At 44.0% G+C, this 144,179-nt stretch overlaps 4 protein-coding genes, 1 long non-coding RNA gene and 1 pseudogene across 11 annotated transcripts in view; 4 read left to right on the forward strand and 2 right to left on the reverse strand.

The window, feature by feature from the left end:
* Positions 1-10,113: 10,113 nt before the first annotated feature.
* rabepk (Rab9 effector protein with kelch motifs) lies at positions 10,114-17,338 on the forward strand. 4 transcript variants are annotated; one of them, XM_056290331.1, is made up of 9 exons: positions 10,271-10,291; positions 11,588-11,706; positions 13,596-13,650; positions 13,740-13,894; positions 14,069-14,224; positions 14,478-14,642; positions 14,968-15,117; positions 15,316-15,465; positions 15,582-17,338. In XM_056290331.1, exons 3-9 carry the CDS (start codon positions 13,598-13,600, stop codon positions 15,803-15,805), a joined length of 1,053 nt encoding a protein of 350 aa, XP_056146306.1. In that variant the 5' UTR covers positions 10,271-10,291; positions 11,588-11,706; positions 13,596-13,597; the 3' UTR covers positions 15,806-17,338. The 4 variants fall into 4 exon arrangements, with proteins under 4 accessions (XP_056146307.1, XP_056146306.1, XP_056146304.1 ...); XM_056290332.1 differs by lacking the exon at positions 11,588-11,706 and having other exon boundaries at positions 10,114-10,291; XM_056290329.1 differs by lacking the exons at positions 10,271-10,291; positions 11,588-11,706 and adding an exon at positions 11,723-11,958.
* A 2,102-nt stretch (positions 17,339-19,440) lies between these two features.
* On the forward strand, positions 19,441-23,817 carry LOC130121576 (rab9 effector protein with kelch motifs-like; annotated as a pseudogene).
* A 457-nt stretch (positions 23,818-24,274) lies between these two features.
* Positions 24,275-29,637, reverse strand: hspa5 (heat shock protein 5). Its single transcript, XM_056290328.1, has 9 exons — positions 29,530-29,637; positions 28,046-28,191; positions 27,329-27,560; positions 27,067-27,204; positions 26,873-26,985; positions 26,384-26,774; positions 26,036-26,273; positions 25,250-25,417; positions 24,275-25,159 (listed from the first exon to the last, which is right to left on the reverse strand). Exons 2-9 carry the CDS (start codon positions 28,159-28,161, stop codon positions 24,591-24,593), a joined length of 1,965 nt encoding a protein of 654 aa, XP_056146303.1. The 5' UTR covers positions 28,162-28,191; positions 29,530-29,637; the 3' UTR covers positions 24,275-24,590.
* Positions 29,638-42,235: 12,598 nt separating this feature from the next.
* On the forward strand, positions 42,236-107,855 carry golga2 (golgin A2). 2 transcript variants are annotated; one of them, XM_056290334.1, is made up of 27 exons: positions 42,236-42,273; positions 43,444-43,581; positions 62,532-62,684; positions 63,106-63,152; positions 65,366-65,429; positions 79,143-79,205; positions 83,359-83,439; positions 84,152-84,190; positions 84,332-84,394; positions 84,695-84,788; positions 84,898-85,004; positions 88,299-88,357; positions 90,320-90,461; positions 90,763-90,852; positions 92,367-92,474; positions 92,710-92,797; positions 93,182-93,324; positions 94,877-95,095; positions 95,418-95,531; positions 95,924-96,148; positions 99,097-99,196; positions 99,455-99,546; positions 99,867-100,095; positions 101,821-101,982; positions 102,268-102,374; positions 104,054-104,246; positions 104,790-107,855. In XM_056290334.1, exons 2-27 carry the CDS (start codon positions 43,549-43,551, stop codon positions 105,056-105,058), a joined length of 3,084 nt encoding a protein of 1,027 aa, XP_056146309.1. In that variant the 5' UTR covers positions 42,236-42,273; positions 43,444-43,548; the 3' UTR covers positions 105,059-107,855. The 2 variants fall into 2 exon arrangements, with proteins under 2 accessions (XP_056146309.1, XP_056146310.1); XM_056290335.1 differs by lacking the exon at positions 62,532-62,684.
* Positions 107,856-115,176: 7,321 nt separating this feature from the next.
* The window catches only part of dnm1a (dynamin 1a), an 86,864-nt gene continuing 57,861 nt past the window's right edge, over positions 115,177-144,179 (reverse strand). For 2 of the 3 annotated variants that reach the window (XM_056291146.1, XM_056291145.1), the window contains exons 16-22: positions 126,558-126,667; positions 126,155-126,266; positions 125,834-125,848; positions 125,159-125,329; positions 122,829-123,070; positions 121,896-122,099; positions 116,273-116,326 (exon numbers count right to left, since the gene is read on the reverse strand). In XM_056291146.1, the coding sequence (XP_056147121.1) occupies positions 116,296-116,326; positions 121,896-122,099; positions 122,829-123,070; positions 125,159-125,329; positions 125,834-125,848; positions 126,155-126,266; positions 126,558-126,667 (885 nt within the window). In that variant the 3' untranslated portion in view covers positions 116,273-116,295. Of the gene's footprint in view, positions 115,238-116,272; positions 116,327-121,895; positions 122,100-122,828; positions 123,071-125,158; positions 125,330-125,833; positions 125,849-126,154; positions 126,267-126,557; positions 126,668-144,179 lie in introns of those variants that run through there. The other variant, XM_056291143.1, reaches the window with a different exon arrangement.
* LOC130122106 (uncharacterized) overlaps positions 137,500-144,179 on the forward strand; it is an 18,592-nt gene continuing 11,912 nt past the window's right edge. The window contains exons 1-2 of the long non-coding RNA XR_008811110.1: positions 137,500-137,949; positions 138,672-138,785. This is a non-coding gene — a long non-coding RNA (uncharacterized LOC130122106). The remainder of the gene's footprint in view (positions 137,950-138,671; positions 138,786-144,179) is intronic.

The following is a 144,179-nucleotide window of genomic DNA, read 5'->3' on the forward strand; positions in this document are numbered from 1 at the left end:
AGGCGGGGAAACACCCTAGACAGGTCACCAGTCCATCTCAGGCCAGGCACATTCACACGTAGGGACAATTTAGTAAGTCCGACTCACCTGACCTACATGTCTTTCGACTGTGGGCGCAAACCGGAGCACTCGGAGGAAACCCACGCAGACGGGGGGAGAACATACAACCACACAGAGGACGACCTGGGAGGACCCTATACCACTCTATATGGAAATGTCTGAAAGTGAAATCCATTTGTCTAGATATTATCAATATGAGTGATCAAATTTTCTCAAAGAAATTACCATTGGATCTTAAGCTTTTTACTCTAGGTATATATCCTGTCAACCATCACTTACAAAGCAAAGAGTTTAAATTCACTTGTTACGCTGAATTTGCAAGTCCTGCATCTGTATGATACAGTGTGGTGTAAAATAATACCGGGTGCTCTAATACCTCACCGGGTTACATTACATTGATGTTAAAGCTGTGACGTGAATATTAAACGTGTTTGGTGTGTTACCTTGAATATAATGACTCAGCAAGCGAAAATATTTTATGACAGAATATTTTTTAATATTTTTATTTTGAATGGAAAATTGCAAGTGCAGTTTTCGGCGTCATCCATCTGCTCGTCCACCGGAGATGCCCTAACTCCCCGCGGCAGCCCCGCCACCTCCGGAGTCTGGAGTTCAATTTGCCCAACGGCCGTCCCGCCACCCCCGAGTTCAGTTTGCCGCGCCGCCGTCCCGCCGCCTCCGAGGACTGTTTGCCCCACGTACGCCCCACCACCTCCGAAGTATGTTTGTCCTGCGGCCGTCCCGCCGCCGTAGAGGTGTATTTGCCCCACGGCCGCCCTGCCGCCTCCGAGTTCTGCTTGCCCCGCGGCTCTCCAGCCACGGCGGTATTGTCGGCGTCATCCAACTGCTCGTCCGCCGGAAATGCCCTAACTCCTTCGTCTTGGTCGCCCCCCAGATCGGTCCCAGCCCTAGGGCCGCCTGCTTGAGATCCAATACCCCATTCGTCCACCCCCTGAGCCCCTCTGTCCGTCCTGATGGATACTCTGGGTCCTCTGGTTTTGAAACGTCTGGAATCCGCCCCTTGAAAGACAGAGGGGGGGGGGATCCTGTCATGGTCTGTGATCATGGCTCTCACATCCTCTGATGGTGCTTTAATCCATCTGCTTGCGAGATCCTCAATGACCCGAGGCTTCCCTCAACCTCCCCTGTCTCCTATTGGCTGTCCGGTCCAGCGCACCTGCGCCCAATCTCCCTGGTTGACTTCCCCTGGTACATATGCCCCTTGGATGCTCTGGCTTTTTGTCGGGTCGACTCACACCCTCACTGTGTCACCCACTGACACGCAGAGACTTTTTGTCGCCTTCGTGCCTCGTCTTTTGTGAACTTTCCCCGTGTCCATTCCTGCGGTTGTTCCTGCTGTTTTTGAAGTTTTGCCACGTCCGGTTGTTAGCCCTCCTCGCTAACCCTTCCATCGGATGAGGAAAAACGCCCTAAAAAAAAAAGGACGCAACCTCATCCATCTATCGCCTCATGCTGAGGCGATCTTTCCGTGCACGCGGAACCGGTACACACAAGTGTATTCCTTGTGGCCCCAGTTGCTTAGGACGCGCAGCCTCACATACGCCACGTCAGAAGGACGAGACAGCTCAAATGTCTGGGTTGAAGTGCCATCTTGATCGTATGTAAACTTCCCCATCAGCGTGCCTTCATCTGAATCGTCATTCATGCCATAAATCTCAAAGTCCTTAGGGGCCGAGTCAATGCGGCCCGTGGGGGATGTGGATCGTGGCACATGGTCCAGAGTGACGTGGGTGACTGTGATTGATTGAAATAGAGCTAAAACCAAGGTTCCTTGGGGCCCTGCAAATGGCCAACACTTTCCTGGGAGCAGCACTGGGTGACCCTGAATAACAATTTCCGGCCCATTGGATTTGTAATACAGGTTCCACAGGGTCCACAGACATGGGGGGCGTTGACGGTAGGTCTCTGAAGACCTTGAGCGGACCACACTGGTACGTAGTGACTCCAGAGCAAAGTCTGCCATTCGGTCAGCCATGGGACGTCCACAGTCCAAGTCGCATGGGGAAGACGGTGTCTGGATAGACAGTAGTTCTTTGGACAGCTTAACCACCCTCTCCTCCACAGCATGCATCCTATTGCTCAGGCGTGTGATAGCGCTGAGGCTGTCTGTTTGGTATTCGGCCCATTGTTTGTTATACAGCCTGTTGGCCTCAATATCGGCTGCCACACGCTGTATGTCCAGCTGGATCTTTGTTTTTGTCCTGTCGTACACCCTCTCCAGTCTCAGCTGTGTTTTTTCAAGGCCACCTCGCACCTCCTCCTCTACAAAAGCAAAAAAGACAGTTGGGTCCAGCACAGGCACGTTCGTGGATGCTGGACCGCTCAGCTTCTGAACATATTTGCAGGAGGCCAGAGATGCAAAAAAGGGAACCCGCCACCAAATACAGCACACAGTCATTAAAAGGAAGAGGAGCAACTTAATAGCCCGCTTCACATTATACCCAAGTAAGCGAGGCGCAGCTGTACTAAGCACTGCTCGTGAAGGGCTTAACCACGTCTGGCTGGAGGAGCCAGTGCAAATGCTCCTTTCTCCAGCACAAGTTTCACCCTTGCTTCTACCGCTGCTGTCGCCGTCGTCGTTCCATCGCGTTCCATTGACACGGCGCTGCGAGCACCTCCCCATCGTCTGTAGTAAAGTAGCAGCCTTGTAATGTTAAAAACCTTCCGCTAGCTCGTCTTAGACGAAATGAGCCACTTCCCGCTGTATTTATTCTCAGGTGCCACCAAAAATATGAGTAATCGGTTTGTCAATAAACTAGTGCAGTTTCTTCAAACTCTAATGATGTTCTCTCAACGAAGTCTTGAGGTAAACCGAGTTCCATCGCCGAGCGCGCCGTCTCTTATACCGTTACAGAGATCACGTGATTCAGTGAACATGACAATTAAAGAGACAGTACACATATTTTTCCAGCCTCTGTATGTCAACAAACGCTCATCCGAACAACTTTACACTCGACACTGCGCTTACTTGGGTCCTCAGCAATACATCCGCCAAGTGTGGAGTCGATCGGACGAACAGTGTCACTCGAACATGAATAGTTTCTCCTATTTCCCAAAAAACAAAAACAAATGAGAAAAACACGTCAACGTTTTTTCCCTTGCCCGGCCTGTACTCTGGCCTGGTAAAGGTATCATACTGTGCTCGGATGTTAGCATGTGGCTCACATTTGGATATGTTTGCCGATAAAGTCTAGTCACCCCACTGTAACTGGTTGATAGGAGGCGTAATCGGAATAACAGATATGTCATTACGATTTTGTGCATATGACATGCTTCATATCAGCACAATCATAATGACTGTGCTATATCACCAAACAGGCAAAGCACACACACACACACACACACAAACACACACACACACACACACTCACACACAATGCAGAATAGACCAAAAGAGAAAGAAAGAAAGACTGAGGTAAACACCAACATATATGTCTTTGTTGGGGGAATATTTCATGTGTGGTTGTCCATGTGGTTGCATGTGCATGATTGGGAAGTGGTGAGATATCGAGTACAACGTACAGGAACAAGTGGGGCAGACTGAGATTGGTCTGACAATAGGGAGCCCGCTCTCCTGTGACTACCGCATTGTGGGAAACATGTGGACTCTGCATCACAAACCTCTCCTCGGTTCGGATCGGATGGCTTCCAGAAACACTTCAGAAGGGATTCAAACGAGGCCACTGGCAAAATGCAACGGCGGAGGGTCCAAATTATGAGACATTAGTCAGAGTTTTACACCAACACTGATGTTGTGAAACACTGTTTTACTTGTAAGTATTTATGATGGCCGCCGTTTCATAGTGACGACCTCTGTCCAAGATCCGTATCAATGCCATGAACACAGTAAGATGTATTGCAGTTGTTAATGTACGCATGTAATAAAATGTTTTCAGTTCATCTTTTAGTTACCGCAACGTTGTTGCTGTTTTACCTGCACGTGAAGTATTTATAGACAGCTCTTCTCCTTGGTACAAGGAGCCATATGTTATTTTGAAGGGAAATAAATAAAATCAGCTGGACTGCAGAGTGATTGAAGATGAAAGAGCGGAGCAGAGGATTCATTCATTGACCAATATTTCCTGAATATTATGATTATTTGTAATACTAATTATTGAGCATCAATAACTTAGGTAATTATAAATAATTATAATAATTATATCGTAAAATCAACTTCGATAATAATGAATATTATAAAAGTGAACCCTTTGACACAATGGTTATGTAAGGTAGTAATGTAAATCCGCCACAGGGTAGCACTGTTACGCTGTATGTTCCCCTGGGAATGCCGCAAATGGCGATGTTTGTCCCTCTTGCAACACCGTACCCCTAGTTCTTGTCCCGGGCAAAAGACTACGTTGATGAAATGTTTTTTTTTTTATTTTTCTGCCGGAAGCTGTGAGTATGATGAGGCCAGCGGCCAGCTGATTGATGAGAGGTGAAGTGTAAGCGAGTGCCAGTAAAGTGTCCAGGTCTCAGCCACGATCCCAAGCCTCCGCCTCCTTCCTTTTCCACGCAAACATCATACTACAACAAACACAACGCAGAGTCCCAGGGCGTGTAGGGAGACGACGGCCGAACGCAAAGTGCGGGTTACAGTTACATAACATCTTTTTTAGTAATAATTTTGCTTACATAAATGAGTGACCGTAATGGATTAATGCACTTTTATACAACAGTTGGTTCTGAGCGTGTCATGTTAATAACATCACCTCTAAATCCATCCATGCATTTCTCAAGCTTCTTGTCTTAATTAGGATAGCGTGATGCCGGAGCCTATCCCAGAAGTCATAGGGCGGGAGGCGGGGAAACACCCTAGACAGGTCACCAGTCCATCTCAGGCCAGGCACATTCACATGTACAATTTAGTAAGTCCGACTCACCTGACCTACATGTCTTTGGACTGTGGGCGCAAACCGGAGCACTCGGAGGAAACCCACGCAGACGGGGGGAGAACATACAAACCACACAGAGGACGACCTGGGAGGACCCTATACCACTCTATATGGAAATGTCTGAAAGTGAAATCTATTTGTCTAGATATTATTAATATGATTGATCAAATTTTCTCAAAGAAATTACCATTGGATCCTAAGCTTCTTATTCTTGGTATATATCCTGTCAACCATCACTTACAAAGCAAAGAGTTTAAATTCAATTGTTACGCTGAATTTGCTTGTCCTGCATCTGTATGATACAGTGTGGTGTAAAATAATACCGGGTGCTCTAATACCTCACCGGGTTACATTACATTGATGTTAAAGCTGTGACGTGAATATTAAACGTGTTTGGTGTGTTACCTTGAATATAATGACTCAGCAAGCAAAAATATTTTATGACAGAATATTTTTTAATATTTTTATTTTGAATGGAAAATTGCAAGCAGAGTTTTCGGCGTCATCCATCTGCTCGTCCACCGGAGATGCCCTAACTCCCCGCGGTAGCCCCGCCACCTCCGGAGTCTGGAGTTCAATTTGCCCAACGGCCGTCCCGCCGCCTCCGAGTGCACGTTGCCCCACGGCAGCCCCGCCACCTCCGAGTTCAGTTTGCCGCGCCGCCGTCCCGCCGCCTCCGAGGACTGTTTGCCCCACGTACGCCCCACCACCTCCGAAGTATGTTTGTCCTGCGGCCGTCCCGCCGCCGTAGAGGTGTATTTGCCCCACGGCCGCCCCGCCGCCGTAGAGGTGTATTTGCCCCACGGCCGTCCCGCCGCCTCCGAGTTCTGTTTGCTCCGCCGCCGCCCTGCCGCCTCCGAGTTCTGCTTGCCCCGCGGCTCTCCAGCCACGGCGGTATTGTCGGCGTCATCCAACTGCCCGTCCGCCGGAAATGCCCTAACTCCTTCGTCTTGGTCGCCCCCCAGATCGGTCCCAGCCCTAGGGCCGCCTGCTTGAGATCCAATACCCCATTCGTCCACCCCCGGAGCCCCTCTGTCCGTCCTGATGGATACTCTGGGTCCTCTGGTTTTGAAACGTCTGGAATCCGCCCCTTGAAAGACAGAGGGGGGGGGGGGGGTCCTGTCATGGTCTGTGATCATGGCTCTCACATCCTCTGATGGTGCTTTAATCCATCTGCTTGCGAGATCCTCAATGACCCGAGGCTTCCCTCAACCTCCCCTGTCTCCTATTGGCTGTCCGGTCCAGCGCACCTGCGCCCAATCTCCCTGGTTGACTTCCCCTGGTACATATGCCCCTTGGATGCTCTGGCTTTTTGTCGGGTCGACTCACACCCTCACTGTGTCACCCACTGACACGCAGAGACTTTTTGTCGCCTTCGTGCCTCGTCTTTTGTGAACTTTCCCCGTGTCCATTCCTGCGGTTGTTCCTGCTGTTTTTGAAGTTTTGCCACGTCCGGTTGTTAGCCCTCCTCGCTAACCCTTCCATCGGATGAGGAAAAACGCCCTAAAAAAAAAAGGACGCAACCTCATCCATCTATCGCCTCATGTTGAGGCGATCTTTCCGTGCACGCGGAACCGGTACACACAAGTGTATTCCTTGTGGCCCCAGTTGCTTAGGACGCGCAGCCTCACATACGCCACGTCAGAAGGACGAGACAGCTCAAATGTCTGGGTTGAAGTGCCATCTTGATCGTATGTAAACTTCCCCATCAGCGTGCCTTCATCTGAATCGTCATTCATGCCATAAATCTCAAAGTCCTTAGGGGCCGAGTCAATGCGGCCCGTGGGGGATGTGGATCGTGGCACATGGTCCAGAGTGACGTGGGTGACTGTGATTGATTGAAATAGAGCTAAAACCAAGGTTCCCTGGGGCCCTGCAAATGGCCAACACTTTCCTGGGAGCAGCACTGGGTGACCCTGAATAACAATTTCCGGCCCATTGGATTTGTAATACAGGTTCCACAGGTTCCACAGACATGGGGGGCGTTGACGGTAGGTCTCTGTAGACCTTGAGCGGACCACACTGGTACGTAGTGACTCCAGAGCAAAGTCTGCCATTCGGTCAGCCATGGGACGTCCACAGTCCAAGTCGCATGGGGAAGACCGTGTCTGGATAGACAGTAGTTCTTTGGACAGCTTAACCACCCTCTCCTCCACAGCATGCATCCTATTGCTCAGGCGTGTGATAGCGCTGAGGCTGTCTGTTTGGTATTCGGCCCATTGTTTGTTATACAGCCTGTTGGCCTCAATATTGGCTGCCACACGCTGTATGTCCAGCTGGATCTTTGTTTTTGTCCTGTCGTACACCCTCTCCAGTCTCAGCTGTGTTTTTTCAAGGCCACCTCGCACCTCCTCCTCTACAAAAGCAAAAAAGACAGTTGGGTCCAGCACAGGCACGTTCGTGGATGCTGGACCGCTCAGCTTCTGAACATATTTGCAGGAGGCCAGAGATGCAAAAAAGGGAACCCGCCACCAAATACAGCACACAGTCATTAAAAGGAAGAGGAGCAACTTAATAGCCCGCTTCACATTATACCCAAGTAAGCGAGGCGCAGCTGTACTAAGCACTGCTCGTGAAGGGCTTAACCACGTCTGGCTGGAGGAGCCAGTGCAAATGCTCCTTTCTCCAGCACAAGTTTCACCCTTGCTTCTACCGCTGCTGTCGCCGTCGTCGTTCCATCGCGTTCCATTGACACGGCGCTGCGAGCACCTCCCCATCGTCTGTAGTAAAGTAGCAGCCTTGTAATGTTAAAAACCTTCCGCTAGCTCGTCTTAGACGAAATGAGCCACTTCCCGCTGTATTTATTCTCAGGTGCAACCAAAAATATGAGTAATCGGTTTGTCAATAAACTAGTGCAGTTTCTTCAAACTCTAACGATGTTCTCTCAACGAAGTCTTGAGGTAAATCGAGTTCCATCGCCGAGCGCGCCGTCTCTTATACCGTTACAGAGATCACGTGATTCAGTGAACATGACAATTAAAGAGACAGTACACATATTTTTCCAGCCTCTGTATGTCGACAAACGCTCATCCGAACAACTTTACACTCGACACTGCGCTTACTTGGGTCCTCAGCAATACACCCGCCAAGTGTGGAGTCGATCGGACGAACAGTGTCACTCGAACATGAATAGTTTCTCCTATTTCCCAAAAAACAAAAACAAATGAGAAAAACACGTCAACGTTTTTTCCCTTGCCCGGCCTGTACTCTGGCCTGGTAAAGGTATCATACTGTGCTCGGATGTTAGCATGTGGCTCACATTTGGATATGTGTGCCGATAAAGTCTAGTCACCCCACTGTAACTGGTTGATAGGAGGCGTAATCGGAATAACAGATATGTCATTACGATTTTGTGCATATGACATGCTTCATATCAGCACAATCATAATGACTGTGATATATCACCAAACAGGCAAAGCACACACACACACAAACACACACAAACACACACACACACACACACACACACACACACACACACACACACACACACACACACACACACACACACACACACACACACACACACACACACACACACACACACTCACACACAATGCAGAATAGACCAAAAGAGAAAGAAAGAAAGAAAGACTGAGGTAAACACCAACATATATGTCTTTGTTGGGGGAATATTTCATGTCTGGTTGTCCATGTGGTTGCATGTGCATGATTGGGAAGTGGTGAGATATCGAGTACAACGTACAGGAACAAGTGGGTCAGACTGAGATTGGTCTGACAATAGGGAGCCCGCTCTCCTGTGACTACCGCATTGTGGGAAACATGTGGACTCTGCATCACAAACCTCTCCTCGGTTCGGATCGGATGGCTTCCAGAAACACTTCAGAAGGGATTCAAACGAGGCCACTGGAAAAATGCAACGGCGGAGGGTCCAAATTATGAGACATTAGTCAGAGTTTTACACCAACACTGATGTTGTGAAACACTGTTTTACTTGTAAGTATTTATGATGGCCGCCGTTTCATAGCGACGACCTCTGTCCAAGATCCGTATCAATGCCATGAACACAGTAAGATGTATTGCAGTTGTTAATGTACGCATTTAATAAAATGTTTTCAGTTCATCTTTTAGTTACCGCAACGTTGTTACTGTTTTACCTGCACGTGAAGTATTTATAAAGACAGCTCTTCTCTTTTTTACAAAAATGAGTGACCGTAATAGATTAATGCACTTTCATACAACAGTTGGTTCTGAGCGTGTCATGTTAATAACATCACCTCTAAATCCATCCATCCATTTTCCAAGCCGCTTATCTTAAATAGGATGGCGGGATGCCGGAGCCTATCCCAGAAGTCATAGGGCGGATGGCGGGGAAACACCCTGGACAGGTCGCCAGTCCATCTCAGGCCAAACACATTCACACGTGGGGGCTTTTTAGTAAGTCTGATTCACCTAGAATAGTCCTAGAATATTGACAATGCCAAAAAGAGATCGGGCACCGTTTCTCGATGAGCTGAGCAAAAAGAAAAATTTATATTTATATCGGCCTCAAATTTCTTGAGAAAATGCTTTGCAGGATAAAATGTATGTAAAATTACCACAAATCAGGGTTAAGCAACACACAGTCAAAGTCCATCATATAACAAAGACTGCACCAGAAGAGAAATGGAGCACAACTCTTCGAGCAGTGACGATGCCTATGTTTTTGTAGCTTATGCTGACATGGTCTCGGAGCTGCCACAGACCCACATCAAGCTGAATGGCAGCAATATGCTAATTTTAACTGATTCAGTGAGGAGCCTCAGCAAACTGTCAGCGAAACCAGTTTGTTTTTTTGTTTGTTTTTTTGGGGGGAGGGGGGTGTTCCCCCCTTTTTCTCCCCATTTGTACTTTTTGGCCAATTACCCTAATCTTCCGAGCCGTCCCGGCTGCTGCTCCACCTGCTCTGCCGATCCTGCCACGTGCTTCCTCTGATACATGTGGAGTCGCCAGCCGTGGGGCGTTTCACCAGGGGGACGTAGCGTGTGGAAGGATCACGCTATTCCCTCCACCACCACCACCACCCCCCACCCCGAACAGGTGCCCCCACCAACCAGAGGAGGCGCTAGTGCAGCGACCAGGACACATACCTACATCCGGCTTCCCACCCAGAGACACGGGCAATTGTGTCTGTAGGGGCGCCCGACCAAGAACTGCCGTTCCCCATGTTGGTAGGCAACGGAATAGACCGCTACGCTACCCGGACGCCCCGTGGACAATCTCTTAGCTATATATAATACACTTGTTCAGAGATATGGACACCAACTTGAAATGTTGTGAACTCCAAAGGGGCTGACTGAGTCGTGTCTGAGAGAGTAAGTGATGTTCCGTTATAGAAATAGTTGTAATACACCTTTATTATACATTTTATTCTATGAGTTATGTGTTCAGGCCCATAGTGTGAAGGCAAAGCATTATGAGTGGTAATTGTTCAGAAAACAAAAGGCAATGTTATATTCACAGCAGAGACGGTATTGTTCACAGTGAAACTACGCTACCCGGTGGACGTAGAGAAGAAGGGCAGGTGGTCGTTCACGAGCCAGAGCGAGCGGTCATGTTAATAAAGCACGTTGTTGTTCAGTAAGAACTCGTCCGTTTGGCGCATAAGTACAAAACAGAAACATTACAGATCCCTCCTCCGTTGCGCTCCCCGAGGCTTCTTCCTATTTTTTCTCCCTGTTAAAGTTTTTTTTTTTTTTTTTAGGGAGCTGTTCCTTATCCGATGAGAGGGTCTAAGGACAGGATGTTATGTTGCTGTAAAGCCCCTTGAGGCAAATTTGTAATTTGTGGTATTGGGCTATACAAATAAAATTGACTTGACTTACATTGATCTAAGAAACACCCTTTAATTTATTTATTAATTTAACTACTTTTTATTTAGAATGTTTCCATTATTTTGTTTCAATTTTTTTTTTCTTTTATAACTGTACTACTCAGTTGATAGAGATGCGTTATGGGGGGGGGAGAAAGGGGGGGGGGCTCTGTGTTTATATAATTGTTATTCATTTGCAAACTGAAAACCAATATCTACTACTACTACTACTTTCGGCTGCTCCCGTTAGGGGTCGCAACAGCGGATCATCCGTTTCCATTTCTTCCTGTTTTCTGCAGCTTCCTCTGTCACACCAGCCACCTGCATGTCTTCCCTCACCACATCCATAAACCTCCTCTTTGGCCTTCCTCTTTTCCTCTTCCCTGGCAGCCCCATATTCAGCATACATACATACATACATACATACATACATACATACATACATACATACATACATACATACATACATACATACATACATACATACTATATATATACATACATACATACACACACATATATATATATATATATATATATATATATATATATATATATATATATATATATATCAACATGCATTTTTCCTGTATCTGTGTTGATATTCCGCTCCTCATTAGTTGAGCACTTATAACACCATTGGCGGTTTCGAAAAAAGTGTGTGTGTGTGTTAAAAAATATTACGGGTGCAATGGAGGGAAAAAACAGACGTTTTGGTTCTTGGCTTGGCATGCATGACATAATTTTCGCCCTTGGGAAACGTCCCTTTACTGTAAATCTCCTCAATTCATGCTTCCAGATTAGTCAGTGGCGGTAATGCGCCATCTTTTGTTTGCCAACCACCGTAAAGTAACGAAGAAGAAGAAGGAGGCGGAGAAGAAGAAAAAGCAGCGGAAGAAGAAGCGAGGAAGCGTTTAAGTATTTTCATTTTACCTTCTAGTTAATGAACGCACTATTAGTACTCGCGGAGGTTTTTCTCTAAGAAGGTTTTTCTTGTGGTGATTTTCCTTATTGGAGTAGTGGGTCTAAGGAGAGGCGGTGTCGTGGGTGTAGGCTGTGTATCCCTGCTTGTAAAGTCCTTTTCCACTACGTTGTAAATTGGACTTTACAAATACATGTTGCCTGGGAGTTCACACCGGCATAAAAAGAATGATCGCAGGAACATATCAGGCAAGAGTACACCACGTTAACAACAGCTGCCGAAAAGAGCGTGATGCAAGTTAGTCTGATACAAAAGCAGTTCATTCAATTCCGAAAATGTGACTATTGTGCACAAATATATATGTATGATGCAAAGCACGCTGCCTGCTACGTATAGCCATGAAAAGATCCCTCAGAGAGGCAATTTATCTCAGACCAGTTAGTAAGATATTAGTTATGTCAATTAAAGACTGTTAACATATTAGCTGGGTCAATATTGTATCCCCGCGACCCTGATAAGCGGCTTGGATAATGGATGGATGGAATATTGTGTTAGCTATGCTAACGTCGTTACAGCGTTGACATAGTTTGTTAGACGAGTATGCGCAAATAAAGTGAATTTTCTTCCGGTTCAAGCAACAGCCGACGATGATCATGTGTGTTTACGCCTACGTGAAATATAGACCACTGCACTTCCGCGTTCGAACGTCAGAGCGGGGGGCGCTAGAGGGGGATAGAAGCCGGCAAGTTTGAACACGGTTTAAATGGCTAACTATGTCGCTACGTTGGCTGCTGCGGACAAGAACCGATATTTGCGAAAAATTCGCAGTATCGGTGGCCAGTGTCCTTTCAAGGGACAGTAGTCCGGGTGCATGGGGTCCTTTGCATTACACCCTGAAATGATAAAAGGCAAAAATTAAATCACACATCATGACCTAGAGCAGCCATGGGGAAAAGACATAGGAACTAGGCTACATTTTCAACAAATGTTTGCATTTTATTCAATTATTACTTTTTACTGGATTACACATGACTGCATACAATGATGCATGATATACTACTCAATAAGGATGACAATAATGTGATAACAATGTTTGCATTTTAACTGGGTAAGGGAGACCGGGGTAGTTACTCCTTGTTTCTAGGAAAGATAAACAAAATTGAGCATGTGACCAAATATTCAGGGGGGAGGGACCATTTTATGATTTTTAATGGATAAAAATACATATGGGTTTGAAGAATGTGATCTCATTCAGACAGGTTTAGCTAACTGTGGAATTCCATATAGCCACCGGCTCTTGACATTTTGGTGATTATAAAATGTAGAATAGACGTAACCTAATATTAGCTAGTTAAACTAGCTAACATTACCAATGATGAAGTGCAGACCGCAGACGTAAACATGTTTGCTGTCAGGATCCCAAAGTTGTCCATCCTTGTCTTTCCTTCTGATCGCCTGGAGCCATTTCAATCGTTTTTCTCCCTCCTTCTGCCTTTTAGGCAATACAAAAAAACGAATATTTGGGTTGTTTTTCTTGTTAACGGTACAGTCCACCACACAGCAACTTTTGGGCATCGTAGCTACAGCTAGGCTGCGTATCTAATACAGTGCGGCTTGGCGGCTTGGGTTTTCTATCCCCCTCTCCTGGCGTCCTGTTGTCAAGGTACCCGGAATTCCTACCGTTACAATGGCAGCGCCAACAAAGACCCTTTCGGGTACTTGGTATCCACATAGTCAAGAGTTCACCAGATTATCATAGCCTAAATTTTTTTTAAAAAAATCAATGATTGAAGGGTTCTTTGTCTAACTTATAAAAATGTGAAATGACCATCAACACAAAAATTTGGCTGCTGATTTGATTCTCAATTCTTTTTATGTTTTACAGCCATGGAATTTCTCCCAGTTCTTGACCCGACAGATAAACCAAGAGAAGGAATATGGTAAAGGGGTGGAGGCTAATTTATTGCACTATTGATGTCACATAGTAGCTACCTTGTACAGTTTGTTGAAATTGTGTTTTTGTCAACAGGTATTCCTTGATACCGAGGGGAGGCGGTCCAGGTGTTGGTGTAGGCCACACCTGCTCCTACATACCCTCTGGTGATAAAAGCAGGGGGGAAATTGTAATTGTTGGTGGAGCCAACCCCAGCGGCAGTTTCACGCAAACTTATGTCATAAATCTAGGTAGTATGTTAACATACTATTAATGATGTGTTAACCGTAGCACAAATAGTTGCTTTTCAGGGCTATGTACATCACTTTCATCTCTGAAAGCACAATGTTGTAAATACATGGTTTATGTAAAATGTGCATATAAATTGAAGCTTCTTGGATTCTTAATTGTCCTTTTTGGCTCAGACAATTATGAATGGGACATTCCAGAGTGGGACGGTTTGGAGGCCAGGTATGAACACTGCAGCTTTGTGCCAGAGAGCTGCCCACAGAGCCTGTGGGTGTTTGGTGGGGCACAGCAGAGTGGCAATCTCAACTGTATCCAGACCCTACCATTCAAAGGTAAAGCCTAACTTAAGATGGGTATATTTATGTATTCATTTAACTCATAAAAAGTTAGACTAGAGCAGATATGAAATCAAATGCATATTGATTCACTTGTTTCTCTGTTGACAATAATCCTTAACATTTGAATAACTTAACTAGTCACTATTGTCATGTTGTGATGTTTTGACCATGTCACAAGACTGCATGTATAGTATGTGATGACAGATTTTTCTTTTCGGAGTAGTTAATTTGGGTCATAATTAATCAGATGGTGGGTCACGCTGGAGGAATGTGTTGGTCGGTGGGAAACCTCCCTGTCCCAGGACGTACCATACCAACTCAGCCTGCATTGGGGACAATCTTTATGTCTTTTCTGGTGGGGAAGCAGGGGCTTCCCCCGTCTCAGATCCTGTACTTCATGTCTTTGATACAGGTTAGTAGTGGATAAAATAATCCATTGATTCATGTTTTCGAGATAGTGTTTGAACAGTTGTGACAAATCCAACTTGAAATTAGAGCCATCACATGTCAAAAATGTTTAAACTTAAACTTTCTATATTGTTAGGTCACTTGAGAATGTCAACATAATATGATTTAACAATATACCCTAGCTTAATAATTAGTAATACTTAAGAGGAAAAAAAAACATGGGTAAAGTGGTGACTCTGGACTGAAAAAGAATTAATTGTACTTATTTTGTCATGTATACCCCATGTTTTGGAGCAACCAATCCCCATGTGCTTTCATTCTATTTCTAGTGTCCTGTTCCTGGTCACAGCCTGAAACACAAGGCAAACAACCCCCTGCCAGGCACGGTCACATTATAATAGCACTAGGCTCAGAGATCTACATTCATGGAGGCATGGCTGGAGACAAATTCTATAGTGACATGTACACACTGGACACGGGTAAACTTGAAGTTTCTGATGTGCTAAAAGATTTGCTATTTTCCCGCTGCCTGGCTTTTTTTTTAACTTATTACAATGAACTAATGCCTCAGACATAATTGAAAAACTATTGAGCTTAACATAAGTGAATCTTAACAGTTTCTAGTGTTTATTTTAAGGGTTTATCTTTCAAGTAACCTGTCAGTGTACCTTTTTAAGGTAAAATGAAGTGGGAGAAAGTACAGACCAAAGGAGACACCCCACCAGGTGTAGCAGCTCATTCTGCTGTAGCATTGGGCAAGAACATCTATGTCTTTGGAGGAATGACTTCAGATGGAGCCAGCAACTCCATGCACAGATTTCACACTGGTATGGCTGTTTCCTGATGCCCTTGTTACATGTGATAACTATTCAGTACCTTTATGAACTGTTCAGTATTAACCCTGGCTATACTAATATTGATTTTATTCCAACTCTGCTTACAGAAAAAAGACAATGGAGCCTCATGACATTTCAAGGGGATATGCCACCAAATCGTTTAGACCATTCAATGTGTTTACTACCATGGAAGGTTTTTACTGAAGATGAGGTTGGTCAGGCCAGGGACTCAGCTGTTGTTGCAGAGACACTTCACTTGGCATTTATATTTGGAGGGATGGACACTGATGGAGTCTTGCATAGTGACTGTGTTGCAACTATGATAACATAGTGTAATGTACTAATGTGCCCGAAATGTATATACTGCAACTTGACAAGTTTGTATTAATGTTTAACCAAATATTAGTGTACACTGATGGGGTTTTTTTCCAATGAAGAAGAAAGAAAGCTACTTTATTTTTGTCATTGTACCGGTTACAACACTAATCCTATTGTATAGGAGCAGTCGGCAGCTACAGCAACTTCAATGGCTACATAACCTTAATTTCGTTGTCACCTGGGATTACGCTACCCTAAGGTAACAGTAACTTAATGTATTACATGGCACGGTGGCCCAGTGGTTAGCACTGTTGCCTCACAGCGAGAAGGTCCTTAGTTCAAACCTCAGGCTGTACCAGGTCCTTTCTGCGTGGAGTTTACATGTTCTCCCCATGTCTGTGTGGGTGTTCTCCCACTATCAAAAAGACATGCATATTAGGGTTAATACTCCTGCCTGTGCCCTTGAACAAAGCAATGGAAAGAAGAACTGGAGTTGGTTCCCAGGCGCTGCAGCTGCCCACTGAGTAGAGAGAGACAGGAAAGGCAGGTGATGACATGCAACAAAGGGCCCAGGCTGGATTTGAACCCAGGCCGCTACGGTAAGGACACAGCCTTATGTGGTACGCGCTCTGCCAGGTGAGCCACCAGGGTGCCCCATTTTGACACTTTTCTGCCATTACTATCCATAGTTGTAGACTGAAAGAGATGGTTAATGCCAAATACTTGTTGCCACACTCCTAGATCCTATTAAATCATTTTGAAAAATATCTGGATACAAAATTAATCATTCAAAATCATCTATAATGTTACTTAATGACTTAGAGAGGAAAAATAGCCATGTTAGAGGGGCAGCTCAGGTTGGACGGTTTGGAGACAAAGCAAGAGAGGCGAGATTGAGATGGTTTGGATGTGTGGAGAAGAGATACTGGGTATAATGGGAGAAGGATGCTGAATATTTAGCTGCCAGGGAAGAGGAAAAGAGTAAGGCCAAAGAGGAGGTTTATGGATGTGGTGAGGGAGGACATGCAGGTAGGTGGCTGGTGTGACAGAGGGAGATGCAGAAGACAGGAAGAGATGGAGATGGATGATCCACTGTGGCGACCCCTAACGGGAGCAGCCAAAAGTAGTAGTAGTAGCTATGATAAAGGTTTGATTTCATCTTTGTGTGGCTTGTTTGAATCTTGGTCTGATGAATCATCAGAATCAAAACTGAGTTCATGGAAGGAAGATATAGATGTTGAAATATCTTTAGAAGACTGGAGTAAGACATGTAGGAAGGCTCAGAGACAGACAGTCAACAGTAGCTTGAAACTTATACAGTATAAATGGCTGATGCGTACATATATAACTCCTGTTAAATTGCGCAAGTTTAATGATAACATTCCTGATATCTGTATCAAGTGTAATGAGGCACGAGGGACACTATACCACCAACCATCACTTACAAAGCAAAGAGTTTAAATGCATAGAAATGTGTATATTGCAAGCTAAACATATAATGGCTCTTAATTGGAAAATGTAAATGGGCCAAGGATCTGAATGTGGATTAAATAAATGGCTTCAAACATGTCAATGGAAAAGATATTGTTAGACGTAAACAAAATATTTTTGATGATATCTGGAGATCTTTCATGTATTTTTTAATGGATAATGTTAATGTTGGTAAACTCCTTCAGCAGGAACAAGCTCTGGGGGAGTAGGGTACCAAGATCTTTCTTTTATATCTGTACTCACTTGATAGGGATGAGTAATGGGAGTGAGAACGGGGGGGGGGGGTGTTCCTGTGTTTTATATAATTGTTTTTCATTGTATAATCTGATGAGATTTGCAAACGCAAAGCCTAAATATATTGTCAAAAAAACTTTTCATGAGGCAATTGGGGGGGGGGGGACAGGCCGTTTTGGCCCTTGGTTTGGCATGCATGACATAATTTGGCCCTTGGGGAACCCTGATCTAGACCGTCACTCTCCTCAATTCATACTTCCAGATTAGTCAGAGGCAGTAATGCGCCCTTCTTTGTTTGACAGCCGCCGTGAAGTAACGATGAAGAAGAAGCAGCAGCACGAAGGAAGCGCCTTAAATAGTTTCATTTTACTTTCCGGTTAATGTTCGCAGTTAGTTCTCGCTGAGGTTTTTCCGCATTTTTTTTCTAATAGGGTTTTTCTTGTGGTGATTTTCCTTATTGGAGTAGTGAGTCTAAGGATAGGCGGTGTCGTGGGTGTAGGCTGTATATCCCTGCTTGTAAAGTCCTTTTCCATACATCCATCCATTATCCAAACCGCTTATCCTGCTCCCAGGGTGGCGGGGATGCTGCAGCCGGTCGCAGCAGTCATTTGGGTGGCAGGCAGGAAGACACCCTGGGCAGACCGCCAGTCCATCACAGTGCTAAGTCCTTTTCCACTACGTTGTAATTTGGACTATACAAATACATGTGGCCTGAAAAGAAAAAAGTGATCGCAGGAAAATATTTGGCGAGAATACACCACCTTAACAACAATTGCCAAAAAGAGCGTGGTGCAAGTTAGTCTGATACAAAAGCAGTTTATTCAATTCCGAAAATGTGACTATTGTGCACAAATATGTATGATGCAAAGCACGCTGCCTGCTACGTATAGCCATGAAAAGATCCCTCAGGCCATTTACCTCAGCTAGTTAGACAACATCAGTTACGTCAATTAAAAACTATTAACATACTGGCTGGGTCAATATTTTTTCCCCAAAAAACGTTTATTTACAGCAAACAATTGTCATACAGAGGGAAAGAAAAAAAAGTACAGACCAGGGGAGTTCAAAGTCCACTCGTTTCAAGTCCTCTCCCGAGTTCAAATAAAATGTACTTTCTTTAAAATATCGAACGTCTTTATAGCTTTTTTTTATTTTCACATTTTCAATTAAGGTGCCACACTGCTGGAGTTCAACAACAAATCGATAAAAGCAGGGTTTGGAGTCAGACCATTTAGATTTGTGGATGTGGAATTTACCAAGAATAATCAAGAAGGTGAATTATATAGGTAATATAGCTGCCCATCCCATAAAACACAAACTATAACATCACATCAAATACATTAATCTGTACATTAGTACTCATTTTCCATTTATAAAGTCGTGTGTAGAGGAGCTCAAGCAGGAGTCGTGACAGCTTTCTCTTTCGGCTACACAACGTGCACCATTTATTCCTTCCACTATTACAACAACCTAAAACCCGCGCAGCGGAAGTGTGTCACTGTAAACCCGAACCAAGGAAACAGCAGCTGTAAACTAACGTTCCTACTAGCTCAATAAGGGGAATTATGTAGCCCCATAACCACTACACGTGCATAATAATCCAAAATAACTTTGAATGGGCACAGTGAAAAACCAAATGAAATATAGTTTCTCTATCTGAATTACAAAAAAAACACAAGTATATTCCATATTTAGCTTAAATCTTTCCGAGACTTCTTTAGCAGGGTAAATTCGATGTATGGCCGGGTCAATATTGTCTTCAGAGATGCTCCTATACTAGCGTCATTACAGTTTGACACGTTGTTGAATGAGCATGCGCAAATACAGTGAATTTTCTTCCGGTTCAAGCAACAGCCGACGATGAGCACGTGTGTTAACTCCTCCGTGAAATGTACGTGATCAGCCGGTATTCCTACCCTTACAATGCTAAAGCCAACAGAGACCCTTTTCCAGGTACTTGTTATCTACATAGTCAAGAGTTCACCAGGTCATCATAGCATTAAAAAAACAAAAAACAAAACAGTAAACGATTGAAGGGTTCTTTGTCTAACTTCTAAAAATATGAAATGACCATCAACACAAAAACTTGGCTGCTGACTTTATTTCAACTCTCTTATGCTTTGCAGCCATGGGATTTCTCCCAGTTCTTCACCCGGCAGAAAAACCAAGAGAAGGGATATGGGAAAGGGTTGGAAGTTAATTTATTGCACTATTGATGTTACATATACAGTGCATCCGGAAAGTATCCACACCCCTTCAATTTCCCCACATTTTGTTATGTTACAGCCTTATTCCAAAATGGATTAAATTCCTTTTTTTTCCTCATCAATCTACACGCAATACCCCATAATGACAAAGTGAAAAAGGTTTTGTAGAAATGTTTGCAAATGTATTAAAAATAAAAAACTGAAATATTGCATGTACATAAGTATTCACACCCTTTGCTACGACACTCAAAATTGAGCTCAGGTTCATCCTGTTTCCACTGATCATCCTTGAGATGTTTCTACATCTTGATTGGAGTCCACCCGTAGTAAATTCAATTGATTGGACATGATTTGGAAAGCCACACACCTGTCTGTATAAGGTCCCACTGTTGACAGTGCATGTCAGAGCAGAAACCAAGCCATGAAGTCAAAGGAATTGTCTGCGGACCTCCGAGACAGGATTGTATCGAGGCACAGATCTGGGGAAGGGTACAAAACATTTTCTACAGCTTTGAAGGTCCCGAAGAGCACAGTGGTCTCCATCATTCGTAAATGGAAGAAGTTTGGATCCACCAGGACTTTTCCTAGAGCTGACCGCCCAGCCAAACTGAGCAATCGGAGGAGGAGAAGGGCCTTGGTTAGGGAGGTGACCAAGAACCCGATGGTCACTCTGACAGAGCTCCAGCGTTCCTCTGTGGAGATGGGAGAACCTTCCAGGAAAACCATCTCTGCAGCACTCCACCAATCAGGCCTTTGTGGTAGAGTGGCCAGACAGAAGCCTCTGCTCAGTATATGACAGCCCACTTGGAGTTTGCCAGAAAGCACTTAAAGGACTCTCAAGACCATGAGAAACAAGGTTCTTTGGTCTGATGAAACCAAGATTGAACTCTGGCCTGAATGCCAAACATCACGTCTGGAGAAACCAGGCACCTCTCATCACCTTGCTAATACCATCCCTACAGTGAAGCATGGTGGTGGCAGCATCATGCTGTGGGGATGTTTTTCAGTGGCAGGAACTGGGACACTAGTCAGGATCGAGGGAAAGATGAATGGAGCAAAGTACAGAGATCCTTGATGAAAACCTGCTCCAGAGCACTCAGGACCTCAGCCTGGGGCGAAGGTTTACCTTTCAACACGGCAACGACCCTAAGCACACAGCCAAGACAACCAAGGAGTGACTTCGGGACAAGTCTGTGAATGTCCTTGAGTGGCCCATCCAGAGCCCAGACTTGAACCCCATTGAACATCTCTGGAAAGACCTGAAAATAGCTGTGCAGCGACTCTCCCCATATAACCTTACAGAGCTCAAGAGGATCTGCAGAGAATGGGAGAAATACCCCAAATACAGGTGTGCCAAGCTTGTAGCTTCATACCCAAGAAGACTTGAGGCTGTAATCGCTGCCAAGGGTGCCTCAACCAAGTACCGAGTAAAGGGTGTGAATACTTACGTACATGCAATATTTCAGTGTTTTATTTTTAATAAATTTGCTAAAATTTCCACAAAACATTTTTCGCTTTGTCATTATGGGGTATTGTATGTAGATTGATGAGAAAAAAATGAATTTAATCCATTTTGGAATAAGGCTGTAACATAACAAAATGTGGGGAAAGTGAAGGGGTGTGAAGTTTCCGGATGCACTGTATGTAACATCAATAGTGCAATAAATTAGCTACTTTGTAGTTTGTTGGAATTGTGTTTTTTTCAACAGGTATTCCTTGATATCGAGGGGAGGCGGTCCAGGTTTTGGTGTAGGCCACACCTGCTCCTACATACCCTCTGGGGATGAAAGCAGGGGGAAAATTGTAATTGTTGGTGGAGCCAGCGGCAGTTTCTCGTAAACCTATGTCATAAATCTAGGTAGTATGTTAACATAGTGTAACGTGCATGGATAAGTAGACACGCTGGCCGCTGGCTTGCGGGTCTGACCCATTAGTCGAGCGGTTAGCGACGTCTTCTGCGGTACGTGCGATACGGGTTCGCTTCCCAGCCGCGGCAGTTCCTGTGGTTGCGTTGTCCCCCGAGTTCGCTACAATAGAGTTAATGATGCGTTAACCATAGCCCAAATAGTTGCTTTTCTGGGCTATGTACATCACCTTCATCTCTCAAGGCACAATATTGCAAAGACATTCTTTGTATAAAATGTGTATTTAAATCGAACCTTGGATTCTTATCCTTTTTGGCTCAAGACAATTATGAATGGGAGATTCCAGAGTGGGAAGGTTTGGAGGCCAGGTATGAATCAACATTGCAGCTTTGTGCAAGAGAGCTGCCCACAGGTGTTTGGTGGGGCACAGCAGAGTGGCAATTGCAACTGTATCCAGACCCTGCCATTCAAAGGAAAGCCTAACATAAGATTGGTATTTTTTTATTTATGTATCTCATAAAAAGTTGGACTACAGCAGATATGAAATCAAATGCATATTGATTCACCCATTTCTTTGTTGACAATCTTTAACATTTAAATAACCTAACAGGCACTATTGTCATGATGTAATATTTTGACCATGTCACAAAACCTCATGTATAATATGTGATGAAAGATTTTTTTTTCCAACACTCAATATATTAGGTTTAGTGTTCATTTTCTGAGTAATTAATTTGGGTCATAGTTAACCAGATGGTGGATCACGCTGGAGGAATGTGTTGGTCAGTGGGGAAACCTCCCCGTCCCAGGACGTACCATACCAAGTCAGCCTGCATTGGGGACAATCTTTATGTCTTTTCTGGTGGGGAAGCAGGGGCTTCCCTCGTCTCAGATCCTATACTTCATGTCAGTGATACAGGTTGATGTTTCATCCATCAAATGTCAAAAATGTTAAACTTTCTTAATTGTTAGGTCACTTGAGAATGTCAACATAATATGATTTAACAATATACCCTAGCTTAATAATTAGTAACACTTAAAGAGGAAAAATACATGGGTAAAGTGGTAATTCTGGACTCAAACAGGATTAATTGTACCGATTTTGTCATGTTTACCTCATGTTTTGGAGCAACCAATCCCCATGTGCTTTCATTCTATTTCTAGTGTCTTGTTCCTGGTCACAGCCTGAAACACAAGGCAAACAACCCCCTGCCAGGCACGGTCACATTATAATAACACTAGGCTCAAAGATCTACATTGATGGAGGCATGGCTGGAGACAAATCCTAGTGACATGTACACACTGAACACGGGTAAACTTGAAGTTTCTGATGTGCTAAAAGATCTATTTTCCTGCTGCCTTGCTTTTTGACTTACAATGAATTGATGTCTCAGGCATAATTGAAAAACTATTGAGCTTAACATAAGTGAATCTTAACAGTTCCTATTGTTTATTTTAAGGGTTTATCTTTCAAATAACCTGTCAGTGTACCATTTTAAGGTAAAATGACGTGGGAAAGTACAGACCAAAGGAGACACCCACCAGGTGTAGCAGCTCATTCTGTAGCATTGGGCAAGAACATCTATGTCTTTGGAGGAATGACTTCAGATGGAGCAGCGTGGTGGCACAGTGGTTAGTGCAATTTTCCAACCTTGAGGGGTTATCCTTTGTGTGGAGTTTGCATGTTCTTCCCGCATCTGTGTGGGTTTCCTCCGGGTGCTTCAGTTTCCTCCCACAGTCCAAAGACATGTAGGTCATGTGAATCGACCCTACTAAATTGTCCCTAGGTGTAAATGTCGGCCCTGTGATGGACTGGCAGCCTGTCCAGGGTGTCTCCGCGCCTGCCGCCCAATGACTGCTGGGATAGGCTCCAGCATTCTGCGACCCCAATTGGGATAAACAGCTTGGATAATGGAATTCAGATGGAGCTAGTAACTCCATGCAGATTTTACACTGGTATGGCTGTTTCCTGATGTCCTTGTTATATGTGATAACTATTCAGTGCCTTTATTAACTGTTCAGTAATAGCCATTACTATACTAATATTAATTTTATTCCACCTCTGCTTACAGAAAAAAAGACAATGGATCCTCATGACATTTGAGGGGCTACGCCACCCAATCGTTTAGACCATTGGAAGGTTTTTACTGAAGATGTTGGTCAAGCCAGGGAGACTCAACTCTTGTTAAAAGACACTTCACCTGGCGTTTAATATTTGGAGGGATAGACACTGACGGAGTCCTACATTGTAATTGTGTTGCGACTATGACAACAGTGTTAATGTACTCATGTGCCCGAAATGTATATACTGCAACATAAAAAGTTTGTATTCATTTTTAACCAAATATTAGTGTACACTGGCAGTTTTTTCCAATTAAGAAAAAAAAGCCACTTAATTTTTTGTCACATACCGGTTAAAGCCAATCCTCTTGTATAGGAGTAGTTGTAAGACAATGACGTGGCTCCTATTTCAAATGACTAGGTTCAGATATGAACATTCTATCAAATATCTGAAATCAGTGCCTTTGAATTTATCACCTCCCTCCCAACACTTTTCTACCATTTCTCTCCATAGTTGTAGACTGAAGGCAAGAGTTAATACGAAATACTTGTCGAAATATAAAATTTATTTCCAGTAGAAGAGCTTTTCTACAATGACCAGATTCAATAAATACAGTTAACATTGCCTTGCAAGCTCGACTGAATAGCCCCCCCACCCACTCAACTAAGCCCCTCCCTTCCACAGAACCCCTTCAGGACTGCCTGAGAACAGCAGCAACAAGCCTCGAATCCGGGCCGATTAATATCTCCGCCCTCAAGCGAAGAGAAAACCCCCTCACATTGAAAAAAATGTCTTCAGGAAAGTCAATATGGTCGTTTTGTTCCACCCCGTTCAAACCATTCCACTCACCCTTTGAGTCCAATCAGTTCATTATGAACATCTAGGTGCCACTATACCAGGGAGGTAAGGGGCAATTGAGAAATGGAGTTGTCCTTCTACCTACAACTCATCCTTCTCATCCTGCTCACCATCTCCACCCTCAGGCGGGTTTGCATCAGTACTACCATAAAGCTTGCTGATAATGGGCTGAACCACTTCCTCCAGCTCCTTCTTCTTGGCCTGAAACTCCTCCAAAGTGGCATCCTGGTGAGATTCCATCCACTCAATTTTCTCTGATACTGCTTTCTCGATGGTTTCCTTTTCCTCGTCAGACAGCTTGCCGCCAAGCTTCTCTTTGTCACCCACTTGGTTCTTCAGTGAGTAACCATAACTCTCCAACTCATTGCGGGCATCAATGCGTTCCTTGAGCCTCTTGTCTTCATCAGCAAAACGCTCTGCATCATTAACCATACGTTCTATGTCCTCAGGTGTGAGGCGGTTCTGGTCATTGGTGATGGTGATCTTGTTCTTATTGCCTGTGCCTTTGTCCTCAGCAGTAACACGTAGGATGCCATTGACATCAATCTCAAAGGTAACCTCAATCTGAGGCACACCACGTGGAGCAGGAGGGATACCAGTCAGGTCAAAGGTGCCAAGTAGATGGTTGTCTTTGGTCAGGGGACGCTCACCTTTAAAAAGGGAAAATTAAGATTCAAAGTTGTGCAACATAAGCATCTAGCAGACTGGCAAATTCTCAACAAGTATAAATCTTCCCTTACCTTCATAGACCTTGATGGTGACGGTAGGCTGGTTGTCTGAGGCAGTAGAAAAGATCTGGGCCTTCTTGGTGGGCACCACACTGTTCCTTGGGATCAGCTTGGTCATTACTCCTCCAACAGTTTCAATACCCAGGGTAAGGGGACACACATCTAGAAGAACCACGTCACCTGTAACACAACAAAAGTAAACACGTTATTATTGTCTTCATGCATCATAATCCAGGTTAAGAAAATCAAAGAAAAAGTTGAGTCTGTTCATCTGGACACAGTTTGAGAAGCGTTTCATCACTCATCCAAGTGATAAGTTTCATATGCAGATAAAAGTGACCAATGAGTAGTTTCAATGGCCATGTGTACTATTCACACACAGAAGATCTAATGTGTAAGTCTAAAACCCATCTATAGGCCAGTGCACTCTTTCAAGGATGAGGAGGTACACATCCTTGATAGGGAGGAACACTGGTTTGAGCGGGAAGTCCAAGCAGCCATCGATGTGAAAAGGGAATGACCATCCCTGAACCACTGCAACCATTCCCCAATCTTCTGTGAATCATACACATTGGCATTGAAACTAGTTAATACATATGAAACTGATAGTTATGCCACTGTATTGTTTATAAGGGTGGGGATAACTGCAGTCAGTTGAGACTGAAGCGGTCACTTAGATGAGTGATCAAAAGGTTGCTCTCAATAAATGTGTCCAGATGAACCGATTCTTCTGTCTTTGATGTTTGTATTGTATTGTATTACTTTGTACTGCCAAGCAGTCTCAGAATGGTGACCTACCAGTGTCCTCCTCTCCAGACAGCACACCTGCCTGAACAGCAGCCCCATAGGCAACAGCCTCATCTGGGTTGATACCCCTGGAAGGCTCTTTGCCATTAAAGAACTCCTTCACCAGCTGCTGGATTTTGGGGATACGGGTGGACCCTCCAACCAAGACAATCTCATCAATGTCAGACTTCTTCAGGTCAGCATCTTCTAGCACCTTCTGTACAGGCTTCATGGTAGAACGGAAGAGGTCCTAGAAAAGAACGTTTGAGGGCTTGATTAATAAAATGTTCTAAACCGAGTTATTTGTTGCACTGTAGTTCTCTGTGCTTTAAGTCTGACCTAAAGAGCTGGTTGACTTACCATGTTGAGCTCCTCAAACTTGGCACGAGTCAGGATCTCAGAGAAGTCTTCTCCCTCAAAGAAGGACTCAATCTCAATTCGGGCCTGATGCTGTGCAGACAGGGACCTCTTGGCCTTCTCAACCTCACGGCGCAACTTCTGCATAGCCCGGTTGTCCTTGCGCACTTCTTTTCCAGTCTTCTTCTTGTACAGCTTGATGAAATGCTCCATGACACGCTGGTCAAAGTCTTCCCCACCCAGATGGGTATCACCATTGGTTGCCACCACCTCAAACACGCCGTTGTCAATTGTGAGGAGGGAGACATCAAAGGTGCCACCGCCCAGATCAAACACAAGAATGTTCTTCTCACCATCCCTCTTGTCCAGACCATAAGCAATAGCAGCAGCAGTTCTGTACAAGACAAGAGTGAAACATGATGTTAAAAGGAGCTTTTCTCGAGTATGTCTTCAAATAAAGGGACCATTAGAACATTTCAACAAGATACATACGGCTCATTTATGATTCTCATAACATTCAGACCAGCAATAACTCCAGCATCTTTGGTGGCCTGACGCTGGGCATCATTAAAGTAGGCAGGGACAGTGACCACAGCATGTGTGACCTAAAAAGACAAGTGTGATATTAGATTCAAGGACCGGTCATCCATTTAGTTGAGATTTGCACAAAATTTAAATTTCTTTACCTTCTTGCCCAAGTAAGCCTCAGCAGTCTCCTTCATCTTAGTCAGTACCATGGCAGAGATCTCCTCAGGGGCAAAAGTTTTCACGTGACCACTAGAAATTTCAACCTGGATATGGGGCTTACTCTTCTTCTCAAGAACCTTAAGAAAATAAAATCCTCTTGGTATTATCATATAAACAATTTCTGAAGCCATTTATGTATTGCAACTAAATACTGTGTCCTCAAAGTGTCAAAGTCAGGTTTGTAATACATAAGGGACTTACTGTGAAAGGCAGGTACTTGATGTCCTGTTGTACAGATGAGTCGCCCCAACTCCGACCAATCAATCTCTTGGCATCAAAGACAGTATTCTCAGGGTTGGAGGTCAGCTGATTCTTCGCAGCATCACCAATCAGACGCTCACCCTCGGTAGTAAAGGCCACATAGGATGGAGTGATGCGATTTCCCTGGTCATTGGCAATGATTTCCACCCGGCCACTCTTGAATACCCCAACACTAAGAAAATTATTTACCATTACTGTCAAGCAAAACATTACCATCGAGTGTCGTCTCATTCATCATCATCATCACTTGTCACTGCCACACCGTCCCCTCATTGCAGCACGGAACAATCGACTATTGACCAGGGGTGGGCAATCTTATCCAGAAAGGGCCAGTGTGGGTGAAGGTTTTTGTTCCAACTAAGCAATTACACACCTGATCCCACTAACCAACCAGTAGTCTTTGTTGAAAGACTTTGTTCCTTATCCGATGAGAGGGTCTAAGGACGGGATGTTGTGTTGCTGAGGCAAATTTGTAATTTGTGATACTGGGCTATATATATATAAAATTGATTTGATTTCAAGAACTTGATTAGGAGACACAGGTGTGTAATTGCTTGGTTGGAACATAAACCATCAACCACACTGGCCCTTTCTGGATAAGATTGCCCACCATATTCCCTAAATGCAGCCAAAGCAACAGCCGCCATTTATTCTTACCATGAGTAGGTGGTCCCAAGATCGATCCCAACTACTGTTCCCACGTTCTCCTTCTTATCGTCGTCGTCAGCAAACGCTGTGCAAGCAACCAGCAGTATCACACATACCAGCTTCATCTTTGCTTGCTTTTGAGGATCTGCGGAAAGCTGTTTAACAGGAAACTGTGTCAAGCTATTGCATTCAAGAAAGAAGCCACTTTATTTTTTTCCAAGTCATGCACTTTCGATAGGTTGACCGACATGTCAGCTACGAAGAACTAATCAAGTAAAAAGAAAGAAAAAGCCACTTTATTTTGTCAGTGTAGGTTACAATGAATTTTTTAAAACTCCTCCCCTGTTAGTAGCTACTGTAGCACGGTGCCCCAAAACAACCAGATATAAAAACGGGTTTCTTTCCATAGGCTGTCATTCAAATTAACGCTTAACACTGTCAAATAAATCCAACAATTTTGTATATCATCGGCAGTCATTCGGGGTCGAGCAGACACTGTCCTCCCTCTGAGTCCTCAGCCGCATAATGGGAGGACGCCTGCGCGTGGCAGCTTTTTACGCGGAGTGGGTGATATTTTGTATAAATTGTACTGCACATTGTACGTATATTGGTACGCTCTGTCATGTACATCTACCTCAGGAATGTAAGGAACCTGCTAACATATATTTCAGCATCTCTGCACCTTTATCACCTCTTATTTCGCCTGTATAAGCCAAACCTTGTGTGTATGTCTGAAGATTGTTGTGTTATTCTATATTAAGTACACAGAGAGCCACGAAACCGGGGTCATATTCCATGGAGTGCAAACCTACATGGCCAATAAACATGATTCTGAAATTTTGTTTGCTGCATTTAACAGTGGTCATCAACCCTGCTCCTGGAGAGCTACCGTCCTGCTGGTTTTCACTCCAACCCTAATTTAACACATCTGATTCAATTAATGAAGGTCTTGGTATGTAGGTAAGCAACAGAATCAGGTGTGTTAAGGAGCAATGGGCAGCTGGGGCGCAGCGCCCGGAAACACAGCCAGTTCTTTTCCCGTTGCCTTGGTCAGCGGAACAAGTAGGAGTATTAACCCTAACACGTATGTCTTACAGATACAAATAAATACTTTTGGACAACGAGACTTGATTATCAGCGGGAAAAAAAGAAAAGGTTTTGAGACGCTGAAGTACATGGGGTGGAGCCCTCTGATGAACAAGACCGCCCCCGCCCCCACCCCATCCACCGGTTGGCTAACTAACGTGCTAGCAAGAACCTCGCGAGGTAATGTATTCCTTACGGGCTTTTACATCGTGGTAAATGTGATACAAAATAAGGTTATCCGATGTTTTAACTGACAGACAATGTAGTTAACTGGTGGTATTAAGTTAAAACAGCAATGTTAAGCATGCAGGCCGACCGACTGTAGTTCACCGTTATCTCTCCATACTACAGAGAAATTGACCCCTTATCAGAACATTAAGAGTATATATCATGAATTTCATACTTACAAGTGATTAATGAATGTTGTCTCGGTGTAGGCTCAACTGACAAGACAGAACAATCCAGAATCCCCCCCCCTCTTCTTAGCGTTTTACGTACTCAAAGACAAACTGAAGTGATACTGAATGAATGGCTCTCTCGTATATAACACCTCTTCCCCGTCGTGGAGGTCTACGATTGGCGATAGAGCAGCTCGTTGGAAGGCGCAGATTGGCTGCCTCAGACATGCTGGCCGCCGCTGATTTGCGTACGTTTGCTCAAATCGACGTCATTAGTCATACCTCGATGTACCGGCGCTGGTAGGCTGTACGTCCAGTAAATCACGTTAATGAATATAGCTGGTGCAATGAGAAAACAGTCATCAGGATAGTCATCAGTCAGTAGAGGGGGGTAATTTTCGCATTTTTATAAATTTGTAGGACATATTTGGTTTCATGCTACCCAGTCCAGTGGACATAACTGTAATGTAGGCATGAGTAAATTAGATGTTACATCAGTGAAACAAGGTTGTATGTTAGTTACATCAGATAACGTAACCCCCCCCCCACACACACACACACAAATTGTGGCTTGCTTACTATGCTTACTAAATATGCAGACTGTCCAATAGTGGACATTGTATGCATTGTATGCATAAAGGTATCCACTGTCTATATAGTGGACATCATTTTAAACATGTGAAAAATAACAAATACAGTGTGCTCTTCAAATATCTAAATAGGTCAAGGTGAGGTACCTGGTTGGCCCTGCTCTATTTTCAGCTATATACTATAACACTTACATAATGGTGTTCACTACCACCAGTCCAAGTATAACCATATGTATAATCTTTGTGAGATCAAATGTTACAGAAATACCAGACTTATTCCAAAGAACATAAGTGGTGTTTTTCTTGATGGTAATGTCTGTTCTATTTCTTTCAAGGTTGCAGATATTTGCCTCTTCAAGTGTGGCTATTAACATCAGGTACCTGGAGAATATTAGAAAGGATTTGTGTAACCATAATTTTAATGTATCGTAGCTTATCATATGTTACACCACCAGGCACAAGATACAGGAAAACATACCGTAGCGAAGAAGCTACCCCGTCAGAATTGTGCCCTCCTGTTTTACCCATCAGGCACTGCGTTCAGATTGTCAGTTGTTATTAAATGTTTTGTAAGTGTTTTATGTGGTTTTATGCGTTTATGTGATTACTGTTTGGTGTTGTGTAACCTTGGTACTGAAACCCTGATCAACTTTGTTGTTCGGTTAGATAACCCCCATGTATTGTGTCGTATTTCTCTTAAGTTCTTGTCTCTGCGTGAGTTCAATAAAGGAGACTGAAAAGTTACCTTTGTCGTTACTTCTGCGTTCGCCACACTGGTGTCAGAAGTGGGATCGCAGCCAATACCCACAAAACGAAGATGGCAACGTCAAGCAGAAACTTCGATGTAGAGCTCCGTGAGATTGAGGACTTCATCGGGCGTCTTGAAAAAGAGCTTTCCCGGGGAAAGAGCATCGACGTTCGGAAGATGTCCCGCGGAGGAAGGGCCGACGGAGCCAGCGACCCCCGTCCTTCAGGACCCGACACGACCGGCCGGTTCAGCGGTTCGGAGGCGGCGACTGCCGCCGAGAGGTCACGGCCCACTCTGATTTCAACGCCGACCACATGTCCGCCGGCCGCCGCCGTCTCACCGCCGTCCATCCACTATCAACAGCCGCCATGCCGCCGCCGGCCGCCGCCATTACGTCACCGGTCACCGTCACCACTTCGCTGACCAACGTCACTACAACCCCAGCACCCCCTGCTAATGTGATGCTGCCATCCCCAGGCATCTTCAAGCTCCCACGGTATGCGGACACCACGGCCCTGGAGCCATACCTAGCTCAAGTGAAACTGGTAGCAAGTCACAACCAGTGGAGCACCCAAGACACTGCTGCTCATGTTGCCCTGGCGCTCGAGGGGAATGCGCTGCAGGTATTGCTCGACCTTATGCCATCAGAACAGCAGGATTACGAGACACTGGCCGCTGCTTTAGAATGACGCTTTGGTCAACGGGTCTCTACTGACAGCATGCGAGACCGACTTGCCCGCCGGCGCCGCCAAGAGGGCGAGACCCTGGGAACCTATGCAGCAGACGTGCACTTCTTTGCACATTGTGGCTACCCCACCTTTGATCCAGCAGCTCGTGACGAGTTAGCCCTGAGTGCCTTCATCCAGGGGCTCACCCCAGAAAGGTTGAAGGAGCACCTCCGCATCACGGCACCTACATCCTTCAAGACTGCATTGGAAGAGGTGGAGAGGGTGGAGGCTGTGATGGCCCCACACAACCAACCAAGACCCCGAGTGCATCAGGCTGAGGTCCTCTCTCAGATGAAGGAGACGTCGAAAGAGGGGTCGTCTGCCAGGCTCGTCCGTCACCACGCCGAAAGCAACCAGGCTGACGCCATCACCCTTCAGACCTTGGTCGCTTCGTGATCCATGCTACCGCTGTGGAGAAGCGGGGTACAAGGCCCGCGACTGCCCTGCCCCTGCACCACGACACCGTAGCGCTCCCCAGTCGGAAAACTAGAATGGGGTGGCACCGCGGGGAGACTGCTACCCAGCCAACCGACCATATCCCCCATTGAGAACTCTTCCCAGATCGGCAGAGTGGGCCACGCACACGCTCTCTATCTTTGTTGCTCCATTGGTGGACACTGCTGCTGGGCCCTTGTGGACACAGGGTCCACCATCTCCATTGTGTGTCCAGGGGTGCTGCCAGAGACAGAGTGGAGGCCCACCACCTCTAAAATCAAAACTGTGACCGGGGAACTAACCAGCATGCTGGGGAAGAGAGCACTGCAGGTGCAGGCAGGGAAAGCTGCAGCCACCCACGAGTTTTGGTTGGCTGAAATACAAGACCCTTGCATCATCGGGCTGGACTTGCTGACTCACTGGGGGGCTCTGGCCGATGTGTCGAGTAATGCCATTCACCTCGGCACAGAGACCCTGGCCCTCCGGCACTGTCCAGAGAGGAAGGTGGGACGTATCCACATCCGGCCAACTCCACCTGTCACCATGCCGCCCCCACCCCCGCTGCCAACCGAGGGGATGACGACACTGTCCGGCCCACCAACAATGACGACGACCCTCACTGAGGCTACCATTCCTCAGACACCCTCGCCGGACACTGTTGCCGCCATCCAGGATCTGTATCAGCAGAGCAGTGAAGGGCTGGACCCTCATCAGAGCCAACAACTGAAAGACCTGCTCCAACAGTTTGCTGAGATTTTCGCTGCACGCGAAGAGGAGTGCACCCAGACCAACCTGGTGCAGCACACAATCGACATTGACACAACCCCGCCCATTAGACTGCGACCCTACCGGTTAGCGCTTGCCAAGCGTGAAGCTGAAGAACGGATGATTCTAGAGATGGCTGCGGCCAGGGTGATAGAGCCATCCAACAGCCCTTGGGCCGCCCCTGCCATCCTGGTCAAAAAGAAGGATGACACCTGGAGGTTCTGTGTGGACTTTCGTCGGCTGAACAATGCAACTCGTAAGGACTCCTACCCCTTGACCCGCACTGACGACGCTCTGGACCACATCGCAGGGTCACAGTGGTTCAGCTCACTTGACCTACGGAGTGGTTACTGGCAGGTGGAGCTGGCACCAGAAGCCAGACCCAAGACGGCCTTCACCATTGGTCAGGGACTCTGGCAGTTTCGTGTGATGCCCTTTGGTCTCTGCAATGCACCCACCACGTTCGAGAGACTAATGGAGAGGGTGCTGACTCACATTCCCCGCAACCGGTGTGTGGTTTACCTTGATGACCTTCTGGTTCATGCCGCTGACATCGAGCTGGCCCTAGAGAACCTCCGTCAGGTCTTCCAAGCCATTCGGGGAGCGGGCCTGTGCCTGCACCCCAAGAAATGCCACCTCCTTCGACGTGAGACCAAGTTTTTGGGCCATGTGGTGGGAGCAGAGGGCGTGGCGGGTGGTAGTTCTGCACCAGGACCGTTTGGCACCTTACCGCCCCTTGGCTGAAGAACCTGCAGATCAGTTTAGCCCACCCAGGACGGTCCCTCCTACACCCACAGGCCCTACCAATCGGACGGACAGTGGGGAACAGGGACTCGTGCCCCCACGGCGGCGGAGACGGTTTCCCCTTCGCTATAGGGACTTTGTTGTCGGCTGAAGACAGGCGACACACTGGAGGGGGTAATGCAGCGAAGAAGCTACCCCGTCAGAATTGTGCCCTCCTGTTTTACCCATTAGGCACTGCGTTCAGATTGTCAGTTGTTATTAAATGTTTTGTAAGTGTTTTATGTGGTTTTATGCGTTTATGTGATTACTGTTTGGTGTTGTGTAACCTTGGTACTGAAACCCTGATCAACTTTGTTGTTCGGGTAGACGACCCCCATGTATTGTGTCGTATTTCTCTTAAGTTCTTGTCTCTGTGTGAGTTCAATAAAGGACACTGAAAAGTTACCTTTGTCGTTACTTCTGCGTTCGCCACAATACATTCAAAATGTACTTGGCTACGAGTTAATTTTTCTCACCTAAATGCCAAAATACATAAAATATTGGCAAACATTTTTTTTCACTCAAATACATGTATTGGCACATTGCTATACAAAGCTCCATGCCTTGGCAAATTTGAAACAGAATTCAAACATTTCTGAACAAGCATTTTCCTAACCAGAGTATATTTTAGTGTTTATCTGTTTCATGTATGTATGTATGTATGTATGTATATGACATGTAGGTCAGGTGAATCGGCCATACAAAATTGTCCCTAGGTGTGAATGTGTTGGCCCTGTGATGGATTGGCAGCCTGTCCAGGGTGTCTCCCCGCCTGCTGCCCAATGACTACTGGGATAGGCACCAGCACCCTGCAACCCGAATTTGGATAAGCAGCTTGGATAATGGATGGATGGACAGATCTGTTTCATCAGTTTTTAATCTGATATAACATATCGAGCGTGACACTACATTACTATATCATCTCATCTCATCTTCAGCCACTTTTCCAGGGTCGGGTCGCGGTGGCAGCAAGCTGAGTAGGGCACTCCAGACGTCCCTCTCCCCAGCAATGCCCCCCAGCTCCTCCTGGGTGATTCCAAGGTGTTCCAAGGCCAGATTGGACATGTAGTCCCTCCAGCATGTTCTGGGTCTTCTCCCAGTTGGCCGTGCCTGGTCAACCACCAAAGGAAGGCGCCCAGGAGGCATCCTAATCAGATGCCCGAACCATCTCAACAGGCTCCTTTCGATGCGAAGGAGGAGCGGCTCTACTCCAGACTCCCTCTGGATGTCTGAGCTCCTCACCCTATCTCTAAGGCTGAGCCCAGACACCCTACAGAGGAAACTCATTTCAGCCGCTTGTATCCGCGATCTCACCCTTTCGGTCAATGCTCAAAGCTCATGACCATAGGTGAGGGTTGGAACGAAGATTGACTGGTAAATTGAGAGCTTTGCCTCCCGGCTTAGCTCCTTCTTTGCCACAACAGTCCGGTACAATGTCAGCATTACTGCTGATGCCGCACCAATCCGCCTGTCAATCTCCCGCTCCATCTTACCCTTACTCGTGAACAAGACCCCGAGATACTTGAACTCCTTCACTTGGGGCAGCAACTCATCCCCAACCCAGAGGGAGCAATCCACCATTTTCCGGTAGAGAACCATGGCCTCAGACTTGGAGGTGCTGATTCTCATCCCAGCCATTTCACAGTCAGCTGCAAACCGCCCCAGTTTGTGCCAGAGGTCGTGCTCTGATGAAGCCAACAAAACCACATCATCTGTGAAGAGCAGAGATGCAATTCTAAGGTTCCCAAAATGGACACACTCCTCACCTTGGCTGCGCCTTGAGATCCTGTTCATGAATATCACAAACAGAATCAGAGACAAGGGATGACCTTGGCGGAGTCCAACACCCACTGAAAACGTGTTTGACTTTGTGCCAAGAATGCTAACACAGCTCTCACTTTGGTTATACAAGGACTGGATGGCTTGTAGCAACTACCCCGGTACCCCATACTCCAGCAGTACCCCCCCCACAGAGTGACCCAGGGTACACGGTCATAAGCCTTCTCCAAGTCCACAAAACACATGTAGACTGGCTGGTCAAACTCCCATGCCCCCCTCAGCACTTCCGCAAGGGTAAAGAGTTGGTCCATTGTTCCACGGCCAGGACGGGATCTGCATTGTTCCTCCTGGATCTGAGGTTCGACAATTGGTCGGAGCCTCCTTTCGAGCACCCTAGAGTAGACTTTCCCAGGGAGGCTTAGCAATGTGATGCCCCGATAATTGGAGCACACCCTCCAATCTCCCTTTTTGAATATGGGAAACACCACCCCAGTCTGCCACTCCACAGGTACTGTCCCCGACCTCCACGCGACACTGAAGAGGCGTGTCAACCAAGACAGCCCAACAATGTCCAGTGCCTTCAGCATCTCAGGGTGAATCTCATCTACACCCGGCACCTTGCCACCGAGGAGCTTTTTAACTACCTCAGAGACCTCTGCCAAGGATATGGGTGGGGCTTCCCCTGAGTCTGCAGACTCTACCTCCTCCACTGAGGACGTGTTAGTTGGGTTCGGTAGCTCCTCAAAGTGTTCTTTCCACCACTCGACAACATCCCCAGTCCGGGTCAACAGTTCCCCTCCCCGGCTGAACACAGCCTGAGTCAAGCCCTGCTTCCCCTTCCTGAGTCGCGGGATGGTTTGCCAGAACTTCCTTGAGGCCAACCGAAAGTCCTCCTCCATAGCCTTGCCGAACTCCTCCCACATCTGAGTTTTTGCTTTCGCGACCGCCGAAGCAGCAGCCCTTCTGGCCTCGTGGTACCATCTGCCTGCTGCTTCAGGAGACCCCTGGGCCAACCAAGTCCAAAAGGCCTCCTTTTTCAGCCTGACAGCTTCCCCCACCACCCGTGTCCACCAGCGGGTTCTTGGGTTGCCGCCTCGACAGGCATCAATGACCTTTTAACCACAGCTCCTGCCTGCCACATCTACAATAGAGGTTTTGAACATGGCCCACTCAGACTCCATGTCCCCAGCCTCCCTCGGGATACATGAGAACTTCTTCCGGAGGTGGGAATTGAAGACGTTACAGACAGGGGCCTCCGCCAGATGTTCCCAGTTCACCCTCACTACATGTTTGGGTTTGCCAGGTCTGTCCGGCAGCCTTCCCCGCCGTCTGATCCAACTCACCACCAGGTGGTGATCAGTTGACAGCTCTGCTCCTCTCTTCACCCAAGTGTCCAAAACATACGGCCGCAGATTTGATGATACGACCACAAAGTCTATGATCGATCTTTGGCCTAAGGTGTTGTGGTACCAAGTACACTTATGAACTACCTTATGTTCGAACATGGTGTTTGTTATTGCCAATCCATGACTCGCACAGAAGTCCAATAACAAGGCACCGCTTGGGTTTAGATCAGTGAGGCCATTCCTCCCAATCACGCCCCTCCAGGTTTCTCCATCGTTGCCCACATGAGCGTTGAAATCCCCCAGCAGAACTATAGAGTTCCAAGGTAGAGCCCCCAGAGACTCCAAGAAGGCCGGATACTCCTAACCGCTATTCGGTGCATAAGCACACACAACAGTCAGAGCCTTTCCCCCAGCAACTCACAATCGTATAGAGCAGCGTTTCTCAAACCTCTCCTGGCGGACCACTTGTCCTGCATGTTTTAGATCTCTCCCTGCTCCAACACAGCTGATTTAAATGATCAGTTTTGTTATTAGGCAGCTTCGGGAGCTCATAACGAGTTATCATTTGAATCAGCTTTGTTGGAGCAGGGAGAGATCTAAAACATGCTGGACAAGTGGTCCGCCAGGAGAGGTTTGAGAAACGCTGGTATAGAGGCAACCCTCTCATTCCCCAGGGAGAACTCTAACACGGTGGTGCTCAACCGCGGACTTGTGAGTATCCCCACACCCGCCTGGCACCTGTCACCTTGGCCAACTCCGGAAAAGTAATAAGTCCAGCCCCTCTCCAGGTGTTTGGTACCAGAGCCCATGCTATGTGTGGAGGTGAGTCCAACTATATCTAGTTGGTACCTCTGCAACTCCGAGCAGGAGCTCAGGCTCCTTTGCTGCCAGAGAAGTGACATTCCACATCGCGAGGACCAATCTGCGATGTCGGAAGTCGGCATGCCCCGGTCCCAGCCTTTGCATGTTGCCCGGCCTGCATTGCACCCTACCCCAATGCTCATCCCCGCATGTGGTGGGTCCACAGAGTGGTGGCTTCATGTTGTTTTTTCGGGCTGGGCCTGACCGGGCCCCATGGGCCAAGGCCCGGCTACCAGACGCTCGCCAGCGAGCCCTCCTCCCCAGGTGTGGCTCCAGGAGGGGTCCCTTGTTTCCCTTTTCTGGGCGAGGTGCTGTAACTCTGCTGGTGTAAATTCATTGGATTTTTTGGGAATCTCTCTTAGTCTGGCCCCTTCCCTGGGACCAATTTGCCTTGGGAGACCCTACCAGGGGCTATTGCCCCTGACAACACAGCTCCCAGGATCACTGGGACACGCAAACCCCTCCACCACGTTAAGGTGATGATTCTCGGAGGAGCATTACTGATATGCATTTATACACAAGCATTGGTATCTAAAAGTTGGATATATTAATCACGATTCTTAACCAGGAACTGGTGGATTAGTGCTGGAGAAGAGGCTGGAAGGTGCGTTGTGAGTCCATTGAAGTGTGGTGTAGAGGCTTTGCTGGCCACTCACTGTGTAAGGTCTACACTCTACTTGGCATCACTGGGGCTGCAAAAAGGAAAGCCATCAAGTCTACCATGGAGGCTGCAGAGAGGGCCTCCAGATGGCTTTGGATCAGAAGGAGTGATCTGTGGGCCAATGCTGCTGGGAAGCAAGCCAGGGGCTGATAAACCCTGGCTGGATCACCCGAGTAAGGGTGTATGATGTTGAAAGACCCAAAACACCCAAGGACCTTAGGAAACATTACACATGATGATGTGTCCCAGTGTATACTAGGATGCATCTTCGAATCAACGAGTTTGGTTTTTCAACCAATTAGCTGCAGCAGTTGCAGCAGGAACATACTAATATAGAATATATATATATATAAAATAAACATTTTGTTTAAAGGGCCCTTTAATGACACTCAAGGTCACCCCACATAATAATAATAATAATAATAACATTTTTTATTTATATAGCACTTTTCTAAAACAATGTTACAAAGTGCTTTACAAAAGAAAGAAAAACCAGACAAGGCAAAAATAAGAATTCTCCACCTCTGGTGGAGGAAGCTCACTATAGCAGAATTGTGGGTATGTGCAAGCAGGGGCCCTGGACTAAGTGGATGCATACAACTGGCCGAAAGATCACCTGGGTAGAACTGTGGAAGGCGGAATCACACCGATTCAAGATTTTGGTCAAGTCTGTGTATGATGTCCTCCCGAGCCCTTCCAACCTGTTCAGCTGGGGCCTTGACAGACTCACCTGCTTGCCAACTTTGCCAGAAAAGGGGATCCTTGGAGCACAAGTTCTGTGGGCAGTAGCAGACACCATCTGCACTGGGATCAGTTACAGCAAGCAGCAACACCCAACAAAACACACCATTGCCTTTGTTTGAACAGGGGAGAAGCCCCAGCCAAAGACCCAGGGTGGGCTGCTCACAACAGCAAGGGACTGGCAGTTCCTTGTCGACCTAGGGAGACAACTGAGGTTTGCGGACACCATCCCAGCTACCACACTCAGGCCAGACTAGAGCTAGAACTAACTGTCCCCTGGGAAGAGTGGATGGAAGAGTAGAAAGTATATTTCTGGATGATAATCCCAATCAATAGACTATGAGCCACAAAAAAGAATTTGGTTTTCTATTCACACAAAGAAATTGAGGATTTGAAGGTTCCCAGTCTCATCTCAAACTTTACAGTATAATGACTTGGACTTAACTCAGTCTCAGACAGCATGGACTGATGATAATTTTTTAAAGTGGCAAGAGGTAACATTTTTTTTGCTTTAGAATATCATCATTAGCTAAATTGGTCACATATTGTGATGGCTATGGGGGACACAATTGCTGTTCAGATCAGTTCCTTAGAGTTGTTGTTTTCACTTTGCATGGGCACATGGGCAGCTGACTCTGGGCTCTTAACCATACTTGTCCTCCTTGATCTGAGTGCAGCCTTTGATACCATCTCAACACAACATCCTCCTAGAGAGATTAGCTTCAATTGGAATAACTGGCACCCCCCCCCCCCCTTGACTGGTTTAGATCATATCTCTCTGGCTGCACTCAGTTTGTCCAACTTAAAAAATTGAGCTCTCAGTCCTTTCATGTTACTACTGGTGTTCCCCAGGACTCTGTATTGGGACCCCTCCTATTTATTATTTACCTGCTACCTCTTGGCCACATTTTCAGGAAATTTGGCATTCAATTTCACTGCTACATGGATGACTCCTAGCTTTATCTATCCACCAAACCTACCTCCACTCTTCCGCCCACATCCCTTTCTGACTGCTTACTAGAAATTAAATCCTGGTTTTCATACCAATTCCTCAAACTTAATAGTGATAAAATTGAGGTCCTGTTAGTTGACACTAAATCTACTTTGGCCAAAACTGATAGTTTTTTTCTAACTATTGACAATTCTATTGTTCCCCCATCGCCTCAGGTTAAGAGTCTGGGTGTTATCCTGGACAGCACATTATCTTTTGAAGGCCACATCAACAATGTTACTTGGTCTGCATACTTCCACCTATGCAATATTAATCGTCTTCGGCCGTCACTTACAGCTAAAAGCACAGCCATACTCATTCACACCCTGGTTACATCCCGTATTGACTACTGTAATTCTATCCTCTTTGGTCTTCTGCTCAAGTGTCTTCATAAGCTTCAGTTGGTCCAGAATTCAGCTGCCCATATCATTACCAGAACTCCTTCCATAGATCATATCACTCCTGTTCTTCAGTAACTCCATTGGCTTCCTGTTTTATGCCGTATTGACTTCACTGAGTTTTGTGCAGATGTTGATTTTATACTTATCTGTTGTGTTAACTTTTTATTGTCTACCCTGCTTTGTTTTGATTTTACGCTGTCTGATACAGTGCTGGTTTTTTTTAACGGTGTTCTGTAAGGTGTCCTTAAGTGTTTTGAAAGGCACCCACAAATAAAATGCATTATTATTATTATTATTAAAACCTCTCGTGGAATCCCAAGAGGCTGCTTTATGGCACACATATTTATAAGCATGGCAATTTTACTTTATCTCATTGCTCCTCTTTTCCTCCCCACAGTAGTCTTTTGAGCTATAGCTTCTAAATAAATGCAAAGAAAAAGCCCCTCAGTTGTCTTTGTGACAGTTGACCTGAAAGACATTACCAAAATCCAAAAAGTTACTTTGTACCATCCAGGGATGGGCAACATGATCAAGAAAGGGCCAGTGTGGGTGCAGGTCTTTGTTCCAACCAAGCAGTTACACACCTGATTCTAGTCGTCAAGTCAAGTTAATTTTATTTGTATAGCTCAATATCACCAATTGAAATTTTGCCTCAAGGGGCTTTACAGCAACACAACAATAACAGTCGACAAGTAGGCGTTAACCAATAGTCAACCAATAGTCTTGTTCCAATCAAGCAGTTACATACCTGATTCTATTAGTCAACCAATAGTCTTGTTCCAACCAATCAGTTACACACCTGATTCTATTAGTCAACCAATGGTCTTGTTCCAACCAAGCAGTTACACACCTGATTCAATTAGTCAATCAATTGTCTTGTTCCAACCAAGCAGTTACACACCTCAGTTTACAAATCAAGGTCCTTAGCAAAGACTATTGGCACTGTTTTGGTCTTGGACTTCATTTGGACTCACCATGTTAAACACTTGGTCTGGACGTGGTCTCGCCTGGTCTTGACTACAAGCTTAGTGATAAGTGTGCTCATGAAAATACAGAGGGCTAGCGAAATCAGCAACACGGGTTTTTTTTCCTGGGCTCATTTTTCAAAAGCTGTTTTGCTTTTTGGGTAGTTTGAAATGTGTTGCTCTTGGTAAAACTGAGATAATGACTCACTGTAAATATACAGGATGCCTTTTATAAACATTAGAGGATTGCCCAACATCACTGGCTAAGTTTCTAATTAGGTCAGTTAAGACCACCTAATCATTTATTCTTACTTATTTGGTAGATTTAAATCCTTGTCTCTCCGTCCTAGTGTGGTGAGCGTCCCGGTGCACATTATCAGGCATCCAGGTGGATGCTACGTAGTGGAGCAGTATACAAATGCAACGAGTTAATCAATGAATACATATATTTTACCATCAATTTATTTTCTTACATTTCTTGATTGCGATCGTCAAGATTTGAACTTTAAGGGTTTTTTTTACAGTTAAACACAGAGGCATAGAGGTGCACACATAGTTTTAATTTTAACACCTCAATTGAGCGTTATTCCCACAAAATATTAAAAAAATATTCAAAAGTATTTATTAAACATATTGTTTGTAGAAGTCCGTAATAGAAGTCAGCTGTAGAGACTTGACTGGCCAATCATTGTCGAGAGCCCTGTGCATGATGAGCATAGAGGGAGATCTGAGGAAGAGATTGGTGAGCTAAATTAACTACAAAAATACGAAGAAGGTGAGGCTGTACTTCCAGGTGGAGCGATGGCGGAGCCAAATGGGCCATAGGGAGTGGGGACCTCTACCGGCAGGGGAAAGAACAGCCTAGATCACAAGTTGATGACGTGGTTCGATTCGCCCAGCAGATGAGCAGGATGGCTGATCAGAGTAGGCAAATCAAACTCGCTGCTGCTAAGAAAAAGGTAAACGATTTTACAAACAAGTGTGCAAAAACTCATGGGATGGGCAGCCGACGCGTCTCTGCGGGTTTGTGTTGTCAGCGGTTTCGTTTTTCTTAGACTAAGGTGGTATTGTTACACGTCCCCCGAGCTTTCAGCTGTCGCTTATCCTGGTTTTCTGTCTCCTATTGGGCGTTTCGATAAGCAGGAAAGACCGGGGATTCTGTCGGGCCTCGGTTGACAGCATTAACCTGCGAGCTTATGCGGGCAATTTATGGTTTGCATATGATTTATAGTCGCTGCTTTCGTTTGGTCTGTCAGTGATTGATTAATTGTAATTACTTAATTGTTTAATGTGTATCTTTGTCGATTTTGTTAACCGGGTAACGATTGTAAGTTAGCAAGTTGGCTACTGGATGGTATGCGTGGTATTGACTTTGGTTGCTGTCCAATTAGCTTGTTTAATGAATGCTAGAAGGCATTTAGCCAGCTTTGTAGCTATCCTCAGTGGCAATGGTAACTAGCAAAGTGTTCCAGCAATTTAACGTCGAGTCAACAAAAAAGATTTTTAACAGGAAGGACCGTAGCAGAGTTAACTGGCTAACTGATAAGGATGACTAGGACTGTTTTGACAGCTGACACCCCTCTTCCTTTTGCTTTCGCTGCTCTGTGTACCCCTGGTAGGCGTTTGGCTGGCTAGCACGAAAAACGGCCTCAGCAGTTGCATCCTGGTGAACTAGACGTCCAGAGGGGAGTTCCCCTGCTTGGCCGTGACAGCTGTCACGGGCCGCATATAAAACTCATTCGGGGAGGAGTGTGTTTGATCATGTTTTTCCGTCAGTTCACTTGTGTATATTTCATTTGCCTATCCCAAATTCTGACAAAAATAGCTTAGCATAGACACGTTAATATCGCGTCAAAACAGATAATCTCAGAATGATCCTGAACAAGTAAACCATTGTTCCCTACTTTACTGATACCACTAAGGGATAATTTGTGGGTAGTGGCCTTGCATTCCAGCCTACATTGGCACTTGGTTTTCCTGGATTGTCTTTCAATTGACAGAGAGAGGGGCTAAGGCTACCCTCCTTCAACTGAGAGCAATCAGGCTCCTGATTCGTTTAACCTAACAAGAGCATCAGCCAGCTTAAGAGAATTCACCTTTCTCTCATCTATTTTTCTCGTGCTGCTTAGCTGAAGGAGTTTCAGCAGAAGAGCTACCCTGCCAGTGGAGGAGGAGAAAAGGGAGGAGCAGGGGCTAAAAAGAAGAGGAAAGGTAAAGGAGGAAGCCAACCTGATATGCCCGCAGCAGACAGAGACTCTCCAGACAATGTGAGTCATTGCTTTATTTTTTGTGGTGTTATTTGAGAAGATAAATGTTTATCTGTTAATCTGTGTCTTGGGCTGTCTTTCTAATTGTCCTGTTCGTATTGTTTGTGCCCATGTAAATTTCATTTTATCATTCTCAATTCTGAGTCTTTTCTTGTTGTTTGCAGTCTTTCTGGGTTTTAAGGTGCTGGGCTCGATGTTTAATAGGCCCTGTGATCTACATGTCCCTTTTATGTAATTTTAGATATTTTTGATAACAGTGAACTTGGCTTGGTCGATATGTTCCTTATTCACATTGTCTGATCATCACGATGTTCGATCGCAGATACCTGATACTGTTGTTCACATTTCTCTGTGCTATCTCTGCACTGTGTTAAAGGGCAAATGGACTGCCCTGTCTCTGTCTTGAAATGAACAGACGTGCCAGTCGGAGTTTCTTATATAACCACATTTCGATGTAACACTTGTTGAAGAGCAAAGGTAAATGAAGAAAGCACATTTCACTTTCCCATAAGTGGAAATCAGGGCCAGCTCTTAAATATTGACAGAATCTGCTTTGTTCTAGTTTGTTTATTTGCTAGAAGTGTGATTTTGAGACCAACACAATTTCACCCTCCAATGACTGGAGAGAAAGAGAAAAAAAATGCTGTTTTCCAATTCACTCTCACTGAGCACAGCAAGAACTGCTAACTTCACGACCCAATTCAACCTATATCTAAGCTTATGTCTCTGATGTTCTGGTAGGCAAAGATGACAAACTGACAACTCTGTTTTGGCTAAAAATTACTTTTTGGTGAACTGAAACCTCCTTCTCTAGCTGGTTAAGTAATCCATACCTGTTGAATGCAAATGCCAACTAAACTCCATATCGAATAACGAATCTTAAAGTCTAAGAAGAGTTTAAACAACGTGGGATTAGTTTCTGAGCATTTGGTAAATAAATCAACAACAGCACACACTCAAGTAACTGGCATTGTTTTGTTTGTAATGCTAACCCATTCTGCCTCAAGATAGGATCATGAATGATGCCTGACACACATTGCCGATAGCTTTGCACCATCACTGATGGCTTAACACATTATAAGTGTTCACTGTTTTGCTGAAGATAACACAGGAACATGACCTTGAAATGGCAACCAAATTATATGCAGCATTGACCTTTATTTAAAAGTTTGCTGCAACATAGTCACCTTTATCCTTTCCTTTACATTGGACAGAAAGCTTCAAACATGTATAGATTGATAAATAGCTAGATACTTATTAATTGTCTCCCTGGGCAAATTTGACTTGGACTCTACAAAGCTAGACCCGTCAACACATATGGGCACACAACAGCAGCAAACAGAAGACATAGAGAGTACACACATAGAGGGGAAAAAATACAGAACCATTGGCATCAATCAGCTTGTATATTTGTCCTGCAGTACAGCCTCTGTACCCTCTGCTTATTTTAGGCTACTGTTTAAAATTTCAACCGATATAGGCACAAAGGAGTTCTTAAATCGATTCAATTTGCACCACTGAGCTTTGTATCACGTCTGAGAATTTGTTGCAGGCATACAGTGTCTGGATTGGCACCCACTTAAGGAAATAGTCTGGTGTGTCTGTTGGCTGGTTTAAACTATATAGTACTATTATTGTTTTGCATGCCATCTATACAGTAGCATGACTGTGCCGTGGCAGTCTCCAAGTAAAGAAACTATACTTACGGTCTTCAATAAAATTACCTTATAGAGGTCTTAATACACTAATGAAAGAAGTGTTTCCAGAAGGTAGATTGATAATTGCTTCTGTAAATGTCTTTCTAGTAAGTCCAGCAAAAAGTGGGAACTACAACTTGGAGAATGTCAATACTCCTCCCAGTCAATGTTAAAATGCAATTGATTTTTATCTGTTTAAGGTAATGATTTGATTATTGAAACAGCTATGACCTTATCACAGAAAGTTGGATCAGTTCACCTGGACACGTTTACTGAGAGAAACATTTCAATGTTTAAACCCTGTGTCCAGATGAACCGATTCAACTTTCTGTGATTTACTTACCTAGATTATTGAGCATGCGTAAATGCTATAATCTTAATTATCTTCAAGAATTATCTTAAAGCACTTTTGGGAATTTGCACCTAATAGTGGTAGATGAAGTGGCACGCTGTTTTAGTTGACATTGATTCCCAGAATTCTGTATTATGTCACTTGAATGACAAATAATCACGGCTCATTCTACATGGCTATTGTTGAGGCAATTATTTAATTCCACTCTGACATTAAATGAGGAGTGAGAGAAAAATCTATTATAGTATTAGGATACTTTAATATGTTCATGAATGGATGCAGAAGCCTAGATACTTAAGTGTGCACTGATCAGTACAGTCTCTCTATAGGGCAGCTGTCTGTGCTTCCCCCGTCTTATCTCATGTTTTCAGCTCATCCCACCAAGGTCAGTTCTCAAACTCTGAGTTTCTCATACATTTATCTGCTATCAGCTAACAGTTAACAATAGTCCTTTATTTGTTGACATGGAGAAGACACTTTATAACACTACCTTTGTTCTGTTATATATGAACTTTATGCATCTAAGCAATATAGACTAAAGTTGAACATAGTATAGATCATACATGGTCAAAGATAAAAATAAGCAAACATCAAATATGAATTCCCCTCACCAAATTGTCTCGATAAAACATCAAATGAAAACATGACAATGGATATACATCCTGGGGAACATCATACCTCACACAGAATAACTGTGAGGCCTGTCTGTCAGTTGTAAGCCAACTGAAATTTATCAGATTTACATCAACACACTCCATATAAACTCACCAGTCAGACAGAAGTCACAATTATCCCATGTCCTCTTGAGCCAAACATCTCATCCCACTCTTGATTAGAAATGAGTTAAAGACTCAAAAAGTTATCTACACCAAATTGAGCTGACACATTCTGGAAAACCCAGTGTTCACATAAAACCTATGTGACTGCTCAAAATCCATCAGAAAACACAACATAGTCCCCAGTAATGTTAATCAATGATTAATAATAAAATAATAAATGGGCGCTATATTTATAACACACATATGTAGATTGGTTACAGATTAACTAAGTGTTAACATAAGGAAAAGGAAAAGAAACCAATAACTCTAAATAAAAAGGATTTGGGGGAACCACTCTATCAAGTGAGGTCACTGCAGACACTTGCTAAAATCTTTGTCATCATCATCATCACAATAGTATGGTGATGGTGGAACCCAGGGATCTGGAGAATATTTGACTTGTACAGCATTAAGTCTTACTGAAGGGTCATATAGTTACCAGGAGGACAGGTGAGTTTAGTTTATCAGTATGCAGATGACATGACAGTTACAGTAAGGGACAAGGAAAGTGTAGTTGAGGTATTAGATAACATAAAGCTGTATGGTAGGGTATCAGAGGCTAAAGTATACATAGATAAGTCAGAAGTTATGTATATAGGGGCAGGTAGAGAAGACATATGAATAGAATTAAAAGAAGAAGGATTATTTCAGGGTGTTAGATGTGAATTTAGGGAAGGAAGGGAATGATATACAGTACGAAGAGATAATGAATACAATTAGGAAGACGTTAGGGTTTTGGAAACTTAGAGGGTTGAAGCTGAAAGTGAAGGTGGTGGTTGTGAATGCGTAACGTATTCTGATAAGTTATGAGTAAACTTGTGTATGTAATGAATGTGTTGGATGTGCCTGAGAGAGTGGTTGAAGGAGGTGAAAAGAATGGCGAGTGAGTTTCTGTGGGATGGGAAGGGAGTTAGGATAGCCAGGGAGGTGACTGAAAACGAGTATGAAGATGGTGGGTTGAAGTTGATCAATTTAGGGGTGGAAAAAGAAAGCACTTAGGGTGAAAATGATGGTTAGATATTTAAGAAAAAAGAGAGAATTTATAATGTGGGTGTGGAGTGTATATGCTGCTGAAGAAAGGTATGTTGACTGGAGTGTCTTGAGTTTTACAAGGAGGTGCTGGGAGTGTGGGGAGAGTTTGTGAAATGTGTGCAGTATGAATGTAAGAATGTGAAGTAGGTGTGGGAAACAACCAGTGTTTTTAAATCCAAAAATCACATTTGAGGGGAACACAATTTATAACAGGGTGACTTGGAGAGCGGGGTTTAGAAAGATAAGGGATCTAGCATATGAGTATGTACCAGGGTTTATGACTGCACAGGTAGTGGTAGATGAAGTGAGGGAAAGGGTTGATGAAATGTGGTTGGGTACGGTGGAGGGAGTGTTGGAAAAGATCATGGGAGGGATGCCAAGAGAATGGGTCAATATGATTGAGATACAGGCTGTGTTGGATGAGGAAGGGGAGATAGAAGTGCATGTGGGAGATTGAGAGAAGAGAGTGAGTTTGATGAGTGTGAAAACCAGAGTGATATATAGATTTTTAAGAGAGAAAGAAGTGAGAAGACCAGCTGCGGAGAAAGTGTGGGAGAGGGTTATGAATGATATGGATGTAGCAAAGATGTGGAAGAATCTGAGAGTGAAGTGGAACAGTGTTGAATGTGAGAATTTAGATTTTTTTTATTATTAAGGCACAATAAAGTGTTCAATAATTTAATGAGTAAGTTTGATGTGAATGAGAAGAAAGAATGCGATGTGCCCTTTCTTGTTTGCAATGGTGGTGGACGGGTTGACGGATGAGATCAGGCAGGAGTCTTCGTGGAATTTTAGCAACAGGAAAGGCAGATGCCTTTCAGTCCATTTAGAAAACATATCAACAATTCACAAGACAATATTTCTTCTCCTCACATGGTGTTAGTTCAGTGAAATCCATCTGCAGGTGATCAACCGGTTGGTCAGGGTGGCTTGGGGCTTTTGTGATTTGCCCACTTGTGGCATTATTTTTCAAGCAAATTAAACGTTTTTTATGAAACGTTTTGGGAATAATTTGTGAAGCCTCATAAACCACTGTTTGCTTACTGTGTCCACCATCCCCCCTTTTTTAAACAATATATTTATTGGATTTCTTATTTTTCCACAACAACAACAACAACAATAATGATAATAATAATAAGACAAATATATATGCAAGAATAAAACAAACAAACACAAACAGCTCAGATCAGCAAACATATACAGGCGATTACAGGAAATAGCCTATATAACAGATAAGTTATAGGTTACAAGAGTTCAGGTTCAGGAGAGTCCTTGTAATATAATGGAAGAAAACTCACATCCAAAATAATTCCGATATGGCTGCCACGCTCTGTAGAATTGATCTGTTTTGGTGTGTAGAATACATGTAAGATATTCATTTCAAAGGAAACGGCTCAAATACAACTTAACATCAGCCCTTTACAGTAGGGCCCTTATCACTAGTTCACTGTAATAATATATATTTTTCTAGCAACAAAATTAAGAATGATATATAACCTTTTGCAGTAGTTATATTTCTACTTGGGAGGCCCAAGATCAGTGTCATTGGATCAATTTCTAAAACTTTGTCAAATACCTTTTCAATTTCAAACAATACTTCAGACCAATACTTCTGTAATTTATGAGATGACCATAGGCAATGGGTTAAGGTACCTACTTCGGTTTTATAATTGAGACACCGAGGAGTAAGTGAGGGGTTAACAGAATGTCAGCAATTATGGGATATATTATGTATTCTGTGTATAATTCTAAACTGGATGGCCTTGGTTTGAGTACAGATGGATATCTTTTTGGCATTACTCCAAATATGCTCCCAAGTCTCCTCATCAGTTGTCACCAACAAGTCCTTCTCCCATACACCTTTAACCCTCTGTGTATAAGTACATGATGTGCATTTTATCATTGAACAAACATAAAGATACCTTCCCTGGTTGTTGAAACAGCAGTTTCTCAATACCAGATATCTCAGGGCGATGTCTAAGGGTCTTCCTTATAGTGTGTTATTTGTAAGAAATGAAAATAATCTTTTTTTTTTGGAGCTGGGATTTCTTTATAAGTTGTTTAAATGACATTAAACTAGCATTTGAAATTAAGTCTCCCAATTTGGTTATATCTTTGTTATCCCGTTACCAGAAGCCAGTATCCAACATTCCTGGCAAACATTCAGGATTGTTAATTATTGGGGTAAATGTGGAAGTTAATTTGAACCTCCCCTCCAGACAGCGGACTGATATCTATGCCTTTAGAGTCTACTACTACTACTTTCGGCTACTCCCATTAGGGGTCGCCACAGCGGATCATCCGTTTCCATCTCTTCCTGTCCTCTGCATCTTTCTCTGTCATGCCAGCCACCTGCGTACCCTCCCTCACCACAGCCATAAACCGCCTCTTTGGTCTTCTTCTTTTCCTCTTCCCTGGCAGCTCCATATTCCGCATCCTTCTCCCAATATACCCAGCATCTCTCTTCTGCACATATCCAAACCATCTCAATCTTGCATCTCTTGCTTTGTCTCCAAATTGTCCAACCTGAGCTATCCCTCTAATATACTTGTTCCTAATGCTGTCATTCTTCATCACTCCCAATGAAAGTCTTTGCATCTTCAACTCTGGCACCTCCAGCTCTGCCTCCTGTCTTTTCGTCAGTGCCACTGTCTCCAAACCCTATAACATAGCTGGTCTCACAACCATCTTGTAAACCTTCTCTTTAAATCTTGCTTTGAACAGTTGACCCCAACTATTTAAACTCATACGCCTCCGTCACCTGCAGGGACGGATTAAACCAATCTGGGGCCCGGGGCACAATAATTCACGAGGCCCCCCTATAACAACACCAGAGAGTCTGAATGCAATTTCACCAAGCAGTTTTGATTAGTCATGTAACTTACAGTAATCACCGGAAACAACGCAATGCATGTGATATTATTAAAGGACCTACAAAATGTTACATTATTATTATTGTTATTATTATTTCACCCGTCACCAGCACTAACTGCTAAGGCGCGCAAACGTCACGTTAACGTTACCTCCCAGAATGCATTGAATATGTAAGGGATAATGTACAGTGAGCCGGTTATTATTACGAAATAAACCCCGACAGGGTGATGCAGGACCCCGACGCTTCTCTACTTACTAAATAAATCAGTAATTTGCCACAAACTATAACAAAAAATGTTTTTATTGATTTAAAAATTATTGTAGGCTATTGCTTCCATTCATCCAGATTACGTTAGATTTCTACGTTCTACGCATAGCAACGGTCTGTTATACCTAGCAGCGGTGTCTATCAAGAAATAACACACCGCTGAATGTCGTAATTGACCAATCAGAATCTAGTATTCAACAAAGCCGTGTAACAAAGTACAGTATAGGCTACTGACATAAACATTAAATATGGCTGCGCCCATATTGAGTAGAAATTAATTAGCTTAGCATAACCAGTAAGGTCACAAGATTATAAAAAGCATTTTACACACCTCACATGTGCCAACAATTTATACAAGCACCGAAAAGAATCGGAATACACGCTTTGGTATCAATATTGGAAAACGCGTGAATAATAAAGTAAATAAAAAAGTTATCAGCAAGCCAATCATGATGTGACAGTGATTTTTCGTGATACAACAGCAACGAATAGTGCCCGTAACTGCGGCAAACACGAGCGCACAAGATAACACGATATAGGACCGATAGACAACCCAATTATTGTCTCATGGCGAAGATGGTTACCTAGCCTGCCTGAGCCGGCCTTTAAGTTACATCTCCAAACGCCAAATCAGCAGACACAGCATTAAGTAAGAAACCCCCGTGGTCTTACCAGGCTTTAAGCATTATCTCCTTGTCTCAGGCAGTCTTCCTCCTTGACTTTCTCCTGGAAAAGTCCTCGACGACATCGTTAAAATCCATGGATCTCAATAGGTCTGATTCGATAGCCATAACTGCTTTCAGCCTCTTTTGGCCCACTTTTGATCTTAGTTCGTTTTTTATACGTGCTAATCGCGAAAAGGAACGTTCACCTTCACAATTCGTGACGGGTAAAGTCAGGAACAGTTTCAGTGTGATAAAAACGTTTGGGAAGGTTGAGTTAAGCCCATGTTTGATCAACATCTGCAGCAGTTGTGTGGGGGATTGTTGACCAGGCTCATCTTTCACAAAAAAAACGAACTGTAAAAGTTCGCCGGCCAAATCTTTTTCCAAGTCATTTGGATAAGCAGCAGCCAATTCCATGGCTCGCCTGCGAGCGTCACTCAAATCAGCAGGGTTCTTTTCGAACAACACCCCAAAAAGATTGTTCACCTGCATATAGGCCTGCAGTCGGTGATCCAGACAAGTCAGTAATCGATCAGTGATAACATTAAAAGTTTCGACTCTGAACTTCTGGCTTCCTTCCAGTGATGCTGCAGGTTCGCTCGAGTCATCAGAAAACCCCCTCGGCTTCCTTTTGCGATGCAGTTCATGCTGGTACTGTTTAGAAACACCGTTGACGCTGACGTAGCTACGTACTTGAACGTGAATCATGATTGTCAAGAGCAAATCTATTGGCCCATGATGCAATTTATTTTAATTTTTTAATGATTTTTGTTTTTGTTTGTATGTGTAGCCTATAACATTAATTGCACATTGGGGCTAATGAATCCATATTTGAAATAATACAGGAATATTTTTGGCATACAATTGGAAAAAAATATTTTGCCACCATGATTGAGAATTCTAGTGAAATCATGTCTTATATAAACCCTGGTAATCGACAGTACCTCTTGTAATGATTATTTATAGAAGGGGTAATCATTGGGCGGATTTCAGAGGACGTAATTTCGCTAATCTTGGGGGCCCCCAGAAGGGCGGGGCCCTGGGGCCCGGGCCCCGTCGGGCCGTGCATTAATCCGTCCATGGCCACCTGTACTCCTTGCATCCTCACCATTCCGCTGTCGTCCCTCTCGTTCATGCACATGTATTCTGTCCTGCTCCGACTAACTTTCATCGTCTTCTCTCCACTAATTTTTCAATGTCCCCCCCTCACTTTTTCCAGTTTCTCAAGAAAGCTAATTAAAAATCAGTTTAGGGTCTTTTGGCAGAACTACTTCAAGATACTTCAGTTTATCTGTAATTTTGAAGAGGAGATTATGCAGAAATTCAGTGCTAAGTTCAGCACCCAGTAACATAAATGCAGTCTTCTGCCAATTAATTGCATATCCTGAAATCAAAATCCGAAAAATCTTTATTGGCCATGTAGGTTTGCACAAACATGGAAGTTGACTCTGGTTTTGTGGCTCTCTGTGTACTTAACATAGATTAAAAACACTACAACACAACACTCCTCAGATATATACACAAGGATTGAATATATACAGGCAAAATAAGAGGTGATAAGGTGCAATGGTGCAGAGAGTATATCAGAGATGCTGAAATAGATGTTAGCAGGTTACTTACATACATGCCTGAGGTAGATGGACATGACAGCGTACCAGTATAAGTATAATGTACAGTACAGTATATACAAAATGGTTGGATTTATTGACAGTATTAAGCGTTCATTTGAATGACAGCCCACGGAAAGAAACTGTTTTATATCTTGTTGTTTTGGGGTACAGTGCTCTGTAGCGCCTGCCAGAGGGGAGGAGTTGGAACTGGTTGTGACCAGGGTGTGATGGCTCTGCAGTGATGTTGCCTGCCTGTTTCCTGAGTCTGGAGGTGTGTAAGTCCTGAATGGAGGGCAGGTTGGCACCACTGCTTTTCTCTGCAGACCTAACTGTCTGTTGTAGTCTGTCCCTGTCCTGTTTGGTGGCTGAACCAAACCAGATAGTGATGGATATGCAGAGGACAGACTGGATTATTACAGTGTAGAACTGAATCAACAGTTCCTGAGGCAGGTTGAATTTCTTGAGCTGACAGAGGAAGTACATCCTCTTTAACTGTTTAGCTTATTTGAGCACATTTCCCAATCCACGCACATTCCAGCTAGTGAAAGTAATGCCGCCACCTTGCGAAGGTAAGCTAGGATGCATATTGAGTTTGAATAGTAGCAGTGTACACACATAATGTCCTTGTAAACACTGATAAGAATAAAAGTAAAACAAAAAAAAAGAAAAATAAGAACATTACCCCCCCCACCCGATCCCACTTTCCCCAAATGAGAGCACAAGCCTCACATACTCAGTTAGGGGTTGCAGGATCATATATGAACAACTAAATGGTAGCTAAGTTGACATAAGGGCCCCTCTGCTTCCTCTCCAATAATTTGGATAAATGCTTGTGAGAGGGAAAAAAAAAAAAGGTCATAAAAATGTCCTGGCATTGATATTCAATCGGCATTGTCTGCCCTGTTGTAACGGCCATCCTCTTCTGGCCAGCCCTCCTGCACTCTGCCCCATTTCAATTTCATGCTGTGCATCAGAAGAGATTGGATTTTTCTCAGCATTGGTCTGTGTTGGTGTACAGTCTCAAGCAACACATTAACAACTGCAATCCCTCCATATGTGGATATGTCTGACAGGTCACTGGCGACTGATTTAATTTTGTCTGGTGTCCAGGCCCTGTAGACATACATTGTGGCATGTCCGTCTGCTCTCGGATTTGGCACTTCAATCATTGGGAGGGCATAAATGCTTTGCGAACTCGTTCTTCCAGCAATGGGGCTGAATGTGTCAGTTCCTGGGGTTGACCTGCATTGTGGGGAGGAGGATGCATCCTTGGCTGTACCCGCCTGATGTGGAGGCAGGGTGGTCGCTGGGCTCTGCGTGACGGGCTCTGCTGCTGCAGCCAGCTGTTCTTGGGCCTGTTGATACAGATGGGTGTGCTGCTGCTGGTCTATGAGTCTCTAATGAGCGGCTGAGCCTGGGAGGAGATCTAGGTCTTTCTGTGAAAGCTGAGGACTGATTAATTTTCCCCCTCCCACACCCTTGTATCTCTTCTCACTATTCTTTTGCCAATTATTTTCTCTGCCTCCTCTTTCCACATGATCAACGCTTTCCAATCTATTTTACCTCTTCCTTTTTGTCTTTCGTATTTTCCATCTTATTCTGCAATTGTGACCAGTTATTGGGGCATCACACTACTCAGCCTCCCTGGGAAAGTCTACTCTAGGGTGCTGGAAAGGAGGCACTGACCGATTGTCAAACCTCAGATCCAGGAGGAACAATGCGGATTCCGTCCTGGCCGTGGAATAATGGACCAACTCTTTACCCTTTGCGGAAGTGCTGAGGGAGACATGGGAGTTTGACCAGCCAGTCTACATGTGTTTTGTGGACTTGCAGAAGGCCTACAACCGCGGAGGGTACTGCAGGAGTATGGGGTACCGGGGCAGTTGCTACAAGCCATGCGGTCCTTTTATAACCAAAGTGAGAGCTGTGTCCATATTCTCGGCACAAAGTCAAACATGTTTTTGGTGGGTGTCAGACTCCGCCAAGGTTGTCCCTTGTCTCCGATTCTGTTTGTGATATTCATGGACAGGATCTCAAGGTGCAGCCAAGGTGAGGAGTGTGTCCGTTTTGGGAACCTCAGAAGTGCATCTCTGCTCTTCGCAGATGATGTGGTTTTGTTGGCTTCATCAGAACGCGACCTTCAGTGCGCACTGGGGGGGTTTGCAGCTGAGTGTGAAATGGCCGGGATAAGAGTCAGCAAGTCCATGGCCATGGTTCTCTACTGGAAAATGGTGGATTGCTCCCTCCAGGTTGGGGCTGAGTTGTTGCCTCAAGTGAAGGAGTTCAAGTATCTCGGGGTCTTGTTCGCAAGTGTTGGTAGGATGGAGCGAGAGATTGACAGGCGGATTGGTGCAGCATCAGCAGTAATGCGGACGTTGTACTGGACTGTTGTGATGAAGAGGGAGCTCAGCCAGAAGGTAAAGCTCTCAATTTACCAGTCAATCTTCGTTCCAGCCCTCACCTATGGTCATGAGCTTTGGGTAGTGACCGAAAGGATTTGATTGTAGATACAAGCGGCTGAAATGAGTTTCCTCCATAGGGTGTCTGGGCTCAGCCTTAGAGATAGGGTGAGGAGCTCAGACATCCAGAGGGAGCTCGGAGTAGAGCCACTGCTCCTTCATGTCAAAAGGAGCCAGTTGAGGTGTTTCAGGTACCTCCTGGGCGCCTTCCTTGGAGGTTTTCCAAGCACGTCCAACTGGGAGGAGACCCCACGGTAGACCCAGAACTCGCTGGAGGAACTACATGTCCAATCTGGCCTAGGAATGCCTTGGGATCCCCCAGGAGGAGCTGGAGGGCGTTGCTGGGGAGAGGGACATCTGGAGTGCCCTACTTAGCTTGCTGCCACTTTGACCCAACGCCGGAGAAACGGCTGATGATGAGATGGTGTCCTTGAGTGAACTGAAAGATGCCCACAAATAAAATGTATTATTATGATTATTATTATTATTATTGTTATTATTATTATTTTTATGAGATGAAATTCTGCAATTGTTGTAGCTCATTTACACTAAAACTACCACTTTCAGGCAATCCAAATTTCTTTTCCCACATTGAAAGCTGTTTACAGGAGTCATAACCATTTTTTCACATATGATTTTCACACATCCTGTCAGATAAGACTTGTCAGTTAAAAGTTTGCTTTGTTTTATCCCCATTCTGCTATCCTGCAGTCACTGTCATACCCAGAAATTTCCTGTTCTGACCATTTAATTGACATATTTAATTAATCATTGTGATAATCGACTAATTTGTCAATTATCAAAATAATCGTTTTTTAGTGCACTCTTAGTGCCATTCCCCCAAGCCAAGATAAATGGGGAGGGTTGCGTCAGGAAGGGCATCTGGCGTAAAACCTTTGCTGGTGGAAACTATTCTACTGTTGGGTGAAGAAGAAGGAGAAAGGGAAAGCAAGTTCAGAAGCAGCGGGAGAGAAGGAAGGGTAGGAGTGTGGAGGTGAGACTCGGAACTTTGAATGTTGGTACTATGACTGGTAAAGGGAGAGAGCTCACTGATATGATGGAGAAAAGGAAAGTAGATATACTGTGTGCAAAGGGAATGAGGCTAGGTGCATCAGAGGTGGGTTCTAACTCTTCTACCATGGTGTGGATGGGAGTAGGGCTGCAACTAACGATTATTTTGGTAGTTGACTAATCTGTCGATTATTTTTTCGATTAGTTGACTAATCTAACGATTATTTCTTTCACACCCTCCATCTCTGCTTCGTGAGGGCGCGGATCCTCTTCCGTGCTCCAGTGCACATTTTACCTCACATGCTTAAGTCTGCACACTTGTGAATGTCGCCCTGTGTCTCTCTGCCTTAACATAACATGATCCCATAGCGAATTAAAATAATGACTCATGAAACATTTGAATTTGGAACTTGTTTTGGAGCTACTTGTTTAATCAAATGCATCATCAATCATAATGAAAACTAAATAAATACATTAAATAATACAAATGAAAGTAAATGCATTATCAATCATAATAAAAACAAAATAAATAAATTAAATAATACAAATTAAAGTGCAAGTCAAAACATAAAGATAATGTGCAAATAATGTTTTAAAAGTAACTCAAAATAGCAGCCTCTGCCCCAGCACCGCGGTTCTGATGGGGCTGTTAACCTGGTCCAGGAGGGGGACGTGGATCCACTCACTAGGCTCCACCATCTCCAACAGGAGGGGAGAATGAGTCAGCTCAGACAGACTTGTAGGTCTTTTGTTTGCTGTGTGTGAGTGAGAGGAGCTGTGTGTGTGTATATGTGTGTCTTACTCTGATCTCCTGCAGTTCATAAACACTTTAAACTGCAGTGCAGGAACGTGAGCATGTCGACGTGCTCTGGAGTGAGGCTGGCTCTCTTCTTTGAGGCGATGTTCCCAGCTGCTGAGAAGAGACGCTCAGAGGGAGTAGAAGTAGCTGGAATACACAAAAACGATTTGGCTTGTGATGCAAGGGTTGGATACTTTGCCTCATTCAATTTCCACCAAGACAGGGGACTTTCTGTCTTTGACAGGGGCTGCTCTCCGAAGTACATCAGCACTTCATTACTGATCGCTTGGTTGCGCGCATCCTTTTCATCATTGGTCTCACTGTCACTGTCTGTTGAGTCACATCCAAGCAGTGAATCGAGAGCTGAAACAGACCTATTTGTAGTTCCCTCAGCTGAGTCTGTGGCATCCTTGTCAGCTGATGCTGCTGTGGCTTCTTCATTCCCACTGGTGTGCTGGTTATTCACTGTACTCCCATCCTTGGACTGTAGGGCCAGAGCTTGTACTTTATTCTGAACACTGAACCTCTCCTCTGGTATCAGGAATTTCAGTTTTCGAAATCGTGGGTCTAGTGCAGCTGCAATGATCTGTTTGCTTGGGTCATCATCTGTGATGGTGACCTCTCTTGACCAGCGTGCAGTGGCCTCCTCTGAAGCAGCCGCCTGGAAGGCCTGCACAGGAGCTGTATCATAGGCAGTGTGGGTGGACTTCAAAAGCCCTCTGACTAGTGGAGGCAGGGCGGAGACTGTCACATAGCTTTCACCACTCAAGTAGACAGTGGCACATTCAAAGGCCTGGAGAGCTTTGGCCAGTTCATCTAGCAGGGTCCACTGATCAGCTTTGAGGTCTAGGTATTGTTTCCCTCTCTGTGTTACTGCCGGGTCAGACAGAGTCGCAGTCAGTGGCCATCTCTGTTCCAGCATGCGAGTCACCATATAATAGGTTTTGTTCCACCTGGTAGAGACATCTTGGACAAGTTTGTGTTCCGGGGTCCCCATCTGTTTCTGCTTTGTCTTAAGCTTGCTTGAAGCCAGTTCGCTCCTTTTAAAGTGCTCGACGAGACACCTTGCTGCTCCCAGTGCTTTACTGATCTGAGGGTGTTTCAGTGCACGATTGATCACCAACTGTAAAGTGTGGCCTGCACAGCGGATAGACACCCACCCATGTTTTTCCTGCAAGATGTTTGCAGCCAGTACGACATTGGAGCCATTGTCATGAACAACTGCCACAATCTTGCTTGGAGGGATCTCAAACCTTTCCACAGCCTGCTCAATCCATGCAGCAATGTTGGGTCCAGTGTGCCGTTCTTCGAGTGGCATGGTTGTAAGGCAGAAGCTAGTGAGCTCCCAGTCATCACTTATAAAGTGACAGGTGATGCCAAGATATGCCTCTGTCGCGACACTGGTCCAGGCATCAGTTGTCATGGCAATCTTATTCTTGGTTGCTTTAAGAGCATCTTTAACCTTACCAAAAGTAGCTTCATACTTTCGCTCCATAAGCTTAGTAAAATGAGTTCTGGAAGGTAAGGTGTAACCTGGATGGAATGTGGTGACCATCTGCTTAAATCCCCCATCTTCAACCATGGATATTGGTCTCATGTCATTGACGAGCATGTTGAGGATGCTCTCTGTTAAGACTCCAGCCATTTGAGGGGTGCATGAGCCTCTCTTCAGGATGAACTCATCCACACGCCTTTGCTTAGTACTAAAATAGAAAGAGAACAAAACAGAAAGCTGTATTAATTATCATCACAAGTTGTAGGCTATGGTATCAGTTTATCTTAGTGTACTGCCTAATACCAATTAAACCATTTAAATGAATAAATATCTTACAACTGAATTATTGATATGCTCCAACCCAGTCTAACTAGCTAACGCCACGACAAGCTACAGCTGATTAGAGCGCACTGGGAAAGCTAGTTGACTGTCTAGGCTACAGACAGCTCACGTTAGCACCGTGTCGTGTTTTTGCAGACTGCAGATTGACTAGCTAAGTAAGATAGCTAGCTAATGTTAGATGGTGCTAACGTTCCCCGTCTCTGCAGTCTTGCCTGCGCTTTAGCCCAAAAAGTTCAATTTTTTTCAACTGAAAAAAAAAAGAAACCTAGAGCTCATAGCGCAGTAAGTTACTGCAGAGTCAGTGAATGTTAGAACTCGTTAACATTTAGCTAACCTTAGCAATCTTAACTTAGCTAGTTAATACTCCAGTCTGCAAAAACATGACACTCGGTGATAAATGACGGAGCTAAACAACTCTAAGCTGTAGTGTGCTACGCTGCAAGCTTGGTGCTGTTTAACCTATGTTACATACAGCTCGTTGGTGGATACGCAGAATCCACATAACTGAAATAGCGTTCGTTTAGCAGACTTCTTTGGCTTGTCATCTGTGAAATACTCCCAGACTTTTGATAGTCTCGGTCTCGCTGGTTTTTGCTCTTCATTAGCCTCATTCGCTCTCCTTTCCACCATCGTTCATACGCTTTCTTCTTCTCTTCGTCGTTCATGCAAAATGCAGTTATATCAGACGATGGAAGCGATACTGCCCCCAGCACTTCCTATAGGGCATTGCAGTTACAAATGAACATTTGTGCGGTTTTGAGTTAACGTTACTGGCTCTGATTGTTTTTATACGACGCGTCGAAGCTAAAATTCTGCGTCGACGAGTTTTTATGATCGACGTCGTCGATTATGTCGACTAATCGTTGCAGCCCTAGATGGGAGAAGAAATGGGGTAGGGGGTCATCCTGAAGGACGAGTATGTCAAGGGTGTGTTGGAGGTGAGGAGAGTGTCAGACAGAGTGATGAGTATGAAGCTGGAAATCGAAGGTGTGATGATGAACGGTATCAGCACATATGCCCCGCAGGTAGGGTGTGAGATGGAAGAGAAAGAAGAATTCTGGAGTGAGTTGGATGAAGTGGTGGAGAGTATACCCAAGGATGAGAGAGTGGTGATTGGAGTAGACATCAATGGGCATGTTGGTGAAGGGAACAGAGGTGATGAGGAAGTAATGGGTAGGTATGGTGTCAAGGAGAAGAACATAGAAGAACAGATGGTGGTGGATTTTGATAAAAGCATGGAAATGGCTGTGGTGAATACGTATTTCAAGACAAGAGAGGAACACAAGGTGACATATAAGAGTAGAGGAAGGGGCACACAGGTGCCTACATCTTATGCAGGGGGTGCAGTTTAAATGAGATGGGAGACTGCAAGGTGGTGACAAGAGAACGTAGCTAGGCAGCATTGGATGGTGGTCTGTAGGATGACTTTGGAGATCAAGAAGAGGAAGAGAGTGAAGGCAAAGTCAAGGATCAAATGGTGGAAGTTGCAGAAGGAAGACTTGTGTGGAGTTCAGGGAGATGTTAAGACTGGGTGGTAGTGAAGAGTTGCCGGATGGCTGGGCAACTACTGCAGAAATGGTGAGGGAGACAGCTAGGAAGGTACTTGGTGTGTTATCTGGACAGAGGAAGGAAGACAAGGAGAATGGAGAGTGGAATGAGGAAGTACAGCAAAGTATACGGAGGAAGAGGTTGGCGAAGAAGAGGTGGGATTGTCAGATAGATGAAGAAAGTAGACAAGGAATACAAGGAGATGTGGCGTAAGGAGAAGAGACAGTTGGCAAAGGCAAAGGAAAAGGTGTATGGTGAGTTGTATGAGAGGTTGGACACTTAGGAAGGAGAAAAGGACTTGTACTGTTTTGCTTGACAGAGGGACCAAGCTGGGAAGGATGTGCAACAGGTTAGGGTGATGAAGGATAGAAATGGAAATGTGCTGACAAGTGAGGAGCGTGAGTTGAGAAGGTGGAAGGAGTACTTTGAGGGGCTGATGAATGAAGAAAATGAGAGAGAGGCTGTCCATCACTGTCCATCTTTTTTTATTGTAAAATAGAAAATAAGGGAGATAATTGTGCTGCTTAATCCATATAAAAAAAACAACTATGAACAAAATCTTAATGTCATAGATTTTGAGGGTTCAATTTTGGGTCTGTGAATCAGCAATACCCATGAATCAGGCTCATCGTGATGAGTCTGATGAAGCTGTGAAAAGCAAAACACGTAGCTCAATAAATGAGATCACTTTTTTCCAGCAAGTTTTGTTGTCCTCAGTCTTACATGTGTTGCATTTTTGTCATGTGTGCCATTTTTTTCTATTTAAAAAGAAGGGTTCAGTTAACCCTTGTTTACAGAAGGTGTAAATACAGTGATGAAAATTGGTTGGCGAAATGTTCACTTTCAGTTTTTGTGAGATAAAACTTGATGAGTCACAAACCACTCTTTACTGACCAATCCACCAACATGGATATAAGCATGGCTGTACGTTTTCTTCCATAAGCTGTCTCCTATTTCGAAATCTCTTCCCTCAAAATTTCTTGTAGCACATGCCTCCCTGTAGCTATGTTTCCATAAAGCTATTTTAGTACACCCACCTTTATTTTTCTGTTGTTTTTAATGAGGTAGTCTTGTCACACCTTTATATAAAGCAATTTCCCTAAAGCCAGATAATAAATGCCCCTGAATTACATGTAAATGTTAGACTTCTGAAGAATTCACATAAGTTAAATTTGACATTTGGATGGAAACATAGCTTCTGTGTGTTGGTCACTTTGTCCCTTGCACACTTCCTTCACCCTCCATCACTGTCTCTTCTTTCTTGTAGTTTGAAAGTATTCTGAAAGCACTTAGTCAGAGCAATGGAGTTGTCCTGCCTCCCTGTGGCAGCAGGCAGGTGAGCCTCTCTATTTCTGTCCCTCTGTTTTTCTTCTTATGTTTTTTCCCCTCTGCTCTGCATCCCCCACTGCCACTACCTGTTTCCTGTGTGGTATGTGATATTATGCCCTGCTCTCAAAATTTCCCTGTTTACCTCAAGAGAACCTGTTTGCGCTCACTAGATTTAAAAGCACAAAATAGGTTCAAGTCTAGCTCCTTCAATTTATGCAATGCTTTAGAATCCACATGAAGAGAGGGTATTGGTAGTAAATGCACACCGTTGGGGAGACCAATGTTAGGCATAGCAGAGTGAGATAGTGATCTTTCATTTCAGTTTTTGGCATGTTAATTTAACTGTTGCTGATGATTCAGTACTTACCAGCTAATGTCATGGAAGTGTAATGTTGGGTCCCCATATCAGTTGGATATCTGGTTCATTCAATAGATGTGCATGGCTGTGGCATTTGCACCTGGACACATGTTCTGTTGGTATATCATGCTGGCATGTCCATATCTGGAAAGATGATTAACAAGTTTTTTTTTTAACTTTTGGTCACTGCAAAACTATGTTGTAATTTTTCTGCCTTTGCTGTGTTGGATTCTGAAAGAGTGCTATCCTTAACCATTCTCTGTAAACTAGTGTGTTTGTGTGTGTCATCTCAGACCTGTGCTGACCTGGATGCCAGAGGGTCTCCAGTACCACAGCTGCTGGTGGACCTTAAAGGAGAGCCTGATTGTGGCTTGCCTCTGTCTAACCCTGCTAGTGTTATAACCACTACTAACCCTGAGTCTGTCAGTAACAACACTGAGCTGCAGGTGATTACTACTCTTCTGTCTGTTAATCATTTTATCTCATTGTCTTATCCAGCTGTGTCATTCTGTCTCAGCCCCTGTTGGTTCTTCCTCGTGGTTTTTGTCAGTTTTTTGTTGTTGTTGTTGTTGCTGTTATTTCATATATATGAATGTATTTGTTCTGATAAACTGTCTACATTTACATAGTATGTAGACCTAATATTATACCCAGTGGTGTTATTGCTCATTACAATACCTGTTATATTTATGTGATAAAAGGGGAAGATTTGTTTTTTTTCCCTGTGCTTGTGAGCATGTGGTTTTTCAAGTGCTCCATTAGCCTTGTCATCACATAAACACTACTTTAGCATATGTATTAACAATGGTTATCTTTCACTCTGTCCATCTTTTTGTCTCTCTGTTTTGTCTGAATCTGTCTCTGCAGAACTACCCTGACACCAATGGAAATGACAATTTGATGGAGGAAAATAGGTGGGTCAGCTTTATTTATTTTAGACCCCTTGTAGTGCCACTTTCATCCTCATTTTTGACTCCTCCCTCCTCTCTCTGAAGAACCCACCACCATCCTGCCTCCCCCCCCACACCATACACACTAGGGCTGTGAATGAGTAGTCTATATAACCGAATTGTAAAAAACAAAAAAACACAAAATAAAAAACACATTAGAGTGTGAAAATTAATATTCATTTGTGGAAAAAAAAAGAAGCACTACCGCAGCTGTCTGCCTCACGAATTCATACAAGGGCCTTGGCTGCTGCTCTGAATGTGAAATTTAGGTCAAGCTGAAACAAGCGAACGAGCGAGTTCACAACCCAACTCGGCTGCAGAGAGTGATTTTTACTCCGAACAATCTAAAACACCCGAAATACTTCGGATTTTGGTCAGAAAATGGAAAAATTGTGGAACCTCGAGATAAGTTGTGTGCAAGGTGTGTAAGCTACACTTAGCTTACCATTCCACTGCTAGTAACCGGAGGGCACATCTCGAAGATAACACATCAGTTACAAATCATTCATCTCGCTCCGAGAGACAGCGTGTTCTCATTTCTCACTGTAGCACCAACCACGGTGCAGAGGGAGAGAGAGAGAGAGGTCTATGGTCTTTAAATGAAGTTTTACAGTATAAGACGTTGTTTTATTTGTTTATTTTGTAATGTGTAGTTATGTAGATCTTTTAACACTAGAACAATGAAGGCTGTCATTTTGACGGTTGTGGATTTTCAAAATTTAACAATTTTGTAAAAAAAAAAAGATACAGACCTGCCGCTCCCTGATTGCCCCTAAAATTGCATATATTTGCATTAAAATCAGTTTTAGCTCGATTGCACAAAAAAGTTATGATAAGTCTGAAACGGCGTCTGTAACCAGATATGTTGGCAATAATCAAAAATCAAGTTAATACGCTCCACTGGAGAACGCTAGTGTGTTTCTAGGACAGAGCAATGAACTTCGCGTAGGAAATGATGCGACCAATACACGTCATAAATAGTGACATGACGCACATGATCACGTGCAAATTACAAGTGGCCTTTTTTGACGGCTCATGGTCGTTTTAGGTAGGAGTGAAATCCCGGTTGTTCTAGTGTTAAAAAACATGTTTACATTAAAATAAATATAACTATACAAATAGTTATGTCTCTCGTAAGGTTTGCCTTCTTATGGACATGATGCGCAAAATATATATTCGAATCGGTTCGAACCTATGTGGTTTTTTTTTTTAGAAGGAATAATTGAACATTATTTTTGGCCAATGTTGACAGCTCTAATACACACACGAAGTGAAACATTCATGTACTCTACTCATAGATAGGTTGTCATGACGCTAGCATTTTATGTCATGACATAAAAATTTATTTATTTATTTATTATCAGCCAAGGTCTTTCAGTACCATGGAACAGATCAATGTGTTTTTTTCAACACATGGAATATAAAACCCTTTAAAATTATCTTGTCTATACAACTGTTCATTTAGATTTTTGGGATACTGATTGATTGTAGTGACAGGCCTGATTGCATGAAAAATGTAAAAGTAAATGATGCATAAAAGTAATTAGTTATTCCTCTATCATAAATAGAATCTGAATTTTAACAAAGCTGAAAATTAAATCAGGAAATGTTTCCAATTCAAGAATTTTGTCAGATATGAAGAACAATTTTCAAAATTTAGCAAACTAAACAGTCAGTTTGCAAAGAAACTGACTGTTTAGTTGAGCAATAAAGGAGGACATAAAAGCCCCACAATTTTTTTTCAAATGTGAACACAAATCCCATGTGATTAGCACACACACCCAAAGTCTGAGTGCCACACAGGCACAACTTTACTAACAGATACTACAACATCAGTAGCAAAGTCATTGGTTAAACCATATTTTATAATTTATGAGGGTGGGGAGCATACTGACAAAAGAGTACTGGTGTCTAGTTCATTTTTAATGGCTTAATGAGATTTAAAGTGGTCAAATAACAATACAGCTACCACTATCACCATAAGTGTCAGTTAAGAAAAATAAAAAATGACAGAATAGTATATTGAAAACGCCACCATTATATTACAGCTGTGAACAAAGATTGGAATACCACAAAACTTTTCTGGCCACATTTTACAGAGTCACCTTAGTTTATATGGCAAACAGGGAGCCCAGTGATTTAATGGCTATATTTTGTGCATCTCTGTTGTCCTGCAGACCACTGTCTTCCACAGAGAGCCTGCGGCAGCTTTCCCAGCAGCTGAACGGCCTGGTCTCTGAGGTAAGTTTCAAGTTTATTTCATTTATATAGCTCTTTTAAAACAAAAACAAAATTTGCACCGAAGTGCTTCACAAACAGAACAAATAAACAAACAACGAATAAGGAGAATAAAATAAAACAGGTGCCGATGGCACCTAATTATGCTAGTACATACAGGCAGTACAAACAGATAAGGTAAAAACAGCATTTAGCAGGGATAAAAAAAAAATCGTAGAACTAGAAAGGTTAAGAAAAGTTAAAAGCCAAGCAATAAAAATGGGTCTTAAGATGCATCTTAAAAAGTTCAGTAGACTTGGCCTCTCTAATGGTCTCTGGCAGGCTGTTCCAGAGCTGAGGGGCCGCTACAGAGAAAGCTCTATCTCCTGCCTTGTTTAGATGAGAACAGGGAATGAACAACATTCTGCAGTGGGAGGACCTAAGGGACCTAGTGGTGTTGTAAGGAGAGAAAAAGCCATCCAGCTTTTAACGTCTTGAAGACAGTTGTGTAATTGAGTGAGGCCTGCTATATATGGGCAACTGAGGGTGAAGTAGATCTGAGTTTCATCCGCATAACAATGGAAAGAAATATTGTGATTTTGAATGATTTTTCCTAATCGGAGCATGTAAAAGGAGAACAGAAGTGGAACTAAAATTGAACTCGGTTGCACCCCATATGCAAGAATGGAGTATGTGCTGCCAGTAGAAACAGTGAAACATCTGTTTGATAAGTAGGAGCGGAACCAGATAAGGCAGCCCCAAAAATACCTACCCAATTACTCAGGCGATCAAGCAGGATAGGGTGGTTGACAGGGCCAAAGGCTGCACTAAGATCCAGAAGAATTAGGACTGAGCAGTAGCCGGCATCTGCAGCACGGAGGAGATCATTTGTCACCATTAAGAGAACCATCTCCATGCTGTGGTGTTCACAGAACCCTGATTGGAATATTCAGAAATGTTTTTGTTTATAAAAGACAAAATCTGACTAAACACAACCTTTTCTAAAACTTCAGATAAAAATTAAAGCTTAGAAATTGGCCTGCAATTATTGAAAGTGGTAGAGTCAATACCAGACTTCTTGGGGAGTGACTGAACTTTGGCGTGCGTAAAACAGAGTCTAGGATAGACAAACGGGAGTAATGAAAAATACTTAATAATTGATCAGTGTTGAGGCAGGTGACATGTCTGTGAATGTTCTCATTCATCCAGGTCATGGTTATCCAAAGGAGTTGAATCAAGTGCAACTGGACTTGGTATATATCCGTGAAGACGTGAGTGAGGATTCAATAATAGAGGCAGTAGGGTCAGCACCATTAGCATTGGAAAAAAGGTTAGGAGTGAAAGAGTTGATAACACAGGAGCAGAGAGTAGTGGTGTGGATAAAGGGAGCTCTGTTTCAAATAGAATTAGCTTATGGTCTGACACACAGACAGAGTAAAATTGCTAAGTGAGAACCCAAAAGAAAGGACAAAGTCAAAAGTCTTGATTTTTTTTTTTTTAGATGTGTTGGGCAGGTCACAGATTTAACTAAATGAAAACAATCTAAGATGCAGAAAATCAGTTGCCAGTACATTTGAAGGGCAACATACATGAATATTAAAATCACAAAAATTAAAACTTTATCATATCTTGCCATGATACCAGATCAGAGCTCAGAGAAGTTGCCAAGAAAGGTTTTGTCCTATTTTGGTGGACTATTGATTACAACACACGGTAATGGAAATTTACCGTTTAACACAAAACCAAGAGACTCAAAGGAGAGAAAGGAGTCTAAGGAAACAGGAGTGCAGGTAAAATTTATGTAGATTACTGCAACTCCACCTACACGGCCAGAGTGTCTGGGCTGATGGAGATATATATAGTCAGGAGAGGTGGCTTCTCATAATGGGATAAAATCACTAGTACTGAGCCAGGTTTCTGTGATTAACAAACATCTCAAGATTATTTGAGGAAATAGTGTCTCGACAAATAAATTACTTATCAAGAATCAGGAACACTTTGTCATTTCATTATTTGATAAAGATCTCATGTTCAGTAGGGCAACTTTGGCAGGTGTTTGAACAGGGAGCCTGACTGGTCTAATGATATTCAGATTATCATAATTGATGCCTCTATTAGCTGTAGGAGGAGAGTGGAGAGTGGGCCCAAACATGTTTGAGTAAATTTTGCAATCTGTATAGGGCTTGTGTGGTTTATAATTGATAATGACTGTCATCAAGATGGCGCTGCTGACAGTAGCCTTGGTTCAGCGCTCTCTTGTACTTTTTCTGTTTTTCTTTATTTGTTTAGTTTCCAGCACCCACTCACTGATCACATACAGCAGGGAAGAACTTTTAAGCCTTCAACTGTCCACTGCACAAACTGAATAGACTTTTTTAACCGACTTTGATTAAACATTTTACCAAAAGTCTTGCTGAGGTCTTGATCGGTACAGCCCTGTGTGGACTACAATGAAGATGCCGAAGGCGTGATTGAGCCAGAGCACTCGTTAAACAGCAACAGCAGGGATTTAGAACCACACTCCCATCAATCCACCTGGTGAATGTCCGCTCTGTGGCCAACAAGATGGATGATCTGCTACTCCCAAACAGAAAAAAACTCGGACATTTCCAGATCTGCCACCATGTGTCTCACTGAAACCTGGCTTCGTGAGCATATCACGGACAGTACATTTCATCTGTCACAGTTCCAACTCTTCTGGGTGGACCGCGAAATGGAACTATCGGGGAAAAAAATGGGATGGCGACATGTACTTCTGCATAAATGCACGGAAAAAAATGGGATGGTGGCAAGTGCTTCTGTATAAACACACTGAGGATCTGTGTTGAGGATGTGCGCTAGCTCTTCCAGAGAAAGAAGTCCAGGAAGGCACCAGGCCTGGATGGCCTGTCACCCTCCTGTCTTGAAGTCTGTGCTGACCAGCTGGCACCCATTTTCACATTGACCTTCAACAGATCACTGGAGCTGTGTGAAGTCTCCTCCTGCTTCAAGAGCTCAACTATCATCCCGGTCCCCAAGAAACCCCCTATCACAGGATTAAATGACTACAGGCCCATTGCTGCAATGTCTGTGGTCTTGAAATCCTTTGAGAGACTTGTGTTGGCCCACGTGAAGGAAATCACAGCCCCCCTGCTCAACCCCCTGCAGTTTGCCTACCACGCAAACAGGTCAGTGAAGGATGCAGTCAACATGGGATTGAACTACATCTTAAAACACCTTGACTCCCCAGGGACACACACAAGGGTCCTGTTTGTGGACCTCAGCTCAGCATTCAACACCATCGTCCCAGATATCCTCCACTCCAAACTCACCTGGCTCACTGTACCAGCCCCCATCTCCAAGTGGATTAAAAACTTCCTGACAGACAGGAGGCAGCTGGTGAGGCTGGGGAAAATCACATCCAGCACCTGGAAAATCAGCACTGGTGCCCCATGGGGATGTGCTCTCCCCTCTACTCTTCTCCCTCTACTCAAATGACTGCACCTCAGGTCATCTGTTAAACTCCTGAAGTTTGTGGATGACACAACCATCATTGGCCTTATCCAGGATGGTGACGAGTTTGCATATAGACGGGAGGTTGATCAGCTGGCCCTCTGGTGCAGCCACAACAACCTGGAGCTGAACATGGTCAAAACAGTAGAGATGACAGTGGACTTCAGGAGTCCCTCAACACTGTCCCCCACCATACTCAACAGCACGGTTACAACAACTACATATAAAAACAGTTTCTTTCCGTGGGCTGTCATTCAAATGAACACTTAACTGTCAAATAAATTCAACCATTTTGTATATATTGAACTGTACATTGTGCTTATACTGATATGCTCTGTCATGTCCATCTACCTTAGACATGTATGTAAATAACCTGCTAAGGTTTATTTCAGCATCTCTGATATATTCTCTGCACCATTGCACTTTATCACCTCTTATTTCTTATTATCTGTATTATCCATTTATTATTATATCCTCGACCAAATTGCAACATTGAAAATTAGGAAACAAAAATCAAATAACCTCCCCTGGCTGAATGATCACACTTGTGCCCTTAGAAGAGTCCATTGAAAATCAGAATGAAGATGGAAGGTCAAGAAAGTCCGAATTAGCACATAACACCCTTAAAAACCAAATGTTAATTTACCAGAAGACAGCTAAGGATGTGAGATCAGCGTACTTCTCTGAACTAATATCAAGAAATAACCACAATCCTAAAGTTCTCTATAGGGTAAATGATTCTGTTATTAATAGTTCGTCCACTTCTCTTTTTGAACCTGATGGACTGGCGGCCTGCCCAGGGTGTCTCCCGCCTGCCACCCAATGACTGCTGGGATAGGCTCCAGCATCCCTGTGATCCTGAGGGCAGGATAAGCAGTGCTGCCTCTGACAGTTGATCACAACATCCTCTTACATCGTTTTGAGACAGGGGTTGGTATCAAGGGCTTGGCTGTTAGCTTATTATGCTATTACCTCACCAACAGAACTTTTTCTGTTTTTCTGGGTAACTTCATCCTTCGATGGCTCAGTTGAGTTGTGGTACCCCTCAAGGCTCAGTTCTTGGCCCACTTCTGTTTTCTTTATACATGCCCCTTGGCCAGGTCATTCAAAACCATGATGTGCTTTACCATTTTTATGCTGACGACACTCAGTTATACATGCCACTAAAATGCACAGATCCTAGCGCCCTAGCAAATCTCACAGCTTGCCTCTCTGACATTAAATCCTGAATGTCCAAAAATTTTCTCAAATTTAATGATGATAAGTCTGAGGTCATTCTGATTAGTCCCGAAAATTCCATCAGCCCTTTTGTTACTAATCATGGTCATCTGTCAGGTAGTATCTAGCATATTTGATGCTAACCTCAGTTTTGATAATCAAACATTTTATTCAGTCATGCTTTCTCTAGTTCAAGCTGCTCTCAAAAATTAAGGTCATTTTTATCAACTGCTGATCTGCAAAAAGTTTTACATGCTTTTATGTATTCTCGCCTTGACTGCTGTAATGCACTTTACTCGGGTATAAGCAAGGGCTCCATCCACCATCTGCAGTTGGTACAAAATGCTGCTACTCAGCTCATTACCGGGACAAAGAGTTATGACTATATCACTCTTGTGCTCACCTCCCTGCACTGGCTCTCTTTTATTTTTGGCTTTTAAAATTTTATTTCTCAATTTTAAGGCTTTAAATGGTCTTACTCCTACATACGTTTCTGATTTATTGCTCTCTCGGCTATTAAGATCGGCAGATGGAGCCATGCTGGTTATTCCTAGGTCTTGGTTACAAAAGAGTGATTGGGCTTTTGCTGTTAGAGCCCCCCCAACACTATGGAATGTCTTCCCATCGAACGAATACAAACCAAGTTTCTAGCTTCTTTTAAATCTCATCTTAAACCTTTTCTTTTTATGAAAGCTTTTACAAATGTTTGATATTTGTTTTTATTTATTTATACTGTTTTTATTTTTACTCTTATTTGGTCTTACTGTTATTTTTTGCCTTGTCTGGTTTTATTTCTTTGTAAAGTACTTTGTAACATTGCTTTAGAAAAGTGCTATATAAATAGTTATTAATATAATTTCGCCTGTATAAGTCAACCCTTGTGTATATATCTGAAGGTTGTTGTGTTGTAGTGTTGTTATTATATGTTAATTACACCGAGAGAGCCATGAAACCAGAGTCGGATTCCATGTATGTGCAAACGTACATGGCCAATAATTAGTAATATTCATTCATTCATTCATTCATTCATTCATTCATTCATTCATTCATTCATGATCTTAACCGCTTATCCTGCTCTCAGGGTCGCGGGGAGTAATAATAATAATAATAATGGATTACATTTATATAGCGCTTCTGATTGTGATTGATTGAAATGGTGGCAATAATCTGAGGACTGTCACAGACATGGGTTAGGGTGTAGGGGAGCTGGTGGGACAAATAGGAGGTGAGAGAGATGGTATTGGCATTGAAGAAGAACAGTTAGAGGCTGGTGTGTTGTCCAAAGCTGTTGTTAGGCAAGTGTCAGCCAGTCAGTGACATGGGGCTGTAGTAACAGCATGAAACATGTTTGCTGAGAGGGCACATCAGCCATAGAAGTCGGGGTGGATACTGTCTGTATGGAAAAATTGAGCTTGTTCCCTCAAGAGGTAAAAACTGTCAATAAAAAATCGACTAAAACGTCCACTACCTCAACTCAGTGTGGGAATTTGGCCCAAGATGAAGACACATGTCCCACAGTTTTTTTTTGAGTTTGTTAAAGAGATGGTTAAAATCCTGTTTTAAAACCTCGGACTGCTGCTTAGTGTTGTCGTTTGTGCCACCATGGACGATAACATTGCAGACGTGGGTACTTGCTGAGGATATCTGCTGCAAAATCTCTGCAATTTTGACACCTGGGAGGCAATGGGTCACTGTAGAAATGGAATTTATTTTCCTTACACCCGAATCACCGACTATCAGAGATGTAGCTGGGTGCACCGGGGGTGGGCGATGTTAAGAGTTGGTCACTGTCCTGGTAATCTTATGGTTGTCAGGAGAGTAGGCATGTCATTGACAGCAAGCCCTTTGAGAGGTACCTAACATGTTATAATTTTACAATGTTACGCCTCCGCGTTCTGGATCATTTGCAGAGGTTTGAAAGTGCATGTAGGGAGACCTGCCAGTAAGGAGTTGCAGTAGTCAGTGCGTGATATTACAAGTGCTGCATGCTCAGACAGGTAGGGTCTAATTTTCCTGATGTTGTACAGGGCAAATCGGCATGACCAAGCAATCGAGTCCATGTGAACCTTACAGGTTAGTCGGTCATCAATCATGACACCCAGGTTTCGGGCAGACTTTGTGGGCATGAGTTGGATTGATCTGAGCTGGATATTGATCTGTTGTTCTAAGGATGGACTGGCTGGGATGACAAGGAGCTTAGTCTTAGATAGGTTAAGCATATAACCTGTATTTCCATATATTCTCTCACAATAATCTTTTTGCCATCTGACATTAGCTTACTTCCATTAAATTGTAGTTTAGGATTACTGCTTAATATATATTTTAATAATATTCCTTTTTATGTAAGGGAAATGCAGATATCAGTCTTTTTCACTGTAGAAGCATTACATGACATTTTCCAGTCAGCCAGTGTTTGGGACTTAAATTCTTAGAAATACATTACTCCCCAATAAGCACATTTATTTGAGTTCCTCTGAATGTCCAAAAAAATTGATGTATGTTTTGACACAGTTATTTTAGTATCTTCTTATAGAGAAAGTCATAAAAATTGCTACAGTGCCTAGGTCGCTGCACAATACTTGGTTAAAGAAAGTATGCTTGGACTTCCGGTAATGGTGGCTGAGGAGTAGGTGCGCTTCACTCTCCCTCCCAAACGCATTTCAAATTATTACATCTTAAACTGCACTACCTTGCTAAAAACATGAGCCAATCGAAGCCTGAAGGTAAACCAGTAAATAAGAAGTCAGAGAGGAACAAAAAAGACCCTGCCATCATGTCTAAAGCTGAAGCTGTCATCGACCAGACTACTAGCATGGCTAATGGCGCTGTGAGCATGGCTGCCATTGTAAGCCTGCTTGAAACCCACAAGGAAGCTCTCTCTGCAGAATTCAAGATGGCCATCTCCCCACTGGAAAGCAAAATCGACATGATACAGCTAACGGTAACCGATCAGGGGCAGCGGATCACCTCTCTGGAGACAAGCGCTGTATCTACCGACGATCGCCTGAAGGCACTGGAAACTAAGTGCAAGGAACTGATGACCAGTAACGCCAAATTAAAAGCTAAAACCGCAGATCTCGAATCCCGGAGCAGACGCAGCAACATCCGCATCGCTGGGCTCCCAGAATCGGTCGAGGGTCCACAACCAACCGCTTTTTTCTCCGAATTCCTGCACCAGCTCCTGGGGACTGACATCTTGCCCAATCCCCCCGAACTTGACAGGGCCCACAGGTCGCTGACAGCGAAACCGGGACCGGGCGAAAGACCGAGGCCTGTCATTATTCGGTTTCACAACTTCCAAACGAAAGAGAAAGTGCTCCGCGAGGCCCGGAGAAGACGAGCAGAGCCAGGGTCAGAGCTCCGCTATCAGAACAAGCCGATCACCTTCTACGAAGACTACAGCCCTGATGTGCAAGAACAGCGGGCTCCCTACCGTGAAGTGATGCAGCAACTCTACCAGTGTGGTCTCAAGCCCAGCCTCCAGTACTCAGCCAGGTTGATGATTACAATGGAGAACGGAGACAGGGTGCGGCTTTCGTCCGTGGATGCAGCTAAGAAATATCTTTTGAGCAGTCACTCGTAAATCAGCTCCATAAACCAGACACTCCACGTTGCTTCGATACGGTATGTAGCTAATGGTAACGCGGTAGCTAAACGGCTAATTGGCTGACTCGCTAGCTTTGACATGCTAACATAGCTAACGTTGGCTGGCTCGGGCAAGCCTTGGGTTAACGCTAGCGTTAGCATTGGCGTTGGCTGGCGTGCTACTGGCTAGCTAACGTTGGCTAGCCAACAGAACACAGCCAGACGCTAACGTCACCACAGACTACAGATCGGTTCTTACCCACGCTACTGTGCATACACTTTTGATGGAGACTTCGTTGTTGTGTTTGGTAACAGCATTTTTTTTTCTCAAATCCAAATGTTTCATGTTTCTTTTTTTTACATCATATTTGGGACTTGAGCTCACTTATATGCGGGTTTGGCCACTTCCAGTTCCAATCAGAATCGCGACCACACTGGACTCTGAACAATGCGCAGCTGACACCGCTGGATTTATTGTGTTGGTAACGTTACTTTCTCCTGCCTCTTGTTTATTTTACCAACGTTACAGGTTACTTAACGTTAACATGTTATTACTGACTGCGCTTAAAGCTTCCATGCTGGTTCATATGTTGCTTTTATTTTTCTTTCATTTCTGATCACTGTTGGGCTACGTTACTTGTAAGTACACAAATGGGTGCTTCCGTGCCTGATGTTAATGCTACACACAGCACAGTTGACTGGCCATATTTAGTTTAATATTTGAGAAGGGTATGTTTGAGAAGGGTTTTCAGAACCGACCATTACAGTATTTTTTTCCACTTTCCCTCTCTTCATACACAATGTTCTATGTTTTACATTTCTCTATACAAAGGTTTAAAATGGGAATTGTTTTATTTCATTGGGGAGGGAGATTAACCTTGGGAAGGATATGTTTATCCAGGAAGGATTGTATCCAGGGATATACGTAAGCTTGCAGTTTCCTGCGGGACTGGGGTCCCCCTGGGGTGAGTATGTGTGTGAGTGTGTGATGTGTGTTGGTCCCCCTTTTTTGCCCCCCCCCTCTCAGCTCAATTTCAGGTACAGGTACGACTTAGGGAACCATGTCAGTGAGTGGTAGAAACATCCGCTTCATCTCCTGGAATGTTAAAGGGATGAACACTGCCATCAAAGCTAACAAAGTGACCAGTCACTTGCAGCATCTTAAAGGTGACCTTTGTTTTTTACAGGAGACACATATCCGCACCTCAGACATTTCTCAAATCAAAAGATCATGGATGGGACACCTGTTCCACTCAGATTTCTCTGAGAGAGCTAGAGGTGCCGCAATTATTATAAACAAGAATGTGGCTTTTGAACCAGTCACCACCATAGCCGACACCAATGGTCGTTATGTTATAGTGACAGGTAGATTACAGAATACTCCCGTGGTCCTGGCCTCACTGTATGCTCCAACCTGGGATGACGACAAATTCATGTCTAATTTTTTCTCCTCCTTACCTAATATCAATGATCACTATATTATCATTGGTGGGGACTTCAATCAGGTTCAGGATACAGTACTAGACAGGTCATCCTCCACACTCTCAACAACGTCAAAGTCCGCCAACATTTTAAAATATCATGCTGAGCAACTGGGCTTAATAGACCCTTGGAGAACTAAATTCCCCTCCAACAAGGTTTACTCATTCTTCTCACATGTTCACCACACTTATTCATGGATAGATTTCTTTTTACTTGATAATAATCTAACTCACAATGTTCGCTCCTGTGACTATCACAGCATAGTTATCTCTGACCACGCCCTCACATCTGTAGAGGTTAATTTCCCTCATGGCAGACCACCTTCCAAACCATGGACATTTAATACACATTTATTAGCTGAGCCGGATTTTAAAAGCTTTCTTGTTACACAAATTCAGGTCTTCTTTGAGATAAATGACACATCAGATGTTAGTAGTGGCACACTTTGGGAGTCCTTTAAGGCGTGCCTCCGCGGACATATAATTTCGTTTGTCTCCCATTTCAAGAAGCAAGAATGTTCAAAATTGATAGAAATTTCAGATGCAATACGAGAACTGGATAGACAATACTCACAGAACCCCTCACCAGCTCTATACACAAAACGGCTTCAACTTCAACTGCAGTACGATTTATTATCAACCGGTCAAGTTGAGAGACTTCTCCTGCGTACCAGACAGCGCTTTTTCGAACAGGGAGATAAGCCAGGAAAACTTCTTGCATACCAAGCACGTGCGGAAAGTACATCCCGGCTGATACCTAAAATACAGTCACACACTGGCGAGGTCACAACAGACCCTATAAAAATTAGTAACATCTTCTCTGAATACTACTCTAAATTATACTCATCCGAGTCATCACTGTTTGACTGGGACAACTTGAATCCTCTAGATCTATTGACTCTTCCCCAGGTGGATGACTCTAGCGAGCTGGGTGCTCCCATAACAATTCTAGAAGTTAAGGATGCAATAAAGTCACTACAAAGCAATAAGGCACCTGGGCCTGATGGCTACACCACTGAGTTCTATAAAACCTTTTCAAAAGTACTCGCCCCAATCTTAGTGAGGGTCTACAATGAGGCCTTCTTAGTAGGCTGTTTGCCCTCTACTTTATCAGAGGCTTCAATTACACTGCTGCTCAAAAAGTCTAAGGACCCACTCCTCTGTGGCAGTTACAGGCCGATCTCTCTTCTTAATGTGGACTTAAAAATACTGGCCAAGGTTCTGTCGTGTCGTCTCCAAAAAGTCGTGCCGGCTCTGATTCACCCCGATCAGACGGGTTTCATCCACGGAAGACAATCCTTTTTTAACACTAGAAGGTTGTTTAATATACTCTTTTCCTCCACCACCGACTCACCTGAAATAGTGCTCTCCTTAGATGCGGAAAAGGCGTTTGACAGGGTGGAGTGGGGGTACTTGTTTTACATACTTGAAAAATTTGGTCTAGGTGCCAATTTTGTCTCTCGGATAAAAGTCCTGTACTCCTCCCCTGTAGCGTCGGTCTATATTAATGGCACTAGATCAAGCCAGTTCTCACTCTACCGCGGCACCCGCCAAGGTTGTCCATTATCCCCATTATTGTTCGCCTTGGCCGTGGAACCACTAGCCATTTGGCTCCGTGGAGAGGACAGATTTAAGGGCATTACACGGTTTGGGGTGTCTCATAAACTGTCCTTATACACTGACGATTTGCTGCTCTACGTTTCCGACCCACTGTCTTCCATTCCCGTAATCCTGAACATTCTGGAACAATTCAAAAAGCTTTCTGGATACAAACTTAACCTCCAGAAAAGTGAATATCTACCTATTAACCCTCCCGCGGAGAGACTCCCCCAGGCTCCATTTCCCTTTAGACGAGTCACCGAGGGATTCAAATACTTAGGAGTCTTCTTCACCAAATCTTTTACTGAGCTATTCGCAAAAAATGTCCAACCCCTGTTAGATTGTCTTACGTCTGAGCTGTCTAGGTGGCCCTCCTTCCCTCTATCACTTTCAGGATGCGCAAATCTGATTAAAATGACAGTTGCTCCTCGTTTTCTTTATGTGTTCCTCCACATCCCGATTTTCATCAAGAAATCTTTTTTTTCTACACTCAATCAGATGATTAACTCATTTCTGTGGGGCAGTAAAAGGGCACGTATCAAAAGCTCAGCCCTTCAACTCCCCAAGTGTGAAGGTGGTCTGGCCTTGCCAAATATCCGCTACTATTACTGGGCGTGTAATATCGGTAAGATTCTCTTCTGGAAAACCACGGCGGCACAGGATAACCTGCCTCTCTGGGCACAGATGGAGCTGGCCTCTGCACGTCTCTCACTCTGGTCGGTGGTCTGCTCGCAGTTTCCCCCCTCAGCTAGAAAAATATCACAGAACCCAGTAGTCACAAACACTTTAAGGATCTGGAACCAGTTTAGGAAGCAGTTTGGCCTGCACTCTCCAACGGGTCTAGCCCCAGTATATAGAAACCACCTCTTCTTACCATCTTGCTCTGATCCAGTGTTCCAAATTTGGTCAGAAAAAGGACTATTAACCATCTACAATCTGTACGCTAATGGTGTTTTCTCCTCCTTTGCACAGCTGTCAACAAAATTTAACCTTCCACACACCCACCTGTTCCGCTTCTTCCAAATCAGGCACTTTGTTAAAAACCAGTTCCCACAGTTCCCTGGTCGCCCACCAGAAACACAGTTAGACTCGTTTCTGTGTCTAGACGCTAGTCGTAAGGATCTCAACTCAATCCTATACAATAACATACTCAGACTAAACCCAATTCACCTAGACTCCCTGAGAGCCGCTTGGGACCAGGACCTCAGGACCACTATGACAGATGAGCAATGGTGGCAGGCACTAGACCTTGTACACACTTCTTCTATATGTGCAAGACACAGTTTATTGCAGTGTAAGGTTTTACATAGAGTCCACTATACCAACGCTAGACTAGCTAGGATTTATCCAGACAGAACAGACTCATGTAACAGATGTAAACAGTCTCCAGCTGATTACATACATATGTTCTGGTCATGTCCGCGGCTTGCTGAATTCGGGACAAACATTTTTGATACATTAAGTACTGTCTCGGAGACAGTGATAGACCCTGTCCCTCTCACTGCCCTCCTTGGAATTGCCGAATCCCAACATATGTTTCCTAAGGCCACAAACCAAGTTATTGCATTTACTACTCTACTTGCCCGAAGGCTCATACTTCTTAAATGGACCCACTCTTCCCCTCCCACTCACAATAGCTGGATTCAGCAGATACTACACTGCATCAAGCTTGAGAAAATTAGATACTCATTAAAGGGTTCTCTACAGACATTCCGTAAAACTTGGCAACCCCTCTTAGAACACATTAACACCTTAACTATCAATGAAGAAACTGACTGATCAGAGCTGACCCCCCCCTCTTTTTTATTATTCATTATTCACTCTTTTCATGTTATCCTTACTTTATTCCTTTTAGTTTCCCATCTCTCTTCGTTTACCATGTTTTCTCTCAACTCTCTTTAGTTGGCCCCCTTTTTTTTTCTTCTCCTCCTTCCCCTCTCCCTTGAAATGAATGTGTGTGTGTATGAATGTGACCCCAGGGGAACGGGCGGGATAGTGGGCGGGGGGGGGACTGGAGTGGAGGGTGGGGAAGGGGGTTCATGGGATGGGTGGTGGGGAGGAGGGTTCATGGGATGGGTGGTGGGGAGGGGGGTTCATGGGATGGGTGGTGGGGTGGGGGGTTTCGAGAATTGGGTGGGCTTGCTTTGAGGGATGGGTTTTTGTATCACTAGCAGGACAATTTAAACACTGTTGTCTTTATTGTTCCACTGCTAACACAATCATTCTTAATTCTACTGTATAACTGTATAAATGCATTTGCCTTCCTGTGTGAAAAGCAATAAAATTATTTTGAAAAAAAAAAGAAAGTATGCTTGGCTTTCGTGTTAAAAGTGGATTAATGTGTCTGTCTTTGTCATTTCAGTCATCTAATGCTTATGTCAATGGGGATGGTGTACCTTCTCCAGCTAATGAAAAAGAACTGGAGGTAAGAGAGAATATCAGTATAGTGTCACCTCAGGACACACGTTTCCAAAACTTAACCAAGGTTTTAATTAAGTTATTGACCAATTCCAGTGAAGTGATCGCACAATATTAAGTGGTGATCACACTTAGAAATCAAAGTAAAGGACCTAATACATACTTTTTCACCACTTTTTTCTAGTTTCACAGGGTGGTGAGTCCTTCTCATAAGAACGTTGAAGAATACAGTGCCTTGCAAAAGTATTCAATCCCCCTCACACATCTGTTCCTGAACAATATTATTTTTGTGAACCCATAAGCTCTAACCTCATGTTCCCAAAGTCAAAATAAGTTATGTTTCGCTGACTTTTTATTAATTAATTAAAAACTAAAATATAGTTCTTGCATAAATATTCAACACCTTGTACACTGAAAGCTCCAAGTTTACACAAATGACAAATTATTCCTAAAACAAACTCAGGTTAACACAATTGGACACAATTAGTGTGCACATGTAAGATATTAAACTAACAGTCTTGTTTATGGGTATATAAAAAGCACTCTGTTTAAAGTTCATTAGCCAGCCGAGAACTCCAGTAGAAAATGATGACAAAGGAGCATAATGCTGAAGTAAGAGACAAAGTGATTAAAATGCAGAACGCGGGAAAGGGATACAAAACAATATCCAAGTGTTTGGATGTCCCACGGAACACTGTTGGATCCATTATCAGAAAGTGGAAGCTGTATCACACCACCCAGACGCTTTGTAGGACCGGCCGTCCCTCAAACCCAAGTGTCCGAGCAAGACGTGGGCTGATGAGGAAAGCCACAGATGATTCTGCAATCACTTTGAAGGAGCTCCAGAGGTCAGTGGCTGAAACTGGAGTAAATGTGCATGAGTCAACCATATCACAGGCTCTCCATAAACCTGACCTGTATGGTAGGGTGGCAAGAAAGAAGCCATTGCTCAACATTTTGCATATAAAAGCATGCTTGAAGTTTGCTACCAAGCATGAGCGAGACCCAGTTAGGATATGGGTAAAGGTTTTGTAGTCAGATGAGACAAAATTTGAGCTTTTTGGCCAAAATTCCAAGAAATACGTATGTGTGGTGCAAACCCAACATTGCTCATGCCCTAAAAAACAACCTCTCTACAGTGAAACATGGTGGCGGCAGCATTATGCTATGGGGTTGCTTTTCATCTGCAGGCACTGGGAACCTTGTTCAGATTGAGAGAAGAATGGATGGAGCTAAATACAGGGAAATATTGGAAGAAAACCTGTTGCAGTCTGCCATAAAACTGAAGCTTGGGAGAAGGTTCACCTTCAAGCAGGATGATGATCCTAAGCACAAGGCTAAAGCAACAATGGCATGGCTCAGCAACAAAAAGGTGAATGTTTTGGCGTGGCCAAGTCAAAGTCCGGACCTCAACCCCATTGGAAATCTGTGGCACAGACTGAAAATTGTAGTTAAAAGGCACCATCCCAGCAACCTACAAGACCTGTACAAATTCTGCCAAGAAGAATGGACAAAAATTACTTAAGAAGAGTGTGCAAGGCTTGTACATACTTACCCCAAGAGAATCATGGCTGTTATTGCAGCAAAAGGGTACTTACACAAAGTATTGGTATGTGGGGGTTGAATACAGTTTTTAATTTATTTACAAAAAGTCAGTGAAACATAACTTATTTTGGCTTTGGGGACAGGAAGTTAGAGCTTATGGGTTCACAAAAATGATATTGTTCAGGAACAGATGTGTGAGTGTCTTTTATAATCCAGAAATTAGTGATGACTGTCAAGGGGGTTGAATACTTTTGCAAGGCACTGTACCTTCCCAGCTGTCTCCCTGAGTATTTATTACTTATTATTTATTATTGGGTGGGCACGGTGGCCCAATGTTCAGCACTGTTGCCTCACAGCAAGAAGGTCCTGGGTTTGAACCCCAGGCCATCCCAAGTCCTTTCCATGTGGTGTTTGCATGTTCTCCCCATGTTTGCATGGGTTTCTGCCGGGTGATCCAGTTTCCTCCTACCATAAAAAAAGACATGTATGCTAGGGTTAATACTCCCATCTGTGTCCCTGACAAAGGCAATGGAAAGAAGAACTGGATTTGGTCCCTGGACGCTACAGCTTCCCACTGCTCCTATACCATAGGCTAGGTTAAATGTAGAGAACAAATTTCATTGTAACCTACAATTTTGTAGGTTTTTGTTTTTTTTGTGTAATTTCCCCCCCTTTTCTCCCCAATTGTATCCGGCCAATTACCCCACCTTCCGAGCCATCCCGGTTGCTGCCCCAACCCCTCTGCCGAGCAGCGGAGGGCTGCAGACTACCACATGCCTCCTCTGATACATGTAGAGTTGCCAGCCGCTTCTTTTCACTTGACAATGAGGAGTTTTGCCAGGGGGCAGTAGCGCGTGGGAGAATCGTGCTATTCCCCCCAGTTCCCACCTCCCCTTGCACAGGCGCTCCAATCGACCAGAGGAGGCGCTAGTGCAATGGCCAGGACACATACCCACATCCGGCTTCCCAGCCGCAGACACAGCCAATTGTGTCTGTGGGGATGCCTGACATAACTGGAGCTAACAAGGGGATTCGAACCGGCGATCCCTGTGTTGGTAGGGAATGGAATAGACCGCTATGCTACTCGGATGCTCACAATTTGATTGTAATCTACAATGACAAAATAAAAGTGGCTTTCTTTCTTATTTCTGCAGTAGTTGCCAGCCATCCGGAAACTCTTCACTACCACCCAGTACCTGTCTCTGCTCCGCCCTGAACTCCACACAACAGTCTTCTTTCTTCAACTTCCACCGTTTGATCCTTGGGTCTTGCCTTCACTCTCTTCCTCTTCTTGATCTTCAAAGTCATCCACCAGATCTACATTCATTACTGCCTAGCTGCATTCTCCCTTCTCATCATCCTTGCTGTCTCTGATCTTTTGCAGATTGCACCTCCTGCATAAGATATAGTCCAGTTGTGTGCACTGTCCTCCACTCTTATGTCACCCTGTGTTACTCTCTCTTCTTGAAATACGTATTCACCACATCCTTCCACTTTCCACTCCTTAACATCATACCTACTCATCACCTCCATTCCCTTCACCAACATCTTCAATGAAGTCTGCTACAGTCACCACTCTCTCCTCCTTGGGTACACTCTCCACCATTTCATCGAACACACTCCAGAATTTTTTTTCTCTTCCATCTCACACCTTATGCGCTGACAAAATTTAATTAACACACCTTCAATTTACAGCTTAATGCTCATCACTCTGTCTGACAATCTCATCACCTCCAATACACTCTTGACGTACTCTGTCTTCAGAATTACCCCTACCCCATTTCTCTTCCCATCCACACCATGGTAGAAGAGTTTGAACCCACCTCTGATGCTCCTAGCCTTGCTCCCCTTCCACTTGGTCTCTTGCACACAGTACAAAGCACATCACCTTCCTTTTCTCCATCATATCAGGCAGCTTTCCTCCTTTACCAGTCATAGTACTTACATCCAAAGGTCTGACTCTCACCTCCACACTCCTACTCTTCCTCCTCTCCTGCTGCCTCTGGACATGCCTTCCCGAACTCCTTCGCCTTCGTCCAACAGTAGCAAAGTTTCCACCGGCACCCTGCTGGCCAATAGTACTGGTAGCTGTCGTTGATAACTCGGGCATCGACCGATCCAGTGTGGAAATCTGATTCATGATCCGCATATTTGATTTGCCAAAGGTTTTACACTAAGAATGGACTGCCTTGTGCATCCCCAGTTGCTGGGTTAAACTTTAAAGACTTGGGTTGTAGCTTTAAGGACTAGTTTTGCATTTCATATGATTTTGAGAAACTAAGGTCTCAAGGAAATTTGTCTGTCTCTAGGAAATAATACTCAAATATGTAAGCATGGGAATAATACTCTTATATGTAAGCATTAGATCTCTTTTGCCCTTAGCTGGCCGCCAATTAATCATCCTATCTTTTGTCTCATGTGTTACTTCTTTTCTGTACCATATCATTTGTAAGTAAAATTTGCATGGTTGTAAGGGTTCAATTTGGCTTTATGTTAATAATTTATACTCTTGTTTTCTTTCCTGATCCAACATGTTTTCATCTACGCCCACTTCTTTATGTCATCTCTCTTTTGTGTTTTCTCTCTTTCCTTGAATGCACATTTGCACGCAATAGAGTCGTAATCAGGAGCTGGCTGCTGCCCTGGACTCCAGCAATTTAACAAACTCTCAGCTAAATACCAGGCTCGACCGGCTGGTAAGAAGCTGTGTGTTTGTGTTTGTCAGGGTGTGTGTTTGTTGGGAGTTAAGGGCTCCGTAGCTTTTGCCTCGACCCACACTAACTTCTCCATAATGACCACAACAAAGCAGATACATAGCATTAAGTTAGCATGCCCTACTAGACACAAGTCATGCACGTTTTACCTTATCCATCATCAATGTATCATCTCTTACCTCTATTGACAAATTTCTCTTAAGTTCTCAAAAAAATTAACATCTGTGAACGTTTTATGAAACGACATGACTCATTCTTAGATTTTGTTAAGCTGGCTTTACATACTAACAGCAATACTATTACTACTACTTTTTGCTGCCCCTGTTAGGTGTCACCACAGTGGATCATCCGTTTCCATTTCTTCCTTTCCTTTGCATCTTCCTCTGTTACACCAGCCACCTGCATGTCCTCTCAACAAATCCATAAACTTCCTCTTTATGCACGTGCGAAAAGCAATAATACAAATAAATTCAAATGAGTTAACTTGATTGCTTTGCATTAATTTTAACATGCTCTCTGACGTACAAATGAAGGCCTACCTGTACTTGCCAAAACACCAAAGCTGCATTAAGTGATTTCTGACTGTTAGAGGGCAAATGGTTGGACTACAGAGATTATAAAAACATTTTAATTTTAATTAAATGTTTAAGAAAAAAAATCCTTAAGTGACATTTATTTACTTTTGCTCTGACAGACACAGCAATCTCAGGAGCTCACAGTCCAGCTACAAAAGGTAAACACTATCTTTCTCTTCTTTTTGTTTGCCTGATTGTCTGTACCTCTTTCTTTTCCTCCCTCCTCAGCTAAAGAGTTTCTTGCTTGTTGTCTGGATTTTCAGACATTTAGAGACATTTATTTTTCTGCTTTACACCAGGAGCGAAAAGAATTTGAGCAAAAATTTGCAAAAGAGCAAGGAGCCATGCGAGAACAACTACAGGTAAACACTGCCCATTGCTCATAGATAACTGGATATTTTATGTTTCTGAAGAAAAAGATTTTGTGTGCATGCCCTGAGAGACCACATTACCATACATTTTCCACCTCCTGAGGGAATTCATGTATTCTTGTCCAAGCTTTATCCTACAAGTGATGTAGATTAGGCAAGTTTTTGCATTTTATCTTCTAAGAAGGCCTATCCTATATACAATATATATACAATATGTTTAAAGTTATATTTGACTTCACTGAAGATATCTGTATGAGTCTCAAGAAGAAACTGGTCCTGTTTACTCCATAGGTCCACATTCAGACCATTGGGATCCTGGTATCGGAGAAATCAGAGCTGCAGACAGCATTGCAATACACACAACAAGCTGCACGGCAGAAAACAGGTAAATGTTATAAGAAAATGTTTACATTTGCATTTTCTTCTTGCTAATTTTACACAACTTTTACCATTAATTTGTTCTTGTCTGTCTTTTCCGTGTCTTTTCTGTTTAGGAGAAGCAGAGGAGCTGAGTAACCGTCTGCAGACCACCAAGCAAAGAGTATCAGAGCTGGAGAGAACTCTCTCCTCCGTCTCCACGCAGCAGAAACATGTAGAAAAGGTAACATGCTTTTCAGTGATGGATCTAGATTTTATTTGCATAAACTGCTATTCATTGTCCACAAAAATATATGGACCAGATTTCAGCAAGAAATGTGAAAGATGCAGGTCACAAATGCAGACGGTAATGATGTAAAAAAAAAAAGTATATCAAAGGGATAGTGAGGTTATTGTGACTACTTTTTTTCCATTTTTAAAAAGAAGGTAAAGCATTTTTTGGAGATGTATGCTGAAATGCCATCTAGACCTCACACTGTTGAGTGAGCATTTCCATGCTGTTGTTTGAGTGACAGCTGAATACTGGTTTTACTGGGAGACGGTCTGTCAACTCCCTGGTCATACAGCTACAAACGACATTACGAGGCGAACGATAGCACACTTATATCTAACATTCATTATCTGGCACTTAATATGGTGACTAGAGTTGGGCGATGTCTACCAAATTGGCATATGAAGACACCCATAGTGAAACATTGCGATTGATGATGATATCATTGTTGGGGAGTATAGACTAGCATTTTAAATATAGTCGTAGTGGTGTAAATGCAGAATTTACCAGTGAATTAAAAAAAAAAAAAAAAGGCAGTCAGCCCAGCGGATGTGAGCAAATATTGATCAGTGATGGTGGCAAGTCACCATGCATTATGGCGGTGACAAACTTCGTTGCTAAAAAGTACCGCTTCACCCATCTGGCAGTTCTTTGGGTTTTGGCCAAACGAGATTTGTGTTCTCACAGACACTCCTTAAAATACATATTCATCAGTTCTAAGGTGCTAAATGTTTGCACCATGGTGTCCACCTTCAGTTGCACTCGCAAAATCAAACTCCACTCCGCTGATGAATCAGAATGGTTACTTTCTAAGCATGCAGTGCCATTAGCACCATCGCAAGCCTGAAGTAAATCTGGGGGGGGGGGGGGGTCAATGTTATGCCTCCCAAGGATAAATGAAGATTATTCTGAGCTTCAACTTGATCCCTGGGGAAATCCCCGCAAATAAATATGTTGGTGTGGACCGAGGGGGGTGCTTTTAATTCACGATGTTATGATCAGTGGTCAATGGTCCGTTGACTCAGCTGCAAAAATGACCAGTTTATCAAGATATTTTATCTTGTTTTAAGTCTCAATATATTGCTAGTAAAGTTTTCTTATCCCACTGACAGATAATATTGCTCATTTCAAGAAAGTGCACTTGTTTTATGATTATAAGACTTGTTTCAAAACATTTACTCAGAAAAAATTGTCTCAAATCAAGTTTCTTGCTTTAAGATGTATTTTTCTGTTTAGTTTGTGAAAATTTCTCACAACACGTGTTCATCATGAAACACGTACTCTTTCTTGAAACAAGCAATAATGTCTGCCAGTAGAAAAAGAAAATATTCTTGAAATAAGCATTATGAGACTTAAAGCAATATCAAATAATTTGTTAAGTTTGTCTTTTTTTGTTAGTGAACTGTCTGTTGAAGGACCAGTCGTGAGAGTTGCTGTTAGGGTTGTAGGCTGCTTGGACAGTGACGGCACCCAAAACTTTTTCAACTTTAGTCAGTGCTGCATGTTATGGGGATATAAGTAATATATATTGAAAACACATATTCAAAAACCGCACTTGTGCAGTATTGGCATTTGTTGGGATGTCCTGTGGTTTCAACAGCAGTTCTAAACTTGAGTCACTCTCTCACCCTGGTTGATGAATGCAGCTGCTTGAACTAGCTAATGTTAGCAACACATTGTAGTTACTTGCAAAATCTGTTATTAGCCTTGCTAAATGACAGTATAAGTCACTACAATAGTCTTGATCCAGTACTTAAGATGCATAAGGGTTCACTTTGGACACAAAAACATGAATTAAAGTACTTTGGGGATTGTTGATATGACTCTTGGCTTCAAAATTAGCTGAGAACAGAAGCTACTTTGTTTCTGAGCCTAGTTGTTAAACCACAAAAGCAAAGTGGACGCTGCAAATCAGGACCATATATGTCTGTATGCATGCTGAATAATCCAGGTAAGAAAATCAAAGAAGGTTGAATCAGTTCATCTGGATACACCGTTTACTGACAGATACGTTTCATCACTCATCTAGGTGACCGCTTCAGTCTAAACTGACTGCAGGTATCCCCACCCTTATATACAATATAGTTGCATGTAAGCTCTCATGTGTACAGGATAGCTCTCCTGTGTACACAGGAGAACTAATGCGTCAGGCTAGGACTCCACAGTCTACGCCCATCTGCAGGCAGTGGCCACTCTTTCAAGGATGAAGATGTGCACATCCATGATAGAGAGGAACGCTAGTTTGAACGGGGGGTCAAAGAGGCCATCAGTGTTAAGAGGGGACGACCATCCCTGAACCGGGGGGGGGGGGCTAAGAGTACGTCTGTCGCCATCTTACAATGCTGTGATTTGCAACCATTCCCAAGTCTTCTGTGAATAGTATACATGGTCATTGAAAGTCTAGTTAATGGTCACACCCATATTTGCATGTGAAACTGGTTGTTGGTTTCAGTCGTTATGCAACTGAGTTTGAGCCAAGAGAGAGCTAAGCCAGAATCACAAAAATAAATAACAATTTATTCTAATAGTGTACAGTGATCACTGTTGTCAAAGGCTGCACTGAGGTCCAGTAGTAGAAGCACAGTGGTGGAATCGGAGTCCATGGCAAGTAGAAGATCGATTACCACTCTGGTCAGAGCAGTTTCAGTGGAGTGACAGGCCCAGAAATTTGAATGAAAAGGTTAATATAGTTATAAAATATTGCATATATACATATTATACATATGATGTTATAACATATATTAGTTATAACAGTAATAGTTATAACATATATAACATATTGTAACATAAAATATGCATTTCAGTTTTGGTTGGACTTTAATAGGCAAATAAGAAGGTGTTCTTCATTGCATTCTACTTTTTTTTATTTTTTTATCTATCCATCATTAAAATATTGCCGTGCTTAATTTGGAATTGCACAGACAAAAACTTAACTTATCACTTCTGTTTTAAACAAATTACCACTTTGCTGAATCATTTCACTGGGCTTCAGCATAGTCCAACGGGGCAGTCCTTTAAGCCCTCAAAAACCATGATATAGGTCTTTTTTCAAAATGGGAGGCTGAGTGGAATCAGACATGTAGTGTTTCCATAAAAAAAAGTACAAACCATCTTCTGTTAATTCAAAATGAGTTCAAATTGCACTTCCACAAATATGTTTTCCTTGATAATTCCAACTGTAGGTAAAACCATGGTAAAACTATTGTTTGTTTGTTTTTTTAAATAGTTTCTGTCTTTTGTTTACAGAATAATAAAGAACTTGAAAAGGAGAGAGACAACCTAAGGCTAGAGGTCTACAGACTGAAGTAAGTCACTTATTGCAGGGCTGAGTCCATTAAAGGAAAGTTGGTTCTTGATGTGTTTCCATTATACATCACTAACAGGGCTGAGGTTGTTAGCAGTGTGTTGCATCTGACAGTGCTACCATCAGTCTTTTCTGCTGTCCATTATGCTACTCTACATTTCTGGCCAATTATAACCAACATTAGAGCTTGAACATTATTATTTGTCCAAAGGCTGGGGTTTTACATTTGCAACTGTGTCAATTCATTAAATATTTACTGGGCTATAACATTCAGCTTCGACAAGTTTAGATAATGTTTTACTTTCTCCATTATTGTAATCTCCAGTGCCATCATCTTACTGACCGACCAGGACATAAATATCACTTTGCAATGCTGTTCAAATTGGGCCAGCACCAGATGTCAAACCAGACTGAAATATTTCATGGTTGGTTCCCAAAATAATGCAACCATATGTAATGCAAACGAATGAGGAACTCTCGTTTTCAGCCTCATATAACTGAGCTGTCAGCATCACCAAGGCTGAAAAATGACAGGTGAGAATTAACGAGTGTAGGGTCATAGCCAATTGTTAAAGACTTGTGGGTGACAACTGGGAACATCATGCGTGAACTGCAATTATGTTCACTCATGGGAAACATGGCTTCAACTTAAAAAAGGACAGCAGAATATAAAGCGATGAATGAATTTAAAAGCGTTTTACCTTCTTGAGTTCAAATAATCAAAATTGTATTGGTGGTAGTTCCCATGGGGTTAAGCCTGGGACTAATGAAGTGACTGTTTAGACTGTTATTAACTAGGCGGCACGGTAGCACAGTGGTTAGTGCGGTCGCCTCACACAGCCTCCTGGGTTCGAGCCCTGGGGTAGTCCAACCTTGGGGGTCGTCCCGGTTCGTCCTCTGTGTGGAGTTTGCATGTTCTCCCCATATCTGCGTGGGTTTCCTCCAGGTGCTCCAGTTTCCTCCCACAGTCCAAAGACATGTAGGTCAGGTGAATCCGCCATACTAAATTGTCCCTAGGTGTGAATGTGTGTGTGTGTGTCTGCTCTGTGATGGCCTGGTGGCCTGTCCAGGGTGTCTCCCTGTCTGCCGCCCAATGGCTGCTGGGATAGGCTCCTGAGAGCAGGTTAAGCGGTTTAGATAATGAATGGATGGATGGATGGATTATTAACTATTAATTGGCAAAACTAAGGCTGTTTATTACATATTCCATAGGATGGGACATGATACAACATCAATAACCCCTTTTTTAAAATAAATATATTGATATTTTTCATTCGGTAGCATGGTTGTGCAGTGGTCAGTGCGGTCGCCTCACAGCAAGATGGTCCTGTGTTTGAATCTCAAGGTTGTCCAACCTTGGGGGTCATCCCGGGTTGTCCTGTGCGGAGTTCGCATGTTTGCCCTGCGTCTGCGAGGGTTTCCTCCGGCTGCTCCGGTTTCCTCCCACAGTCCAAAGATATGTAGGTCAGGTGAATCGACCATACTAAATTGTCCCTAGGTGTGAATCTGTCGGCCCTGTGATAGACTGGCGGCCTGTCCAGGGTGTCTCCCCGCCTGCCGCTCAATGACTGCTGGGATAGGCTCCAGCATCCCGCGACCCCAATTGGGATAAGCGGCTTGGATAATGGATGGATAGATGGATGGATCTCTCATTTTCTTGGCACAGCATGGTACTCGAGTGGAAAAACACATTTTAGAATTCAGCTATCTAACTGGCAGACAATACTTGTGGAACATTTTGCTTTAAACATATTGTTTGGCTCCATCATAGTAAATCTTGCTATACTGAATGTTTTGCCCAGCCTTAACCAGCTGATAACACATACTAGATTCACTTGGACTGCAAGGGATCTCATCCTTTCACTGGCCTGTTTGGTGGTTTCTTTTGGGTCTGGATTTTCATAAATAATCTTATTATAATATCTATAATCTATATCATATATATATATCTGTGTGTTTGCAGCAATGTGAGTGAAGAGTGTAAGCAGCAGGGCTCAGAGCTATCAGAGCGGCTAAAGCTTAGTGTGCAGGAGAAAGGAGCCATGCAACTAGAGTTAGAAGAGCTCCACAAGAGGCTGGAGATGGCTGACCTCATGATACAACAGGTATGTAATTGCATAAATGCAAACAAACATGCATGTACATATTGTTTTTAACACTGGCTGAGCAAGCCACTTTGCCTGCAGAAATTAAATTAAGATAAGCATCAACTGATTTCATACTGTCACATTGATGAGACTGACATGGACACATAAATGTCCATATAACACATGTTTTAGGTTGGTCCATGAAATAACCCCCACCCCATTTTTTCATTTATCATGTGTTGTGTGCATATCTGTCCAAACTGATTTTCAAATAATCATATTCTTTCTTTCTTTGTCTTTTTGTGTTTCTTGTGTGTAGTTCTCCAGTCAATCAGGACCTCCAACTGCCAACCAGCAGGTCCAGTTACTACTGGAAGAGAAGCAACAGCTGGAGGCACACAATCATCAGGTCTGTGTATTGACTTTTTGCATTGTTTTAATGAATTACACTTGTCTTAACCAGTTTGCCTGCCTATCTGTTTTTTAAAACTTGATATATGTGTGTATCTAGCTCTAAATATTTTCATGCGCCTAATACAGAATCCAGATGTGTATGCATTCCCTTATCCACTGATTATTTGTGAGTGTGTGTGTTGTTTTTTAATATTCTGAATCAAGAATCATTCATTTCCTGAGCTCTTCCTACATTTGCAGAACATTGTTTTTCAGTTTTTCCCTTGTTTAGGGTAACACCCATTCTAAATGGAGATAGGACAACTTCTGTAAATGGCTTGATTATATGAGTCATTGTTAGCCCACAGCACTCACTCATGACCCTTTAAAGCCTGGCTATTGAGAAGCATGTGCCTATCAGTAGTTGTTATGATAACTATTCCCATCATGTATTTGGACCATTTTATTTGATTTTGAGTGGTCTGATGGATTCAGATGTCTGCAGTTTCAACCAACCAACATCCTCTGAATTCTCTTTAGCCTTATTTGGAAAGTAAAAAACCATGTCCACAGCAAACCACACTGGCGCATGCAGCCATCGTGACGGCAGTGTCACTGAAGCGCAACAAAATTAATGTACCACTGCCTGTGGTTACATAGCATGGCTGTACTAGGCTTGGGCGATGTTTTTTTTTGGGGGGGGGGTGTTTGGGGCTTCTTTTTTTTGCGTGATTTTTATCCTTTTATTTTTCTAAAATAAATTAAATTAAATTATATTTACTCTGTAACAGTTAACACTTCTGTCCTTTGGATAAAATTTGCTTGTAAAAGCTATCACAGGTGCCACGGTGGTGCAGTGGTTAGCACGATTACCTCACAACAAGAAGGTCCTGGGTTAGAGCCCTGGGTAGTCCAACCTTGGGGGCCATCCCGGGTCATCCTCTGTGTGGAGTTTGCATGTTCTCTCCGTGTCTGCGTAGGTTTCCTCCGGGTTCTCCGGTTTCCTCCCACAGTCCAAAGACATGTAGGTCAGGTGAATCGGCCATACTAAATTGTCCCTAGGTGTGTGTGTGTGTGTGTGTGTGTGTGTGTGTGTGTGTGTGTGTGTGTGTGTGTGTGTGTGTGTGTGTGTGTGTGTGTGTGTGTGTTTGTGTTTGTGTGTGTGTGTGTCCGCCCTGTGATGGACTGGTGGCTTGTATAGGGTGTCTCCCCGCCTGCCACCCAATGTCTGCTGGGATAGGCTCCAGCATCCTGCGACCCTGAGCAGGATAAGTGGTTTGGATAATGGATGGATGGATTATTACCCCCCCCCCCAAACAAAAAACAAAACAAAAAAATCAAAAATCTATCAAGTTGTCTATGGTGACTTTGTCAAACATGGTGACTGGCTGCTAATGCAGATGTCAGCCATGAAAATATAATCTCTTTCCCCATTTAAGTAAAAACAATTTCATATGTCTGGATGAAAACCACAGTGTGTAGCTAGTACCTCAAATGGTGTTTCTCTCGGTATGTCCGCTTGTGGTGTAGCTGGTGGAGTCAGTAGCTCAGCTGCAGACTGAGAGGGACCGCTATGCTGATCAGATCCAGGAGGAGGGACGCATATGGAAGGACAAGACAGAACAGCTGCTGACACAGGTACACTGTTCGATACCATTGACACACTAGCGCAATGTGTCATTTTGCTTATTTTGGTATTGTGTTTTGGTGTGAAATTTAGTTTTTGTTTTTTTTGTCCAAGAAAGTCTGTTGTTAAATACATTATGCTGAGCTGCATTTGAGTTTGAGTTAGCAGCAAATGTTATTTTTTTCTGACGTGTGTGTGTGTGTGTGTGTGTGTGCGTGCGTGCATGGTGCATTTGTTTGGTTGTAGGTGACATTGGTGGCAGAGGAAAGAGACAGGAATATCAACCAGGTCCAAGAACTAGAGACCCAAATTGCAGAACTGAAAAACACTGCAGGTGGCTGTCACACACTTCTCCCTCTACTACTGCACTCTTTCTAACATACTCTTCTTCCTCCTCTATCATTCAACTATCTCCCTTCCTCTTCTTTTCTTCATATAGAGTTTACTTTTGTCAATAAGCACTTTAGTCTCACCACCCTGTGTCCTCCATTTGTTTACTGTAGTGGTGCCTTGTTTATACTATGTGTGTAGTGTTTAGTAAAAGGTGGCTTTGGCATAATCCGGAAAGTTTAGTAACATACACTTTGAAAAACTGAAAGCCAGCCACACAGAGGTGAAATGGCTACCAGTGCTTAGTTTATTTTCATTGAATTAAAATGTATCAAGGTGATCAACTCTCTTCTTTTCTTCCCCCCTATCCTATCCCTACCCTCTTCAGCAATACTGTCACAACAGAGAGAGACCCAGGGCCATGAGGAGTCCCAGACCTTAGAGTCATCAGAGACTGAGGTGGCCCTGCAAGAGGCCATCAACCACCTGCAGCAAGAGAAAGATGCTCTGAGTGCACAGTACCAGGCACAAGTATGTAATACAGGAACACGCAAAGCCGATTGCATTTTACAAAGTCACAAACTTTTCTTTGAGCAACAAATGTATTTCAAGTTTAACTGTGGGAAATTTTAACATAAAATAACTCATATCTACCGAGTATGATAAAGTGGTGATCATTTAGCTGCCCTCTCCTAAAGCCTTCAAACAATCAGAATTAGAATCAAGTTTATTGGCCATGTAGGTTTGCACATGCAGTGCCTTGCAAAAGTATTCAACCCCCTTGACAATCATCACTAATTTCTGGGTTATAAAAGATACTCACGCATCTGTTCCTGAACAATATTATTTTTGTGAACCCATAAGCTCTGACCGCATTTTCTCAAAGCCAATATGTTATGTTTCACTGACTTTTTAAAAAAGTAAATTAAAAACTAAAATAAAGTGCTTGCATAAGTATTGAAAATCTTATTTATGATCTGCATATCTGATTTAGCAAAGATTTTACGCCGGATGCCTTTCCTGATGCAACCCTCCCCATTTATCTGGGCTTGGGACCGGCGCTAAGAATGCACTGGCTTGTGCATCCTCAGTGGTTGGGTTGCGTCCTCAGCGGATGATCCGCTGTGTCGACCCCTAACGGGAACAGCCAAAAGTAGTAGTAGTAGTAGTGCTTGCAAAAGTATTCAACTCCCACTTATCAATACTTAGTAGAGTACCCTTTTGCTGCAATAACAGCCGTGATTCTCTTGGGGTAAGTATGTACAAGCTTTGCACATTCTTCTGGAGTAATTTTTGCCCATTCTTCTTGGCAGAATTTGTACAGGTCTTGCAGGTTGGTGGGATGGCGCCTCTGGACTGTGATTTTCAGTCTATGCCACAGATTTTAAATGGGGTTGATGTCTGGACTTGGCCACTCCAAAACATTCACCTTTTTGTTGCTGAGCCATGCCATTGTTGCTTTAGCCTTGTGCTTAGGCTCATTGTCCTGCTGGAAGGTGAACGATTATTGACAGATACGTTTCATAACTCATCTAAGCGACCTCTTCAGTCTAAACTGATTGCAGGTATCCCCATCCATATGAACAATGCAGTTGCATAAAGACCGAAACGAATGACCAGTTTCATATGCAAACATGGGTGTGACCATTAACTAGAGTTTCAATGGCCAAGTGTACCGTTCACAGAGGATTTGGGAATGTTTCCAATCACAGCATTGAAAAATGGCGACAGATGTACTCTTAGCGCCCCCCCACACCCCGGTTCAGGGATGGTCGCTCCATCTTAAGCTAGATGGCCTCTGACTCCCCGTTCAAACCAGCGTTCCACCCTATCAAGCTTGCCTGTGTGTACACAGGAGAACTAATACGTCAGGCCAGGACTCCACAGTGTACGCCCACCTACAGGCCAGTGGCCACTCTTTCAAGGATGTGGATGTGCACATCCTTGATAGGGAAGAATGCTGAACAGCATGGACCAACAGCATATTAAGCAGGTGGTCATAATGTTTTGGCTCAGCAGTGCGTGGTTATATCTGCCAGGTCATATCTATCAAATAAACTGTCTTTATTGCAATCTCTCATAGTTGCGTGACAATGAGCAGCTGAGCCGGCTATGTGCAGAGCAAGAGACCCGTCTTGGGGATCTGGAGCGGCAGATAGAGAGCCAGGCCCAGGAGGAAGAAGACCGCCGACGCATGTTGGAGGATGTCCAGTCAGATAAAGCCACTATCAGTCGCGCCCTCACTCAAAACCGGACACTCAAGGACCAACTAGCAGAACTGCAGAACGGCTTTGTCAAACTAGTGAGACTGGAAATATCCTAAATTTTTGACAACTAACAAACATCTTACTTAATACTCTTCAATCTATGCCTTATGTTTATGCTGTTTTCTCTCTATGATCCTAACTTTTTTCCTCCATCTTTTGTTTTTCCATATTTTTGGCTTTCCTGTCCTAGCTCCATCTTTCATTACTTTTATCTTCATTGATATGTCTGTTCTTCTTCTGGTATTTGCTTTATTCAATGTTTGAGCATTGTACTGCTAACTTTTGGAAGGGCTTTTAGAACAGCAATTAGCTCCATGCCACCTCAAAGCTGTTGTTATATAATCTTCTCTTGTATAGACTAATGAGAACATGGAGCTGACCATTGCCATCCAGTCAGAGCAGTATGTCAAGAAGGAGCTGGCACGCAAGATGGGACAACTCCAAGAGGACTTGCACAATGTCAAGGAGCAGGTATGGTTACACACACACACACACACACACACACACACACACACACACACACACATTAACTCTTAAACATGGATCACTTATAAGTGGAAAATATTCAGTTGCACATTTACAAATGGGTTTGCATATTTATTGTCTTGAACAATGTCATTCAATCAGATGTGTCTCACCTTGGCTGTCTGTTAACCATCTGAAAAAATATTAGAATATAAGGGGAGAGATGAGATAGATCAATAAGTTGATCATATTTATCCCTAACACATCTAATAATGTTATATATGATAGAAATATACATAAACTGACAAACCAGTGAATATATCCTGTGGCGTTGCAGTTGTACTATACATCCTTATTTTGTTAATTTCTTTCTTTGTCTGCCTGTTTATTTCCTTTAGCTGGATCTAAAGAGTCAGGAGACTCAAGGTCTGATGGAGCAGAGGGACCAGGTGGTGGCACATCTGCAGCAGTACTGTGCTGGCTACCAATCTCTTATGTCAGAGCGAGAGCAGCTTCATCACCAGTATCTACAGCAGAGCCAGCTCATGGACCGCTTGCAGCATGATGAGAGCCAAGGTCGCGTAGAACTGGAGATGAGTCACCAACAATTAAAACAAGCACAGGTGTGTACACTGAATTGTAGACATGGGTTTGAATATGCAGTGAAATAATATTAATATTATTCAGTGATATTACATTCAAGATGGTGCCACAGACAGCATCCTCAGTTCTGTGCGCTCTAGTTCTTTTTCTGTTTATTTGTTTAGATGCCAGCTCTCACTCTCTGATCACATTCAGCAGCGAAGAACTTTTAAACCTTCAAATAGCCACTGGTCAAACTTTTTCACTGTTTTTCATTGAATTAGAAAGTTTTACCAAGTTTTTAGTTGGAGGAGCAGCAGCTCTGTATGGGCTTCATCAGAGCCAACGACGGGTCCTTAGACCCTCACATCAGAGGACTCTCTAAAAAAACAACCTTTTAACAGGGAGGAAAAAATATGAAGAAACCTTAGGGAGATGAACAGAGAAGGGATCTCTCTCCCAAGATGGACAGACGTGCAATACATATTGTGTGTAGAGATCAGAACACAATTTACAGAATACAACTCTGAAAGAGGATAACAGAATTATAATGGCATTATAAGATATATGACGAATGTGGTGAGGAGGATGCCAAGTAGTGTCCAGATGCCACCGGAATAGCCTAGGACCTGAGCCATGTGACCACCATCACCACGCAGACCTGGCAGGAGGACAGACTACACTTGCACACAGGGAAACTCACATCACACCATTCGCATACACAGAAGAGACAAGAAAAGACATTAGTCAAACATCGGAGAGAGAGAAGGATACAGCACTGAAACAGGATAACAAAATTATTTGGATTAATAAGATGTATAAAGAATGTGATGAGGAAGATGCCAAGCAGCGTCCAGGTGGTGGCCACCATTGCGGTGGAGACCTGGGAGGAGGACAGACTACACATGCACACAGGGGAGACTCACAATCAAACCATTCACATACACAGAAAAGACAGACGATATCATTCAGAGAGAGAGAGAAAAGATGTGCGAGAAAAGAGAACAGTTGCAATAGTCAATAATCTATACGATATAATCTCGTTGACAGAACAGTGCTTGGTAAATTCATTGAGACTGTCCTGCCATGCAGTACAGGTCATGAAGTACTCAATTTAAAGGCAACTAATTGTAGGTCAAGGGAAAAAGACGAGTTTTAAGTATAGATTTAAAGGACTCAACAGACTCTTGATTGTCTGATGGCAGCTGGCAGGTTATTCCATAAGAACAGGACCCGATAGGAAAAGGCCCTGCCACCAGCTGACTTCTTTTTAACTTTGGGTACAAACATGAGCCCTGTATTTTGAGAGTGGAGCTCTTGAGATGCAATGTATGGTTTAAGGAGATCAGACAGGTATGATGGGGCAAGCCCATTTAGGATGTTATAGGTCAGCAGAAGCACCATGATGTCTGATCTAACATGGATAGGAAGCCAATGAAGGGAAGCAGGAATTGGTGTAATATGGTCAAATTTCCTAGATTTAGTTAGGATTCTAGCAGGAGCATTCTGAACCATCCAAAGACTTTTAGTACTAGCATGTGGCAGACCTGAAAACAGAACATTACAGTAATCAGGTCTGGATGCAACAAATGCATGTATTAGAGTCTCTGTGTCAGCCATGGACAGGAAAGACCTAATTTTAGCTATGTTACGTAAGTGAAAAAAGGCAGCCTTGGTGATTTCTTTAATGTGCTTGTCAAAGGAAAGGCAAACGTAACGCCAAGATTTTTGGCTGTCACACTTTGTGAAATCACAGAGTGGTCGAGCGTTAGTTACTTGATCAAATTGGTGTCTGTGACTAGCAGGGCCAAGGACTAGCATCTCAGTTTTATTCAAAATTATGCAGCTGGCATCCATTGGGTCCATTAATAACTGTAAATTGACTCCTTGATGCCAGGGCATACCGTAACATTGTAGCACACTAGGTTCATTCATTCATGGCCATCATGCACCCCCAAAGGGATTGGTATATTTATGGCGATAATGTTCTTTGTCGTAGTCCAATAATTGTCCAGGGATGCAAGTAGGATTTTCCTAAAAAATTAATGTGTAGACTCATACAGAAATAATCCCGCTCAATCATCACTTACGACCCACTAGAAGTGTGTGACGGTGTCTTTATCTGCAGAGACCCTGTCCTCGGCCTGTGTTTTCTTATTTTGCTGTGTGCGAGACATTTCTGGGCATTAATCTTTGGGCAGTGGGACTCTATAATAAAATAGCAACCAGATGGAGATTGTAAGCACGCATCCAAGAGGAAGCTACAACAATGGTGGACACAGCACTGAAAAGATGCAAATATAGCAAGGCAAAATGCCAAGTGGACAAAGCTCGTTCCAAAATGAGAGTGAATCTGGGGTTGGCTTTCACCCGCTGTCCAGCACTGAAGGAGAGGATAGGGGATGAAGTGCGACGTGGAGTTGACCTGTACACTGGGATATGTTCTAGCAACTGCAGTCAGGGTGCGTGCGCTTCTGGTGTTGTTGAGCCGGTGAGGAAGGGCCTACTTTAAATGTTGTGTTTACAAACTGCAACCAACAAATCCTACTTGTTCTACCTTTAATGGCCTGGCAATGCCATCAATCCCCTGGTATGAATTCCATTGAACATCTTTGGGATGAACTCGAATGCAGTATCTGTAGTGGAGAGATTTTACTCGTCATCGGGACACTACAGGACCCTTGTTGACAGACAGCTGTGATCAGTGCTAAAGGTACTGAAGAGGGGTTTTTATTTTTCTGGTCACTAAATGTATATTCACAGCATGTACAAACTATTTCAACATGGAAAGTTACATAATCTGGGAATATGTGCAGCTTGAATGGGTGCAGCGTCCTCTCATTTGGTACATTTAGAAATCTGCATCATACATGGACTTATTGACTTTTGATGGACATGCTTCCACAACCTCTTCTGTAAAGCTTTCCATGAATTCTGGCCACAAAGTCGAGCACTGAGCCTTTTAATGTCAGATTGTCTCCCCCTACAGGAGCGTTTAGATCAGTTGGTCACTGACAACCAACAGCTGAAGGTCGAGGTTCAGGAGCTGCTGAACAATTCTGCCCTTGTAACACCGCCCAGAGACCAAGGTTAGAGCTATATTTAGAGTTGTTAACTGGGTTTGTTTCCCTCTATAGATTTTAAACAACTGTACATCCTTTATCAGTTTTACTTGGATTATGTTGACTCATTGTTGTTAGTGTGCTCTCCTTTTTAAGTACATGAAAATTGTTTGGACCATAACATGTTTTTAGATCACGAAGAGCCATAAAGATATAATGTCTTGAAGACATTGGAAAATGTTACCTATAAACTCAGACCCTGTATTTTGTGAATATGACTCCCAGGAGATGGGGTGGAGAGCCAGTCCCTGCAGGAGAGTCCGAATAAGTCATCATCTGTAGTTATTCCTGAAGACTTTGAGAGCCAGAAAGAGATGGTGAGGAGAGTTGGAAGTTTTGTGTCTCCCAAAATTTAAGATAAAATTTAAGCCTCAGTTAGAATATACTGGCAATCTCTTAATCTCCTTTAGCTGTACTTAACATATTTCTAAAAATCAGGCATGATGTTAACATTAATTTCACAGCTCATGCCATGGAGTGTGGTTAGAATCACGATTAATATGTGTTTGTTTTCACCTTGCTCAAAATGTATAAGGAATTGGGTTTAATTTCGGTGTTTCTTTTCATTTTCTCGTCTTTCTTGTTGCTCTTTGCTTGATCCACTTCTTCTCTCTCATTCCTTCCCTTCTCCCGTCAGAAGGAATTTATCCAAGGGGCCTTATCCCAGGTTGAGGCAGAAAGGAAAGATGAAGCCTGGAGACAACTTGAAGAGGAGCATAGGCTCCAAACGTCAGCACGTCGCCAGGTCAATGTGGCACTCAGCCTAGAGCACCAGCACCACAGCCATAGTCAGGAACCCTGTGACCATAACCACAGTCACAACCATGACCAGCATAATCACTGTGAACATGGTCAAGAACATACAGGTAAAAAAAAAAAATACACTGATTGGGAATTTTTGTACCTATATAAATTTGAATAGGTTTTTATGAAAAAATGCTGTTCACTATATGTGTTGGTGAGACAGTTTGTAAGAAATGGCATGAGCTAAGTGTGTGTAAGCATGCAAGGTGGTCGATTTTGAGGAAACTTACTAGTTGTATGGGGCAACAAAGAGTTCATTTGAGGTGGTTCCTTAAGAATTGAGGTTGTCCCACATAAAACTCAGCTTAACCACCACAGTGTGGGCTTCATTCATTCATTCATTTTTGGATTTCTCCCCAATTGTACATGGCCAATTACCCCACTCTTCCAAGCCGTCCCGGTCACTGCTCCACCCCCTCTGCCGATCCGGGGAGGGTTGCAGACTACCGCATGCCTCCTCCGATACATGTGGAGTCACCAGCCACTTCTTTTCATCTGACAGTGAGGAGTTTCGCCAGGGGGACATAGCATGTGGGAGGGTCACGCTATTACCCCCAGTTCCCTCTACCCCGCCAAACAGGCACCCCGATCGACTAGAGGAAGCACTAATGCAGCAACCACGACATATACCCACATCTGGCTTCCCACCTGCAGACATGGCCAATTGTGTCTGTAGGGATGCCCGACCAAGCCGGAGGTAACATGGGGATTCAAACCAGTGATTCCGTGTTGGTAGGCAACGGAATAGACTGCCTGGACACCCTTCATTCCTTTATTGACTGTAGAAAATAGTGTTTTGAATAATCTTTTCGTTTTTCGAGTGTTTGGTAATGGAATCAAGCAACACCGTAAAAGTCAATACACGATATGCATGAAAAAAGGTGTACAACTACAAGCACCAGTTGGATGACTCTATTCAAATGGTCTGTTAAATGACTGGAACACGAGGCTTGATGATTTCAGATGCCATCTCAAATAAAGTAGAACTCAAGCATGACTATTTGTTTTGTAGGCAAAACGACATGTTTTACTGGCAGCACTTACATAATTTGGGATTAAATTTAGTTAGTTTAACATCTGAGGATTTGATGAATTTGTTTCATAAGTTTGCAATTTGTTTATTTTAACCAGTAATCAAAGCTTGGGACGTGACATGAAATGCAAGCCAACGCAAACCCTGAAGTTGAAATGACACTACAACTTATAACTGTTGATCAAAACACTCACTGCTGAAAGCTGCGCAAACATGCGGTATAGCAGCTACTGTTTTTTTTAAGACAGCAAATATGTTCTGTCCTACAAGTGAAAAGTTGATGAACATTTATTTTTGAAATAACTCATAGATTTGATGCTAAATATAATTTTGCTGCTACAACTGTATCAACAACTTGTTTTTAGTCATTTAAAGGACACCAAGACTGTTCCATTTGGTTGCCCCATGGGATTTTCAGTCATCATACCAGACAATCCTTAAGGTCGAACCCTGGTGCGTGTGTGTGTGTGCACCCACGAGTGTCTTGGCGGTCAAAACAATATTTATTTTTAGAGGGATGACCTTGGTGTAGTGTATGTATGGGTGGGTTTGAATTGGTTAAAAGAAGAAAACTCCCCTAAAATAAATGCCTGCCATTACAAATAATGAAAAATGTTCAAAATCCAAATTCCTGACATTTATCAAAGTAGCCATGTCTGTCTGTACTTTATGATGTTTACATAGTTTTTGTGGCCGTTATAATCATACATTATTGTGACGATATGAAGTTTCCCCTCTGTTATCTCATTTCCAGGAGGCGGGGTTCCAGTGGAGGTCCATGAAGCCCTACATGCTGCTATGGAGAAGCTCCAGCAGCGCTTCACCTCCCTCATGCAGGAGAAGGCTGATCTAAAGGAGAGGGTAGAGGAGCTGGAGCACCGCTGTATCCAGCTGTCAGGAGAGACTGACACTATAGGTGACCAATTGGTCAATGAAACTTCATTTATAGAGCACATTTTATACATAAAAATGTAATGCCCTACTGGGCAATGCTCAGCAAGTCTGAATGTGACCATAATTTTTTTTTTAATTAAATACCATTTTTTTTACAAGAATCGGTCTGTTTGATTATAGTAAAAGGTTTTCTCTTGTGTGGTATTTGGTATAGCCTGTCCCCTTGATAACAGTTGCCACCCTTTTGATCTGGTTACTCCACAAACAAACGCTGAAATGATTTTTGTCTTTGTGTGTCTATAACTAGGAGAGTACATAGCTCTGTACCAGAACCAGCGGGCGATTATGAAGCAAAAACATCAGGAGAAGGAGCAGTACATCAGCATGCTGGCCCAGGACAAGGAGGAAATGAAGGTACTTTATTACTCTCATAATCTGAAGAATTTGTTACACTGTTGATTCTTCTATTAGCAAAAGCAGTTCAGTTAAGTATTTTTTTCAAGTTACTTTTACTTTATGAATAGACCGGCTGATATTGAAAAGCCTTTTTCATTATCAGCTGTTTGAATCCCAAGGTAGACATTGTTTTGAGGCCCATGTGCTGTTTAGCACCTAACCAATGTGTAATGTGAACTGATTTTGTTGGTTTGTATTGTTGCATTGCACCTGCATCCTTATTGGCTGAATTTCTACTCTGGCACTGGATTTTTGAGACTATAGTAACATAGAGCCTTATGTTCCAGCTGCATTTTGCAAATTGACCAGACAAAATGTTCTCCAGTAGACACCTGTTCTCTTGACTCAGATGTACATAAAACCTTCCTGACCTGTGTGAAGCAGGAGTCACCATTTTCAATACAGGCAAAACTGCTGAGGAATATTGGGTTTCCCTTTGATAAGATGGTCGTTTATGGACTGAAGACTACTTGAAGCCGCTAAAAACCTGACAACAAGCTTTGACCTCACATTATATTTTTGTCAGGTTCATTTCTTACAAACTTTCTGAAGTAATTGCAACCTACTTTTGCAGAACTTTTCACAAAACTGGTGGTCCTGAAGTATTGCTCTGAATGCTCGCAAAGTCGATGCGAGGAAACGAACCAAAAACGGGTATAACGTTGCCCTAGTCAGATCAAACTGAAATTTTTAGTGAGAGAATTTTCTCTGAAGCTGTTTACAGAGCCTTAAATCTAGTATACTTATCTAGGACAACTGCTTTATTGTATCTGTAGCCAAATTGAAATTTCATTTTACTTCTGGCCTGCATGTGCACAAATAACATACTATATGCCAGCTCAACCCAGAGGTGCCACATTTGTGCCCATTGTAGATCAATACTTCTGCACATTTGTCACAACTAACTAAGTCCAGTTCGTTTCCATCTTTGTCAGTAACAACTGAATTTTTTTTTCAAAATGTCAGACTTGCCTTGTTTTTCTTTTGTATTGTAATGACCTGCCTTGATCTTATTTTCGACTTCATTTGTTAACTCCGTGTTTCTGGTTAGCGCTAGCTCAATCCCGGTGCCCACAGTTAAAAGTTAAAGCCATCCGCTCCCACGAGATTTGCATTGGGTCCAACCGGACCCACAGGATCCAAATCCCAATGCAGTCCTCTAGTACATTATTTTCAATTTAGTCATATGATTAAACAGAGCCATCTAGTGGCCTTAGTTGAAATGCAGTGTGTTCGTCCGACAAAATTACATAGTACACATTGCTTTGGAATACAAGTCGCAGGACCAGCCAGACGAGTAAAAAAACTGTGACTTATAGTCTGGGAAATACGTTATCTTGAATTAATTAAGCTGGCCTGCAGGTAAAACCCAACAGTTGGTCCAACAATTCCTCTGATGGGTAGAAAAAGCCTATTCAGTAGACTATAAACCGTAAGTGCAAGCTATGAGGAAAAAGTTTTTGATTATATGATATACATTTTGGTCTTTTGTGATGTTAATGACGTAGCACCGTTTTTTTTTTTTTACGTATTTGTGTCGATGATGTATATAGTTTTTTGTAATTTTAATGGGAATGTGATCTCAGCTGTCTGGCTGTCCATTGTGGCCTGACATCTGTGTCTTACCTGTCCATTAGGCTAAGCTGGCAGAGCTGCAAGACCTTGTGATGAGGCTGGTGGCTGAAAGAAATGATTGGTATAACCGCTACACTGGAGTTACAGTTAATGCTGGCATACCGAACCCTGATCTGCTGCTATGTGGAGAGGATCACACTCACACAGAGCAACCAGCAAACACATGCACGGAACTTAATGCTGTTAGTGGAGTAGGTATGTACAAACTGAAGTGTTTTCATGTACATGCAGGTAGTACCACATTTATTAACTCTAAAACAAATTACATGTACTGTACAAAACATGAAATGAAACAAATGATTCTTATGGGAAAATGGGTCAATATACAGTCCCCCCCCCCCCGTGTGTGTGTGCGCGTGGCACGGTGGCCCAGTGGTTAGCACTGTTGCCTCACAGCAAGAAGGTCCTGGGTTCAAACCCCAGGCTGTCCCAGGTCCTTTCTGTGTGGAGTTTGCATGTTCTCCCCGTGTCTGCATGGGTTTCCTCCGGGTGCTTCGATTTCTTCCCACCATCAAAAAGACATGCATGTTAGGGTTGATACTCCTGTCTGTGTCCCTGACCAAGGCAATAGGAAAGAAGAACTGGATTTGGTCCCCGGGTGCTGTAGCTGCCCACTGCTCCTATACAATAGGATGGGTTAAATGACAGAGAACAAATTAATTGTAAGAATAAAATGTCAAATAAAGTGGCTTGAAATTTCTCATCACACTGCTCCCATTTTCTCTTACCTGACTGCAGAATCCATGGAGGTCATTCCTCTCTCAGAGCCCACCCCAGGCGTGGACACCACCTTGCACCAGACCTTAAAAACAAGGTCAGCCCCCACTGACCCTGAGGCCCTTGGTCCCAAGGAGGATGGCACTGCAAGACAAATCATGCAACTGCTTCAGGAGATCCAGAACCCCCTGGGAGCACCACGTTCACCCCCCTTCCTTGGAGAGAATCCATGTATTCCCTTCTTCTATCGACCTGACGAACAGGACGAGGTTAAGATCTTGGTGGTCTGAGACATGAGTAGTTTAGGGAGGTGGGTTGTGTGTGTGTGCATGTGTGTGGTCATCTTGGATCATCCATTTACCTCTTAGTTCAACGTATTTGTATTAGGTCATGGATTATAATTTAATATACTATTCCATAGCTCCAATACTGGACAACGAAGATTTTGCTTCCTGAACACTTTTGGGTGTATTTTATGGATTTTGGGCTGCTGATCACGAAAACCAACCTAAAATTTTCCTATCACATACCAACACGGGGATCACCGGTTCAAATCCTTGTGTTACCTCTGGCTTGGTCGGGTGTCCCTACAGACACATTTGGCCGTCTCTGTGGGTAGGAAGCCAGATGTGGGTATGTGTTCTGGTCGCTGCACTAGCACCTGCTCTGGTTGGTCGGGGCACCTGTTCGGGGGGGGGGGCTGGGGGGAATAGCATGATCCTCCCACACGCTATGTCCCCCTGGTGAAACGCCTCACTGTCAGGTAAAAAGAAGCGGCTGGCGACTCCACATGTATTGGAGGAGGCGTGTGGTAGCCTGCGACCCTCCCCGGATCAGCAGACAGGGCGGAGCAGCAACCGGGATGGCTCAGAAGAGTGGGGTAATTGGCCAAGTAAAATTGATGAGAAAAATGGGGGGGGGGGGATTTTCTATCACATACCATTTTGTATGTGATACCATCATATTGTACCATCATATTTTAAGTCTACTATATTGCCCACAAAGCAAGCTGTTTTGGTCAGTCCAAGCATGCCTGGGCAGTGTAGGTGCTATGCAGATGTTGTCTTAGGCATGTCTGGGTATGCTTAGTCAGGTTAGATGCTGGCAGACGGACTATAAAAGCTGCTCACATTTACAGAAGATTTAATACAGCAGAAATATCTCATCAGTGTTTCAACAGCTGCAATACATCTGTGGTGAGTTTACACTTAAGGCTCAAAGACGCACCATGACTGCGCTTATTAAGAAAGCCTATGAGCTCTACTTCAGATGTGAAATTTGTGACCAAGAGAAACCCTGGGCTCCTGACATTTGTTGTGCAACATGTGCAGTCAACCTGAGAGCTTGGCCCATAGGAACTCGGAAGTCAATGCCATTTGCTGTCCCAATGATGTGGCGAGAACGTGACCACGTGACGGACTGTTACTTCTGTCTGACCAATGTATCTGGCTTGTCTACTACAAATAAGAAATCTATTGAACACCCCAATCTGCCTTCAGCCATGATTCCAGTGCCACTTGATGACAGTTTGCCAGTACCGAAGCCACCAGAGACACAGAGCCTAGATGAGGCAGATGAGGATGTCACAATGCATGAACCAGATGTGAAAAACGACACTGATACAGATGTTGAACTCTTCATGCTCGGTTATCCTTATCTGATAACAGCCAGAATTAAATGACCTGGTCAGGAACTTAAATTTGTCAAAAGCTAAAGCAGAGCTATTTGGTTCAAGATTGCAAGGATAGGGTTTGCTGTCTCCGGGTACAAATATTTCTATCTTTCGGAACCAACAAGAACATTTGACAAACTTTTTTACGTAGGTTGACAACCTCTGTTTCTGCACTGACATTGACGTATTGTTCATGGCTTTGGGTTGTGTGCATGACCCACAACAATGGCATCTTTTAATAGATTTGTCAAAACTGTCCTGTTATACAGTGACAGTGTCCACCCTTCAGTACCCATTGGCTATGCAGTACACATGAAAGAAACCTACAATAACATAGAACTGTCATTGAAACACATACAGTACAACAATTACGACTGGAACATTTGTGGTGATCTAAAAGTATTGGCACTGCTACTAGGAATGCAGCTCGGATATACAAAGTACTGTTGTTTCCTTTTGAATGGGATAGCCGTGCTAGAGTCACGTTACATAAAAAAGAACTGGCCGCTCTGTAAGCACTTCGTTCCAGGACAGAAAAGTGTGGCGCATAAAGCACTTGTTGACCTAACAAAGATATTTCTGCCTCCTCTTCATATAAAACTTGGATTTATGAAACATTTTGTGAAAGCAATGAACAAAGAAGGTGATGGATTTCGCTATTTGAGACAGATGTTGCCAAGAATAACTGATGGCAAGATTAAGGAAGGCATTTTGGTTGGCTACAAGTCAGACAGGTCATCAGTGACAGGAAGAAGATCTGCTGGTGGGGCCAGAGAAAATAACATGGAAGGCATTTAAGGATGTTGTTGAGAATTTTCTTGGCAACTACAGAATACCAAACTACATTGAGCTGCTGACAACATGCTTAAAGCATACAAAACCATGAAGTGCAACATGTCATTGAAAACTCATTTTCTGCATTCACACTTGGACTTCTTCCCTGCTCATCTTGGTGCAGTCGGTTGCACCAGGACATTGTGACCATGGAAAAGAGGCATCAGGGCAATTGGAATCCATCAGTGCTGCCCAACTGTTGTTGGACCACTGACACAAGAGGCACCAGATGCTGAGTACAAACGAAAATGAGCTGCAAAACATTTTAAGCTCAGTTGAAATAACACAATGGGTCAGCATCATTATGCAGTTAAACATGTTAGATTCAATAAAAGTTATATAAATGTTTCTTCAAATTCCTACGTGATACAGCAAATCAGAATTATTTTCGTGTTCAGCTTGACATTGCCCATCATAATCCCTAATATTTTTCAGGAAGCAAAACTTTTGAAAAATGTGTTATCCAAACTGATCACAAATTAGTTTATGTTGTTGACCAGTGTCATTAGCATGGTCTTTCTTCCATTCTGTACGTGTGTGTGTGTGTGAGAGAGAGAGAGAGAGAGAGAGAGAGAGAGAGAGAGAGAGAGAGAGAGAGAGAGAGAGAGAGAGAGAGAGAGAGAGAGAGAGAGAGAGAGAGAGAGAGAGAGAGAGAGAGAGAGAGAGAGAGAGAGAGAGAGAGAGAGAGAGAGAGAGAGAGAGAGAGAGAGAGAGAGAGAGAGAGAGAGAGAGAGAGAGAGAGAGAGAGAGAGAGAGAGAGAGAGAGAGAGAGAGAGAGAGACTGGAGGAAAGTTTTCCGTGAACTGTTACTTTTTGTTTTTGCCTGATTGAAACTGAAAAGTTCCAACCTAAAATATTCTATTTATGTTTCTCTTATTAAAGAGAACTCTGTATTCCACATATGATCCAACTGTCCTTAACTCTTCTAACTCAAATTAACTCATTTCCCCCCAATACCCTTTTCTTTTGTCTAGTCCAAAACTTAAGTGCAATAAATGGGCTGTATTTCCTGTCCCCTCATTTGTATTTAAAGAGGCGTCAGAGAATTAACAGCATGTCTGTCCGTGAAATGTGTAGTCCTACATCCAGATTCAGTCCATGCTTAATCCATCATTTATGTGACATGATTCAATATTTGCATACCAAAAAGAGCATCAATTTTGAATGTATAAACTGAATATTTATCTGCTTTGTGTGTTGAGGATGGGTGAGGAAAGGAATATCTGGAAGGCCTGAGGTTTAGAGAGAGGAACAGGAGGCCAAGCCTGGGTGCTTTGGTCTATTGAAGAGATGCGAGATGTATGTTGAAGAGGCAGTGAAGCAAATAAGTACATATTATAGCTTTTCTAGACAATGATTTCTCTCTAAGTGGAGAGCGAGTTAGATTTCGTTGTGTATCTGGAATCGAGGCATGTACACAGATGATAGTTTTCCTGGGGCTACTTTGTTCATATATTATTTTCTTCAACACAAAGTAATGTATGTATAATATGAAAGGTCAGTTGATCGGACCTGACTTTATTCTATTCTGTTATCTAGCATCTGTAGTAGTCTGAAGGAAGGTGTCACCATAGTAACCAGTGGGTGTTTTTTATTGGTTTAGGGAATATACATTATTAAAAGACCCTTTTGAGGTGAAAAATATCTTTTTGAGTTAAGTTGTGTTATGAATTATAAGGTACTGGGAACAAAAAAAAAAGAAGAAAAAAAAAGAGCCAGATTTCATAACTGTTAAGGTAAAGTTATGCTTCTACGTAGAATCTACGCAGAGCCTACAGTGTTGCCTACGTGGTTGTCGGCATTCATACTTGTGTGCTGGTGTCTGCTTTGCTCTGCAATTACACTGCTAAAACGCTAGTTGGCGGTGCGGTTTCTATGCCACTGTGTTGAGTTTGTCATTAGACGGCAGAAGAGGTTTCTTTGTGCGCTTCAAACCAGTGGCGCCGGCAGCCGTAATCCCGCACGCGCCGTGCGTACTGTACGCACCGTGCGCTAGCTAGTGAAGTTAACACCAATCATCGGCCTTCAAACGTATTTGCATCAAAAAAACAAAAACAAACAAAAAAAAGTATACAGGATTACGGTTGCTGGTGCCACTGCTTCAAACAACGGCGACTGAAACTGAATGGATCATGTTGGAGTTAGCGCTAATAAATGTCGAACGACATTTACTTTTACTGAAATTAACGCAATGCAGAAAAGAGAGAAGACGTCGGAGGAGATGGCGTGCACAACCACTGACCTCAACCAGTCTCTCCGCAGTTTGGTCCATGGTTACTGTTTGGTGAAGAAGGAGCAGACGAAGAAGAAGAAGCAGCCGGAAATGCGTTAGAGGAAATGCAATGCTACCAAGCGGACCAATCACAATTGCGGCGGTCTGCGTAGCCGCACGTCAACGTGACACGTAGGTATATTTTTGGAGAGGCGCTCATCAGGCCCCGGTGTAACCTCCAGCGTAGGGTATGCGGCCTACGCTGGACCTCTGGCGTCGATTTTACGCAGAAGCATTAATCAGGCTTTATTTCCCCCCAATTTTCTTGCTGTATTTGCACTCAGTCTGCAAAGGGGATCTTCCACAACCTGCACTCAGGACTTTAACATTGTGATTGCTGTCTCTCCTTGAGGTTGAGCTTCTGGGGGTGCCTCTCCAAGACAACATGCCGTTTTCTGTAGTCCGTCTTGGCTTTTGCAGGCTTGCAATGTCATAGACTCAAATCAGTTCAAGTTACAGCCAGTATGAAGATGAAATCTGGTTGATTTTAATTGCCATCACTGTCCCCCCCAACACACACACACACACACACATCTCAGATATTCAGCTGCTGTTAGTCTCATGGCGCGCTAGCATAAACTCAAAACACACTTCCAGTGCATAACTTGCGTAACACCCACACGTTGTTTATTATTTTAGAACTGAGTTTTATTTCCATCTCATTGGATCTTGGAAGTTTCAAAATGAGTGAACACTCTTAAAGGCCAGTTTTTTTTCCTGTTCTATGTTGCCTGTAGTCCTACATATCGGAGATGATTTACTGCACATCCTTTACAACTGGACAGTCTGAGTGTATTTGTGCGTGTGTCAAAGTTGAACTTGCTTCCTCACCAACTAAGATTGCATCTCTTGTATTTTTTGTAGAGTTCTATCAGATTATATATAACATGATTGCACTAAAAATGTACAGAGCTCATCAAATGTCCCAGCTGGTTTACCAGCGGCTTTTCTACCGTTTAGCCATCAGGTAGTAAGTCGATTTCTAAGAGCAAAAGGAGCCCTATGAAGCTGTTTAAAACATTCATAGGCTGAGGGCTCCATACAAGTATAAATTGTTGAGTTAATTTAATCAAAAGTGTGTTTGTGTGTAGAGTGTGCACTGTAGGAGGAAGCATTAGCTGTGTAAATATTAGTTGAACGTGAAATTGAGAGGAGACCATACAATTTAAGAACTCATTGTTTCTTTTGGTCCATGACAGTCCAGTTATATTTGGTGGAAATGGAAAAACTCCCCTAAAAATAAACGAACTTGAGACAGCAAAAAGTAAATGGGGGAGAACTAGGGAGGATTTTATAGGGATACGAGCCCTTTGATTTCAGGACTAAACAGTCAAATTAAACTTTGGATTTGTAAACCAGAGTAAGGAAGGTGGATAGGTGGTTTCTACTTCATTGTCTACAAAGCAGTCTAAAGCTTGATAATTGAAGTTGCTCACTTTTCATACTGACTGCTTTCCTAGACCACGAGAATATTTAATTTCATAAATTTGTCTTTCAGTTTCACCTTTCGCCGATAGAAGGTACCAGAGTAGAATTTTTGCATATGCTTATAAAGCTGCCAGGATGTTAAGATGATAATGATCAGTCACAGAAATCAGACAGCTCTGGGTCTTACAGTGTTGGACAGATTTCTCTTTTGGGAGAAGTGCATAGTCCCATTTTTTGGTTGAGTTGTTGGCATCCTTTGCATTTTGTTGCTAGTACAGTCCCTCCAGATTTAACAACATAAGCTGTTTTGAAATAAAGCAGAATCTCGCTGCAGATGCGGAGAAGGTGTGCAGATATGTGGAAGTGTGTGTGCGTGGTCTGTACTTTCACACGAAGCAAGAAAGTTCGGGTGCACTCTGAACCACAGCTCTCTGGCCACCATGAAGCTGTTCTTGAATAAATGTCACTTACTGTTAAAGAAGTATAAAGCCCTGCTTCCAAGCATCCTGTAACGTTTGAAATGATGCCATGAAAGTTTGTTTTTTTGGGGTGGGGTGGAGGGTGACGGGATTGTCAAACCAAGAGATGCATATACACTTTTGTTCTAGTATTATGTGGGAGTGGTGAAATTATATGAAACAGAAAATTATTTTCCATGCTTTCCAATTGACGTTTGAATGCGTGATGTGTGATTAAGACACCAGGGGGTAAGGAGGCATTTATTGACTGCTGTTTAAGAGGGTGTGTATATACTGTAACTGTGTAACATATTGTACATTCATTATGCTTGGTGTGTGTGTGTGGGGGGAGAGATCCTGCCAGCTTTGAAGCTAGCAGCTTGGGACTGCGTCCATGTGTCTGTCTTGTTGGGCAGCCCGTTGGCTGGAGGGACACATGGAGGAGAGCGAGGGTTTACGGTTTTAGACTGGCTGGGATTTAATACTAAGGCTTACTAAAAGAAAATGCTATATTTATTTGGAATAAGTATCTTTAAAACTAATCAGTTTTAATGCAATGTAGAAGTGACTGTTGGACTATGGGCAATGAAGGATCATTCAAATAACCTGTTAATAGAAAAGACCGCTTCTAACAGGACCTTTTGACGTGATTTTTTTTGAGTAATTTTTTTCTTTTCCTCTCCTGAATAAAACTGATTGATCAAATTGAACTTTTTGTGGTTGTATTTTAATACCGTTGCTATCCATTATGGGCCAACCGTCTTGTTGGCTTACATGATTTGTTTAATTCTGGCAAAAAAAACAGGCTCGCCATAAAATAATGTGTGTTATGATCATCTTTATGTAATTTTTGCACATAAATGCTTCTCCATCAGGGGTGTCTGGGTAGCGTACCGGTTTATTCCGTTGCCCACCAACACGGGGATCACTGGTTCAAATCCCCGTGTTACCTCCGGCTTGATCGGGTGTCCCCACAGACACAAGTGGCCGTGTCTGCGGGTGGGAAGCCGGATGTGGGTATGTGTCCTGGTCGCTGCGGTAGCGCCTCCTCTGGTTGGTCTGGGCGCCTGTACGGGGGGGAGGGGGAACTGGGGGGGAATAGCGTGATCCTCCCATGTGCTACGTCCCCCTGGTGAAACTCCTGACTGTCAGGTGAAAAGTAGCGGCTGGCGACTCCACATGTAGCGGAGGAGGCATGTGGTAGTCCGCAGCCCTCCCCGGATTGGCAGAGGGGGTGGAGCAGCAACCGGGACGGCTTGGAAGAGTGGGGGCAATTGGCCGGATACAATTGGGGAGAAAAGGGGGGGGGTAATAGATAGATAGATAGATAGACAGATAGATAGAAAATAAAAATAAATGCTTCTCCACACCTGTGAACGGCTAAGAAAAGGACATAGGCTGACTATAATGACGAACCCTCACTGTTTTGGTCATCTGAACTGTACATTCGTATTACAACCCCTGAGAAGATTAGTTTAATTATTAGATTAATTTCATGTTCATCACTGAAGAAGAAAAAAAGGGACAGCGAGAGAGAAACAATTCGGTATGATGAAATGTTTAATGACAAAGCACAACAGTCCTGCAGAGAACAGTCATTATTCCACCAACAGCAGTCAGCGTTTTGATGCAAGACCTGGTTGCTGCAGGACCAAACACACACACACGTCCCCTCTGCCCCTCCACACCTCTACGCCACACACAGACGGCAAAAAACACTTCTCCTCAACATGCTTAAGTATTAAACAACCTGTCAACTCCCACGTCAATCACTTGTTTTTTGTGATTTTTTTGTTTTTCAATAATATCCTTATACACATCAATCCTTTAAATGTAATAATTTAGTACTTGGTAATTACATACAGTGTAAGACTAAATTCTCTAGACGGTGGAAGCATAAGTCCCGTAATATTCTCTACACATATACATAATAACACACACTGTCCATGATAAACTATTTACTCTTAAATGATCATTAGAATATGATATGTTGGCATTGCAAATGAGGATTACAAAGATCCAGAGGGGTAGTTGAAGTGTTTGGGGTTCGAGTGGGTTTACGAGTGTGATGGTCATGGTCAAGGAATACTGATGCTTTTTGAGCTTGGGGATTCTTTTTTTTGGGGGGGGGGTAATGTTACAATCACCAATGACTTAAACACAATCAGCCTTACTGACAACACGTTTTGGTGGCAGAAAAGGGGGAAAGCTGGGTCGTCAACACGATCTCAAACAGCAACATGAAGTAAGTGATGGCGAGAGTTAAAATAGGTTTTGTGCGTGGACTATCAGTGTCAGCGTTCTCACTCACCCCCATGACCACTAAGAAAGGGAAGGAAAAGAAAAGAGAAAGCACAGAAATTGGAGAGATGAATTAATAAGCCATGCCAAAACGGTAAATTGCACCTTTCCCGCACCACACATTTTAATGTGTAATCCCACAAAGTTCTGGTCAAGATAGTACAATTTTTCTGATCAATGTAAACATTTTTTTTAATTACTTGTGTAAAATGATTACACGCAACATCAACATCTGACTCATGGAAACGTATGAGGAAAAAAAGGAGCTAAGGAAAATATTGTTTAATAAATATAGAAATTGTTTTTCTCATAGGGATAGACGCCAATTGTGTACGTACAGCACTTTGTAACTCTTTTGAAAAGTGCTATTTAAATAAAGTTATGACAGGACATCAAAGAAGGTTGAATCAGTTCATCTGGACACAACGTGTATTGACAGATACTTTTCATCACTCATCTAGGGGACCTCTTCAGTCTCAACTGACCTCAGGTATCCCACCCTTATGAACAATACAGCTGCATAACGACCAGTTTCATATGCAAATATGAACGTGACCATTAACTAGCGATTCAATGGCCACGTGTCCTCTGTGAATAGTACACGTGGTCATGGAAACTTTAGTTAATGATCACACCCATATTTGCATATGAAACTGGTCGTTCTGCAGCTGTATTGTTCATAAGGGTGGGATACCTGAGGTCAGTTGAGACTGAAGAGGTCCCCTAGATGAGTGATGAAACGTATCTGTCAATACACCTTGTGTCCAGATGAACTGATTCAACCCTCTTTCATAGGTTGTTGAAGGGTTGGAGAGGCAAAGGAGTGATGGCTAAAGAGCGACCAAAGCATCTCATTTGGAGGGAAATGGATGAGGGAACCCTTTGTTTTTATAATCAATTTCTTATACTAGCCTCAAAGAGGTCCTGTGTAAGCAAGAAAAAAAAGTTGTCATTTTGGGACGCGGCTAAAAAATGTACACAGCCTGTGTGGGTGGTAAAATGAGCTCAGTGGTCTCTCTGCTCCTTTAGATGCAATGCTACGACACAGAAATCACACATCCAGTTTCACTCAGACGGCCGTTTGACAGTGAGGTCCTGTGATGGCTACATGGAGCAAAGACCTAAACCACTCCCCGGACGGCTGCTCCTCCCTTCCTGGTGCAAGGCAGAGGAGAGGAGGGGAGAGAGATTGAAGGATGCCCTCCCCCCGTCTCTCAAGATGATTAAAAGAGAGGAGAGTTTGCAGGTGTCCTCTCACGCTCTCCTTGCATTCAAGCTCTTCTCCTTCTCGTGGAGCAGTGGCGAGTTGGGTGAGTGATGAGGAGGCGGTTAGTGGTTTATAATACATGGGAGAGTGCGGGCAGCGGTGGAAAACAGGGATGACGTTTTGGAAGAAAAGAGGTTGAAGGAAGACTTTTACAGAGAAGGGGGCAAGGTGGTCTTCTAAGAGTCAAGAGGCGGCACAGGGCTCTCTGGGCGAGAGGGCCCGCCTTTGTTTGGTCGGCTGTTGCAACACAAAAGAAACACAGGAGATATGAAAAAGTCAAAGAAGAGAGAACAAAAACCCCAAAATCACAGAGATGACAAGCTGCTGGATTTATATACTGCACAAATTCATGCAGCACAGATGTTGTTCTGTAGGTCTCTAGTTTTAAGCGAGGGTCAGATCCAGATCCAGATCCTGTGAGTCATAAGACTAAAGTGTGTAAACACATGCCCTCACCTATGATTTTGGGGACCATGATGACTCTTAATACAGTAAGGAGATTATTTTAGCAACACAAGAGTCTTACGAAGATGCCGTTATCTCATAGGGCCAAATGTAGCTTGGGTAGATAATGCATCGTCTCTCTTATGATGATGATGATGATGATGATGATAATGATGATGAACAAATCGGCATACAGAAAAATGGGCCAACATTACTTATGATAAAAGCCAAAATAAAACGTGAAAGAAAGGCTGATTCGAGATCAAATAACAGAGTCTGCAGCCAGGAATACCCATTTAAATAGCAGGATAAAATTTGTAATTCGGTATTTTATGACCAATATGTATTCATACTATATGTATGCATTCACCCAGGCTTAACACTATGCACATATATCAAACGTGTGTGTGTGTGTGTGTGTGTGTGTGTGTGTGTGTGTGTGTGTGTGTGTGTGTGTGTGTGTGTGTGTGTGTGTGTGTGTGATACGCTCTTATTTGTGTCTCCTATCAGTAATTTGTCTATACATTTCGTTATTCATATTGTAGGGGTACAGTGCATGTACGCCATCCATGCAAATGTCAGTGTAAATGTTTTCATCTGAGTCTGTGTGAAGGCAAAGGGGTGTGTGTGTGTGTGTGTGTGTGTGTGTGGGGAGGGGGGGGGCTGACAGGAGGATCGAGGGAGAGACGTGGCTTCTAGTAGAGGAGAAGTAAAAAGAACAAGAGGAAGGAATCAGCTGAGGTGTGAGGGGGTAGAGAACGGTAGGTAGGTAGCGCTGTGGTCGGTGACCTCTCATCCGGAGGTGTGGTTGGACGGGTGTTAACGTAGGAAGGAAAGAGTGACTCAGAGGTCTAGTGGGTTGGAGAAGGCGGGGGTCTCCGACTGCCAAGGTAAAAAAAAAAAATCACACAAAGGTCACACAGACAGACAGACAGACAGACAGACAGACAGACAAGGATAGGAATACAGAGGGGAGACACAAGAGAGGGAGGGGATAGGTTAGGATTAGGGATTTTTGAAGGAGCTGCTTTCTTAGACAAGGCAAAACATATTCTTATTTTATTTTTTTTACTTTATTCCCCCCCCCTTTTTTTTTCTCCCCGATCGCACTTGACCAATTACCTCACTCTTCCGAGCCATCCCGGTCACTGCTCCACCCCCTCTGCCGATCCGAGGAGGACTGCGGACTACCACATGCCTCCTTCGATACACGTGGAGTCACCAGCCGCTTATTTTCACCTTACAGTGAGGAGTTTCACCAGGGGGGTGTAGCGCGTGGGAGGATCAAGCTATTCCCCCCGTACAGGCGCCCCGACCAACCGGAGGAGGCACTAGTGCAGCGACCAGAACACATACCCACATCCGGCTTCCCACCCGCAGACACGGCCAATTGTGTCTGTGGGGACACCCGATCAAGCCGGAAGTAACACGGGGATTCGAACCGGCGATCCCTGTGTTGGTAGGCAACGGAATAGACCGCTACGCTACCCGGACACCCCCTATAAACATGTCATATTTTCTCGTCTCATATTTAACACGACTTTAATACTAGCACTGAGATTACACAACTTAAACCAGTTAAGAACATTATGATGACTCCCTTCTAAATGACGTATCAAAATCACACTAAATGCTGCATATGAGTAGCTTGCTTAATTTAGCAGGATGTGTCATTATAATTCCTCGAGTCAGTGACTATGGTACATAGCCTTCCTAAATATTTGGTGGTAGTTAGGGAGAAGAGCTTTAACACACATGAAATTAATACGGGAGTGTACTGAACTAGCTGACTGAAGGTCCTGCATACGTACACACCACACACTCACACTCAGAGAAACTAGAGATGGCTGGGATGTGATGGGAAATACAAACAACACCATCACAAAACTCACAGCTTTTGAACTTTGGATTGCAGTCTTTTCAATTCTTACTGCTGTAGTGTGTGTGTGTGTGTGTGTGTGTGTGTGTGTGTGTGTGTGTGTGTGTGTGTGTGTGTGTGTGTGTGTGTGTGTGTGTGTGTGTGTGTGTGTGTGTGTGTGTGTGTGTAAGAGAGAGAGAGAGAGAGAGAGTGAGAGAGAACAATAAGCAGACCTGTTATTTACCTCTTTTTTACGACGTGTCATACCTCTATTTTTATGCCTTTATTGGATAGTGATAGTAGAGGCAGACAGGAAATGGGGAGAGAGAGAGAGAGAGAGAGTCAGAGGGAGAGAGAGTGTCAGAGGGAGAGATAGATAGTCAGAGAGAGACAGTCAGAGGGAGAGAGAGTCAGAGGAAGAGCGAGCGAGTCAGAGACAGAGAGAGTGTCAGAGGGAGAGAGAGTCAGAGAGAGAGTCAGAGGGAGAGAGAGTCAGAGAGAGAGTCAGAGGGAGAGAGAGTGTCAGAGGGAGAGAGAGTCAGAGAGAGAGTCAGAGGGAGAGAGAGTGTCAGAGGGAGAGAAAATGTCAGAGGGAGAGAAAGAGTCACAGGGAGAGAGAGTGTCAGAGGGAGAGAGAGTCAGAGAGAGAGTCAGAGGGAGAGAGAGTGTCAGAGGGAGAGAAAGAGTCAGAGGGAGAGAGAGTGTCAGAGGGAGAGAAAGAGTCAGAGGGAGAGAGAGTGTCAGAGGGAGAGAGAGTGTCAGAGGGAGAGAAAGAGTCAGAGGGAGAGAGAGTGTCAGAGGGAGAGAAAGAGTCAGAGAGAGAGAGAGTGTCAGAGGGAGAGAAAGAGTCAGAGAGAGAGAGAGTGTCAGAGGGAGAGAAAGAGTCAGAGAGAGAGAGAGAGTCAGAGGGGGAGAGGGAGAGTCAGAGGGAGAGAGAGTGTCAGAGGGAGAGAGCGACTCAGAGGGAGAGAGAGTCAGAGAGAGTCAAAGGTAGAAAGTCAGAGAGAGCGAGAGCAAGTCAGAGACAGAGAGAGTGTCAGAGGGAGAGAGAGAGTCAGAGAGAGAGAGAGTCAGAGAGAGAGTCAGAGGGAGAGAGAGTGTCAGAGGGAGAGAAAGAGTCAGAGAGAGAGAGAGAGTCAGAGGGAGAAAGGGAGAATCAGAGGGAGAGAGAGTGTCAGAGGGAGAGAGAGTCAGAGAGAGTCAAAGGTAGAAAGTCAGAGAGAGCGAGAGCAAGTCAGAGACAGAGAGAGTGTCAGAGGGAGAGAAAGAGTGAGAGAGAGAGAGTCAGAGGGAGAGAAAGAGTCAGAGGGAGAGAGAGTCAGAGAAAGAGAGTCAGAGGGAGAGCGAATCAGAGGGGAGAGAAAGAGTCAAAGAGGGACAGCGGCACCTGCAGCCATAATCCTGTACGCACTGTGCGTACTTTTTTTTCATGATTTTGTTGTTCTTCTTTTTTTTAACATTATATCTTGAGAATAAAATTGTGACAGCAGCAGATCCTGTCTTTGGATTCTCTTTTATTGAATAATGTGCTTGAGATGCATGTTTGGTTGTGTCCACTCACTAACGTTACCCTAAGCCACTCACGCCGTTTGACGCAAATCCATTTGAAGGCCGATGATTGGTGTTAACGTCACTGGCTAATAGCGCGCTGTGCGTACAGGGGTGCGTACAGGATTATGGCTGCTGGCGTCACTGGAGAGAGAGAGAGAGTCAGAGGGAGAGAGAGAGAGTCAACGAGAGAGTCCGCGGGAGAGAAAGAGAGTCAGAGAGAGAGAGAGAGAGAGAGAGTCAGAGAGAGAGAGAGTCAGAGGGAGAGAGAGGGAGTCAGAGGGAGAGAAAGAGAGTCAGAGAGAGAGAGAGTCAGAGGGAGAGAGAGCGAGTTAGAGAGAGAGAGAAAGAGATAGAGAGAGAGAGAGTCAGAGAGAGAGAGAGAGAGAGAGAGTCAGAGAGAGAGAGAGTCAGAGGGAGAGAGAGGGAGTCAGAGGGAGAGAAAGAGAGTCAGAGAGAGAGAGAGTCAGAGGGAGAGAGAGCGAGTTAGAGAGAGAGAGAAAGAGATAGAGAGAGAGAGCGGTAAGACATGAAGCAAAGGTTGCCGGCTAGATTCGAACAGTTGCAACCATGTGGTATGCGCTCTAACTGTCCGGCATCTCAATACCTCTTCATTAAAACAAAAGCTTACGGCTACTTCAAAAGGCAAAATCAAAATTAGCTGATTTGCTGACACAAACTTCTTCTCCTCGGCTTCCTCGCTAGCGAGGTTTGCCAGCAGGCGACACAAACACACCCTGTGAAATCAGATGATTTTATTGCCCATGTGGTGCTCTACTAAGGCAGTAGCCTACTCCAAGAAAAGAAAAGAAAGTGAGCGAGAGGAATGTACATGCAGGGAACAAATGCCCTCTGGGGTAACTAGCAGAAGGGAGGTGATGGTGATGATGGTGATTAGTACCAAACGTACCAGAAACGTTAATCCTCACTGGTCAGTGATAGTGATTCTGAAAGAGGAACCATAGTCATAGGTGGGATAGAGGTGTAGTAAGGGAGAGGAATGAGGAGGAAGAGGAGGAGAAGAAGAGGAGAGGAGTGCAAACAAAGAGACAGGTTACAGTGCAGGGAAAGACCCACGTCACAGGTGCTGAGCTTTCACTTAAAACCAATCAAGAGTCCCGGAAGTTATCTGACGGGTTCGTAGGCCGGTTCTCGGTTGATGTCCGGCCAAAACACAAAGATTAGAATATTTGAGGGTACATTTGTAAGTGAAAGCCTCGCCCAGCAACGTGTGTGTCTCTTACGGTAAAAAGGCGAGCTTCTACCTTGACAGGTAATCAAATAAGCTAGCTTATGACCACAGACGAACACAAAGCAAACGTCAGAGGTGCGAGAGGCAGATAAATGGAGAAGGGAAAGGGAGGATACTTCACAGAGAAAAGCCTCGCTGTTTGGGACCTCTCACAGAATTCATCTACTGACTGAAAGCTGCTATGAGGAGTTTTTCATTGATTGTTTATCAGTCTGAGTTTAATTTCGCTGCAGCTAATATGACTGACATATTCAACTGTGACCACGAGAAGATTGGATATTGCACGGTGGCCCAGTGGTTAGTGCTGTCGCCTCACAGCAAGGAAGTCCTGGGTTCGAACCCCGGGGTTGTCCAACCTTGGGGGTCATCCCAGGTCATCCTCTGTGTGGAGTTTGCATGTTCTCCCTGTGTCTGCGGTGGGTTTTCTCCGGATGCTCCGGTTTCCCCCACCATCATAAAGACATGCATATTAGGGTTAATACCCCTGTCTGTGCCCCTGACCGAGGCATGGCGAGACGAACTGGAGTTGGTCCCCGGGCTCTGCACGGCGGCTGCCCACTGCTCCTAGCTACCCAGCTAGGACGGGTTAAATGCAGAGCATGAAATTTTCCCCACTGGGATCAATAAAAGTAGTAAAAAAAATTAATTCCAACTACTTGTCTCGATTTGTCTCCCATTAAATCTTGCAAAATGATTCATGGCCCGCAGATGGTACACGTAGCCACAATTAGAAATACATCGGCTTGCTCCTGCATATCTTGTGAACACCTGCTTTTCCAAACATCACTATAGCCCTCACTCTTCTCTTGTACGAGCTACCAGAGGGTGGATGTAGATATTTGCGAGAAGAGACAATGCTCATGCGAAATGAAGCCGTTCTGCCGTGCAACACTACCACTTTTGTCCAAGAGAGTGCGCAAAGTCGACAAAAATCCAAAAACTCCTCGTAGCAGCTTAAAGCATACAGAGGTCTTTAACCACTAAAATGAGGCCAGTGAACTGAAGGGTTGAGGTGCAGCGACAACAGCAGGAAAGTGAGTTGTGCTTTGGAGTTAATTAGTGTTTATATAGTGATGAGTGGAGAATGTGTGTTTAGCAGCAGTGATAGGAGGTGAGAGTGGGTGCATGCGTGAAGGTTTATTGGACCTTACCGAAAAATTTATTACAGTCTCCGACAGGCTAATATGATCGTTCAAAGTTGACTTTTTTTGTCGCAGAAGTTGGACTTCTGCTACAGTTGGACGAATGATTACCCTTTATGTTTTTCAACCTTGCTGAATTATTTCAGTGATTATGGAAACAAATTGTCATCTATCCATCCATCTATTCAAGGATCTCTATGAATCTATCTATCTATCTATCTATCTATCTATCTATCTATCTATCTATCTATCTATCTATCTATCTATCTATCTATCTATCTATCTATCTATCTATCTATCTATCTATCTATCTATCTATCTATCTATCTATCTATCTATCTATCTATCTATCTATCTATCTATCTATCTATCTATCTATCTATCTATCTATCTATCTATCTATCTATCTATCTATCTATCACATCAACAGCTCTCAACACTTTCATTTACCTCCTTTATCCCCACATCCAGGTGTCTTCACATCCCCCTTAGTGGCAGAGAGCATTCACACTTCAGCTTGGACAGTTTAGTATCATAATTCATCTCCTTTAAGACCTGGTTTTTGTTAACATCCCTTTTGAACCTATTAGAATATCCAATATTGTCCATAGCTGGCTTTGAAATTGGTAGACCTCTCAGGTTTGCACTTACCTGGGCACACTGGGGGGAGCCCGATTAGGGCGAGAGGGCACAGTGGGTGGAGGTCCACTGTGGGGGTCTGGGGATGCCCCTGGACGAGAAGGAACTGGGGGACCCCCTGCTGGAGGAGGTCCAGGGGGTGGTCCACGAGATCCTGGGCGGGCTGGGGGACCGGGTGGAGCTCTCCTATTTGGAGTTGGACTGGTGGCTGGAGACCTGGAGGGGAAAGGATGGAAAGAGGACCAAGGCAGGGGAAAATAAGATTAAAAAATTGAATGGAATAAGAAATAAACATCTGTGAGCTTGTAAACCCAAAAGTTAGAATCACTTTAGTGTGCTTGTTCACCATTTACTTCATTATTATCTTGTTGACTTTTCTTCTTGTGAAAGTATGCCTATGGTATACCTGCATCTCTTAGCTCCAGCAGACTTGACATATCTTCGGACCATATACAGCAGGTGCCTGTACAACCATTTCCATCCATCCATCCATTACCTATACCTGCTTCATCCAATTCAGAGTTGCATGCAGACTCTAGTCGGGGCTAGAGTCTGCATGCATGTATTTGGACTGTGGGAGGAAACCCATGCCAACACAGCAAGACTATGCAAACTCCACACCGATGTGGATCCTCTTACTGTGAGAAGACAGTGCTAATCCCCACTTCACACATTTTTAAATCAATCCATCATATCTTCATTTCAAGTTCACTCATTTAACCATTATGGCATTCATCCATGACCTCTCCCTGATTGTCCCTAAAAAGTCACTATCCTGCCATACCTCCAAACACCTTTGTCCATCCATCCATCCATCCATCCATCCATGCATTATTTTGATCATTATGCATCACAGGAACTACCTCTCTCTACCTGCGTCCAGCAGTTTCTCCATACACCTTCTAATTATTTTACTAGCAATCCATTCATTTCTACAGTCCTTACCTTCCCCCAGAGCCGCTCCGCTGCACCTGCAGCCAAGAGTCATCCACAGGTGGCGGCATAGCGGTAGTAATGGTGGAGGTGCTGATGTCACCTATGATGCCAAGGGCCTCCCGAAGGGCATGATACATCCGCAGCATTTCATCACGGTGGTGGGCCTGTTCTTGGGACTCCTCCATCAGTGTGTTCTGGTCACCACATGAATACAGCTGGGCAAGCAGTTCAGCATTAATGAACTCCTTAGTCTGGGACGAAAGAAAGACAGAGAGATCGAGAGATGTTGGAGACATAGAGACAAAGAATGGAGGCATGAGAAAGAGTCTCTCAGCACGAAAAACCACGTATAATGTGTTTTTTTTCCCTTTAATACTTTTGGAAGGCATGCCAATCTACACTCACTGGCCACTTTATTAGGTACACCTTGCTAGTACCGGGTTGGACCCCCTTTTGCCTTCAGAACTGCCTTAATCCTTAGTGGCATAGGTTCAACAAGGTACTGGAAACATTCCTCAGAGAGTTTGGTCCATATTGACATGATAGCATCACGCAGTTGCTGCAGATTTGTCGGCTGCACATCCATGATGCGAATCTCCCGGTCCACCACATCCCAAAGGTGCTCTATTGGATTGAGATCTGGTGACTGTGGAGGCCATTTGAGTACAGTGAACTCACTGTCATGTTCAAGAAACCAGTCTGAGATGATTCGAGCTTTATGACATGGCGCGTTATCCTGCTGGAAGTAGCCATCAGAAGATGGGAACACTGTGGTCATAAAGGGATGGACATGGTCAGCAACAATACTCAGGTAGGCTGTGGCGTCGACACGATGCTCAATTGGTACTAAGGGACCCAAAGTGTGCCAAGAAAATATCCCCTACACCATTGCACCACCACCACCAGCCTGAACCGTTGATACAAGGCAGGATGGATCCATGCTTTCATGTTGTTGACGCCAAATTCTGACCCTACCATCCGAATGTCGCAGCAGAAATCGAGACTCATCAGACCAGGCAACGTTTTTCCAATCTTCTATTGTCCAATTTTGGTGAGCCTGTGCGAATTGTAGCCTCAGTTTCCTGTTCTTAGCTGACAGGAGTGGCACCCAGTGTGGTCTTCTGCTGCTGTAGCCCATCTGCCTCAAGGTTCGACGTGTTGTGCGTTCAGAGATGCTCTTCTGCATACCTCAGTTGTAATGAGTGGTTATTTGAGTTACTGTTGCCTTTCTATCAGCTCGAACCAGTCTGGCCATTCTCCTCTGACCTCTGGCATCAACAAGGCATTTTCGCCCACAGAACTGCCGCTCACTGGATATTTTCTCTTTTTCGGACCATTCTCTGTAAACCCGAGAGATGGTTGTGCGTGAAAATCCCAGTAGATCAGCAGTTTCTGAAATATTCAGACCAGCGCGTCTGGCACCAACAACCATGCCACGTTCAAAGTCACTTAAATCACCTTTCTCCCCCATTCTGATACTCGGTTTGAACTGCAGCAGATCGTCTTGACCATGTCTACATGCCTAAATGCATTGAGTTGCTGCCATGTGATTGGCTGATTAGAAATTTGCGTTAACGAGCAGTTGGACAGGTGTGCCTAATAAAGTGGCCGGTGAGTGTATATGAATATGACTGGAAAATTCAAGGTTTTATTAGTTTGGAAAATATTTTCCAGCCTCATCTCTCATCTCATCATCAGCTGCTTCTCCAGGGTTGGGTCACGGTGGCCACAAGCTAAGTAGGGCACTCCAGACGTCCCTCTCCCCAGCAACGGCCCCCAGCTCCTCCTGGGGGATCCCAAGGCGTTCCCAGGCCAGATTGGACATGTAGTCCCTCCAGCAAGTTCTGGGTCTACCCTGGGTTCTCCTCCCAGTTAGACATGCCTGGAAAACCTCCAAAGCAAGGCGCCCAGGAGGCATCCAAATCAGATGCCCGAACCACCTCAACTAGCTCCTTTTGACGCGAAGGAGCAGTGGCTCTACTGCGAGTTCCCTCCGGATGTCCGAGCTCCTCACCCTATCTCTAAGGCTGAGCCCAGACACCCTATGGAGGAAACTCATTTCAGCCACTTGGATCCGCTATCTCACCCTTTCGGTCACTACCCAAAGCTCATAGGTGAGGGTTGGAATGAAGATTGACTGGTAAATTGAGAGCTTTGCCTTCCGGCTCAGCTCCCTGTTCACCACAATGGCGAAGAGGGTTATTTTCCAGCCTAATCTGAGTAAATTTAGTCTCACCACTTGTTAAATGGGGACATATTAGAAAAGGGTCCCTGGTCTATTTTGCAGCCAAACCACTGATGTTGAGCAAACAATAAGGATTTACAATCCGATGACTAACATTGTTGATCATGAGATGCATGATGGTCTTTGGCATCAGGTCGCGAACGGTCTTGTTGACGATGGCCATGTAGGAGTCCACCAGGTTCCGGATGGTCTCCACCTGCCGCTCCAGCTGAGGGTCCATGCTGTGCATAAAGTTGTCTGAGCCATTCTCATCCCCACCGTCACTCTGGAAAGAATAATTTAGTTGGCATGGGGTAGATATGCAAATGGAAGAGAGAAATTCAAAGTTATGAGGGTTTGCCTAAGAAAGTAACACAGCAAAAAAGAGAACTGCCAAAGATGAGATAATGTGCCACCATAAAACAAAGAGGATTAGGGGAATTCTACAATGAGAAATACTTGCTTTACAGTACACAGTATTGAGGACAGTACAAATATTGATGTAATTGCTCTGCTCGATAATGAGAAACATTACATTTTCTGGTCTGCAAACAATAAAAAACATTCACTCCAATTAACGAGCCAGCTGAGAAAGCCGAGATAAGGGAGCGACTGTGGCCGGAGTATTTGTTATCCCTGTCAGAGCAAAGAGTAAGCCACTGCTGAAGAATGATGCCATCTAAATAAAGAGGACCAGCCAAATAATCAGTTATTTGGGTGGGAGGCCCCCATGACACGCGAATGAACGATGGTGAGGAAGTATGTCGGAGGCCAAGACAAACACACATACCTTGCCTTCCTTCTCCTACAAGGCCCAAAAGCAATGGAAGACAAAAGACATTGTGAAAGGGCAGAAGTAATGAGCAACATATATATATATATATATATATATATATATATATATATATATATATATATATATATATAAAAAAAAACATTATAGATAGATAGATAGATAGATAGATAGATAGATAGATAGATAGATAGATAGATAGATAGATAGATAGATAGATAGATAGATAGATAGATAGATAGATAGATAGATAGATAGATAGATAGATAGATAGATAGATAGATAGATAGACAGACATAGATGATGGAGACATATTACCGTCACTCGTTCAGGATAAACTCCAGCCCTGAGGAAGGAGGCTTTCCATCCATCAATATCCTCCTGATTCTCACATGCCAACTCCAGCTGACGATAGTCCTTGTACACATTCCTGTAGATACACACAGCAAAACATTAAGTATGCCTGCCACCACTTGTTATTATGCTATTAAGCTGTATTGTTAAATTCACTTATTTTCTTCCTTATATTTCTACCTATTATTCTTTTCCTCCCCTCCAACATGTCTAGCTACTTCAACATAGTGAAAACTACAGTATAACTTCAACTCCAACGTCAGACTGTGTCCATCATGGTATTGTAATCGCGTACATGCAAGCCTTTATTTATTTAATATGTTTATATTTACACGCGTGGTTGCAAATGTGTGTGAATGTGTGTCACCTCTGCTCGGTGTTGAAGAGAGCAAAGATATGCTTGCTGGACATAAAGCCTTTCTCCACATCTCTCAGTTTCAAATTATCAACCTGCAGCATGTACTTCTTCTCCTTCTCCTGCAGGGGGCGACAGACAGACCGATTGATCACATATGAGGCAACCAGTGTGAGAAAGACATTTTTCTGAATAATGAGACAAACAGATAGAGCCTCTATACGTATGTCAGATATCTTTCTGACCTGAGGAGGAGGATAAAAGCGTACGAGTGATGGACAAATCAATCGGAGAGAGAGAGAGAGGGAGAGAGAGAGAGAGAGAGGGGCAGCCATACTAGCTTAGAAGGCCGACCAATTTTAGACCAAAGTAAACTGCCTACACAATCAACTTACTACTTTACACAGAGCACAAGATTCATATTGTTTGGTGAAATTCAAAATTTGCATGAAAATTTAATGGATGAAATGTGAACTTTCACACACTAAAAGACAAAAAAAAAAACTACGATCCAACTAAGAATGAAAGAAAATAGGCAAGCGGGGGTAAAAAACCCGAGAAACTTGGAGAGAGCGAACGCATGTACGGAGTAAAGGATTTAATGGCAGAGAAAAATGAAGAGAGGGAAGTTCTGAAGTTCTCGAGTTTGTGGTTTTGATTACGGCGGGGCAGAGCAGAAGAGAAAGGAGAGCAACAAATGAGAAACATACATGAAAAGAGAGAGAAGGAAAATCAGAGGGAGGACATAGAGGACGAGAGAGAGAGAGAGAGAGAGAGAGAGAGAGAGAGAGAGAGAGAGAGAGAGAGAGAGAGAGAGAGAGAGAGAGAGAGAGAGAGAGAGAGAGAGAGAGAGAGCGAAGGGGAGGGAGAGGAACCACATTCCAGTGTAGAAAGCTCTTGTACTTGTAAATTTCTACTGAGCATATGACATCCAGACATGTAGCTATTTATGAATTAAGCAACCCACTGTATAAACGCTCAAAGCTGGGCAAAGGGTTTGACTCGCATATGCCACCAGGCTGTAGCGCAAACATGGACACACCGTCCCACAGACAGACAGACAGACAGACAGACAGACAGACAGACAGACAGACAGACAGGCACACAGACAAGACACAAATACAAACACACGCTTGCCTTTGGCTGCAAGCAGTACCTTTAAGCCTAGCCTTTAACTACCCTGAAAACCATATGGCTAGCTAACCGCTAGCCTGCCCTGCCCAACCCAGCGTGCATGTGGGAAGGGGGATGTGACCAATCTCCTTCATCACAGGATTTATGACCTGCATGGTCAAATGGTCGTATCCCCTGAATGTATGTAAAAACACATGTGGGCACACGCACACACACACGCACACACACACGCACACACACACACACACACACACACACACACACACACACACACACACACACACACACACACACACACACACTTGGCGGTGCCAACACACCCAGGTGTCCACTGTAAAAAAAAGACCAAACGAGCTGTTGTTCCAAACTACCAAGTGCTGACATCATCATTTATGGCAGTGGTGAGGGCAAATATCTCCCCATCACTTCTCTCTTTCTTCTTCTCCCTCCCCTTAAACCTCTATTATTTTTTTTCGCTGTTTTTTTCTGTCTGCCCCCCCCTATTCCTTCTACACATCTTTTTCTCTCACATTTGCCATCTCCCTCCCTCCTTCCTTCCCTCTCGCTCTCTCCTTGGGAGTAAGCAACCTTTGACTGATTCATACATTTTCCTATCCTCTGGCCCGTAAATCAAGCCAAGAAAGGGGGGGGGGGTGTAAAGAAGAGAGAAAGGGAAGGGAGGAAAGGGAGGCAAGATGGAACGAGCATGTGCGAGATGTGGAGAAAGTAAGACTGGGTTTCAAGAGACCCAAAGTTCAGTTTACAACACGGAGAAACAACCGAGTTAAGATGACGACAACGAGGAGTGACAGACCACAAAGGGCGAGAGTACAGAGGGTGGATGTTGGAGGAGAAGACTAAACGGTGATACAGGAGAGTGAGAGGAACCTCACAGAGGTCAGATAAAAACCTGGAGACGAGAGTGAGAACTGATGAGAACTGCATCGCCGTCCAGACCGGTGTTCACACATACCCACACACGGCCTTTACAGTAAGGATCAGAGGACGCCAACGGAGGTGTACCTTGTTCCTCAAACCCGTCTACCTCGCTTCTTCCTATCCACTCGCTCTCAGCTTAAGTCGATCCAAAACATTTCAGTGAGAAACTCGTCGCTGTTGTGAGTGTGTGTCTGTGTCTTTGCACACGCATTATTGTCAAATGCTGTGAAGGGAATACCATCGTCTGTGTCTTCAGCTCCTTTAGCCAGTCCCTGCAGTCAAGAAGCAGTATCAGACTCTCTCTCTCCCGCCTAAAGTAGGATGAGCGTGTGTGAGATAGAGAGAAAGACAGAGACAGAGAGAGACAGAGAGACAGAGAGAGACAGAGAGCGAGAGAAATGGAGTGAGAGAGAGCAAGAGAGAGAAATGGAGTGAGAGAGAGCAAGAGGGAGAGAAATGGAGTGAGAGAGAGAGAGGGAGAGAGGGTGGGAGAGAATGAGAGAGCGAGAGAGCGAGAGAGAGACAGAGAGCGAGAGAGCGAGAGAGATTGTTGGGAGGTCTGGGTCGAGAGGTACTGAGTACTTCTCAATATGTTCGCATGAAGGCATCACAGCCAGACTAAGGACATACATGTGAGACACACACACACACACACACACACACAAACACACACACCCATACATACAGACAAGCACATTTATTCTACAACATACAGAAAAATGAAAATATATACATAAAAAAGGCAGCCATAGGCACTCCGCTCATTTGACTTAATTTTTAAGCAATGGCAAATGATTTAAGATGTTTTCTGTAAAAGCCCACTGTGCTAATCGGCTTTCAAAACATACGCTCTTGACACATGTGCACTCACATGTGGACACACACACACACTCACACACACACACACACACACACACACACACACACACACACACGCACACACACACACACACAGGGAACTTCTCGTCCCATCCAGTGCCCATCCCATCCAGTCCAAACAGCATAGTTTGGACGGCAGTGTGAGTGGAGTACTTTCCATGGTTTTGTTTTGCTTGTGAGTAATAGCGGGCTCATTATGAAAGTCGGGACCAGAGGAAGTTCACTTCTGAATTCATAAACATACTTCAAATGGACCTCTCTTGAACGGTCCAGACGAGAGCCTCGTACTCCCTCTCTGCCGCTCTCTCTCTCTCTCTCTCTCTCTCTCTCTCTCTCTCTCTCTCTCTCTCTCTCTCTCTCTCTCTCTCTCTCTCTCTCTCTCTCTCTCTCTCTCTCTCTCTCTCTCTCTCTCTCTCTCTCTCTCTCTCTCTCTCTCTCTCTCTCTCTCTCTCACACACACACACACACACACACACGTACACACAAGCTTGTGTACATAGGTGTAGAAACGAAAATGTGACCACGTACCAACACACATCTGTGTGCAAACACACTGACACTTGCACACGTTTACATCCGGAGTCGCACAAACCGTGTGCTGTTAACACATTTCAAACCAACCAAGTAGTCCGGCGGATGAGCCCCAAACAATTGTTTACAACAGGCATGTTTTTTTCAAGGGCTGCATGTCTCAGTGTGTGTGTGTGTGTGTGTGTGTGTGTGTGTGTGTGTGTGTGTGTGTGTGTGTGTGTGTGTGTGTGTGTGCGTGTGTGTGTGTGTGTGTCGGTGGAGTCTGACAGAAAAGTCCTGGTGACTCGGGCCGCGCATCAAAGGGCTGTGGAGAAGCCGCACGGCATCTGGGAGCAATAATGTTGCTTCTAACCCTCCATTACCACAAAGACTGGGCCCTGGGTGGCGGCCAACGGCAATTTTCACAACCCTCCTCCTCACCTCTTTTCCCTCTTCCCCGTTCTTTCTTTCCCTCTATTCTTCCATCATTCATCTATTAAGCTCTGCAGCACAACAAAACAAAGCCCTTCTGTGAAAGAAGGAGATAAAAGACCGCGACTCCTGGTCAAAGTTTGAGGAATTGCGGAGTAAAGATTTCAGGAGCTCGCGGTCTTCGCTGCTTAGCGCCTGCAGATAAGCAACAGCAGCAGGCGAAGGGCCGCTGAGAAAAGTCCCTCGGATTTAGGGGTTGTCATCCGAAAACTCCCGAGTCCGGCGAGGAAAACATTGCTGTGGGAACAAACCACGTCACAAACCGCCTTACAGAAAGAAAGAAGAAAAAAAAACATAGTTGAGACGGGAAGGGAGAAATTTCTAGGATGCTACGTATATGCAAAAGACAGAATATGGTGTATGCTTGAGATTTAACCTACACTGTAAAAAATAATCTGCTGGTTTTAAAAAAGTATGGCGACCTATTACGAGCCCTTTCGGAGTAATCTCAGCTAGAATGAGCAATGATCACTTCTCCATAACGTGGGGCTACCTAAGAGCCACAGTAAAGACACATACCTACCATGAATGTGTACACATACATGTACACGCACACATGCACGCACACACACACGCACACATTCATTGGATTTGTGTACACACACACACACATTCATGTTTTATTTTATTAACGTGTGTGTGTGTGTGTGCGCACATTCATGTTTTATTTTATGAACGCACACACACACACACACACACACACACACACACACACACACACACACACACACACACACACACACACACATTCATCGGATTTGTGTACACACACAGACACACGTATATACACACACATTCATGGGAGTTGTGTGTCTTCACTGTGGCTCTTAGGTAGCCCCATGTTATGGAGAAGTGATCATTGATCATTCTAGGTCAGATTACTCAGAAAAGGGCTTGCAATAGCTCGCCTTACTTTTTTAAAATTAAACCAGCAGATTATTTTTTACAGTGTAAGAAGAAAAAATATGAACGATACTACGTAACATCCAGAAAACACTTATCTAGATCAACGTAAAGTCTGGAAGTAATACCCAATCAGGAAGAAATAGCAGGCAAAGCGTCTCAGGAAACTGCGTTTAACTTTATGTCTTTTGGACTTCATGTACAGTCGGCCCACACACTGCTAAATATTAAAAGGGGAACGGCAAACAACTTCACAGGAGGAACTACAGCTGAGAACACCTCGGCTGCAGCTATTTCTGGGACGACGTGTAAAAGCGTTCAATTGTTAAGTGGGTGACTCGGCAATCTGTAAACTTGGGAATCCCCCCCCCCCTTACATCGCTGATAACGAATAACTCTGGGCAACGTGGCAGTGTCTACTCACTACAATACCCCAAATGTCCTCCAGTGTATCACCTAAAACTGTAGGCAAATGTCTGCCAACTTGCCTTTGAGTCATTTCTTGCGGAAAATGTATTCAAAAAAAAAAGTTGTGGCCAAATTTCTCCTAGCAAAACCTAACTTTTTGAATTTTTTTGAAATTAAAAAACTAATAATTCTGAGTCAGTTCTGGCCTTTTGTGGCCCCGCTTAGCTTCCCCTTAGAGAATAAGCACAAATAAGAATAAACTCGTGTGTGAAACAGAATGTTGTTGCCACAAAACAGTGACACATTCAGACAGCAGTGCAGCAAAAATACTGCTCAGCAGGTCAATGATGTCTTCCTGTTCAGCAGCTAATTGCTAGGAGGTTAATTGATTGTGCTTTGTTTAGCTCAGCTAAAGGTCACCGTTGCTGCCTGAGGGTTCGACGGGAACCGCATGTAATGCTTATTCATGGTGGAGACTGTTAAATGTGGGACGGGGAAACTAACCACATAAACACATGACAAAATCGGCATACATCTGAGTGTTATTCGTTAAAGGGCAATGCTGTGTGTGTGTGTGCGTGTGTGTGTTTGTTCACAGTTGTCAGCCACATGTGATTGCATAAAAAATACTGTGTGTCATTTGAAAACTTCCTGCAGAGTGTTTCTCGGTGCTGGGTAATCAATGGATCACAACAGTTAGTTGTGTTTTCCGTAGCATAAATAGTAGAAATGGGGAAAAAAATGTGAAGACGTGCCCTGAAAATACTCCGTGCAGGGTGAGGTCATTGAGAAGAAAGATTTATTAATGGATTTAAAATAATAAAAGAGTTTATACTTTCTGCTCTTTTCCTTTTTTTAACTTTTTTACTAGTATTCTGGTGCTTTAGCTCATGGCTGTGGCCGTACAGGAAGGAGGGATTAGCTAGAGGTGCACCCGATATTACTCGTTATGAGTGAGAACACTCCCTAACACGAAGTGGTGTGTATATTTAGTCACAGTACATACTACTAGACGTTCTCTTTCATCTCAGTTCTGTTCTTTGATTTTGTCCCACTCTGCTCTTGTTACACATAATGTGAAGTTTGCTACAATGTTGCAGCTTCTCAGTACTCGTACTATAGGCCCGTGTTCTGTTATAAACCCCGGGTCTTACCAGATCTGGACCCTGGACCTGCACCTCATGAAAATATCTGTGTTTGTACAAGTGTGTACGTGTGTGTTTGCTTGCATGCACACTTGTCCGTGTGTGTGTGTGTGTGTGTGTTTGTGTGTGTGTGTGGTAAAGGCTTAAGGTCTTGTGAAACAAGACACTGTCATCATTTGTCCAACATTATCCATCTTCAAAGGAGGCAGCAGGTCTGCATTGTCTCTCTCACACACACACACACACACACACACACACACACACACACACACACACACACACACACACACACACACAGGTCCAGACTTCAAAACACACATACACACCCACCCACGGAAACACACACATTTTAAACACACACTGTTGTGTAATTAGTATGTGTTTTAAAGATATTATGTGTTTGAAAGATATTATCCTGGGATATGAGAGGCAGAATGAGGAGAAAAAGATATTTTGGGAGGAAAAAAAGACTTAGTGGGTTTATCTCATCAGCCGGGGAGACAAATGAGAACCATCCACATGTCTCACTATCATGTTTGCACTCTCTCTCCTCTGATACGCTGGCCTCATGACTCATCCCTCGCTCGCTCTCCATTTCAGACTCCATTCTTTCTTTCTTTTTTGCATCTCTTCGTGTTTCGGGGGTGTTTCAAACAAGTCTATCTTTTGTTATTCCATCACTTTTGCCTCTCGTTTTTACTTCTTTTTACAGCAGAAACTTTCCCCTCTTTCTGATCTTTCCGTCCTCGTGGCTCTCACCCACCTCACACATTCATCATGGTTTAATCTCTCGCTCATTCTCCATCTTTTTTTCCGTGTTTTCTTTTTCTTCCTGCTCTTAGACCGGTGCATCATCTCACAACAGCGTGTGTCTCATGTGCATGTGTGCTACCTGGCTGTGAGAGCGCACACTCTTACAACCTGCAAACACAGGGTAAGGCCAACTGGACCACGCCTGTCCTGCTGCTCACCACACACACACACACATTCATAACACACAATCTATCTGTGGTGTGTGTGTGTGTGTGTGTGTGTGTGTGTGTGTGTGTGTGTGTGTGTGTGTGTGTGTGTGTGTGTGTGCGTGTACACATGCCTGTATGTTTATATAAATGCGTCTTAATATTTGAATGTGTTCCACAGTGTCATTGGGCAAACTTTATTATCTATAGGCATCCGGGTAGCGTAGCAGTCTATTCCGTTGCCTTCTAACACGAGGGTCGCCGGTTTGAATCCCTGTGTTACCACCGGCTTGGTTGGGTGTCCATACAGACACAACTGGCCGTGACTGCAGGTGGGAAGCCGGATGTGGGTATGTGTTCTGGTCGCTGCACTAGCGCCTCCTCTGGTCGGTCAGGGCGCCTGTGCGGGGGGGAGGGGGAACTGGGTGGAATAGCGTGATCCCCCCACGCGCTACGTCCCCCTTGTGAAACTCCTCACTGCCAGGTGAAAAGCAGCGGCTGGCGACTCCACATGTATCGGAGGAGGCATGTGGTAGTCTGCAGCCCTCCCCGGCTCGGCAGAGGGGGTGGAGCAGCTACCGGGATGGTCCGGGAGAGTGGGGTAACTGGCCAAGTACAATTTGGGAGAAAACAGGGGGAAAAATCCCCCCCCCCCAAAAAAGTGAATGATTTCTTAAAAAGAAACCATAACATTTTTTCTTTCCCTCCCCCTTTTTCTCCCCAATTGCACTTGGCAAATTACCCCAATTGTAATGACCCAATTGGCCAATTACAATTGTAAAAAAGTGCTTTGAGTGGTTGGTAGACTAGAAAAGCACTATATAAAAATGCAGTCCATTTACCATTTACCTCACTCTTCCGAGCCGTCCTGGTCGCTGCTCCACCCCCTCTGCCGATCCGGGGGGGGGGGGGGGCTGCAGACTACCACATGCCTCCTCCAACACATGTGGAGTCGCCAGCCGCTTCTTTTCACCTGCGATCAGGACGCATACCCACATCCGGCTTCCCACCCGCAGTCACTGCCAGTCGTGTCTGTAGGGATGCCCGACCAAGCCGGAGGTAACACGGGGATTCGAACCGGCGATCCCCGTGTTGGTAGGCAGCGGAATAGACCGCTACGCTACCCGGACGCCCTCAACCATTCGATATAAATTATAATCCATAAGGACAACAAGAAATGGTGTGGTTGGTTCTCTAGTTATTCAGCAGTTATCATGGTTATCTGATGTGCTATCTGAGGCGCTGGCTCGAGACCAGCGGAGGATTTGTTGTACTATAGCTGGCTAACGCCTTGACAGTAGAATGCAATGGTTTATGTTCGAAGGTTGTCTTTATGGGTTTGGCTAGCACGGGGCGCAGGATTTAAGATAAAGCTCTGGCACTCACAAGCTTCGCATTTCCCACAGACGAGATGCAGACACACATGGACCGAGACACACACAGACACACACAGACACACAGAAAGGCATTCACTGTAACGCATTATCAAGACCGAGAGACAACTCGGGAGGGAGAAAACACACACACACACACACACACACACACACACACAGACACACAGACACACACACAGACACACACAGACACACACAGACACACACACAGACACACACAGACACACACACACACACACACACACACACACACACACACACACACACACACACACACACACACAGGGTTTTCGTGACAAGGCAAAATAAAATGAAACGACACAAAATGTGTGCGTATGACTGTGTGCATACTTGCGTTGTGTCTGGCCTAATAGATAAAGGCCTGAGGAGGAGGCTACTCGCCTGACCTTCCAATGTGTGGGAACAGTGTTGGTGCAACCACAGCCATCCACCCACTCACCCGCTGACATTCCCTCCCGCCCAGACATATCTGCAGCAGTGACACATTTGACCAGCCTCTTGCCTATTACCCGGCCGGTCTTCTTTCCGCCTTCCTCTTTCTGTCCAACGACTTCCTCCTCGTCCAGCAGCGGACGCCTCTCCTGCACCCTGGCTTCCTAAACCTTAGCTCCTTCTGCCCTCTGTGCTCTCCGTTTTCGCTTTTCTGCTCCCCCCTCTTTCTGCACCTCTCGCTGTTTTTAGTTCACATCTTTATCTCTATTTTCTCTCCACCGCCCTGTCTGTATTTTACTCTCGCCCCTCCGTTCTCTCCCTCCCCAACTCTCTCCCCAACTTCCTACAGCTTTCTGTCTGTCAGTACTGCTGACCTGTCTCTCCCGGGACGCCGGCTTTGATTTCTCGCTCAGGTTGGGGCTACAGAAACCATGGCTAAAGCAAACACACACTGCCACAGCCACCGCTGTACGCCTGCACACACACACACACACACGCACACACACATATGCACGCACACAAACACACACACATATGCACGCACACACACACACATGTATGCACACCCACACACACGTATGCACACCCACACACACATATGCACGCATACACGTACTCACACACACACAGACACACACATATGCACACATGCATGCACTCAGACACACACACACACACACACACACACACCACACACACACCACACACACAAACGCGCACACACACAAGGATGATCACTCATGCACAAATCACACATAAGTGTTGTAAAAAAGTAGTCAGTGTGATACCAGCCAATGAGCGCTGGTGTGTGAGACAGACAAAAGCGAGGTGAAGGGAGTTAGGGGGTCGGGCGAACTTTTATAACTCCTGTATAAAACACACAGCCCTTCCTCCATGTGCATATAAACCATTACAAATACCACACACACACACACACACACGCACACGCACACACACACACACACACACACACACACACACACACACACATACACACTAGTTCTGGTTCTGATTTCCAAGTTGTATGTCTCCCCTCCCCTCAACCCAGTTCACCCCCACCCCCTACTAACTATGCGTGTGTGAGTGCGTGTGTTTTTTTCTGCATGTGCGTTGGAAGGCTGGAGAGCTTGAATAAAGGGGTCTTTATTTAAGCTGGACAAGGAGAGGAAATCAGCTTTAGAAGTAAAAACAGAGGGGGAGAGAGAGAGAGAGCGAGAGAGAGAGAGAGAGAGGGAGGGAGGGGGAGACCACAGGGCTGCACATCTGGAGTTATTACAAGGCTTCCTCCTTCTTGCCAAGAAAACGCCGACATTCCTGCCCTGGCTACAAAGACCATAGAGCCTCTGCTCTCATCCATTCCAAGTCCTACACGCGCGCGCGCACACACACACACACGCACACACGCACACACGCACACACACAAGCAGTCAAAGTAATTGAAGAGGCAGACACTTTTTGCATCCAAATAATCGTGTGCACATGCAGTTGCTGATAACCCTTTTCCTCCACCCATACACACCTCCTCCACTTCCTCCATCTCCTCAAGAGCCCACTCGCTCCGTTGGACAAGTCCCTCGTTCGCGTTCAAAACTTAACAACACACGGGCACGCACCAAATGAATGTGTTTCACTTCCTGTTCACCTTTGACCTCCCACTTCCTCCCCCAAAAGCCAGAAAAGAAAAAAAAAACAGACAGAGGGAGGAGAGACAGAGAAGAGGAGAGAAGGGGGGAAAAAACTTGCGAGCTGACGAGCTCCTCCTTCCCTGCGTGCCTCCATATCTCCCTGTGTCTCATTTCTTTTTTCCTCCTCCTGTCTCATGCAGGAGAACCTTGGTGGCCAGTCTCTTGCCACGTCAAGCCTCCGGCGAGTCCACCTTGCTCTCCGCTGGAGCGGCTGGCTCGTTTCGGACGGCCGCATCGCACACCATCCCGGCCCCGCCGAGAAACCTTTTCACCACGGCACCTTGACTCGACTTTACACCAACTTTGCTGCAACGGAAGACCACGAGTAAGAGAGAAAGGCTCCACTTCGACCCGCCAATCCCAAGTGTTAGCCAACCAAACGACAACTGGCAATGGGAACTTTACTCCGGACATCAAGATGTACGAGCAGAAGATGAGAGGAGACAGGAGGAGGAGGAGGAGGAGAGAGAAATAATGGTTGTATCTACATCACCCCAAAAAAGGTATGTTCTCCTAAAATAAATATTCCTGTGTTTCTTGAAAAAAAATAAAAAATAAAAATGATGGGACAACTACAGTGTTTGTGAATCACCGACGTCAGCGGATTCGACTGAATTAGCTAGATGGACAGAATTAAAATGATGATCGGTGGCCAAAGAAAGTCGTACATCATGTCTTGACTGGTCAACTGCAGCTGGAGACTCTATTACAGCACTTATCTTCTTGTGAAATATTGTGATATTTAACTCTCATCTGTGCGTAGGCTAGATAGGGCAAAATGGCGGTAAGTTATATTAATTTTAGATAAAGGAACTACAGCTTCTGAGTGCATGTGTGTCTCCTTTTCTTTGTGTCCATTTGCTTTAATGTGCTACTGGACACACAGCCCTAAAAAGACAGCTTCACCCAAGTAAGTGCAATTAAACCGCTAAAAGAAAAAAAAATCTCGAGTGTTTTGGCGTATAAAAACCATGACGCCATCCTTTGCTTTGATTTATCCCAGCCTTCAATGTCCCTTTTCACTGCGACTGAACCTCCAGCGTACTAGATGTGTCATCTTCCTGTTTGGCACAGTTGAGGTGGCTTGATTTGGTTTGGAATGCAGCCCTTCACAGCTAGACACAGGAAGTAGTATTGTTGAATCTGCAAATAAACGGCTAGCACCTCTGTCTAACCTCTCCTCTTTCTCCATCCCCCCATCTTGCCCCCCCCCTCTCTCCTCTAGCCTTCTCCATCAGCCTGGTCAGCCCTTTTCCCTGTCAGGCATCCACAGAGCCAAGAGAGACTCTTAACACGGCCGAGCTGAGTTAAATGCCAGTGTCGAGTATTGTAAATCACAGTAAGTATACTGTAGCTGTGTGTGTGTGTGTGTGTGTGTGTGTAAACCACAGTAAGTATACTGTAGCTGTGTGTGTATGTGTGTGTTCATGTAGCCGTATGTGTACGAATGTGAATTTTTGTATGTGTGCGCATTTGTGTGAAACCTTTGTGAAAACCCGAGCTCGGGGGATGAGTTGTCCCCCCTCTACCGTCCTTCAGCTGCCTCGAACCCAGCTCGCCTGCCCAGTGTTCAGACTACCTGTTCAGGAAGTAGTGGTTGTACAGTAGTCTGCACATTGGTTAGGCTGGCAGGGGAAGCTCAAGACTATGCACTGGATTAGCAATGAAAATTGAGAGGGCACCAACGGGCATCCACGAGCTGCAAACAGGCGTAGGAGCAGGGCACTAACTTGAGCACTTCTGAACAAGCCGAGACTCAACACCAAAGGTCTGTCCAAACTGCAGCAGCACAGAGGAGCAGCACCTGGCACTGGCCTGCGATGGATTTATGTGTGACGAAGAAATGAGTTGAAACTTCGAAATATTAGGAAAACAGAACCAGAAAGATTACAAGTTTGTTTTTTGGGTTTTTTTGGAATTACCATATTATAGATATACAATGTAAACCTGATGAATTCACCCTTGCACATGCTCTTGAATATTTGCAATGACATAAAACTTGAGATTTTGTTAAATTTGTTTCAGTTATCACATTGTGAGAGTTGCTTTACAACGTTGAAATAAAGCGTTTTGGTTGACCTTTGACATGCTTTGTTGTTCCTTTATTATTCACTCCCAAAGACATAAATTGGTATATGTTCAGTTGTTGATAGGGGAAAAAAATCCTTGATTCATAGTTAGTGAGTGAGACATGTCAGTTTTTTTAAGACCGAATGACTTGGTAACAAACATGTTATTTACTGTATTCTGCTAAATACACACATACATATAAAAATGTAACCCTCCCCCCTCACACATACACACACACACACACACACATAGGTGATTACTGCCTGAACTTATCAAGACTTTGATAGCGTATGTTTTTCCTCCTTGCTCAACCACACAGAAACCCAAATACGAAAAATTTTCGAGCCAACTCCCAGCATTACAGCTGCCATACTACGCCCTCAACCAAAAGGTACAATTAAGTCTGCCTTTGCTGCATCAACCCATGGTTGCCCTACCTCAAAATGACCATGTAATGTGCATACGGGCAGCGAGAATCCATACAAAATACTTGAAAGAACTGGATGTCTGCCATTGCCTGTTACTGCTTACAGGTCCTTGGATATGCTTTTCCCAAAATAGACCAAAACGTGTCGGGATGATTTAATGCTGTAAGCTATGTCACGTACAAACCAGTCTAGTTTGTCTAGATGTGATGGTGACAACCGTCAAGCATTTCCCTTTTTCTCTCTCTGTTCTTTTTCCTACCTCTTTTTCTTCTTCTATGGTCTGTTAACCTTTCTTCCTGCCTTTCTTTTGAATTCCCTATCTCATACACACTCATAGGCTCCTATGTAACTAAGCGTAAGTGCAGACTCATTCACATGGTATTCCATGTCACAGCATCCACAGCAAGAATACAAACTGTAGACCAATCTGTTTCCATTTAAGCCCCTGCCACCATCTGCACGCCTTCATAAGACACGGTCTTAAGAGACATGAGCACACATGAGCTTTGACCCATGCACAAACCTGCACACACATGGTCACATAAAAACTCGACAAACAAAGATACACACAACATACAGTGGCTTAAACACGGGCACATTTCTGGTAAGCAGTGCTGAAAACAAGAGCCTCCTATTATACCCCAAGACGGTTTCTGTTTGGGTCACCAGTTGGGAAAGGTTTTCTGGTAGCTTTGCAACAGGAGGGAGGCTACAGGGAATGTCAAGCTCTCCCAAATACAGTTTGCAAAAAAAAAAAGAACTCAGAGAGGACAACTAAAGCCAAGGTTGATGAACGAAGGGTCTCTGTCAGCTATCTAAGAGAGCCGTGTGTGTGTGTGTGTGTGTGTGTGTGTGTGTGTGTGTGTGTGTGTGTGTGTGTGTGTGTGTGTGTGTGTGTGTGTGTGTGTGTGTGTGTGTGTTTGTTTCTTCCCCTGGGTTGCCACCTTGTTATAGTGGAGAATCTTATGTGTACTAATGATCCCAAGAGCTATGCCGCCCGGAGCTTGGCTCCTGGTAGGATCACCCGAGGCAGATAGGTCAAGGGGGAGGTTCCAGATGAAGCGTGATACAACAAAGACCTCAATGGCAGAACTGGCCGGAATGTCTTCTGGTCACAATGCCAGTGAAGGCAGATGAAGGCTGCAACAGAGGGTGGTCCCCAATTGTCTTGGTTCTCCATGCAATTGGACTCTGGCCACCCACTGACAAGGACCATGTGGTGGCTGTAGGCGCATCAGCTTCACGTAAAAAGCTGTCATGCGAAGGCATCCTCTCGCTTGGATCAACCCATAAACATCCAGGGTCAAAGCCCTGTGGGGATCAGGAAGAGGTGATTGGGGTAGAACAGTGAAGTCTGGCAGCCCCTAGCCACAACCTGGTACACAGGCAATGGACGTATGATCAGTTGCTAAGCCCTTGCTTGGACTGAGGTATAGGGGCTTCTCGGCTGCTGCACCCACGATTGAGCAGCCCTATTTAGGATCTGCTCTGCTCACCCCAGTTGGGAAGAGGGCTAGAAAAGGTGTCCTAAACACAGTCTGCCTCATAAATCCTGTCTAGACCACCACATCCAGAGGGATCACCAACATGTGGTCAGAAACAGAAACGTGTAAATTTTGGAGTCTGGAACATTTGAACCCTCATGGACAATCAATCCAGCAACCAACCTGAATGGCGTACTGCCATCATCGCCCGAGAGCTGAGGACATTCCAGATTGATATTGCTGCAGTCTCTGAAACCCGACTGCCCAACTAAGGGCAGCTGAAAGAGAAGGGTGGTTACACTTTTTTTCTGGAAAGGAAAAACATCCGATGAGCTGAGGATCCATGGTGTGAGCTTTGCCATCAAAAACAGCCTCTTTTGCCACCTTGTCGAGTTTCCTCTGGGCATCAATGAATGCTGGATGACAATATGACTGGTGCTTGTAAATAACCAAAGCACTTGACTCACAAGATGAAGTAAAGGAGACCTTGTATGCCGACCTGGACAATGTCCCCAACAAGGATAAGCTAATCCTGCTTGGAGATTTCAGTGCCAAAGTTGAGTGGGTGGAGAGGAGGGTCAGGAGTGATTTGTGACAGAAGGGTACCAGCAAGAGTTAAAGGGAAGATTTACAAGATGGTTGTGAGACCAGCTATGTTATATGGTTTGGAGACAGTGGCACTGATGAAAAGACAGGCGGCAGCGCTGGAGGTGGCAGAGTTGAAGATGCTAAGATTTTAATTGGGAGTGATGAAGAAGGACAGGATTAGGAACGAGTATATTAGAGGGACAGCTCAGGTTGGATAGTGTGGAGACAAAGCGAGAGAGGCAAGATTGAGATGGTATGGACATGTGTAGGGGAGAGCTGCTGGGTATATTGGGAGAATGATGCTGAATATGGAGCTGCCAGGGAACAGGAAAAGAGGAAGGCCAAAGAGAAGGTTTACGGATGTGGCGAGGGAGGACATGCAGGTGGCTGGTTTGAAAGAGGAAAATGCGGAGGACAGGAAGAGACGGAAACGAGTGATCCACATGATGACAACCCCTAATGAGAGCAGCTGAAAGTAGTAGCAGGATGAAATTACAACTTGTGGAGTGGTATATTTGGCAAGGAAGGAGTTGGAAACACAAACTCCAATGGCATCCTGCTGTTAACAACATGCTCAGAACACAACCTAATCATCACCAACACATTCTTCCTCCAGAAGAACAAATTTAAAACAACTTGGAGGCATCCCCATTCTAATATTTGGCACCTCATTGACTACATTATTGTCCATCAAAGAGACCAATGCGAGGTACTAAACATCAGAGTCATGATCAGTGCAGATGACTGCTGGACTGACCACCACCTTATCTGCTCCACTCTGCCCATCCAACTTCACCAGAAAGAAGGGTGCAGAAAAAGCAGAGCTGCCCAAAGCTTAGCCTTGAAAAACTTACTGATACCTCCTCTCATCAACAGTTCCAGGCCATGCTCAGTACATCGATGCACAATCAGTATCCAGATGATATTGAAAGCCACTGGGAAATGCTCAGGACTGCAATCACTGGCATCTGTAAAACTACTCTTGGACATAAGATGCAGAACCACCAAGATTAGTTTGAGGAGAATGACCTGGAAATCCAATGGTTAATCAACATCAAGAAGCAAGCCTTTAACATCTGGCAGAATGACCTGTAAATCCAACGGTTAATCAACATCAAGAGGCAAGCCTTTACCATCTGGAAGAATGATATTAACTTCCAAAATAAATGAGCTGCCCATGCAAGAGCAAAGTCAGCTGTCCAAAGCTGGGTCAGGGAATTGAAGAACCAGTGGTGGACGAGGAAGGAAGGCCCTTGAGATCCACCCCCTTGCAGATGCTGGGGATACCAGAGGCTTCTTCGATGCTACTAAAGCCATATACGGTCCCAGCCATCACCCCCCTTCACTCCAAAGATGGGAACAAACTGCTAACAGACAATGAGTCAATCAAAGAGAGGTGGAAACAACACCACCAGGACCTTTTAAACTGGGACTATAGCCCTCAGATGGATGCCCTCCAACAATTACCTCATCAACCCAAAGAGGAGAACATGGCAGCACCATCTAGTCTAAGAGAAGTCCAGGATGTCTTCAAGAGGGTGAAAATCAACAAGGCTGTTGCTCCTGATGGAATACTGGCAGAAGTACTAATGTATGTGGACCTACACTCCTCAGACATATCCATGTCCTCCTATTTAAAATATGGGAAAAAGAGGAAATTCCTGTGCAACGTAGGGACACACTCACTGTATCTATCTTTAAGAAAGGGGACAAAGCTGAGTGCAGAAACTACCGTGGCATTTCCTTGCTTTCCACTATAGGAAAAGCTCTGGCTAGGATCTTGGGCAACAGACTCCACCCAATATCAGAGAAAATTCTGCCAGAATCCCAGAGTGGTTTTCGTCACAAGTGTGGCACCATGGACATGGTTTTTACTCTTGCCAACTCCAAGACAAAGCCCAGGAACAGAATCAACCATTGTACATGGCCTTCATAGACTTAACCAAAGCTTTAAATTCCGTAAATCTCCCGGCCCTTTGGCTAGTTCTATCAAAAATAGACAAATAAATCACAGTACTATGACTATTACATGACAATATGTCAGCTGGAGTATTCAGCTGACAGAGCCCTTCAATATCCACACAGGAGTTAAGCAAGGCTGTGTCATTGCCCCAATCCTGTTCTTTGTCTTCATTGCCACCATCCTCCACCTCACGGGTCCCA

This window comes from Lampris incognitus, chromosome 12 (genome assembly GCF_029633865.1).
Source record: "Lampris incognitus isolate fLamInc1 chromosome 12, fLamInc1.hap2, whole genome shotgun sequence".
NCBI classification, from domain to species: domain Eukaryota; kingdom Metazoa; phylum Chordata; class Actinopteri; order Lampriformes; family Lampridae; genus Lampris; species Lampris incognitus.

Bases quoted from the DNA above. Each gene is read 5' to 3' on its own strand.
- golga2 (XM_056290334.1), top strand. From the start codon at position 43,549: ATGCCCGCAGCAGACAGAGACTCTCCAGACAAT. The intron at 84,191-84,331 runs GTAAACACTATC...GCTTTACACCAG, and splicing joins TCACAGTCCAGCTACAAAAG to GAGCGAAAAGAATTTGAGCA. The intron at 100,096-101,820 runs GTAAAAAAAAAA...TCTCATTTCCAG, and splicing joins ACATGGTCAAGAACATACAG to GAGGCGGGGTTCCAGTGGAG.
- hspa5 (XM_056290328.1), bottom strand. From the start codon at position 28,161: ATGAAGCTGGTATGTGTGATACTGCTGGTTGCTTGCACAGCGTTTGCT. The intron at 26,986-27,066 runs GTAAAGAAATTT...TTGTCTTTTTAG, and splicing joins AGGCTTACTTGGGCAAGAAG to GTCACACATGCTGTGGTCAC. The intron at 26,775-26,872 runs GTATGTATCTTG...TGTCTTGTACAG, and splicing joins ATGAGAATCATAAATGAGCC to AACTGCTGCTGCTATTGCTT.
- rabepk (XM_056290329.1), top strand. From the start codon at position 11,904: ATGTTGCCTGGGAGTTCACACCGGCATAAAAAGAATGATCGCAGGAAC. The intron at 13,895-14,068 runs GTAGTATGTTAA...TTTTTGGCTCAG, and splicing joins AACTTATGTCATAAATCTAG to ACAATTATGAATGGGACATT. The intron at 14,643-14,967 runs GTTAGTAGTGGA...TTCTATTTCTAG, and splicing joins ACTTCATGTCTTTGATACAG to TGTCCTGTTCCTGGTCACAG.